This window comes from Anopheles nili, chromosome 3, assembly GCF_943737925.1.
Source record: "Anopheles nili chromosome 3, idAnoNiliSN_F5_01, whole genome shotgun sequence".
Lineage (NCBI taxonomy): Eukaryota > Metazoa > Arthropoda > Insecta > Diptera > Culicidae > Anopheles > Anopheles nili.
Genome location: NC_071292.1, coordinates 53,932,234 through 54,052,725, shown reverse-complemented (window position 1 = coordinate 54,052,725; position 120,492 = coordinate 53,932,234). Strand labels below are relative to the sequence as shown.

Here is a 120,492-nt window from a genome sequence, read left to right as displayed (position 1 = left end):
GTGCGGACGTGTGCGCTCCTGTGTCTCGAAACCGCCTTTGCATCGCACGGAATAGGCGTTTTGTTTGAATCGCGTTCGGTGTTTAGAATTGTTTTTTCCTTTCGTTTGCCAGCCAACGAATAACGAAATAAAACAACGTGCGTAAAGGTGTGCTCGAGGTTCCACGAACCGTCCCGTTACAGAGCGCATCGTCAGTGCTTCCGCCGAATGTTTTGTTTTAAATCCTAGCAGTGCAATTGTTAGCATGAGAAAAAGCGAATAACGAATCCCGCAACCAGAATAAATAAGTGCTGCGTGGAACAGAGCGTGTTTTTTCTGCAAGTTTTCGTTTTGTTAAACTTCGCCGAAAGGATCGCGAAGCAGGCGCTTGTGCCTGAGTGTTTGATCGTGTGCGTTCGTGTGCGTCCCACCCTCAAGTGATCTCTGTGTGTCCGATCGTCTGGAGCCAAATCGAATTTACGACACAGAAAAAAAAGAAGGTGTGCACGCAATCCACCCGGGAAGGCAAGCGGTTTTTGTGGGCTTGTGGGGCTTGAATATCTACTGCCGGTGAAAGTTTCTAAAGATCGATTCCGGCACCCTTCCTCTTTCGCTCTATCTTTCTTTCATCCTCCCTCTCTCTCTCTCTCTCTCTCTCTCTCTCTCTCTCTCTCTCTCTCTTTGGGTCCAAATTTGTGGGCTCCTCTTGTTAGCGGAGCAACGTTTTTTTTTTCACCTTTCCACGCCCGTGTGCATGTGTGTGTCGAGGGTGTATTCGCCTTTCCGTGCCAGAAAAGTGTGCTTTGAAAAAATCGCCATCGCAGAAGGCGCCGTTTTATCTGATACCGTGTGTTCCTTCTGCATTGCAGCATCGAAAGCGTAAGTGCTACGGGCGAGTTAAAATTTTTGTGGAAAGGATTACTGCTGCAGACGCGTATACGAACGAGCACCACGGATCTGCAAGGGCTGGAGCATCCGAACTTCCGTCAACATGAATAAATCGTGCGCCCGGTGCCAAAAGGTGGTCTACCCGATCGAGGAGCTAAAATGTTTGGACAAGGTAAGCCTCGAAACTGTGCGGCCCTTCGGTGAAGCGGTCATTTTCCGCGAGAGCAAAATGGATGGTGTATTATTTTTTTTTGTGTGCCTGTCCCGGGTTCTCTTCTCCGTGTGCGTGACGCGATCGTCGGAGATCGTCCCAGCGGCCCAGCGCGATCGTACGCGCGGAGCGTTCCAGCACAAAACGGGGTTCACTGGTGTGAGTGTGACGTGATCTCGCGCACCTTCGTAGCTGTTTTTCGGTGATCAGCAGATGGGGGACTTTAAAAAAAAAGACATGAAACGGTACCTGTGGAATGCGAGCCCAGCCACAAATGTCACGGGATGGAATTGATCCGGAAATGGAGGGATTATTTCCGTACCCGTTTGTTGCTTTGCTCCCATCAAAGTAGCCCTCCAGGGCGAATGGTGTTCTACGATTGAAGAGCATTGGCGTAACGTCATGAAATGCGATATTCAGCATGACGGTTTGTTTATTGCTACTAAAAAAATACTCGCAGTTATGAGATTCGCATGAAACATTACACTGTACTGATAAGAAACCAATCGAAACTTGATGCGGAACGTGCGAGTCTGTTTTAAACATGGCACAGGTGTTAAAACCGCTTAATATATGAAACCCCTTCTGTGGTTGACTAGTTAGGTAGTAAGAAAAACCTCTTATCAACGGTTACTGACATCCATCAGTGGTCACGGGACCAAAATAAATTAAATGCGGAACTAAAGGCGCACACGATTTGTGTATATGATTCGCTACTCTCCTGTTGTTATTGGGACCGTGTGTTACCGGGCTTTGATAAGATAAGAAAGAAGCCCGACTTATCACTGGTGTCCGGGGACAATATGGCCACCGTCGAGGTGCCGTCGTTATTCAACTTGCTGCCGTTACGAGAGCTGTCACGATTCATGAATCATAAATTGAAACAAAAAAAAAATCACTACTTTGATGACCGATTTGGGCGCGATTGTTGTTGTTGATGTGGTTTCGCTTGGCGACCTTCGTACCGGCGCGTAAGTGCCGCAAAATTGTGCCTACCACTAGCGAAAAACTGGGCCCTCCCCAGCCCGTTGAAACAAAAACCCCTTGCGGCAGCAGGTTTTTTTGTTGCTTCTCTTGTTCCTTTTTTTCTTATGCTCGCATAACACACGGAATCAAAGCGGCGCGAGCTTTGGCGAGCGATTTCGGAATGCTGGAATGGCACATGGCGGCGACCCTGGAACCCTGAGAAGAGTTTGTTTGGATAGTGCGTTAACGCATACGGCAGGAAGGGTTCTGTTTGTTTCTTTTTTCTCTTTTGCTGACCAACATTTGCGAGGGTGCATGGAGGACATCCTCCATCGGCATCCCTGCCTTGGTTTGCTTAGCTTCTCACGGCCGGTTTATGTTGATGTGACTGTGGCATACTTGCCGTGGTGTGCTGGAATATCTGGCCGGTGTATGTGCGTGTGTGTTCCCGGGGTTACGTTGTTCGTGTGCCGTTTCGTTTGCGCAATAAAACAATTATAAAAACATGTGTTTTTCCTGCGTGACTTAACGGACCCTGAAGTGGGCGGTTGCGGAGTGAAGGCAACTGGCGAAGGTACGAACTACCAGGGAGTGAGGCAAGTGGGCTTTGCCTTGAATCCGGTGCGAAAAACGGCAGTAATCTATTACTGCGGGTTATTTATCATTCGCAAACGAAGGGGCGGTGAAAAATCAGCTCCTCTTTTTCATGCAGCGATTTCAGTTATCTCTTTGCTGTCTGGTTTGTGACTCTAATTGTTGTGTGAGGTTGAAGTGAATAAGTAGTTTTATTGGCGATAAGCTTTGCTAAAAAGGCCGTTGAATGTTGCAATAATTGCCAACATATGTGCTGGATTTGTGACAAATATCAAGTGCAATGTAACGAAGAAAAGCATTGCTAACCTTCACAGTAAATATCAGAACACCGAAGGTTTACTTCCAGACTTATCACAAGGTTTCGTTGCGTGTTTGGTCCACTCATTGCGGGATCACGAGTCGGAGAAGGAGCCACTTTTTTTCCATTCATCGGACGCATCCAAATGGAACGCAGGTGCGGGGAGGTCATGGTCATGCAGCGAGCTGAAACGCAGGGCAGGAAATAAATCAGTGCCCCCAGGAAAAGGCAAAACCATTCGCGGCCCGATGGAAAGGGAAATAATTTCCTTTGTTTTCTTCCTTTTCGGCTTCGTTTCGCACCTTTTTCCACCGCAGCTGGTGGCCGAAGGGTGCCTCCCAGCTGGTTGGGAATCGGGTGCGAATTGTTTCTACTTTTAGCCCCGATTCACGGTTTTCTTGCTGACCAAACCGACCACCAGACGGTGAGCAGATGATGTCCACGGACGGGTAAACGTTGGCCGAAATGTGGTTTAGGTATCGCTTATTGGATGATGATCGAGTTAAATTGTTGCTTAGGCACGTTTGCACGCAGGTGTTGCTTTGCACAAAATTCACCCATTTAACAATGGATTGATTTAACGTGCGAGATGTTCATTTTTGCAGCATATTATCGGGCTGAAACGAGAGTGAATTTTAATGATCTCAATTTGCTCAGAATGGGAAGTAAATCTTAAACGGAAAACCCTCCACTTCAAGCACAGCAGGAAACAAATTTCCTTTCTTCTGGTGGCATCTTGCCGGTTTCACCCCAGGAGCAAAGTGCCCCGACATTTGATCGCATGTCTATTTTCGTAAGAACAGCAAAGAAAGGCCTCACGCCGCTGTTTAACGGGATGTACCTAGCAAAGCGGAATAAAAAAAACTCCAGCCAGGGATTATTTATAGTCAGAAGAGACCTAATGCACTTATCCGTCGAACGCATGCAAGAGGGCAGCCATTTGCACTCAAGCGAAGAAGCTGCTCCCGGAAGTGCACACACCAGTGCATAAAGGCAGATGTGCTTTCAACGACGTCTATTCAGCAGGGAAATTGAGAAGACTCGTGATTAGAGATGGTTCACATAATGGCAGAATCATTGGAATATGCTCTGCGTTGAAAAGCTACTTAAATTACTCTCGATTTGTCGGACTAAAAAATCCCCAAAATCTTTTGCGCAGTTTTTTTTCCCTTTTTGTTGCGGCCTAAACTCGTCTTTTACGCTGCTTGCGATTTGGGTCGTAAAAAAATTGTGCAAATTTGCTTTTATTGCCACCGAATGGAGTACTTCCTTATATGCATTCGTACAACGCATGATGAATGCTGAAACGCGCTGCGAGCGTACGTGGAATTTCAGCATGACGTTCGAACCCAGCTGGAACTCATCGGTGAGCCGTTCCGAGTCCAATAAAATACAATCAGCATGAGCTCTAAAGGGAGAAGCACGGCAATTTTCATCAATTGTCCTACGACACACGTAGAGAGGAGGGTGGTGACGACGATAGTTGCCATGTGTGTGTCGTACCAAAGCACCGCAAGTATTGCTCATAAAATTAGCAACAAAAGCGTCCTCTGATGCCCGTTTTGGCCGGAAACGGATCGGTGAGGACGATAATAATCATGGTCCACACAAAAATAGGCATCCTCACCAATCGACTCGTGCCTTTAGTTTGACAATTGAGTTCGTTCCAGATGTTTAGCCATTCGGGCTCGGTGTTTGGAACCCGCAATGGTCCCGCGGGGAATTATCTGCATGCTCATAAGGTTACACTACGCTGCATGATTCAGATCTAGATCGATTTTAGCGCTAGCATTAATATGAGAACATGAAACAGATGTGCCAGAAATTGGCCCGTGAATCACATCCCAACGCGGTGTGGGTCTTCTCGTATTTACGTTGCATCTCAAAATGGCGAATGAACGATGATCTCAGGCAGTGAGAGGTGACTCGGCAACGGATCGTCTCGATCTCTCTACCACGACCTTCACAATGGTTTTTTGCAATTTTAAGCTCCTGCTCGGAACGCGTCGGAACACGCATCTGTTCGCGATATAAGCGCGATGAGTTTGACATTCCGGTCGTACCTACTGGACAAACGGCATGACGTCAACGGCCCCCGCGAACAGTCGTGTGTGTGTATGTTTTGCTGTTTGGTCCAGACGGCGGGATGTTGTCAGCAGCGAACTCCCACCGTGTGTAAGCTCACGTCATCGCGCACTAGCTAGCGCACACGAGAGCGATTAGATCACGCGACGTTGGTGTGCGCGGAAAATATGATCGCACACAAGTTGAACCCCTTCCGTGTTGTGCGGACCGAAGATAAATTGGAGTTAAATCGACGAATTGATGTGAGTGGCGCCAAAGTGTGCCGTGTGCTTATGTGCTTTTGCGTGGTTTACCTCGTGATAATAATTTTTTTCCACCACACACCACACGACGCCATCACGCAGTGTCACGTCAGCGGTGAGTTCTGTTCTGTTCACCTTGACACGGGCATAAATTAGTTGTCTGTCACATGGCAGCTCCGTGTGGTGGTCGAAGCTTTCAGCAGCTGGATTCTGTCCAAGCGCCCCGTTTGTTTGTTGCTCAATCCGGGATCGATCGAACGTGATTTCTTTCAACACACTGGCACCGATCCCCGGGCGGCCGGACGTTTGCATTCCAAACATGCCCCACCAACGAAACAGTTGCATGTTTGCGTGTGCTTTCTATCGCAAATTGACAATGCAGCTGCAGCAAGCGTCATCGCGCGTCTATGGAGATGGATTGTAAATTTGCACATTGTCGTCGTCGACGATGGCCGTTAGCGGCGGCATCTTTTCTATCATCGATCCCAGAGAAAGGACAGCTGCAGCTGCATTTTCGCTCGTCGCAAGGGCTGCAGCTCGAACGAGAAGGGCACGCTTTTGCACCTAATTGCACTTCGTGTCGTTTATGCTCTAAGGGGTTCGCCGATAATGCCACAGAGGGTTTGTGTTTTGGCAGAGATCGATGGCGGCATGTCGAATTCCAATTCGCCGCCCGTTGGGTGTTTTTGGCAGTTTGAGACTAAACGAGTCATTATTCACACGTTAGCTTTCAAGGGGTCGAGGTGAGGTGCGCTTAAATGCGCAATGGATGTGCACCATTACAAATAATGGCAACATTCTAAATCAACTGCGACATCTCGGGCTTTAAAATTAGCGCCAGTTATTTGCGGAATTGATCCACGGCCATCATGAGGCTAAAGTTCTTTTTCTTTATGACCTTGCGAGCATTAATCAAAGCACACCTTCTGGCATGAACGGCGGATACGCATCGAGCAGAACCTGTCCCGCTCATGGTCGGCGTTTTTTTTTTTTGAAGAAGCACGTTTTATCGGGTGTCCGTTGACAGCCTTCGACTTTGCATTCGTTGGAAACCGTACGCTCCTGAGAATGTGGTCTGTGTGTGCCTGCGACAACACGGGCGATCGAACGTGACAATTTCGTGCGGTCCCTTTGCCCCAAACAACACCGACATCCGATGTCGCGTTCCTCATATCAATGATGATGACGGTTGATGATGATGAGGGGGTTCGATGGAATTTTTATCGGTGCATATTTTACATTCCAGCATACACATTTCTGTCGGTCTGGCTGGCAGGGTGTGTAAAGCCATTTGCGGTAACGGTCCTGGCCCCGGTGTCGATTTTTAAATCGACGTGCTCGTTCGAATTCATTAGCGTGTGTTGACGCACACCGGTTTTAGGCATCGCGGGAACTATGCGCTGTGGTTTGCTTTCGCTTTCGAAGAAGGTGGCTGAAGGTAGGCTTGGAAAAGGGGTGAGTTGAGTTAGCTTGGGCGTGATTTAGCCACCATCACGAAAGCACTCCTGCCGATTCGATCGATCCGATCGCGATCGCTATCGTGCACACGGGTGGATGGAAGCGCGAGTTTGATTTCTCGCGCATGTCCAGATTATGAAATAGGCTATCTTTTGAGGCGTTCCTCGAGTGGCTTGAAAAAAAAAAGAAATGAAATATTAATACAAAGGTAGACGAGAAATAAGGTCACACCCCCCCATCGTGTTGTGGACGAGAAAGAGAGAGAGAGAGAGTGTGTCGGTTTCGCTGCGAGACGGGTTGGGACAGAAATGGAAAAGTTGAAAGCAACCGGATCGTCATGAAACTGAAAGCTGCTCAACAAGTTGTCCTGTTGCACCGCGCGTCGTGGCAACGCTGTGTGCGTCCGAACTGATCCCGGCTGCAGGCGAATTGATCCCGTATGAGGTTAGGGATTGCATACAAGGCGAATGGTGAAGGTGCTAGCGTGGGCAAATATGGAGCATCCTTCTTGGCGTTTGCAACACCCCGTGCAGCTTAGCTGGGCTGTTTATGATACGCGTTAATTAATTGGGCATATGGTGGTGCTTATTTACGCTGTCAAACGAGCGTAAGCGGTAGGGAAACATCAACAACGCGGCATCCCAGACACACCAACACACCGCGTAAGGCGTAATCCAAACAAGCACCACCACCGTGCATAATAACATCAGGCCCCTTATTGCAACCGTGCTTTAGAGTGCAATAATTACGCAATCGAACGGAGGAACTGCAGCTCGTGGCGTGTGTGGGGCCAGGTTCGTGTTTACTTCCAAACAGGCTGTTGTAAATCGGGGGAGTGCAGCACATGTGTGTTTGTATTCTAGCTGAGAATAATGGCCCCTCGGGACGCGCGAGTATTGCGTGCAATTTTTCTCGAACTCTAGCATGTTGTTAAGAGTAACACTAGCGATTGTTCTCTATGCAACTGTGGGGCTGGTTTTGTTTTTTTTTTATGCAATTCACACTCCGCCGTGTCATTAATCTGTTGTCTGATTATCGTACCAAAAAGGTGGCTCGAGGGAAGGTTTCACGAAGCCGGCAAGGTCACACCGGAATATACGTCTTTCGCCTTGTTTTCTAGCCCCAGCTCGTGGTGTAGTGGGAAATGGCTAATAAAACCAACACACATCAGTGCCAGAGATCGAGGTCTGTGCGATCAAGCCCCACCCCACGGGCGAGAGAGAGGATCGGCTTAGGACCGGTTTTTCAATGGACACGATCCCCACATAGAGGAAAAGGGTCCCCAATTGCCTCCTGGGCCTGGCAACGTTTCGTTCGTGGTACCATCAATACAGCTTCACACGGGGCGGTTGAGTGTGCGTTCGCTTGCGCCGAAACGCAATCAAGCGAAACTGCGTCCTCCTTCGTGAAAAGCCACCGAGGGTCAGCGAAATGAACAGCTGCACCGTGGGAGCGGGGTTTGCCCGTGCCGGATGTTCCCCTTGATTGCTCGTCCGGAACCACCACCTGGCTGGATCTGGCAGGGAATTGTCAACCATCGGAAAACAGAACACTTACCCACAACAATCGAACCGACCGATTGGAGTAGTTCTGCTCATGATCCTGGCCTTTTGTCGATATTCCTCATGCTGTCGTTAGATACGTTCTTTATTGTGTGCGATCGTGGTGGCATTGTGTTTGAGTTATAGATTTTTATTTCCTTTTCGCAAAATAACACGCTTTTGGGGTCTTTATATCGGTCGGTTGGTTGGTGTTTTTTTGTTTTCCCACCAGAATTTCAAACAGCTATCGCTTCTGGTTTCCCAATGGTGGATCGGATTCTGATCATAGATTGGAAAGGCCCACTCGCCCAGCGCGCTAATGGCCATCCGCAACAATGCTGCTTCGTTTCTCACAATTAAAAATGAATTTTGGTTTAATTTTTGCACCACTGCGAGAGAGATTGTCGCTTCCTGTGATTAATAATTCAAGCATGCGAATGAAAAAGACGATGTTTGCTCAATTTAAAAAAAAAGATCAACAGCTCAGACACACTAAATTATTGATGTCTGCTAAAGTAAAAACGATTTTGTAGAACTCAAAATTGTGTACGGAAGCGCATACAAACGTGGTTTATGTAAGCAGTCCTTTAGGTTGAATCCTGTACAATATATGACGACCAGTAAATTACTTATAATTCAAGCATGTTTTGCATCTCCCGAGCAAGTGAAGAAGAGTTACATCACGATCTTGTGGTTTGTGTCGTTTTAATCAACCGAGGCATACTTTCACCGTTGACCCCTGTGAGGAGGGGTAGAGAGAGAGAGAGATCGAAACAGCGTCTCACAAACCTCTGATGCCAGGAAAAGCCGTGTAATAATCTACCCGGATGCAACATGACCCTTGCACGAGTTGCGCTTTTCTCTCTTTCTCTCTCTCTCTCTCTCTCTCGCGCCCCTGTAACGGAGGAATGCTTTAATCGGCAACGGCTTTTTTGAGTCAATGAAAATAATAAAAAAAAACCCCGAAAGAGTGCGACGGCGAGAGAGCGCATGGAGAGAAGTGCCATTACGCCAGGGGTTGAAGTTTTTGTTTCCTTCCTGTGGGTTGTGGGTGGCAAGAGGCCACGCTTCGTTTTCTTCCGCTCGATCACTTTCCCTACGCGCTCAAGAGGCAAAACCCAGCTTTAGGAGTCTTCGAACGAATGAATCGTGCCACTCGCGCCCCGACGATGTCTGCAATTTGTCGTGGTCTTTTGTCCTCTTGCGCCACCATCGGAATGCCCTCGCGAAGAAGAGCACCCTTTCGAAACGGCAAGCCCCACAGGCACCGAAACGCGGGAGATCGCACATTAGAGAGCCCACCGATGGGTGGCTTGGGGTAGGATTTTCTTTTCCATCTAAACCCCCCGTTTCCATCCGGCTATTCGTCAAGACGGCTTTCCCGCTTTTCCAAATTACAACGCCAAAGTCACTCCACACCGCCAACAAGCGTTGTTGGCTGAATGGACGTGCGGTTCCTCGAGAGTGCGAAAGAAACGGATAAAGGCGCGTCCAATTGGCGTTGGAGTGAAAGTTGCATTGCTGCAATCAGCTGCAATAACACGCGGAGAGCCACACACTCATCGGATGTCATCATGTCGTAGTGGATTTTCCGTTTTTGGGGAAAATGAGTGGCAACATCCTCCTCCGGTGCCAGGTAGTCAGTGACATTGTCCAGGTCCGTCTTTCCAGGTAGTGACATTGTCCAGGTCCGTCTTTCTCTGGCCTGCCAACACCATCTGAGGGATGGCTGGAAAGTGTTGTAAAGAAAGTCGACGATGGCTCTACTGTGGCCTCATGTTATGTCTGTAACGTTACGAGTTGGATCGTAAAACGTAGTCGCGTTATCTTGTTTTCCTGCCACAGTACGTCGCCTGCCAGCTTATGTAAGCGGATGTGCGGCTCATCAACACCTCCCGCACATTTTTTGAACTGCTGCCGAATCGGAAGCACACAACGCAACCGTTTAGCCATCGCGTGTATTTCACTTTCGATTTCCATTAATTGGCAGGTGAGCAGGCATCGAGGAGGCTTGTGCATGGGTGTGGTACGGCATTGGGCATGATCGAGGACAGGTAATAGTGGGTTGTCCAAATAATGAGCTGCCGCATTTCTTATCCGGTTGTGCGCGAGGTGGCACGCAGGAATCGATCGTTTATTTCCGGACAGCTGATCGCCGCGAGCGCTGTTCGAGGTAGCGAAATCACGTTATAGGTCCGCAACGACATGTACATGTGTCTGAGCCAACGACCTCATCGTTAATTAGTCAATCAGACTAGACATTTGTTAAATGGCGCGCATGGAAACAAGGGCACGAAATGGGTGGTTTTCTGTTAAAAGGACACCAGGTAATGATCGATCAACACGCCCTTCAGTGCATACACAGATTCTAGGGAAATCGTACACTAGTTAGCATGAGTAAACTACAAGACTTGTTTACAAATAGTGCTCGATTTGATGGGTGATAATGGTTGTTAGTGTTATCAACATTCGGGAATTGGTACGGAATTGACATTAATCTCACAATTCCCAACTAATATATTCCCTCTCGTCAATGTTAGCGATTGCACAGTTCCCGCTGTGCAGGTTTAATATTTGGCGATGGTTTCCCTAAGCTTCAGTTTGCAAATGATTGATAACCCTTCGTGAGGGCACCCGGCTAAAGTCAGCGTCAAAAGCATGCCGCTAGGCTTCGCTCGTCAGTGCACTGCAGAGTGGCCTAATTTTGCGTAGACTCTAGATTGCTTCATCACGGCGTCGTAAATCGTGCCACGGATCAAAGGAGCATGCACTATCAATACCTCAGAAGTCGAGGAAATAATGTGCGCCAACCCAATGCTCGATGTGAAGAGCCTGCTATTTCTACTCCAAAAGCAGACGACGTGTGCTGTGGCCAGTTTCCGTGCGCCGGGATTTTGAACGCAGAGTTTGTTTGGTGCAGGCCGCGTTTGATATGACAGCTGAATGTCAAAGCATGTTTCGCTGTTTGCACGAATGCGCTTCCCGTGGATTGAGGTTGTTTAGAGGCACGCTTGGAAGTTTGGAAAACTCTGACGGGCTCTGTTGGATGGGAGGTCCTGCGTCTTCGTGCTGCAAAGATGCATCATACTCCCGTGGGCTTTGGGGATTGTTTTGGCACTGACGTGCCGAAGTTGAAGTCGAGAGCGAAACTATGCAGTTGGGGCGTCTTTCACGCCATACCAAACACCTCCCATGTCCGTTACATGCCGTTGTGGTAAACTTCCTGCAAAATAGTTGTCACTACCGGCACGAACTGCCAAGCGGACGCAGCAATGTTTTGCAGTGTCTTATCACACCGGGATGGACATGTTTTTTAGTACATAAACATATATCACCGTGAAGGGGCAATTTCGGTATAAAGTGAAATGGCTCCTCAAGCCAGGAGGTTAGAGTTCCTTGGAGTTTGCTGCACGATGGACACCAACGCTAGAGCTTTGTTTTCGGCCGTGCTGCTGTTGGCGATGGCTGCTTATCTGCCAGGAACATCGGCAAACTATAACCTGTTCTGTCACAGTAAGCTCCTTTATTGTACCTCTTCTAAAGAATAAGGATCTTAACGTGCTCGTGTGTGTTTGTTCCCCCTCTAGAAACGTGTCCTCCGAACGAAGTGTTACTCTGGTGTCCTCCTGTGTGTGAACCAACCTGCGACAATGACTGTGTCCCAACACCGACGGGCATTCCATCGGAGACGTGCGTCTGCAAGCCAGGTTACGTGCGTCATCGTGGCGAATGCATCCCAAGATGTGAATGTCCGGCTCCCTGCACACAACCACCTCCAACGACTCCCAAACCAAATTGCCCATTCTCCTTCGTTGCTGTGAGTCGCAACAACGATGTGCCCGCACCGAGACCTCACTTCCAGTTTCCTCGGCCCTCGTTTTCGCCTCCCGGATCCTACTCGATGATGTCGCAGTCTCAAAATTTGTCCTCCTCCTCCAACTATCTGTTCCGGCCAGTTCGGCCATGTCCTCGGAAGTGTGAGTCTCCCACAACGATGTCCCCGTTCGAGGTGTGTCCTCCCAACGAGATACAGCAGAGATCACCGGTGTGTTGTGAGGAAACTTGCACCCGTTCCTGTGCTGCCGTCTCATGTCCAGCTCAACCATCTTTAGGACCTCTTGTGTGCACTTGCGCTTCCGGTTTCGTGCGGCACGAGGGTCGTTGCATCCGTCGGGAGGAATGTCCAACCGAGGAACCTAACTTCTGTGGTCCTAATGCACACTACAGCCCCTGTACGCCGTGTTGCCAGCAGACCTGTGATAACGATTGCAGCAAGATCTTCTGCATAGCGGCCTGTACAGGTGCGCCTACTTGCGTGTGCAACGAAGGATACGTGTTGCACGAAGGCCGTTGTATCCTGCCCTCTGAGTGTCCTCGCAAGTGCCCACCGACCACTCCTGCTCCTCCGACACCATGTCCACTTGTGTGCCCGCCAGGATCAAGCCTGCGACAATACCGACCTTGCTGTGTTGACACCTGCACCACCGATTGCAGAGTTGTTCGATGCGCTGAAAACCGCTCAGGACCACCGACGTGTGTGTGCAATTATGGGCTCGTGATGCATAACAACCGGTGCATCCCGCGTCATCATTGCCCGAAGACGTACAAGGCCTCGTTTGGGAGTGTTGACTACCCCACCACCCAGAATCCTTACGCCTTCCTGATGGAGGAGTAGGAGTCCGTATTTATAATGTCTTATTTATTAAATAAAGCCTGTTTTTATGAACTTGTCGTGTGTGTGGGTTTTTTTTTAAATCGGTTTAAGAAATGGATTTTCAATGTTAATGTGTCGGCGGAGTACAATTACCCACTTGCCATTCCTCTTTAACAATACCGTTCTTTCTTTCTTTTCCCTCCATTGCAGACATGGCACAAGACGTGCTTCAAATGTCACGAATGTGGCATGACGCTCAACATGAAGACGTACAAAGGATTCAACAAACTGCCGTACTGTGAAGCGTAAGTACCCATTTATGCCCGCTTCCCTTTGCCGTTGCTTCTGGTGGCGTTCTCGACCGCGACAACGATGCCCTTGACTTGCCCCGATAATACCTGACGTGCAAAAGCTACCTTCCACCAGTGGGGGACGAAGGCTTTCGTGGCTACCAAAAGCCTACGCGAGCCTTCGTGGTTCGACCGCGCGCGGTTATTTATAAACATTTCGGACACCCATACCTCTACGTCCAGGCCCTTTACACCCAACCACCCCACGACGACGAGCCACCCATTCTAGGGGGTGGTTCACATTGGCTCGTCGGCACGGAGTCATCCGCCACGAAAGCATCAGGGCGCAAGATGCACACGAGCGTATAGAGGCCTTCCAGTGTAATGCCTAGTTCAAGGCCCTTTTAGGGTCCGCCAAACGGGCTTCGGCTAGGGTCAATTGGATTAATGAGGCATGGGTCGTTTGGTTTGCTAGCTGGGCTCCGGTTTATTTTGACGGTTCCGTTCGTCCGGTTTATTTACTCCACACTGCTTTACCCGCTGGAACTAAGTGTTGATCAATGTGCTGTTGCTTTCGGAAAGCGAGACCTTCAACGAGAAGTTCGCTCGAGGTTGCGTTGGTCGGCTAAACGCGTAGAGTGCTGAAGGGGGTTTTGTTTGTGGTTCTGAGTGTCTGATGTCTTGAGGTGGCGGTGTGTTTTATTTATTTGGTTCTGATTTAATTTCACTTCAATCGGGAACACCGAGGAATATGAAACCCGATCCGCGAGCCTGAGAAACGTGAATAGGATGAGGGGGACTAAATTAAGCTCACTGGTCCCAGGAGTTTTGAGTGCGCTATCGATATCTCAGCCCTCTCTGTAAGGGTTCGAGCGGCGCGAGCTGGCGTATTTTTATCGACGATCCGTGACGGCGGCGTGTTCCTTGAAACGAATATATACCCTGCCCTCCTTTGGAAGCCATTGATACCGACCGGTTTCTTGCCGATGTAAACCAAGCACGCTCGTAACGCGGGACCACGGTGGATTATCGTCCCGCTTGAAGGGCTTAAGAGCTTCCCGTGCGCCCGTGCGGGAGTGTGGAAAATCGAATGGCGCAGTTTTGGCGTCACGTTTTGCCTTGGCTCGAAAAGCGAACCAAAAGGGGAGGCTTCTACAGCGTCCACAGTCGCGCGAAACTCGATTGAGCAGAGAACATCATGCGATCGGGAAGGATCGTGGCTCTCAGGGCCATTCGAGCCCGTTCTTATTGTCGTTCGAAGGGCTGCATGAAATTTGATCCACCTCAACTTGTGTGTGGGTGTGTGTGCGCGAGCGCCTTTTGGATGTGCAGATTTATGCGCAATGGGATCCGCGCGGGTTTCCAGTGCGCGCTGAGGATGGAGAAAATCGAGAAGGATGGGAAAGTTGTGTCCTTCATCTCAAGCTGAGGGCAGAACACAAGAGTAGCGAAAAACGTGCGACATTAATTGATGTGAGTTGAGGGAGTTTTATCACCACAAAATCTATCCTAAAATGAAACCGTTTTTTTTTCTAACGTCCAGCAACAGTTGAAGGTTACTATCTCCGAAAAGTTGCCTACTTTGCCGGGTTGGCGTGTTTTTCCTGCGCCGAATAAAACAATGTTTTCGTGTTGGGCCTTTCTTTGTGAGCCCAAAACACCAACCACATGGCCACAAGGGCTAATGTTATTCGGGTGTTGTTTTGCTACATGGCTATTGGGCTGACTTGGCATAAAATTAGTCGACAATGTAGGTCAGGGGCTTAGCGGCTCTTTTTTTTGTTTTGCCTTCACTGCCACCCGAAACAGCTGCTCCAGTCAGCAGCGAGTGTGCTGTTGGACGTGATTCCGTCGTTTTTTTATTTCCTCAATTGCATTTTATTCACACCGTAAATTATACCCATCAAGCATTCAAATTTCCCCTGCATCGGCCCGAAAAAAAAAGCGTATTCGTGATTGTCATATGTGCGGCGTTTAAATTTCATTGCTGGTCGCAATTGTGAAGGCTTAAAGGCAGCAAAAAGATACTTCTCCTCGACGTAACCGTCGCTTTGTTTGATACGGTGTTCATCGGCATGAAGGTTACCATCGTTCATACAAAAAAAAGATATTTGAGCTTCTGGTGGCATTTTTTTCCTTTCTTTAGTGCGTTGTGCGCAACGAAAGGAATTCCGGCACGCGCTATCAAAAACCGGCTCATGGAAAGCTGCATTATAGAGCGCGCGTTTGAAGCGTCAAACCGCACTAAATAGTCCGCAAATTGGCCGGTGGCACGAAACGGCAAAATGTCCGCATCGGGGGTTAGCTGCGTAGCTGAATTTCCGCTCACGACGGTGGCGCCCCAATTTCCGACAACAACCGTGTCCCGTAGAGGACTCCGCACAGGGCTAATTGTGTGAAATTGCTTCATTCCATCCATTTCACACAACCGTAAGGTCTCCATTGCGGCGGGCTACCTTCCTTTCAGAGGTTTTTCTCCACGCGGAAGCGCCACCCAAGCGCGCCGTGCTGGAAAAATGTCGGAAAAGCAGCCGCATTTTCGCGATCGATTTGATAAACGACCGTTAATGGTAGATAAGGGGCGATGAAGAAATTTGCTCTCAACCAAAGGTCAAGCTCTCGACGGTACACCAAGCCGAGAAGCGAATGCAGTAAATCCTAAAACCCGTTACCTCCGATACACCGGGGCTGCGGAGAAAATCCTCTCAATAACCCGCTGGTGCTCTGTGTGGAAGGGCGAGTGTTTTCATATTTCGTTATCCTACTTCGTGAGTGCGTACCCAACACCACCCAGCGAAAACGCCGACCAGTGGGGGGGGCTCTTATCGGGGGCAACAAAACTTGAGTTGTGAAATACGAGCAGCTGTCTTGGGTTCGTAGGCGCAGAAGGTGTTACAGGTCACGATCACACGAAGGGGATTGAACGGAAAAGCGAAGAAAAAGAAGAAAAAAAGCCCAGATGCAGTCCCCGAAAGGCACTGATTAAAGGGCACACCGTGGATCTGTTCGTGGCGGGTTTTTTTGTCATGATGGCGCCTTGTGCCAAAGGCCGAAAGCCACCGTGAAATATTTCACGTCACAAACGGAATGATTTAGCTCTCTTGATCTGCTGTTGGTGCTGCTGGTCTACTAGAAAAATATGTTCACCATCGCTAGCTCATGATTATTTAGGTGGCTAATAATCACGTGGAGGGGCTTTTTTTTAGCTGCGGCGTCAGAGGGATCGTGACAGGGAAAAACCATCCATTTCCAGAAGCGGAGCGACAATTTACTGTAAGCAGCTCAAAATTGATCGCCCGAACGGGTGGATTCGTTGGTTATAATCCAATTATTAGACCCGTTGGCCCGCTATTCTGCTGTCTGACCGGCCTTTGAAAAGGTTACCATTCGCGTTCGAGTTTCAAAGGGGTCACTTTATTCTTCAGATAATCATTCAGCTGGCTTGCGGATAGAAATGCCTGATTTAAAATGTCACCCAATGATACAGGCGTAAATAGGTGACGACGCATGTCGGTATCTCAGACCTTTTAAAGGGTTTTTTGTTGCCAGCTCTAGCATATCTCCCTTGGGCTTAATCACGATTTGCGCTATCTGTAATTTTATGGGAATCCTATAGAGGGGATTTAAAGCGATGGATAAGATAGCGCAGATGTGGTACGATGTGTAAGGCTATTTTTATTATTGGAATTCGAATATAAAACTCCCTACCATTACGCCGCCGTGGCCGTTTCAATTAAGCGATCACTGATCATATTACTCCAAAACGAGCCAAAGAAATGGGAACAAACATAAAGGTTAGCAACAAATTGCCAGCGAACAAGCAAACGAAGGGAGTGTCATCGACGTGCGCCGCCGCAGCACACCACAAAGTTAAATGCCAACTCAATACCCCGGGAAACGGCCGCATTTGTGTGCGCCCCAAAAGCGAACCCGTGTCCGGGGTATCAATTTTCACCTTTTTCCCTCCGGGACAGGGTGGGTGTCGATTGATCGGGAAAGCGATTTCTTTTCCGGATCCCGGGCGCTCGCGTGCGAGAGAGAGCTAACATTACACCTGGGCACGTGCCTGTGTTGCCATTGTGGTGTCGTGTAAATGTGCGACCAAACCCTCAAGGGCTGGCTGCTGCGAGACGTTCCCTTTTTTCTCGGCTGCAGTGGAAGGAACCACAATCCCGGGCATATGATTTGTTGTGTTTTGCTTTTGCTCTCTCTCCGCTGCAGTGAAAACATCTCCAAGACGCTGGGTTTTCCCTCGTCCGGAGGAGGTGCTTTATGGGGCGCCAGTTGACTTTTCGACCTTTTTTTTGACGCTGGGGTTCGTTCCGCAGGGAATCCGACGGAATGCGCTTCCAAATGAAGTCCTCTCTGGGGGCCGCCAGTACTGCTGCTGGCACGGAAAAGGATGGAGATTATACAAAAAATGGAGCAAAAAGCATTCCTTCACCCCACGATCGTTTGCCGCTTTCTACCACGAGCCCGCCGCTAGGACGCCCGCGGGGAGAGTCACCACGAGGGCGCCCTTTTTTTTTATGTACCAAAGTACCCCTCGGCATCAGTCGAAAGCTGTCCGGTGATGGATTCACCTAACGATTGCGATTGGCGCCGTTTGATGCCCTGACGAATGTGCACCTCTTTGGAGCCTCGATGGAGCCTGACTTTGACGGCCACATCGGTTGCTCGACGAGACGAGAGGGTCATTAAAGTGAAAGTACTCTGAAGCACCCCTTCGGTTCAATTATGGAGCACTTTCTCAGCCGAAGATCGTGCCGCCATTGCTCAGGTTGATCTTTTCCGCTCGCGGGGTGTAAATCAATTGGCTTGGCGGGGTCTCTCTCTCCGTTGGAATTGGCATCCGTGTGGTCCGAGTGGCAAATGGCCGCAATGGGGTGGATGGACGTTTCTTTCGTTATCTTGTGGTTGTGGTCGAAAAAAAAATCACCGATATAAATCCCCGTTAGCAATTGGCATTCGATTGGTGATTTAATGTAACTCCTAATGCTGCAATTCCCGCCAGGCTGTTCGAAGGCGTTTAATAATGCTCCATTCGTCACCCACGTCCACGAGAAGATGGCGTTCCAAAGCTTCAAGCCTCGTTTTGTCGATTAGCACGTTTCAGCAATTGCCTTCCAGACTGCCGTTAAAATTTATCAGCTGATGAACTCTCCACTGACCTGTGGCTGATTGATTCCGCTTGCACACCGCACGCGTTGTAGATTCATGTGCGCGGTTCGTTATGACATGCGAGTGTAAATGGTGGCCCCGTGCGAGGACAAAATGCGCCTCCATCGAGCCGACAGCTGGCACCACAAACAAACAAACATCCTCCGGCGCGCTGTGGCGCTGTGTTTTAGGCGACAAAACGTGATTAAATAACGGCTGCAAAACTGCCACCGAGGCAGGCGGTCTCGAAACAAAGGAAGAACCAATCAAAGGGTGATAATATTTCGTCCTCGCGGATGAGGTGTAGAGATTGCGAGTAGACATATTATCATTTGATGAGTTTCGCTCACTAAGGTGTAGCAGTTTGATGGCACGTTTCGGTTCTGACTCGTGGATGTGTCATAAATGCCACGTGTAATTGGATCGCCGTTGCCGGTTATCAATTGCTGTTGCATTTCTTTCCATTTTCGAAACTATTTCTGTTAGATTTTTCTGCTCCCTCATTCACCGATCGATTGAGGAAGCGGATGTATTTTGTTACGAACAGCGTTTAATTCCGATGCCTTGCACTCCCTTTTAGCGAGCAAAAGTATCAAATTCGCCATTCCCGGAAAGTGTCTTCTAACCAAAGGGGGTTGGATTTTTCTTCCAGCTCACACCCTTGATGTTCCCATTTCCACACGAACTCGAGTTTGCTCTTCATCATCGCCTGTCGGCTTTCGTAGAGGAAAACGAAGAAAAGCACCGTAAACCGACCGGCCACAAAACATAAACAAATCGCGCCTTTTCCACATAAACAAACTCAAGTATCGTTTTCTCTTTTTCACCCCCTCGTGGCCGCGATAGTCGGCATTTCTGTCATGGGGGCAAAAAAGCGACGTGAAAAACAAACCACCCCACCGATGTAGAAGCGGCGTGGAAATATGAAGTTCTTTTTATGTTGCTCTCTCGGATCGGGCGTGTGTTGAGTAGCATAATCCAGGTTGGGGCACGATTTTTGGCGCACATCACACACACACTCACACTCACTCGTGGTTTTCCCGCGAGGTTTCGAAATGATGCGCTCCCCGCCCCCTGACACCGGGTGTAGAGGCCGCGTCCGCCACTCCCCCTCTTTTTCCAGAGCTGCACTTCCGTCGAGTGGCACAGGGTTCGATGCACTTTTCCGTCTCGATTCCTGGCGTCGGTTGCATTTTGCCGCGGCGCGCTGGTTTTTCAATGTTTGCCGGCGTTTTGGTCGACTGTGTATCGCACCATCGCGCGTGGGTCCTTCCTTTTTTCCGTCCGTCCGTGAGCGAATGAACGCGCGAGTCAGAAAAGTCGCTGCCACGGATGTAAACGAGACCGAATCCATGAGCCAGCTGAATGGGACGGTATGCGGCAGACTCCGGACGGTGGCATGAAGTGCATGATTTAATAATCATGTCTGCATCGCGCCGTGTCGGGGATTTTGGCTACCATGCTTGTGTGACTGCTGTTGCTACTGCTGGTTTTGGCCACACATTTCGCGAAATTGCGAGCGAAAGCCTCAACCACGGACACGTGGGTCAGATGGAGCGAGAGGCCGTTGCGGTCCGTTGGGAATTTTTCGATTTCCGGCAAGTAATTGCACGGTTGAGGGGCAATGTCTGGGATGTCGCAAATTTGATGACATTTTTGTGTGTCAATTTTGCAAAACGAAACGAGCGAGCTTTGCAGAGCCATAATTGCACGGGAGATTGAAGCGAAAGGCATTTAGCGTATTTTGAAATTGCTCATTTGCCGCCGATCGGGAAAGGTAAATTAATTTATTTCACTCATCGAGTGAGTTTTTACGTTTACATATTGCTTTCCGGAGGCGGCTATCCCGTACGCATTACACTGGCTGTTTACATATCCATTACAGCATGTTATAGCATAATTTGGTTCGCGCATGGTTTGCTCTGCACTCCGATGCAGATGCGCTCCGTTTCGAGGCTTTCAATTTGGACGAAATCCAACTCTGCAAGAACTGCGGCCTTTGTGTGACCCGTGGTCAGAGAACCCATTTCGACATTGTTAACATACGACTCGGAGTGTTGTGCTCGACGCTCGTAAAGCCCAAATGGATTATTATTGTTCCATGGTGTGAGACCACCGGTTTCTGAGAGTTGTGTAAACTGGCTTCAATGAAGGTCCGTGGGTTCGAGTTTGTCCGCATTGCGGGGTGAGTCCGATTTGACCTGGAATTTAGTCGATCCCACCAGCACTTGAAGGTTCCGCTGACCTTTGGCGCCCGTCCCATTCGATGCATGCAGCTTCTTCACTGCAGCACGACCTCTCAGACCACGGCGATGGTTTCTGGTGGGCCGTTGAACCTTTAGGGGACCTTTTTTCGATCCAACACCACCCCTCTCAAGCCGATGGAACCTGTGTCATGATGGATGTCACTGAACCAACGGCCGTTAATTGTAAAAACCCGCTTCCATCTTGTACAATCCTCCCCACACTGCCGGACTTCTGGGCGACACATTCAGAATTATTGAAGCGTAAAGCTTGCATGGTTGGTGCGTTCGATTGAGTGACGCGTCGCGCGTGCCGTCTCAAATTGTGGTGTTCCTTCCAGCGATGGGCGAGCATAATTTTAATTGAATCTAATTATAACCAAAGTTAACACCCGGAGAGTATCGCCGGGGTTGAAGGAATATGCCCTTAAAAATCACCATTAAACGCAACCGAGAGCTCTAGCCGCGACACCGTCAAGCAATAGGCAGTACCAGCAGCAGCCGGAGCATAAATTCATGAAGATTTATTGGATGACAGAATGACCACGGGAACACGTCGGGTGTCTGACTCGAGCGAGGATCAGCTAGGGAACTCGTCGTTCGTCACGTTTTAGCAGGGTTAAGACGTGGACCACCATTTCCAAGCCCTGTGTGTGGGTGTACTCACAGCCGAACGCAAGGCGTACGCAATTAACGCGCTTCGGTCGGCTTATAATACCAGGAAGTGTCCCGCGAGTCCCGCGGGTAGCTTCATTAAACCCCAGCTACAAGAGACCAGCGAACGTGAGGCGCGAAGAATGGCGTTAATTCTTCCGGAGGATGGAGGCTGCGCGCACTACTCGGAAAGTCCATTTTTCTGCACACCCAACGGATGTGCGCGGGATAGGATCATTAACGGAATACGATGGCGGGTGGCGTTGATCGACACGATACTTGCTCGTTTAGTTGTAACAATCCTCGGCCTCCTGTCGTAGCCCCCAGCGATCGTCACACACAACAGGAACGACTCCAATTTGTTGCTGTTAGATGGGTACGCTTGGCCGTTAATTGTGGTGAGCATAAACAACCATAAAACGGTGGCGAGTGTCTTTCGAACGCACTGCCCCCTGTGCCCAGTTGTGGGGGCACAATTAACAACGCGCACCCGTTTGCTTGCTCTCCAATGCGATCTTCAAGAGATCCCGGAAAAAGGTGCGGAAAAACACTCGTCGCGCTTTCGGGAGTGGTGGATAAAAATAGGAACCCTTTCGATATCCCACACGGAGGAACATGCATATGCCGGCTGTTCGATAACTCTTCCACTCGCGAAACACCTCGTGTTTGTATGCGAGGAAAATCCCGGCCTCCCTAAGTGCCTCTCGATCGCGTGATCATTCACCTCTCCAGCATCCAACCATCGCTCCTGTGGAGGCCGTATTCTCGAGGCCATCGCTGGGAACTCGGCTCTTAATTTGTTTTGTGCCGTGTTTGAAAATGTAGGCGCACTTTCCCTCCCTTGGGAGGGTGTGGGATATGGGTGGTGGGTGGAAAATGAGGGAAGAAATCGAATAAACACACACACACACACACATACGCTCATCTTCCTCGCATCGCACTTTGGGAAGGAATCTCGACGCATTCCAACGGGGGTTTTCTCGTGTTTCGGCCACTTCCGCATGCTGCGGTTGTGTCGATTTAACTGCTAAAGTAATAGCGCACGCATTAGGCGCATTAGGTGAAGGAGGAATTTTAATTACTTTCCACAAATTACGATTTTTTCGTTGCGTTACGGTGGAGGAATCTATGCTTTGTGCTCAATTGCTGCCAACAAGCAAAAAACAAGGAACCATGTGAGATGGGATAGTTTCCGAGCTGTGGAACAAATTCAACGTTAAAGTTTTATTTCAACTCAGCATATGAACCTCCATAGCACTGAGAAGACGTCTCCTTAGCGGCGATGCCTTTGTTAGCGGCAACCGTCACATTTGCATCCGGTCGAGTTGACAGCGTTTAAAGGAAATGGCTTTCATCGCTTTCCCACGTGTGTCTTGGCACGATGCACGGAAAGTTTCAGCCTTGTGTGGGGGATTGTGACGCGCGCTTGTGTAGGTACGATTGTGTTCGCTGATAACAGCATGTAGGTCGGTCTCCAGGAGCTTTTTGCGTAACTTCCCATAACGAGGTTAGTTGCATCGATTCTTGCAACAACTTCCAGGGGTGTGCAATGTGTGCGAAAAAAAAACAGCGTAGCTTGTTCACGCCCGTACCCAAGGCATAAATATTTATTCTTTCCCGCCTCTCGCCGAAGCGGTGAGGTGTGGCGAATGTATTGATTTATGTGTACAAATTGGCCAATCGGTGGGTGAATTAGCTTCGCTTGATTCCGATAGATGCTGCCCGTTGATAGGGAACCCCGGCGCGTTAAATCATCCAACAACAAGAGTGGTTCGGTTGTGCGAAGTTTGCGACCAAAAATGGTCAACAGTTGGATGAACCGTCACCACCAATCGGAGGCCGTAAGGAGCAGGATAAGGTGAGGCTTAAAAAATTAGCCAGCGTTAAACCGGCGAAGCCTATCTGTGACACACTTTTTCCACCGTCCGGCGGTAAGACGTTGTGCAAATTGAAGTTTGGAACCGATGGCGTCTATGTTGCAAAAGCATTTGCTGCACTTATATGGTCCTCCGTCGCTGTAGCCCTTAGCTATCGATCGACGTTGGGGCACCGTTCTTTTCCCTTCTGTCTGTTCGCGTTGGCGTTTACTTTCGAATCCGTTCCACCGTCCAGGCGTTTTATTTTTCTTCTTCCCGTGCTATCCAAGGCGAGTGGCTTACTGCCTGCCCTATCGATTCTTCATTACTGTCTGCTGTCCCGCAAGTGCTGCTCCAGGGGGCCGCTTTTCCTACGATTCCATTATTCATCGCCACCGCATCGAACCCGCTGATGAATGGCTCGATCAGCACTTTCTTTCCTGTCGCTCGGAGTGCATTTGCACACACACAGACACGCATGTGCGGGGCGCCAACCTGTTTTCTGTTCCTCCTTTTTTTTTCGCTTACTGGCACTTATCCTGTTCGATCGAAAGTAAACCTCCACCCGCACCAGGATGACATGTGTTGCTCGAGCTGGCCGAATCGCCCGGCGGGCGTACGTGTGGGTACCGGTTTCGCGTTGCACACAGCCGGCGCTATATGCATGTCAATTGTTTGCGAGCGCAATAGATTAGTAGGTCACTGTATCTAGCTGGTGGGAAAAATCGAGCGGCGAAAGTCCGTGCCGATGGCAATGGTTTTGCGGGTGTACGCAAGAAATGTTCCCACCAAAGCCAAATTCTTGCCCAATGATTGTGCGCTTTTTTGGTTGATTATCAGTCAGTTTGGTTTTGTGGTAAAAAAATGCATTTTGTGCAATGTGCGTGGGTGGGTAGTAATGCGTACAAGCACGAGAACTTTACTGTCGGCATGTTATTAGCCCACGGAGTACGTCAGCATCAATGTTGGTTACTTCGATAGCGAGAAATAAAACCAGCATAAAATTTATCCAACACCACCCCCAACGCACTCCCCCCCCCCCCCCCTCGTGTAGTTGCAATTTGTGTGAGTGAACTTTGCTTGGCAGCTGGGGGCTGGCCGTTAAATTGATTTGTGCTAAATGCTGCCCCGGCAAAAGTGTTGGAACGATTCATCCGTTTTTCCAACCCACACACCCCAACCCAAACCCAAACCGACTTCCGGAGCTCGTCCCGACAACTGGCCGCCGTTTATTTATTATTTATTGCATACCATGCGCACTCAGCCGGCCTGCGTGTGTGCATGTGCGTGTTTCGGAAACCCTTCTTCAAACGCCCACATTGCATCGCGGGAATGCGTGTTGCGTTGGTTGAACCAATGCCCGCTCGTTACGTTATGTTTAAATGCTTCGATTCGTCTAAAATACATCCCCCTTTCGAAGCCCACTGTGACGTGTCTGCTCGGCAGCGAAAGCAAAACAAAACCCACTGCATCATTATTCAATTTATTTCAATTCGCTGAAAACGAAGAAGTAAAAAACAGTGCTACGCTTCCTCACATCAGACTTAGCTCATCACTTTATTTAGCCTGCTCCTAGAACTCTCGCTACAGTGCTGGCTTATGTGTGGGGTGTTGGGATATGGTTCCTTACTTATCGTGCATTTTTCTTCCGAAAGCCCTAGCTCTCTCTCTCTCTCTCTCTCTCTCTCTCTCTCTCTCTCTTGCACTCTGACGCGTGGATTGTGCATGCATATCTTCGGCTTCACAGTTCTCCGCATTGCTCCGTTCTTGCTGGGCTATCTGTCTGGCTGGTTCTCGGTCGTCGTGTCTGCCTGAATGTCTGGAAATCTGGATGGAGATGCATGGGGTGCAGGGGGATGCATCTCCATGCATCAGCAGATCGCAGCATAAGCTAGCCGGGTTCTGTCGCCGTGCGTTTGTGTGTGCGGTTTATGTTGAAGTATGCGAGCAAGTGCGTGCCTCCGAATGAATGGACACATTCTTCGTCGAGCCGCTGTGTGTGAGCCTGACAATTAAGCACGGAGCGCATCTGGTGCAGGGTTTCTTCCTCTGGTAAAAGGCTTTACTTTGAGTACGGGTCCGTTATGCAAAAGTAATATAAATGTTGAATGGATACCGCTTTTTCTCGCTCTACGACAGACACTCATCTATTATGCTAGCCATTGAAACGGGGATAGAGGCGCAAAGTTGCGAAAAAGAATGCGACCGTTTATCGCTGTGGGGAGTGTAAAAATGGTGCGCCTTCTTGCTTTCAAGGGCTTCCCTTTTCTATTCGTGCAGGTTGCACCGATTTTGTAGAGTTAAAACGTCAGTTTTGGTTGTCTGCATCAAGATGATTTTTTTATTTTTTTCCTTATCTATCCCAAAGCTTACTCTAGGTTATACTCTCGCCAAATCTTAACAGTTGAATAACTTCAAAGAGTATTATTTACTGCAATTTCGCAGTGCAAATCCGCATGGTTTTGCAAATATTTTTGGTTTAAATTAAAAATCTGTGTGTGAGTTTCTTAGGTGATGACTCTTGTCCAAGTTATTTGCTTTTTATGGCCCGCCGTGTCGACGGTGATGGTAAATTATACACCTAGCAGCTAAGAGTGTGACGCTTTTTTCGCCATAAAGCCATTTTCGGTTCCGTCTCTCGCCGGGAGGAAATCCGTCCCATCTTAATTGTTTTGCGAGCCGTCGCAAGCGCGGGAAGTTCATTCAGGCTGCGAGATATGCAACTTTGTCGCTTTTCAGTATATTTTTTCAGTAAAAAGCGACAGATTTCATTTTTTTTACTTCGCCCAACGGAAATGGAGAATGATGAGTAGGTTCCCCGTTTCCGTTGGTAGGTCCGCCCGCGTTCGGCGATGGTTTGATGAATGAAGCTTCATTCAGCAGCAGGCGAACAATCAACCATTCTCAATTTATGCTCATGCCTCGGGTGTGTTTGTGGATGTGGCCAATGAAACTATGTAAAAGAGACCAACGTAGGTACGGCATAACCGGTGGAAGGTGCCGCGCACAAGGAAGGGTTATTTTATGCCGCTAAAACTTGGGCGTTGGCGGAGGCCGTTTAAATATGCATTTTTAAAGCATTGCTGCAAGGCACGAAGAAAGAAGCGTTTTTATGCAGCAAAAATGATTAAGTAGAAATGTTTTATTCATTGGAGTACGTTTTTTTCTTCTTCAACAAACGCATGCTAATTTTAAACATTATTGATGGCAATGTAATCGTACAGTTCTGTTAATTTTGAGCATGAGCCATTTTAAACGAAACTAAATTAAGCAGGCAAATGTTTATCAAAATCTCTAAAACGAAGGAAGTTTACGACTGGATGAATAACTTTGTCCAGCGGCGTGGGTCGGTGTTTCGTTGGAATGCGTTTAGAAGAAGCCATATGCAAACGTATGCTCGTGCTATTCGTCGACGCAAGACACAGAACATTTGCAAAAGCCAGCTTTCCTGCAATCTGGACGCTCTGCCTTCTGCTACAGCCGCTCGGTTACGGTTGGAATGGCGCACGCGCGTCTACTTCGAGCTGCTACAACTGCCGTGTATCCCTACTTGGTTGTGGCTTGCCTGGCTGGAGGCTGAAATTCAAGACTAAATATGGACACACGCTCGTAAACATTGAATTAATTCTTTGGCCCATTCGACGCATTGGGTGGTGGGCCAGATATGTTCTTCAAAACACCCCCCTGGGGGAACGTGCACCGTACGTGGCGCGGATCCATCCAGTAACCGAGTGGTGGATGCATTCAGCTGTACCAAGAAGCGCACCCAACATATCTGAACGACAAGCGACGGTAATGTATCGCCCTGTGACCATGAAGTTCAGGATGATGAAGCAAGAATTGGTTTAAATGAAAATGGAAAGACACTGGCGCAGTCTTTGCGGGAAAGAGTGACTAATAGAAGACGATCCCCCTGCACATGCTTTGCACTCTACTCTGCATTATGCAAGAGCGTACCCGGTGCTGGATCACCAGCGTGGCGTGATTGGTTTATAATTGTAACTTAATCAACTGCACACGAAGGCGGCGACATCATTTGATGCTCGGGAAGCGCTTCCTACTTGGGCTGGAAAAAGATTACGGTGATGGCGATAGCAGTGCTGCAGTGCGATGGTCATCATTAGCAGTGCCTCTGATTGTAGATGTTTTGCAAAAAAAAAGTGCACCAGCACTTATAAGGAGCCGCCTGAACACTTTGCTGCCATATACGCAAGCAAAGGAGTGTTTTTTTCTGTTAATGCCATCGTACTCGCGGTGGGCAGACGTTTATGTATTGAGTGATGGTTGCGAAGACATGCAGTTTGTTAGCTCAACCCGCCAGCATCAGCTCTTATTTGCGCTGCCTTTGACAGCGGTTATAATTTGAAAAGAATGATCTGAAACGCCGGTACAAAATGTGTGTGCCATCGGGTTTCTTTTTAGTATCAATAGAACGGTTGATCGCTCGCTTCATCCTTTTTTTTCGAAGCTCCATTCCACTTTATGTCTTAATTAGTAACAGCCTTCCTGTCGTTCGTGTGTAATGAATGGTTCAGCTCAATTCATTAATGTTCGTTTTTCTCGTTGTGTGTTTTTTATTTCATTCCAGTCACATCCCTAAAGCCAAAGCTACGACGATCGCAGAGACGCCGGAGTTCAAGCGAATCGCTGAAAATACCAAAATCCAGTCGAACGTTAAATATCATGCGGACTTTGAAAAGCTGAAAGGAAAAGTGACACAGGTAAGCCTTAACTACCTCAATATCCCAATTTAGCCGAGCGTTATGGCGTGTGACCATTTGAAGCAATCTTTCAATTCGTGAGGTTCGTCGCTTGAGGTGCTACCAAGTCTTTTGTTGATTCAGCACAGAGCGGAGCAATTAATAATGCGTTTTGGGGTTTAATCGATTGAATTGAACAAAACGAACAAGACGCCAACCTTACGCTGCTCTCTTGGGTGCAATTTTCTTCGCACAATGTACGCTACTTTGCATGGAGGTTTAACACGATAGGCCGAATGTTTGCAGCTCACCCCGATCTGCTTTCTCGCGCGTGAGGCTCGAGAAATTGTAAAGCATCGAAAGGTTGCGGTCATGTTTTTTCACCTTAATTGCGCGACCACCACTTTCGGTTCCTCACTTTCGATTCCATCCCCGCGATTGGATCGTCAGCTTTCGATGATGGCTCGATGGCTTGGGGGAAAAAATAAGAAATCCTCATCATCAGAAACCCCAATGCCCTGGTGTCTCGGCGCTGGCCTCTCAACGTCCAAGCGGGCCGATATGTAGGACATGATTGTCTGGTTACCGGATTTCTTGCTTCAATTAATTCAACGCGGCCCCACCTCATCCTCCCCTTCCCTTCCCATCAACCTAACACAAAGAAAGTAAATAGATCGCAGCTTGGCTGCGAGGTAAGTACCCCAGTGTACTAGATCTCACGATCGCGCTGGTTGAACAACTTTTTATTTCTTTCACTCAATAATTTCGGGACCCCTCTCCTCCCCCCTGTGCAGCATCTTCGGTGAAAGAGAACAGTGGCTGTTTAGACACGTGAATGTGATACTGATGTGGTACGTGGTACTTTTCTCTTTTATTCTCTTTCTTGCTTTCGTGTTATTCCATCGGCAACATTTGGCCATTAAACGACGCTGTCGTCATCGGGAATGCATCGACGTGATCGCGTGCCCTTCTCGTGCCAAAAACAACGGCAACAACAACCACATCCCCCAAAAAAGGTTGCCGATGATCCGGAAACGCTACGAATCAAGCAGAACACGAAAAATATCTCCAACGTCGCGTACCATGGCGATTTGCAGAAAAAGGCCGCCATGGAGCGGCAACGGGAGTGCACGGAAATAATCGACAGTAAAGGTGAGTAAAAGCGGCAGGACCGGCCGGATGTGTCTGGATGGCGATACTTCGTCGCCATCGCGGTTGTCGAGTTTGTCTGCGTACGTTTGGGGGGTGATTTGGGTGCTTTCTTAGCGGAGGTCTTTTCTTCTCTCGTGGTGTTTGGCTCGTGCCTGACGCTGGAGATGCTTGCTTTAAATGATAAAAAGGAAAGCGCACCGGAAGCGGCACCGGGGAGGAATAGGATCTGGAGAAAGCGTTCGTTTTTATGCTCCCTTTTTAAATGCGTCTCTTGTTTGCGAACAATCGAGTGCCCATCAGGGAGATGAGGTGAATGTTTATTTGTTTGATCTCACATTTTAAGGAAAAGTTTTCAATTTATGTTCGTAAGCACGAACAATTTTTCGCCATTTATAGCACTAGCACGCTTTATATATAGACCTCGTTTGGTGAGGGTGCGAAGCGACGACTCAAATGGCTCGCATTCATCTCACAATCGTTTGATTGTTGGTTAAAATATAGATGACCCTGTAGTTGTCACGCATTGGCAGAAATTTCCCAATCAAAAATATCCATCAACGACAGTTTACCATGCGCCGAATTCGATAGTGTTTCCAAATACTGTCCATCGGAACTCTTCCCACACTTTTTTGGGTAGCATTATGCGTATCTAAACGACGTTTTACTTTCACATAGTAGAGTAAAACGCAGTAGAGGAGTCCCCTTCGTTTTGTGGTGAATTTACCGCGGATGTTTCTTCAACGCAAACGGAAACACAAACAAACTGCCTTGTTTGCAGTGTATACACACGGTTTCGAGACGGAAGTGATGCAAACATGCAAGCAGACCGTTCAGCAGGCTGACATTTGGCGTAGTTTGCTAAGACGCAGGGAATTTGTGACTCGAGATTTGTGACTTATGCATCTGTGTTGATTGCTTGTTTATTTAGTTTCATATACGAGAAGATGTTGCATTTCAGTTCAAATTGTGTAACTTTTTGTACATCCTTATCTTCATGTCAAAGCATCTGCTTACGGGCTAACAACTACTGCCGAGGGCATGAATGTCGTAGGAGAATAATAGTCAGGTTGCAATGTTAATGAAATAACAGCCATAATACTCCTTCTCTTCTGAATATGATTTTTCTTCTTTTGAACTTTTAATTTGTGTCATTTTATCATTCAACTGCACAATTTTAAAATGACCTCTTCAGTGCTTCGTTATGGGCAGGTTTTGAAGGTTAAAAACACCCGTGCAACCAAACATAATGCTAACGGCTTTCATATCTTCTTCACAACTTTTTTTCTCACAAAGAAGAATTTCCAAATGTGAGCCATCCTCAATGCAAGTAGTTCCCACTACAAAGAAAAATGCTCACTTCCAACCACCCTTCTTTTCGATTTACGCTTCGCTGACTTTTCGTTGCGTTCCCTACAAGGAAGAAACTCTTTAATTTGTTTCTTTTTCTTTTAATTCTTGCTCAAACGTCGGCTCCCGTCGAGTGTCAAGGGGCCAATTGTCGAATTTAGGAGTGAGAAGGTACTAAAGTGAGGAGTTTTGCTTCAAAAAAAAACAGGCCGGTAGCAAGTCCCTTCAGCAGGCAGCAAAATTGTGCAAAGACATTGGTTCCAATGCGTCGTTCTAGTTTGTCTTTCATTTTGATCTGGCTTTGGATGAGAGGGGGACGCCTGGCGTCCGTTTGGCGTGCTAGAAAAAGGTGTCTGCCCTCGACGAACAAGAAACCAAAACTGCAATGTGCAAACAATGGCAAGTGTCGCGCCCCAGAGGAGGAGTGCGTTTTTAAAGAAGGAGTACGATAAAAGGGAAAATAAAGTCGTTGAATGTTTTGCCGCGAGCAAAAGGGAAGCGCACGTTAGTTTCGATTCGCAGTCTCGAGTTCATTTCCCAGCAGGAAAATTTCCGCACACGTACAAACGATGTCTTTGCTTCTCTTTGGGTGTTTTTCGCCAAACTATGCACCCCGAACTTGATCGTTTCAACCCCTACGCCATGGGATTGAAGGCTTATAAACCGTTCGCTTGCGGGCGGTGAAGATGCACGGTGCTTTTGCGGTGTTTTATGGCCACTGCAAAGTTGCAGTGGCGGTTCCGTCGCCGGCAATAAAATGCCGCCAAAAAACCCCCGACAAGTGGCTCTTCGGTGCGATCGGGTGGCATAAACGTTCAAATCAACCGGCGAAGAACAACGCCGCACCGGATCATTGCCGAACGAAGGTTAGATTTGTTGGCGTGCGGAATTTGATGGCTTGTTGAGGGGTTTTGCACTTCTTCTGCTTTACCATAGCCTGCTCGATTTGAGTGGCTGGCCAATTCTTGCGAATTTTACCACGACCGCGTGACTGGCAGGATTGCTTGGTATTTGATGGCCGAGGCTGCCGGTACTGAAGTAGGTTCGACCAGAGAACGCGGAACGAAGCGACAGCGACAGGAAAGCAGTAAACGCATTTTTATGAGCTGTCATAAATTCGGTCTTTCAGGCTGCAACTTTTTCCTGCCTGCCTTCGCGCTAGACAAACTTATTATATGGCCCCGGGAGTTTGTTAGTGGTGATTGTTTTTCCCTCTCAAGGTTGTTTGCCGATTGCCCGAGTGGGAAAGCCCCGGTTGTGTCCACAGCCACAGCTACACAGGGTTATGCTCAACAAGGCATTAGGTGGCTGTGGCGATGGAAGGAAGAGTATGATCATTTGAGCAAGCTCAGGAAGGCCCGATCGCCCAATGAAGCTGTTTGTACGGACCCGGTCGGAACGTGTCATTAGGACAGTCGTAGATGTAAATATGCGTTGTCCTACCTCTCCTGCGCAGAGTGGTGCCGGTGACTCGGTTATATTTACCCAATCGTTTCCCGACCTCTCTGGTACTGAGTACTGCGTGCTAGAAGGAGCTACCTACTATGCGGGCTGGTTCAACACCAATCGCTGGTGGCTTGATGAGACCGTACGTGTGCGACTGACGGTTTCGGTAATTGCTTTTAATTTATGCCATAAATTATTGGCGGAACCGGGAAACAAAGGCTGACCCGAACACGAAGACCTGCTCACCAGAACCGGGCAGAGGAATAAAAGAATGCCATCCGCCCGCACGGTGCGAGCAATTTTCCCACGGAATCGGGAAGAAGTCAAATGTTCACACCAAAAAAAAAAGCCAAAGTACGCAGTTTTTCCACCTAAGCCACCGAATTTAGTGTTGAAAATTCCAACAGCAGATGATGTGAACGGCTCCGGGGGAAGTTTCCACCGAATCGGTGAAAGAATGCGGCCTCAAACGAAGATTCCAGCTGTTATAAACTGTCTGAAAACGCGCCCGCCTATGATGGCGGAGACATTTTTGGGTACCGTTTTTTTCGTTAATTAAAAATGTTGCGAAGCAGTTCAAGAGCACATCCAAAAACCCTTGATCATGAGACCCCAGCTATATTGGAGCTAGATGTTCATTTTTTTTATTCAACCATAATATATTTCTGCTATTTCTTAAACGTAAGGCTACTTCATATCGCACTCGAACTCTACGCGTCAACGAATCGTATGATCTAACTCTAACTTTTTCTTATATATTTTTGTTTATTTATGGTGCTTTTATTTGCTTGCATCACCTGCTGCCACCTGTTCCTCCTCATCAACGCTGTATCATCTACTACTAAATGTGCTTGTGTTGTGTTTGCTGTTCAATATGCCACCCTATCGCTCAATACCGTTACCGTGTGTGTGTAAATGTATCCCTCTATGTACCACATTAAAATCATGCAAAACGATTTCACCTCCACGCCGGCTCACGCGACACTCGACTTTGGATGTGGCATCCTTTTTTTTGCACACGCTCTTCAACGCCTTGATCCTCACGCCTAAACACACCCACACAACCCGGGAACTACACGAACGATACGGGAAAACCCGCTTAACGCATCCGTCCGCGCGCAGACAACAACGATCTAGAGTCGGAGTACTTTTCCGAGCAGCTGGCTGCTGAATCGCTACCCCACTATCAACCGCCGCCTCCCCCACCGGTGGTAGCACCCTCCGTGACGGCGGCCCCTCCGACGTCCCAGCAGGTCAACAACAACGGCGGTATGGCCGTGGGACCGACCAACGCCACATCCCAGCAGGCGCAGATTATCTCTACCGCCAACATTACCAAACACAATCAGGCCAACAACTACCAAGCATCACTCCAGCAACAGCAGCAGCAGCAGCTGCTTCAGCAACAACAGCAACAGTATCAGCAGCAGCTGAACAACAATAACAAGGCCGGTGGTTATCAGCAGCAGCAGAGCTACCCGGGTGGTGCCGGTTATCACCAGCAACACGGTGCTAGCAACAACGGTGCTGGCGGTGGTAGTGCGCTCGGTAATGCTGAGCTGGTTCGCCATTCGGTGTTGCAAAATTCAGCCACACCATCTGGAGGGGGCGGAGGTGGTGCCGCAACACAGAAGTACTATGACCCGTACGATAATTATGCCCGCCCGAATCCTAATGCCAATCAGGTGAACAACAACGGCACTGCTGGCCCGCACATGGGCAACAACAATCATCACTACCATCACAACCAGCAGCAGCAGCAGCAACAGCAACAATCACAACAACATCTGCATCAGCACCATCAACAGCAGCAACTGCACGGTGCCGGTGGTGGTGGTGGAGGTGGTGGTGGAATGATGGATCGTGCCAATGGTTCGACGGCAGCGTATCATCATCAACAGCAGCAGTTGCAGCAACAGCAACAGCAGCATCTTCACCATGCCCAAGCTAACAACCACCATCATCACCATCAGCAACATCAGCAGCAGTCGGCTGGAATGGTTGATCCTTACGGATCCTCGGGACATGCTGGACATGCTCAACAGCAACAGCAACAACAACAACAACGCTACAGTGCCAACAGCAACGGTGGTCAGTATGGTGGATCGGCCACAGCGGCAGCAGCAATGCACGCTCAGCAGCATCAACAAATGTACCAGTACAATGGTAACATGAACAACGGTGCTGCTGGAACTGCTGGTGCCACTGGTGGCAACATTGGCAAGATCGCTGACTACGATCCGCTGACCGATGGACCGCGGAATGTTCCGCAACCGAATCGCCAGAGTGCGACGCTGATCTATAGTTCCGGCAACAGTAAGTACACCCTTTCATCGAAGGTTCGGCTGGCGGCTATAGGTTTAGATTCACGCATTTGCTAGGCAAAATTGGTATGCATATATGTGTGTGTTTTTTGTGTGGATTATTTTAATTTGTTCGGTGGATTAAGAGCAGGGCTCTTGAATAAGTGTACATGTCGCCCTGCCCTGGAAAGGTAACAATCATATACTTCACTTTCTATGTTCACTAGCTGTTTTTGTGGTGCATTAGAAATCATATCCGTGTCTCCGAAGAAGCTATTGTGCACAGGATGATCAGTGTGTTGCTTGAAGCCTTCTGAACGAATCTTTAGTTTCTGGTATTTCTCATCATATTTATTTAACGGCTAAATTTCATCCGGTTGCACTGCGTTTGGTGCAAGAAGTATTCCCCTCACGCACGCACGATTTTTGTTTTGCAGGATCGTACGGGAATTAATTCTTCCGTTGTTTGCGTAGCCCGTGTATTTTATATCCCCCCACCCCATCAGAAGGCAACCACCTTCCCAACGTTTCACACTTGTGCAAAATGGCCTGTCCCCGTTTTACTAGTGCATGTGCGGGGTCGTCTTTTCTCTCATGCTCGCAGAGAATTGGTGCTACAATTTCGTTTCCCTTGCGATTTTCATCTTTAATTATGCGCTGCACGAATGCAAGGAATGTTGTGCTTTTGTTCGCCAGGGTTCGCCTTACTTTCTGCCGCTTTCGGTTTGTTTTATGTCCAGGGCGGCTCCCTCCATTTCTTTCGAGCCACATTCAATTCGTGGTCGACTGTCTTTAGGTGGATACCCGGACGCGAATGCGTTTGATGTGTAGTATGTATTTGCCTCGCAATATCTTGAGCGATCTTCAAAGTGGCGACCGTTGTCGTGGACAACCGATCTTATCTTATCGCTTCAGTCGGTTGGTTTTATATTCTTTTTTCTGTTTTTTTTTGTATCGCGATCATGAGCGTGTCGTGAGAAATAATCAAACATCCGTCCCCGCGCGAGTAGTGTGATGGATGGCACCTTTTTAGGGGCTCCTATATGGGGGATGATTTCGTAAGCGCGCAACACATTCATATGGATTTGACGGTCGTGTGGTACCACGGTTTTGTCGGGCTTTTACTGCTTCTTCAGACCTCCATATGATGGATGGAGGTGATTACGACATTGCAGAATGTCGGAGTGTCCCAAAATGATTGTAAATTTGTGGCAAAATGAATTTCTTTTTTTTTTTTATATCCACTTTTTTACGCAAGTTTGAGTAATTTGATGGAATGTAATTCAAACTGTCGTTGAAGAATTTCGTTCGATGCTCGTTATTTAGCAGTTGATTGATGACGCAACTGTAGGAAGGAAATGGCAAATTAAAAAAATTTTTAGAACCAATTGGTCGCGTGAAGAGCATGTACGTTTGCACAGATCATGCGCCTCGTGCATGTCTACATGAAGCTTTATCTTTTCGGCTATTAGATATACAATTATCATATCCCGCCCCTTTTGCTAATAATTTGTATACGTTCGCTTGCGCTGCCTTTTTTAGTGTCAACGAACAACAATCGACGAATCGGTTCCGTCAACGATATTGATCCAGTCAATGGTTACTACGGTTCGGTAGCAGACAGCTCCCAGGCGGCTTTATATCAGCAGCAACAGCAACAACTGTATCAGCAACAACAGCATCGGCAATCGCAACAACAACAGCAACCGCAATACATTCAACCACCCCAGCAGTATGCAGCACCAGCTTCGAATGCAACGGGCAAATCGATTAACAAAGTGGTAAGCGACGCTCCATTTCTTTCCGCCGTATGATTCTCTGTTTTGAAATATGTTTCAAGATTTATTATTAAAGAAAAGGAAGATAGCAATTTGCAGAGTGTAAATAAGTTAGCTATAAGACATAAGGCTACCGAACCGAATATTTTCACATCAATACTCAGCATCCTAGCACGGATAGCGGTGGTGGGAAAGATAGGGACACACAGGGTGCCGGTGTGGTTGCTCCAGGACAACCTGTACCGGGCAATGCGATGTACGACACATCAACCGGTGCTGGAGCGTTCGTTGTCGCGGGCGCTTTAACGTATGCTTGATCCTGCGGGTATGGTGCTACAAACGGCATATTTTGATAGGGAACGGAATTGTAGGCCACAGGTTGCATGGGATTGTACACTCCCAGTAGCGGAGGACACGGTGTTGTCATTGGAGAAGAAGTAACACAAGGAGTCGATGTTGCTACGTTGTACGAAATTGGGGGATTATTACACGCACATGGCGCACGCACAGGTGCTCCGACAATCCGGCTGCTATTACACGCGTACGGAGGCGAACCAGCTGGCAGGTTGCTGTTCAGACTGCAGGAGCACTGTTGCAAGGCCGGAATGGCATAGTATGGTTGGTCCTGATACGATGAAGCTACCTGTGGGTAGTACGGTTTTGCGGGAGCATATGTAACAGGCTCGTAGGACGGTGAGACGTAGGACGGGTTGACGTAGACTGGCGATGGGTTATAGACAGGAGGCATGTAAGGACCTGGTGGTGGAGGAGCGTATGCCGATGGCGACACGTATGCTTGAGATCCTGCCACCGGAGGAGCGCAGGTTGTAGCATACACAGGCACATATGGAGCAGGAGCATAATTTGCGGGAGCACTGGTCGGTGGAGGAACATATGCTGGTGGCGAGTATGCCGGAGGAACGTAGCTCGGTGGGGCGGCTGGTGGTGAATACACCATAGGCGATTGATAAGCCGGAGCAGACGGATAAACCGAAGGACATGGAGTAACGGCAGGATAGACCGGCGATGGATAGAAATCCGGTGCCACCACATCAAGGGTCTTGTAACGGTTACATGATCCTGGGTTCATCAATGGATCACCGTAGTTCACTGGCACTGAGGCTCGGCATTTAGCTTTGCGCCTTCCGTTACACCGACAGTATTGCTTTGGTGCTGGGTATCCGGTGTTTGGGCACAATTCTCGTTTGATGCAGGTGGAGTTGTGCTTCACGTAACCATCCTGGCACACGCAAACTGGATCCTCACCCTGGTACGCGTTGATGCAGAGCACGTTACTGCAATCGTTTTCACACGTCGGCTCGCAACACGGTGCGCGGGACTTTAACGTCGCGTAAGGGCCACACGTCGGACATTGGTCTGCACGCACGCACTTGCCATTATGGCGCCGATATCCTTTTTTACAAACGCACGTCGGTTGGTCGACATACCGTGAGTGTGTGGACCGTCCGGAACAATCGTCTGTGCACGTTGGTTCGCAGCTCGGTGGTGACGGAAGGAGCTCTTCATTTTCGGCACACGTAGCTACGGAAATGAAAGATAGGATAGAGGAAAATATTAGCTTACATTTAGCTCCCCAGCATGTTCCGAGGATTGTTAGGTACGTACGTTGTCCTGACGGCTTCGAGGGACATTGACTTCGCGGGATGCACTTGCCCTTGTGGCGGACGTATCCTCGCTTGCAGACACATGTAGGCTCCTGGACAAACACGTCGCCACATTTAGCGGATGAACAATCGTTATCGCAAGTCGGCTCGCAGCACGGTACCGTATCCTGTAGCTCCTCGTGCTCTGGGCACACTAGTTCTAGCGGAGATAGATGAAATAAACCAACGAGGAGTTATAAGGACTTCCGATCAAGAACAAATAATGTTTTTGATTGGGTACCGTATGCGATCGGGGGATCTCCCATCACTTTAAAGTACTGGCTGGCGGTAGCAAGCGAGAGATGCAGCAGTAGAAGCAGAAGCCCGGGATACGCCATGCTGGCGATCCGTCTTCCAGAAAGGATATCCTTAGAGATGCTCATCACTCGATGCGATGCGTAACGAACGCCGTTTCACTATGATCACTAGCACAAACGCACGTTATGCTTTATAGGACGCCGAATGTGCGGTCTTCTTTATGGGTCCATTTAGAGGGAATACGTTCGCGATTATGGAACCCCGTGTAATGGAATCCGGGGTTTAAAAGGTGTTTGCTTTCTAAGAATGCATCCACCGCACTGGCGATCGTGCACAGAATTAACCAGCAAGCTAAGCTAGATGTGGTTTTGTTTTTTGCATTGCCCGATTTTGGACAGTACTCCGGTGAATTTCGAGCTTTTGCGCGCCGAATCGGCACGTAATCAGCCCGTGCTGTTTCGGTGCCGGGACCGTCGCTGGACTTTTGTTTTCGAAAGCAAGATACAACTATCCGTGGCTTATCTTTGCTACACGCCGATAGGAAAAGCTGTGCGTGCCTGTACGATGACATTATGTGGTGTCGTCGCTTGCAGGTGAAATGCGATCTCGTTCTTTGTGGCTGGTTAGTTTGTGGGACAATAAATGTTATATATGTTATCTAATGGTATGCTAGGGAGGATGAACGAGCGGCTTTAGTTGCACAGTCACGTCGTGGACATCGATATGAGTGATGACAGTCGGTAGAAGTCTTAACAGTAGCAGTAGCAATTAAATGTTTAGTTCTTACCTATCCTTACCTATCGAAAGCTAACAGTGTCAACAGTGTGCAGTGCCGTGCCTATTGAAATAGCTCAAACTGAGAGTTTTTACTTGATATGTAGATTGCTTCTGGAAAATATTATTTGTTTTTATATGTAGTACATCTAATTGACCAAGTTATGAATACGATATGCTTGGAAGCTTTAAAGCGAGACACTTAATAATTTTTTCTTGTTTGTTTCTCTTATTTATTTTAGCGCGTCTACCGGGCCATATACGATTATGAAGCCCAAGACAGCGACGAGGTCGGTTTCAGTGAGGGCGACCTGATCATCGAAGTGAATTCAATCGATGCTGGGTGGATGACGGGGCGCGTAGAACGCACGGGTTTGACTGGCATGTTGCCGGCTAACTATGTCGAGCTGATGAAGATATAAGCCCACTGCAGTTACAACGTCACGAAGAGAAATGCATCTGTAATCCGCAAATCGAATGAGTGATCCATCGAAAAAGAAAGCAAGCAAACTAGAATCAATCACAACCCCTTTGGTTAACCTACCATCATCATGTTAACATTATGTTAACTTAGTTTTTTTCTCCCGCAGCGCTTTTGTAACCATCATGTTATAAATTACAAATTATTCAATGTGAAATAGAACGTAATAGCTGCGATGTTGAACGATATCATGATGGTTTCTAAAGATATGAATTGAAATGTATGCTAACAATCATCTGCTTGGAAAGACGAACGCTGAAATGGTTCCACTTCCGCTGGTGTTGAATTTTAATTTAATTTCTTTTTTGTTAACTTTTTTTAGTTATCTTTATTATTAATATTATTGTAATGATTATTATTTTTATCGCTATTATCACACTTTACTCTTGGCGTAATAATGCGTAGTCGCAATGATCCTACGTAGCTGAGTAAAGAATTTCTCTAAAGGAAAAGCTAGAGAACGTGGTGAAAAAAAGTAATACATCAGATAGTGTATGGCGTAAAGAAATAGAGTAACCTACAAGGGAACAAGATTAAAAGGATGCTATCGTCTGATGGTCCACGGCCACAAAAAAAGATCTTACGAGTTAAGACCTTGTTGAGGGTGCTTCCACGCCGGATCGCCACCAAGTACGAACACAATGTGCTAATTTTGAACAATAAACGTAGATAGTACGTAAAACATGATTCGATCGACAGATCGATCGTCCGATATCAGAGCACGCCTGGCCGGACACAGGAAGAGTAAATGTAACGCCTTGAAACAACAAATACTTGATCGAATGATAACCCCCTGCAGTTGAAGGACAAGAGTGCCCTCGGTGACAGTTTGAAGCAGAAATATCGTGTAACTTTTTTGTATTTAGAGTACCACATTTTTATACCTAATCTATCATAATTGTAGCAGAAGGAAAAGGTAACACATGCTGATTGGTGTGCTTTTTTGAGCGAGAAAATGCTCACCCGTGCTCAGTACCCGAAGAAGTCGCAGTGACTCTATTCGATACGAACCGTGCCTAATAGTAAATCGTTGTATTTAAGGCGTTTTCTTTATCCTCTTTGCTGTGTACAATGGAATGCCAAGAAATGATAGCGAACAATATAGTTGCCTAACGAAGAAATAGGCAAACATTCGATAGAACAAAAACCTGTATACAAGTAGCGGTGTAATAAGTAATAGAACTATGTTAAACGAATAAACAGCAGACATTAAACTATAAACCACATAACTAATTCCACTACTCCAATGTGAACATGATTAGGCAAAAGGTAAACAGTTTCATTATCTAATCAATTGTTCAGACGAAGAGCTTCCAATGTGTTTTTGTTGTTTTTTTTTACCAAGAATTGGATTGAGAAGACGATAAAATATCAACACCACTCTGCGCCTTAGCATAGAAGAAAGCGTCATAACCGCCCTGAAACCACATGTGCTTTACCTTTTGTATGTTAATACTAACCAACAGCCATAGCAATCGCTCGACAGGCCCTGCGGGCTAGTAAAACAAAAATTTTCCACATTCATACCAAACCTTATATAAACTATTAACGGTTATAGCATGGTACTGTTTTTTTAGAAGAAAGGAGAAAATATTGAAAAGTATGCGAAGGAATCCAAGTGTCGTGTGGCACTTGTTTTGGGATCAAAAGAAAATACATACGATACGATCAGCAGTATGAAGCATCGATTCGGAAACATTGCAGCTGTAGCAAATGGTAGAATAAATCATAAAACTGAGAAAAACATGAAGCAAATAAGATTTTGTTGCTTGTTGAATGGTCGCACAGTCGCAGGTAAGTACGCACAAAATGTACTATTGCTATGTAATTCTTCTCCAGCTCTATTGTTTTCACGTTCTTGTAACCACCGGACGGTGCGTAGATAAGATGCGTCAAAACGTGTGAAGAAGGCGTGGGCCTTTTTTTTGATAATACTGGCGCACATATTTGACTGTCGAAATAGCCGTCTTTGCTGATTAGAGTAAAGCCCGGCTAGGAGATAGTGTGCCAAATTTTTTTATCCAGAACCACCCAAAGGAAGGGGGTCGTGCTAATTTGGGTAAATACACGATAGTTTCCAATCTAATCGTTCCCGAATGTCACCGAGCAGGATACTAAGGGTATAAAATGTACATGTGTTACGCCACAGGGTGTCATTTTAAACGTTGACGAATCAAACAACGCCGCAAGGGTGTCGCAGAGCGGAGAATTAATGGAAGCGCAGTAGGAAGTTCGATCACTTCCGCAAAACGCGAACAATGTTGCCTTTTATAATTTTCGTTTTTATCGGCACTGTTTGCTCCATTAGTTGTCCGACGGCTGTCCCGTTGAGTAGGTTTAATTCCGGTTTCCCGAAACCCATCTCCCAACACCCGGTTTAATCGATTTTTTTTCTTTTCCTTAGAGACCTGCGCGCAGTACGAGGTCCTGCATACTACACCGCCATGCTGTGAGGCGACCTGTGAAGTCGATTGCTGCCGCGTGGTTTGTCCTAAAATGCTCATCTACGAGCCAACCTGCGTGTGTCTGGAGGGATACGTGAGGCACCAAGGACAATGCATCCTGAAATCGAGCTGTCCGGCTCTGCCGTTGCCATCGTCCCCCAAACCAGTCTACCCATCTTCACCTCCACCATACGTGACGACTGTCCAGCCTTACGTCAGCAAGGCTGTGCCTTATCCGCCTTCAAGCCCGTGTCCTGTGAAGACACCACCGCCTTGTTCAACTAGCAAGCCTCCTTGTACGACCCCTAAGCCAGTCTATGTACCGACGACGCCCAAACCTTGTACCTGTGCTGCCCAAAGCCTTGTCCTTGTCCCTCAAGTACCTAAGTGCTCTTCCTCCACGAATGTTCCTCCTCCTCCACCACCACCATATCAAACGATTCCACCGTACAGGTATCCTCCATCAACTCCGCCTCGGCCTACAGTTAGTTCGTACCACCCAAAACCCTGCGTAACTACCAAGAAACTTCTCTACACCACCACACGACCTCCTTGCACGACGGTTCGACCTCCTTGTCCATCCACACCACCTACTACTAAGCCTCCTTGTCCGTCAACACCCCCACCTTGTCCGACTACTCGACCTACGTGTCGGTCTACTCAGCTTCCCTATACGACTACTCCAGCGCCTTACACTACTACTCGTCCTCCCTGTACAAGTAAGCCACCCTGTCCTACGACACGTAAACCATGTCCGAGCTTCATGACCACACCATATCCGGTAACGGTGACACCTCTCTACCAACCGACCTCCACACCGTATCCTTTGGCTACCACAACGCCCTGTTCAGTACCTCTTAGTAAGCGTCTACACGAATCTGCCACTCCGGACCCCGATAGGAAGATCTCTACTAACGACGGTTTGCCTTCCTTTCGCTGTCCATTTCTTACAGAACCATGCGCAGCCTGCGAAGAGCTGGTGTTTGTTAAACCCTGCTGCGAACCGACGTGCGATTTGTTGGATTGCTCGGGCGCCTCCTGTCCGCTGTTGCTGGTGGAACAACCGACCTGCGCCTGCCGGGCCGGGCTGGTCCGGTTCCAGGGCCACTGCATAGAGCCCTCCGCCTGTCCGAGGAGTGTCGCCCGGTACCGTCTCTACGTTCCAGTTGCGGCCCAATGTCTGCAGTGCAACAGCAAGTGACCTTGGGTCTTATGAGCTTTATGTTATGTTAGCCGATAGATTTTTTTAGCGCCAACCCGAGCCACCGGTCCGAGCGAGCAATGGTGATTAGAATGGACTGAACCAAATATAAACTATGTGATTTTGTAACTCTTGCGTGATTCTTTGTACGGTGGGTGCTCATGGGGGTCTTAAAGGACACTTTCCACAGTGCTGAAAGGTGACGCTATACCGTGACCTCGAATGTCCTTTCTATCACATTAATATCGCATGCATTTAACACGATCTAGGAGACGCTCTATGATTTACTTCTGCTGTTTGCAGATATATACCCTTGCGCACCAAATGCATGTCACGACAAAAACATTTGTTGATACAGCACCAGCATAACAAACGTGTTTGTAGCTTTTAGATTTCATAACCCACGGCCTTCTGCGATTAGCATTACGTCACCATCATTCACTAAGCAACCATTTTTGTTCTTTTTATTATTCAAAAGCGAGCGAGCTCACATGCCTCCAAACTGGTGGAAAGCGGCACGTGTTTCACGTGGTGGTTCTGGAAGAACTGCAACGGACGGCGGTCGGTTCATTGAGAACAGGTTCCCAATCACGGTGAGCCGTGCTAACCAGGCAGACCAACCAGCCCAGCCCGGAGATTATGCTCGACCATGCTTGCAGCTGTTCTATCGTGCGTGGTATCGAAGCTTCCTGGTGCGTGGTTCTAGGCGCCACGGAATGCGGGAGTCTATCCAGGAAGTGCCAGCCACCAAGGTGGATGATAGCAGGTACTCCCAGTTCAAAGTAGCCGATATCGAGCAACGCACACGCAGCTGATTGCAACACGGGGACGGCACGAGGACCTAAACGAACCGGTACGAGAGTCATCCGTAACTGGCCAACTGAACTCGACCGACGGTTCTGGGGGCACGCTCGTGGAACGCGATCGAACTCAACATTGAACGCGGATCAGAGTAAGGGATTTTTTGTGCCCAGAAGGATCGTGCTGGCATCCAACGGCCAGCTTATCTTTGCACCGGCGCCCATCCAGACAGGGTGGTATAAATTCTTGCCAAGCGCCGAAGGTCAGTATCAGTTGGCTTGCGAACAGTCGACCAAAGCAGGTGGTGTACCAGGTGCTCTAGTGAACTTCTCCAGCATGAAATCCGCAGTTGTGGTGCTGGCCCTTGTGGCCTTGATTGGATCGGTAACGGCCAGTTGTGACACTTACGGTAAGTGACCTACGATGCAGGCGTGCATCATGTGGCCTTTCGAGTGTTCCCATCCACTGAACGCGCCCACTAATGTTCGTCCTTCTTCACATCCACCCACAGTTAAGTGCTCCGCCAACGAGGTCATGCAGGCTACGCCACCATGTTGCGAACCGACGTGTGACTGTGATTGTCTGCAAGCGATGCCCTGCCAGCAATCGCTCGTCTACCAGCCGACCTGTGTGTGCGTGAAGGGATACGTCCGCTACAATGGCCAGTGTGTCGAGAAATCGTGCTGCCCTGCACCGAGTCCTTATTCGGTTCCGTATGAAGCCACACCCTATGCCCAGCCTTATGTGACTACGATGGCCCCTTACGTGTACCCGCAAGCACCCGTGTACGAGCAACCCTCATGCGGATGTGGCCAGACTCCATGCCAGTGTGCTCAGTCGCAGTATGTTGCTCCGACGTACGAACAACCCTCTTGCGGATGTGGACAGACTCCTTGCCAGTGCGCTCAGTCGCAGTATGTTGCTCCGACGTACGAACAACCCTCTTGCGGATGTGGTCAAACTCCTTGCCAGTGCGCTCAGCTGTCGTACGTGGCCCCGGAATACCAGACACCTTCTCCGTGCGAGTATACGGCCGCTCCGGTCTATCCTATGCCTCCGGTGTACCCACCGGTCTACAACGCCCCAGCTGTCTACCCACCTGCTCCGGTATACACCCCGGCACCAGTCTATAATGCTCCGGTGTACACCCCGGCACCAGTCTATAATGCTCCGGTGTACACCCCAGCACCTGTCTATGCCCCAGCTCCGGTTTACACGGCGGCTCCTGTCTACCCACCAGCACCATCCTGCGGATGTGGCTACACCCCGTGTGGATGTGCTCAGCCTGCCTATCCTACCCCGATGCCGTACGAAACGACCATGCAGCCTTACACGTCCGCTCCACGTAAGTCAAACGCTGTGCCAACTCCCAAACAATCCCTCTAAATCAATCGTGCCAATGTTTTCTTCCCTACAGCGACCTGTTCCGCTTGCGAACAGCTCGTCTTCACGCAACCCTGCTGCGAGCCAACGTGCGATAACGACTGCTCCAACGTGAACTGCAGCCCACTTTTGTTGGTCCAGGAACCAACCTGTGCCTGCCGACCGGGACTTGTCCGCTACCAGGGCCACTGTGTTGAGCGATCGGCATGTCCCTCAAGCGCTTCCCGATTCCGTCTGTACGTCCCGAAAGCCGTTTCCTGCGCCTGCAACTCCCCATGTGCCAGCAAGGTGGTCGTGTACTGAGCAACCGCTGTACACGCTCCCGTAGAAAGCTCTCTCGAGCAAGTCTCTGCGCTAAATTGCGCTGACCCGGAAACAAACGTGTGCGGTGCATTGCGTGACAAAAAAAGCAACAAATAAACGCACCCTGAATGAGGTGCCGAAAACCCACCCCAAAAACTGCTGAGACGATTATTATTCGGGCCGTGAGAACGTCATACGAAAAGGCGTCATTTCAATAAGGCGGCATACGGGTGGATCAAAGTAGCCATGTTAATTACTTGAACCATTGCACGATCGTCAAAACATTTGTTCTAATGAGCTCTCGTTCTTCATGATATTGCATTATGGAATACGTAAAATAATAATGTGCTTCCTTTGAAAATGCTTTCTTCTACAGATGCTCCTCTACGACCTGTGCCGTTTAGCGTCGTGATTGAAATAAAGAAAAGCGCACCACCGCCTTCGGTTGCTTTATCTATTTCACGTTTTGCGAATGCACCAAATCATGTTTTCCATGTTACTTAAAAAAAAAGAGCACCAAGGCAAAATGCGTGAGTTTTGAACAGCATAGTGAAGGTAACGTGCGGGAGCGCTGGTTGATTTGAACTTATCAGCTCGCAGCCTTGACCAGCTATCGTGCTAACGTGTACGGACGATGCTGATGGTTGTGGAAAGTGGGTCTAAATCGGTGCCCGAAACGTGCCGGATTCCCATCAACGCGCCGGTACTATCGCATCCGTACCGCTATGCGGTCACTTATAAGGCTTGGCGGACCACTGCTGCCCTGCGACCCTTTTGTCTCCTGTAGGACACCCGACGCAGAGACGCTGTCGAGTAACCACTTCCCAACCGACCGGACGTGCGATGCCCTCGAAGGGATTTACCCTCACGGTTGCGTGTTGCAGCGCCATCTTGCTCCAGCTGGTTGCTGAGGCCCACGGTGGGACCTTTTCCTCCGTCAACTATGGCCAGCTGAGAAAGAGTAGGTCTCTCTAACTGTAAGTACACCCACGTGGGGCCCAACTCAACTGATTTCTTTTCGCGTTTTCTCTGTATCGCACCGGAAAGACATGTGCTCCCCGTTTGAGGTGCTCAAACCATCGGAACCATGCTGTGAACCGACGTGTGATGACGACTGTCTGCACGCCATCTGCCGCCGAGCACCGGATGCCATGGCGGTGCCCACCTGCGTTTGTCGGCAAGGATACGTGCGCCACCATGGGTCCTGCATACGCAAGGAGTTCTGCCCAACACCGAAGACCCCGCTGGCGTCGTACGATGTGTATCGTCAAAGGCCTACCCCACGTCCAAACGCTCTTAAAATGTGTGGACCAAATGAGCAGGTGACCCACTGCAAGCCAGCGTGTGTGGCGACGTGCGAAAAAGATTGCTCCGCTGTGAGGCAACCGGAAGTGTGCGTTTCCGAGACGAGTTGCGTCTGCAAGGACAGCTTCGTGCGGCATAACGGACGTTGCATCAAGAGCAACGAATGCCCCAGGCGTCATCCGCTTCTGACACGTCCGATCTCTGGCGAGTACGTGGATTTCGAAATGGTGTCCTTGGAGGGGCTGAAATCGGATGAAGATTTCAAATACAAGGCCACGGCGGACCAACGGATGTTGAAGCAGAACTATTTGACACAAGATCAGGCCAGGCGTCCGGTTTTGCCGTTGTACATTCAAGCTGCGACCGCCACGTCGAAACCGGTGGCAGCGTCCTACGAAAGCTACACCACGGAACGCCCAGCCCTGTATCCGCCACTATGTGCATGCAACCGGGGCAGACAGATGCAGGCTTCGTTGCAGGCACCATTGATGGAGGAAAATTCTTCCTACGAGAGCACGGAGGAAGAATCGGACATAGTGCCGTATGCACCGCCGCCCTGTGTGGCAGCGTACAGTCAGACACCCTCGATGCCGGTTTTCCCGTTGACCACGCCAGCACCTGCAGTGGCGTATGTGATGCCCCGGAGAACGCTCGCTGCTCCGCCAGTGCATCGTTGTGACTTTAACGAGCCCTTGGATCATTTTTGTGGGTCTGGGCAGGCAGCCTCGAGCCAGCAGAACTCTGCCGCTCAGGATGAACCCCGTAAACCTCCAACCATCTGGCCACCGGTCAGCAGCTACTGCACTCGGTGTGGTTTCAAACGAAAGGAACCGTGTAAAAATCACGCCCCTCGGTAAGATCAATTTTAGTGAAATGTGTATGTAAAATGTTGTGTTTTTGGTATGGTTACATAGTTACATCCGCGTTACAGCACAATAAATTATTTGGTAAAAACTCAATATATACCCCCCCTCCCCACAACACACATTTTTTTATAGGACCCTGAAAATTAGACCAATGGATTGGTGAGATGTATGGACAAATGTTTTAGCTTAAAGGTGTCTTGATTACTTTTATCCAACTAGTAAATAGAAATCAGTAGTTTAATTGATTAGAGTAATGAAGTTTGTACGTTTTTATTTTAATCAGATGTAATTTCAAGGATGCCTATCAGTATTCAACGTGTTTAGAATGAACAAATCTCGGCATGAATAGTGCATGATGAAAAGAACAGTTTTTTGTAGTATAAACCGTACCCAGAATTTATGGTTCAGCAAGGTGCTTTTTTACAAATCTAGTCTTGTGTCTTTGTGAAACGTTCTATGGCTTTCATTTAAGCCCTCGTCACACAGCATTGTTTGGTTTGCAATCTGATTGGTTGTGCGGGGGAAAAATGCAAAATATCAACCCCCCCCCCACCCCTACTCAACAACCCTTTACCCTTAAAAAACAACTCGATTTGCAACCCGAATGGATGAAGGGGGGGGGGGAAGGGGTATGCAAAATATCAACTCCCTCCACCCCTACAACCCCCTCAATAATAAAAAAAAACCCACATACAAAATAACCCCCCCCCCCTCCACATCCCCCTTAAATACATTTTTACCAAAACATCTGCTGCCGGAAAATAATATTAACGATTAAATTTGTTCGAAAGTAGCTTTATTTGTTTCGAACTTTACCATGTAAACAAGACACCTTTGAGCTAACCCTTTTGTTGATACATGTCACCAATCCATGGGTAAAAATTTAATTGTATTGTCAAAAATGGGGAGGGGGTATATACTGAGTTTTACCGAGTTTTTACCCATAATTATTTAATACATTATATAATTTTAATAATAAGCCATCACCGGTTGGTGTTTTTTTACGAAACCGGTAATTGTCATTTCTGACAATACAATCATTCTGTCATTTCTGACGAAACCGATTGTCGAAATCGAATGCCGATTCGTGCTGACAGAGCGCCTCATTGACATTTGTAACAGACGCCGGTAACTGTCATTACGCTCAAGACGCTCGCGCGCTTTACTCTTAGTTTTGTTGAATTAACGTTGTGGCGCGAAATGTTGTGTGTTATTGGGTATTTTGCATAAAAAGTTGTGAAAAGCAATCTAGTGTCATAGAAAAGTTGTGAAAATCTGTTGCATAGAAAAGTTGTGGAAACAATCTAGTGGAAAAGAGTGTGATCTAGTGAAAACAGTGTGATCTAGTGAAAACAGTGTGATCTAGTGGAAAACAGTGTGATCTAGTGGAAAACAGTGTGATCTAGTGGTAAAAAGTGTGATCTAGTGGAAAACAGTGTAATCTAGTGAAAACAGTGTGATCTAGTGAAAACAGTGTGATCTAGTGGAAAACAGTGTGATCTAGTGGAAAACAGTGTGATCTAGTGGAAAACAGTGTGTTCTAGTGAAAACAGTGTGAAAATGGTGTCCGTTGAAACAATTCGCGAGCAGTTCGATGAGCTGGGTATCGAACCAACCGATGAAGTGGTAAACAAATGTAAGCGCTCATTGTAAATCTAATTGTGAATCTGTTACAACACTCATAAATCCTAATCATTCTTCGTTTTCTTTGCAGGCATAGAAATATGCACCAACAACGACGTGGATGACCCGCTTGAATTCGTAGAGCAATGGATGGCTTACAGTGTTTCGAAATCGAGTGGTGCTGAACCAACCGTCGCTTACCTCAACGTCATGGAAGCATACGCATTCACGAACAAATCGCGGTAAGTAAGTTGTGGCAAGAGATGTTGTATGTTATTGAGTGTTTTCCATAGAAAAGTTGTGAAAAGCAATCTAGAACAGTGTGAAAATAGTGTGCGTTGAAACTATTCGCGTGCAGTTCGATGAGCTGGGTATCGCATCATCCGATGAAGTGGTTTACAAATGTAAGCGCTCATCGTAATTTCAAGAATCATGTATGAATCTGTTACAACGCTCATAAATCCTAATCATTCTTCGTTTTCTTTGCAGGCATAGAAATATGCACCAACAACGACGTGGATGACCCGCTTGAATTCGTAGAGCAATGGATGGCTTACAGTGTTTCGAAATCGAGTGGTGCTGAACCAACCGTCGCTTACCTCAACGTCATGGAAGCATACGCATTCACGAACAAATCGCGGTAAGTAAGTTGTGGCAAGAGATGTTGTATGTTATTGAGTGTTTTCCATAGAAATGTTATGAAAAGCAGTCTAGGACAGTGTGAAAATAGTGTGCGTTGAAACTATTCGCGTGCAGTTAGATGAGCTGGGTATCGCATCATCCGATGAAGTGGTTTACAAATGTAAGCGCTCATCGTAATTTCAAGAATCATGTATGAATCTGTTACAACGCTCATAAATCCTAATCATTCTTCGTTTTCTTTGCAGGCATAGAAATATGCATCAACAACGGCGTAAATACGTAGAGCAATGGATGGCTTACAGTGTTTCGAAATCGAGTGGAGCTGAACCAACCGTCGCTTACCTCAACGTCATGGAAGCATACGCATTCACGAACAAATCGCGGCAAGTACCTACCATTTATACCATTGATGGAAGTGGAAAATTAGTAGCATCTCCCCGCTTTGATTTCAAATTGCCCAAGATTACTAGATTAGATTGTTCGACAACTATAATGAAATTTGTTTTGTATATTTTCCAATGCATTTTTAAAGTATACTCTTAAATTTCTCTTTAATTTTTTTCATAATTATTTTATACATTGTATAATTTTAATAAGAAACAATCACTGGTTGATGTTTTTTTACAAAACCGGTAATTGGCATTCCATCGTGCTGCGCTCATCGTAATTTCAAGAATCATGCATGAACCTGTTATAACACTCATAATCATTTTCCGTTTTCCTTGCAGCCATAGAAATACTATTGATGAAAGAGGAAAATAAGGAGCATCTCCACGCTTGGATTCCAAAATGCCCTACTTTAATGCACTTACCGCAATGTGGATTTTATTGAACAAAATGCAATGGAAATGTACGGCTGCTTAACACCAAAGCACAGTGGCCACTCCCATGCAAGCACCGGGATTAAAGTCTAGCGCCATTATTTACCACAAAATTTGATTGAAATGTACAATTTGTTTTTACTGCAAACAATATATGATATTAGTTTAACACTAATTTCACACACACACACACACATACATAAGAATATATAAATATCTTAAATTAGACTTTTGAGAGAAGGCGAATGGAGCTTAAGTGACATGTGATGACATAAAGTTCACTTGTACTATTTTACTTCATAGTATACAGTTTTATGTTGATCCTCGATTCATACTTCAATAATTTAGGCGTGAGCGGCAATATATGCAGTTAAATTAGCATCTCATTTATTGATGAAGTTGTGGATTTGTAAAACCGATGTTGGGAGTATCCCTTTTTTAAATGATCATAATTTATATATCATTATATTATATATCATTCATTATATATATCATTATGTTTCATTATTATTCATAACTAATCTAATTTAAACTAATATCATATATATACCTTACAAATTTATATGTTTTACATTATATATATTAATATATTCATAACTAATTTACATGTGATGACATAAAGTTCACTTGTACTATTTTACTTCATAGTATACAGTTTTATGTTGATTCTCGATTCATACTTCAATAATTTAGGCATGAGCGGCAACATATGCAGTTAAATTAGCATCTCATTTATTGATGAAGTTGTGGATTTGTAAAACCGATGTTGGGAGTATCCCTTTTTTAAATGATCATAATTGATATATCATTATATTATATATCATTCATTATATATATCATTATGATTCATTATTATTCATAACTAATCTAATTTAAACTAATATCATATATATATACCTTACAAATTTATGTACATTGTATTATATGTATATATATTAATATATTCATAACTAATTTACATGTGATGACATAAAGTTCGCTTGTACTATTTTACTTCATAGTATACAGTTTTATGTTGATCCTCGATTCATACTTCAATAATTTAGGCATGAGCGGCAACATATGCAGTTAAATTAGCATCTCATTTATTGATGAGGTTGTGGATTTGTAAAACCGATGTTGGGAGTATCCCTTTTTTAAATGATCATAATTGATATATCATTATATTATATATCATTCATTATATATATCATTATGATTCATTATTATTCATAACTAATCTAATTTAAACTAATATCATATATATATATATATATATATATATATATATATATATATATATATATATATATATATATACCTTACAAATTTATGTACATTGTATTATATGTATATATATTAATATATTCATAACTAATTTACATGTGATGACATAAAGTTCGCTTGTACTATTTTACTTCATAGTATACAGTTTTATGTTGATCCTCGATTCATACTTCAATAATTTAGGCGTGAGCGGCAATATATGCAGTTAAATTAGCATCTCATTTATTGATGAAGTTGTGGATTTGTAAAACCGATGTTGGGAGTATCCCTTTTTTAAATGATCATAATTTATATATCATTATATTATATATCATTCATTATATATATCATTATGTTTCATTATTATTCATAACTAATCTAATTTAAACTAATATCATATATATACCTTACAAATTTATATGTTTTACATTATATATATTAATATATTCATAACTAATTTACATGTGATGACATAAAGTTCACTTGTACTATTTTACTTCATAGTATACAGTTTTATGTTGATCCTCGATTCATACTTCAATAATTTAGGCATGAGCGGCAACATATGCAGTTAAATTAGCATCTCATTTATTGATGAAGTTGTGGATTTGTAAAACCGATGTTGGGAGTATCCCTTTTTTAAATGATCATAATTGATATATCATTATATTATATATCATTCATTATATATATCATTATGATTCATTATTATTCATAACTAATCTAATTTAAACTAATATCATATATATATACCTTACAAATTTATGTACATTGTATTATATGTATATATATTAATATATTCATAACTAATTTACATGTGATGACATAAAGTTCGCTTGTACTATTTTACTTCATAGTATACAGTTTTATGTTGATCCTCGATTCATACTTCAATAATTTAGGCATGAGCGGCAACATATGCAGTTAAATTAGCATCTCATTTATTGATGAGGTTGTGGATTTGTAAAACCGATGTTGGGAGTATCCCTTTTTTAAATGATCATAATTTATATATCATTATATTATATATCATTCATTATATATATCATTATGATTCATTATTATTCATAACTAATCTAATTTAAACTAATATCATATATATATATATACCTTACAAATTTATGTACATTGTATTATATGTATATATATTAATATATTCATAACTAATTTACATGTGATGACATAAAGTTCGCTTGTACTATTTTACTTCATAGTATACAGTTTTATGTTGATCCTCGATTCATACTTCAATAATTTAGGCATGAGCGGCAACATATGCAGTTAAATTAGCATCTCATTTATTGATGAAGTTGTGGATTTGTAAAACCGATGTTCGGAGTTTCCCTTTTTTAAATGATCATTATTTATATATCATTATATTATGTATCATTCATTATATATATATATATATATATATATATATATATATATATATATATATATATATATATATATATATATATATATATATATATATATATATATATATATATATATATATATCATTATTATTCATAACTAATCTAATTTAAACATGTATAATATTAATATCATATATATATACCTAACAAATATCTTTACAACAACAACATCGCATAAGGGTTTGAAGAAGCAAAAGGGCGAACAGTAGCGTTTCATAGTTTGTTTTTTTCACGAGCGCTTTTGCTCATTGATGCTTGCGCTTCCAGGCGTTACATCGCATGAGGGTTTGAATGAGTAAAAGGGCTAACAATAGCGTTACATTTTTTTTCACGAGCGCTTTTGCTCATTAATGCTTGCGCTTCCAGGCGTTACATCGCATGAGGGTTTGAAGGAGCAAAAGGGCGAACAATAGCGTTTCATAGTTTGTTTTTTTCACGAGCGCTTTTGCTCATTGATGCTTGCGCTTCCAGGCGTTACATCGCATGAGGGTTTGAATGAGTAAAAGGGCTAACAATAGCGTTACATTTTTTTTCACGAGCGCTTTTGCTCATTGATGCTTGCGCTTCTAGGTGTTACATTGCATGAGGGTTTGAAGAAGCAAAAGGGCGAACAGTAGCGTTTCATAGTTTGTTTTTTTCACGAGCGCTTTTGCTCATTGATGCTTGCGCTTCCAGGCGTTACATCGCATGAGGGTTTGAATGAGTAAAAGGGCTAACAATAGCGTTACATTTTTTTTCACGAGCGCTTTTGCTCATTGATGCTTGCGCTTCCAGGCGTTACATCGCATGAGGATTTGAATGAGTAAAAGGGCTAACAATAGCGTTACATTTTTTTTCACGAGCGCTTTTGCTCATTAATGCTTGCGCTTCCAGGCGTTACATCGCATGAGGGTTTGAATGAGTAAAAGGGCTAACAATAGCGTTACATTTTTTTTCACGAGCGCTTTTGCTCATTGATGCTTGCGCTTCCAGGCGTTACTTCGCATGAGGGTTTGAATGAGTAAAAGGGCTAACAATAGCGTTACATTTTTTTTCACGAGCGCTTTTGCTCATTGATGCTTGCGCTTCCAGGCGTTACATCGCATGAGGGTTTGAATGAGTAAAAGGGCTAACAATAGCGTTACATTTTTTTCACGAGCGCTTTTGCTCATTGATGCTTGCGCTTCCAGGCGTTACATCGCATGAGGGTTTGAATGAGTAAAAGGGCTAACAATAGCGTTACATTTTTTTTCACGAGCGCTTTTGCTCATTGATGCTTGCGCTTCCAGGCGTTACATCGCATGAGGGTTTGAATGAGTAAAAGGGCTAACAATAGCGTTACATTTTTTTTCACGAGCGCTTTTGCTCATTGATGCTTGCGCTTCCAGGCGTTACATCGCATGAGGGTTTGAATGAGTAAAAGGGCTAACAATATCGTTACATTTTTTTTCACGAGCGCTTTTGCTCATTGATGCTTGCGCTTCCAGGCGTTACATCGCATGAGGGTTTGAATGAGTAATAGGGCGAACAATAGCGTTACTTAGTTTGTTTTTTTCACGAGCGCTTTTGCTCATTGATGCTTGCGCTTCCAGGCGTTACATCGCATGAGGGTTTGAATGAGTAAAAGGGCTAACAATAGCGTTACATTTTTTTTCACGAGCGCTTTTGCTCATTGATGCTTGCGCTTCCAGGCGTTACATCGCATGAGGGTTTGAATGAGTAAAAGGGCTAACAATAGCGTTACATTTTTTTTCACGAGCGCTTTTGCTCATTGATGCTTGCGCTTCCAGGCGTTACATCGCATGAGGGTTTGAATGAGTAAAAGGGCGAACAATAGCGTTACTTAGTTTGTTTTTTTCACGAGCGCTTTTGCTCATTGATGCTTGCGCTTCCAGGCGTTACATCGCATGAGGGTTTGAATGAGTAAAATAGGGAACAATAGCGTTCCATAGTTTGTTTTTTTCGCGAGCGCTTTTGCTCATTGATGCTTGCGCTTCCAGGCGTTACATCGCATGAGGGTTTGAATGAGTAAAAGAGCGAACAATAGCGTTCCATAGTTTGTTTTTTTTTCACGAGCGCTTTTGCTCATGGATGCTTGCGCTTCCACAGATGCCTAGATGCACAGACGCACGTACGCACACACATACAGAGAGAGACATAGAGAGACAGGCACAGGAGCTATAAAGCACAGAGGCACAGTAGCGTAGACGCACGTGAGGCACAGAGATACAGGAGCACAGTTGCATAGAGGCACAGTTTCACAGAGGTATCGGGTGCACTGGATTGTACACTGGTATAGTAAAACTGATGCACTGATGCACTGAGGCACAGATACACAGAGGCACAGAGGGATAGACGCACGTACGCACACACATACAGAGAGAGACATAGAGAGACAGAGGCACAGGAGCACTAAAGCACAGAGGCACAGTAGCGTAGACGCACGAGAGGCACAGAGATACAGGAGCACAGTTGCATAGAGGCACAGAGAACAGGAGCACCGATGCATAGAGACACAGTTTCACAGAGGTATCAGGTGCACTGGATTGTACGCTGGTATAGTAAAACTGATGTATAGATGTACAGCGGCACTGATCGACTGATGTCCACAGATAGCAGAGAGGCACTGATCGACTGATGCACGGATGCCGAGCCACCGATGCACTGAGGCACAGATACACACATGCACAGAGGCACAGTAGCGTAGACGCACGAGAGGCACAGAGATACAGGAGCACAGTTGCATAGAGGCACAGAGAACAGGAGCACCGATGCATAGAGACACAGTTTCACAGAGGTATCAGGTGCACTGGATTGTACGCTGGTATAGTAGAACTGATGTATAGATGTACAGCGGCACTGATCGACTGATGTCCACAGATAGCAGAGAGGCACTGATCGACTGATGCACGGATGCCGAGCCACCGATGCACTGAGGCACAGATACACACATGCACAGAGGCACAGTAGCGTAGACGCACGAGAGGCACAGAGATACAGGAGCACAGTTGCATAGAGGCACAGAGAACAGGAGCACCGATGCATAGAGACACAGTTTCACAGAGGTATCAGGTGCACTGGATTGTACGCTGGTATAGTAAAACTGATGTATAGATGTACAGCGGCACTGATCGACTGATGTCCACAGATAGCAGAGAGGCACTGATCGACTGATGCACGGATGCCGAGCCACCGATGCACTGAGGCACAGATACACAGAGGGATAGACGCACGCACGCACACACATACAAACAGAAGGACAAAGCGAGATACAGATAGAGAGACACAGACACAGACGCATACACGCACGCAGGCATAATATTTTTTTGTTCTTTAAAGGGTTGGATCCGACGCCTCCTGAAGGCTACTATAGGCTCTCCTTCCCAACTCCTACTCAATACGTCCGCGACGTACAGAACGGTAACTTGTCGTCTAAATATCCAAGCTTGGGTATACGGGGAAACCCACCCCCTTGGGCGGATGGACGATAAGGCTGAATTGAGAGGGGGATTAGACTGGTACTAGCAAGTAGTTCATCCCTGAGCGTCTATTCTCCAGGTTAGGAGCGGCGCGAACCAGTGTCTGTTACCCATGTCAGGGGCGGCTGTACACTTTGTCTTGGCATTCTAAGAGACGTAAAACAGCTAGGATGCGTTGTTCCACCGATGACGAGTTAACTGAGCTGCATGGTTAGCCAGATATCCTGACGGTGGCGAAGGCCGGCAGGATTCGGTGGTTGGGGCATGTCAGCGAGCAATATTGTTACATAGTTTGTTTTTTTTCGCAAGCGCTCTTGCTCATTGATGCTGGCGCTTCCAGGCGTTACATCGCATAAGGGTTTGAAGGAGCAAAAGAGTGAACTATAGCGTTACATAGTTTGTTTTTTCGCGAGTGCTCTTGCTCATTGATGCTTGCGCTTCCAGGCGTTACATCGCATAAGGGTTTGAAGGAGCAAAAGAGCGAACAATAGCGTTACATAGTTTGTTTTTTTCGCAAGCGCTCTTGCTTATGGATGCACAGATTGTACAGATGCACAGAGGCACAGTAGCACAGAGACATAGAGGCATAGAGGCACAGGAGCACAGACAGAATCGGAGAGAGACAGAGGCACAGATGCACATAGGCACGGGAGCACAGAGGCACTCAGGTACACTAGTTTGTACACTGCCCATAACGTATAGCTTCTCCAACAGCAACACATGTCACCAATCCATGGGTCAAATTTTCAGTGTCCTATCAAAAAATGGTGGGTGGGGGGAGGGATATATGTTGAGTTTATACCATTTATTCTCGTTAAATCATTTAACGTATTTATACCAAAAAATAATTTTTTGAAAATCGCACCACCCTGTAGGTTCACATTTGACAGTTTCGATTTGTTATGACATTTCGCTTTCCACGTAAACATTTTAGTAGTATCGAAAGAAGGGCAAGTCCTCGTATTTCTGAGGTTTTTTCACAAACTGTTCGTGTTGTATTTGGAATTTGAGTGTAGATTCATACCTAGCTGCATTTTTATATCACAAACTGGAAAATGGATACGCTGATGGTAAGCTAGGATCATTGAAAAACTTGGACGACGATAGCAAAAATATCTTCTCAAATATGCATGTGTCATTCTTGTGCGCCGGCAGGAACCAACGCTGTACACCATCAAGGGAATGTGCATATTGGACAATGATGGCAATCGGATATTGGCCAAGTATTACGACAAAAACGTGTTCCCCACCGTGAAAGAGCAACGAGCGTACGAGAAGAACCTGTTTAACAAAACGCACCGCGCGGACGCAGAGATCATTATGCTGGATGGATTGACCTGCGTGTACAAGAGCAACGTAGATTTGTTCTTCTACGTGATGGGCAGCACACAGGAAAATGAGTTGATATTACTGTCGGTACTGAACTGTCTGTATGACACCATCACAATGATCCTGAAGAAAAACGTCGAGAAGCGAGCTGTGCTAGAAAATCTCGATATAGTGATGTTGGCATTCGATGAAATTTGTGACGGAGGGTAAGCACTGTTCACATTGCCGAACTGTTTTCTCGTACATTATTTTGTCACCCGCTCGTTACTTTCGTTTTGCAGTATTATACTGGATGCCGATCCGTCGTCCGTCATGAAACGAGTAGATCTTCGTAACGACGACATTCCTATCGGAGAACAAACCGTTGCTCAGGTAACTAACGCCATTCATGGACTATTCTGGTAAAAAGCTCAAAGGTTATTGCCAGGTTAAGTGTATCGTCTGGCTAAAGCCAATGGCTAATGAAATTCCCACATCATAACTTGTATTATTGATCGTACCTGTAAATCTGACCATAAGGAACAAACAAAATCATTAAAAGAAGTGCAATTTTGAATGATAAATATCACTTAGCCGCCGTAGGTTTGGGTATTGACTGATTCTCTTTTTACAGGTGCTTCAATCGGCAAAAGAACAACTGAAGTGGTCATTGCTAAAGTGAGCGGAACATCCGAAGTGGGTAGAATAAGAGAGCAAAAGAGAGGGTTGAATTTGTATCTGCCTATAAATATGCAACCAAACTGATCCAATACCACCACGATGCACTGTGCGACGCACGTATTTTGTTAACAGTTATGATCGAATCGAATCTTATTCCAGCGTGAACTGCACTGTGCCTTGTGAGTGGTAACAGGATTAGAAGGAAACAAGACGTATTTAGTCTCATTTTGCCGCACTAGCTTAAGCTCCCAAGTTGCAGATTAAAAATAAGATTACGTAAAGTGAGACCAGATCGATTGTAAACGCTGTATTGGATGTCTGGACTGAATCCGAAATGTACCATTTCTATCTCAATAGCTTTTTTGTGTAATGTAGTAAAAGTGCGATTTCAGGGCGCATGCGTATAGGATGACTGTAAATCCATATACCTATAAATTGAGATGCCACTACAGATAGTTCAATTAACTGAAGTACCAAACAACAATATGTGGATCCCATATACATACACACTACTTAATGATACCTTGCGGACCGAGTTGCTTGGATCACAGAACAGATCGATGGTCACCGGTCTAGAGATTGCTTAATTGTGGCCCTTTCGACGATAACATTGTGTATCTGTGCCAACATGTTGTCCTTTCAGTATTGTTTAGAATATGGGAACGAAAAACTGTAAAGCACCCACGCATTCAAGACGTGATGGCGCCAAAGTCCTCTCATAGTGCTTATTACGACAGCAAACAAACATTTTAAGATGTACTTGAAATGAGTTCCTCATTTTAAAATTTCAGAGAACAAACAGACCGGTCTTTTTTCTTTCTCTTTTATATCAACCTGTGTAGGTGGTTTAATTTTTTGTATTACACATTTTTTGGTTTTGTAGCTGTTTCATTTAACACTAACTTGTAAATTCTAGCTTGTATTGAAGAGCTCCTTGTAATTGTTTGGCTCGTGACCAACGCTTGGTTCATAAATTTCCAAATGAACGTAAACAAAACGCTACTCAACCGGCTCTCCACGCGTGGATCAACACCCAAAGCGAATCAAGCCCACTCGTTCCCGATGAATCTGTTTTAAAAAAGACAGTGGAGGTAGTCATTGATAGCAGAGTGTTGGTGCACGTATCATATCATGCTGGTGAGGAAAGGGTGTGATGATACTATCACCGATGGAGAAGGAAGGTACTGATAATACCCGGTACGTGTACTTTCCCTTAAAACGAAACACCCCGGACAGTCTTGCTATTGCAGATCAGCGGTACTGTTGTTCCCGGGCCAGTGAGCATTTGAAAGTGGGTCGCGCAACAATTACGCTATATAAGTTGTTCGATTACCAAAAGGGCCCATGTTCATATAGCGATTAATGCACGGCGAGAGTTTGAATGCCTTGCTAATAAATAGGACTATTCGTGTATCTTTTGGAGGTAATATATAATATTTAAGTGAGTTAGTGCATCTCGATAAAAACTATAGTAGCACATGGCTGCTATTACTTGTTTGTAATGATCGCATTGCGTACGTGATCCTGCATTGAAAGCTGTCATACAGAGTTACTTGAATCCCGTAAAACATTCTGCATTAAAAAACACCAACCGTGAGCGATTAGCAATATTAAGCCAGTTGACCAAAACCCCCGTAAGAGGTAAGTTCGAAATCTTTTACTCATTTACTCCACTATCTTTGGTTATTATGATTACTCATTTACTCAACAATCTTTTGTTATTATGGTTAACGATAACTGTTGGAGAAATCCCCGGCTCCGGCTTTTCTATCAATGCTTAGCTGTGATCCTACATTACTTAATGTTGGGAAATTTGTGGCCACTTGTCCCTGACTAACAGTTGCCAATGTAATCCATTGATCCCGTTTTGTCTTACCAAGCCTTCTTGAACAAATATGCAAGTGACTCGTTGGCAACATTTCACTTCCTTATCGTGAGCTCACCAACTTGAACTTTGCTGGAGTCCAACTATCAGCGGAAGGATCACCATTTTCCAGAAATCAATGCAATCTATATCCAATAACTAATGACGATCGTGACGATCCCCCGTCTGTTATCTCCTGAAGTGAGCACGAAAAGGAGGTTGAAATGCAAATTCTTCACCCCATTTACGTCAACGTAGATCACTTCGTATCGTTCCGACAAGTGTTGGGAGGCCACAATTCCATGAATGGAAGGAACTGCGCTGACCTGACGTCATCTTGTGATTGACAAGGTGCAAACATTTCTCCAACGTGAAAACAAACGAGCTTAGTGTAGTCACAAGTATGCTTAATGTAGAGCAACCCCTTTTCAGTCCTTCCCCACCCGCTGTACGGTGACTGTGTTCCGATAAGTTTTCTGTTTGTAAGTTGCAGGCAAATTGATGCTCCACTTGATGGATGGTACCTCATAGTTAACGGCTCGATAAAAACGTGTGTTATGCATACGCCCGAAGAAAAAAATCAACCAACTCCACGGTAGATGTCGTTTTTCCCGAACAGCATTTTTCCAGCTCCCCTTTTTTCACGTGGGCTTGCGATACAGCGCAGAATTAACATCTGTTCAACATCGATTGGTGAATTACTGTCTGCTGTTACTGTTTCATGGGCCATGTTAACATCGATAAGCGATTGGATAGATACCTGATAGCAGATAGATACACGCAATTTCTTCCGGTTACAGCCGTATTATCTCAACTAATTTTAATTTATGGTCGTTTTAAATATCTTGACGTCAGCTGATGGTTTCCTCTCTGCTTCGATGTTTTAAATTATTTCTCATGCATCATCGATATGCGAAGGAATTTGAGATATGGTATCTGCGCGGATTAAATCTGATCAGTTGCATTGATGCGAGATTGCTCGCCGGAAATAGTTACCACTTGGCGTCATTTCTTCTGACGCGTCAGCTACAAAATGTCGGCAGATGCCGATATTACCCTCTCCTTCGCAGTCTACCGACCTCGATAACGAATCGCATTGATCGACCACGAAAAGAAACATGTCCCGGCTTGCTTCTGGCCAACCCTCATTCTGCTAGTCAATTACACAAATTACTAAGCTAGTTCTGTCTCTTTTTCACTTTCGCGTAGGAGACTTGTAGGCGTACTTTGTATTCGGCGTTTGTTGAGTACCCCCGGCCATTCGGTTGGTGCCAATCGAATCGCACAGGACTTCTTGCGCTCCGTTCGTTCCGCTTCAAACTGGGAACATGCTGCTTATCGACTGCTTTCGTCGGCCCTCGCACGAGCTACAGGTGAGGAAAAAGCAGTCTTCAAAGGAGCTGGTGCAGATGCGGAAATCGTACCGGGATCCAGTGAAAATTTTACTCCTCGGAGCAGGCGAATCCGGAAAGACGACGATTATTAAACAGATGCGTATTCTGCACATCCAGAACAGCTACAGTTTCGAGTGAGTTATCTTCGCTTTCCCTTAAACGTGGTCCACCTGTTGTGATATCCTTGTTATTCGGTGTGATCCTTGTGTAGCGAGCGGTTGGAGAAACTGGCAGACATCTACGAGAACATACACGAATCCATCTACGAGCTGGTGCGGCAAGTGGTCCTGCTAGATTTGGAGTTTGATTCGGTCAGCAATCAGCGATGTGCGGAGTACATCCTTCGGATGGGCCACGAGGCTCCTTGGAATCTCTCGACAGAGTACGTCCGATGCGTGCGATTATTGTGGTCGGACTCTGGTGTAAAGCGATGCTACAGGCGCTCGAACGAGTTCCAGCTTATCGACAGTGCAAAATAGTAAGTTTCGACGTGGCAGGTTTGTGTCCAGACGTATGGCTACATGGCTTGTTTTTCTCTGCTGACGTAGCTTTCTCGACCGTGTGGAGAAGATCTCAATGCCTGGGTACATCCCGAATAACAGTGACATCCTGAATTGTCGTAAGATCACTACCGGAATTCAGGAGATTCGGTTCAATGTTCGTATGCCCGGATCGATGGGTGGAGGTGTGCAAGAATTCCGTATGTTCGATGTTGGCGGTCAAAGACACCATCGCAGCAAGTGGATGCAGGCCTTCGAAGGTGTACACGCAGTGCTGTTTTTGATTTCCTGCGGAGGCTTCGATCAAACGTTGCGAGAAGACCCGAAGCAGAATCGGTTGGCAGAGGGGTTCGACTTGTTCCGGGGAGTGTGGCATAATCGTTTCCTTGCTGAAACTGGAGTGATCGTTTTCATGAATAAGCAAGATGTGCTGGAGCAAAAATTGGCCTCGGGAAAATCGATACGAGAACACTTTCCCGATTATGACGATTATATTGCGTTCGCTGATAAAGATCAGCTGTACGATGAACTGGCAAGAACGCGATCTTTCATACGATCGAAATTGGTGGTAAGTAGTGCTTAAAGTTTTCCTTTCGTAGATTCAGTTCTCGTATACTCGTTTACTCATTTTGGAAATTATATTTTCTTTATTCTATGCTGAGTAGGACATAACAAATGAGCCACCCAGACGAACTTCCCATCTGGCAGGAAGAAAGCGGACGTGCTTTTTCCATTTTACCGTTGCAACAGACACACAAAACGTACGGACGGTGTTTAGTGATGTACATAATATTATTCTCACTAGAAATTTGTCCAAACTCGATCTGCTTTAATATCAAGAATCTGCTTGGAATGACCGAAAGCCAGGAATGAGTGCATATTTATTAGACGAGGAAAAAAGGCTTTCGATATATTATAAGCTGGCTAAGGCCATAGATGGTTTATCATTTAAACATAAGATAGTTTTATAGTAACCCTATAATTGCCAGATGTCGAAAAGTATAATTTATCTACAACAAATGCTTCTCTAAACCACTGAGTAATAAACGAAATAAATTTAGATGCGAAATATAACCGTTTGGAAACACCGTTTGGTTAGCTTAGTTGAAAAAAAATGTGCACAATGTATTTATCTTTCTTTATATCGAAATGTTTTAACAAATATGCATATAAATAAATTTAGCTAATTTAACATTTCAACGGATAGGTTTAATTGACAGCGATGTTTTTGAAAATAAATAGTTTTGTCAAAGTTGGAGTTGACGTTTGGGGTGTCAAAAACCATACGTACGTGCGTGCGCGATTGTTTCGGTCGGTATTTTGCTAATTGAATAGTTTTTGCAAATTGCAATACGAATTTCAACTCATTTCGTTACGGTGATAATTGCTATCGAGATCGAACGGAAAAAAGCAAGTTCCTTAATTGATTCCGCTAAACAGGTCTTTAGGGCGATATGCTGCTGGGACTAGAAATCAGCGATACTAGCGTTATTCCCTTTGCAAATGTTCAAATGCGGTAACTGAAAATTGTCAAACCCTCTAGTGAAAAGCAGGTAGTGATTTTGGCAGCGTTGGGCTTTATTGCCGGATGAATTACAGTGGCATTGTTTAATGGAGATTAACCCAACCGGTGCGTAACTTATCCGTTAGGAAGAAAGAGAAAGCAAGAAGTGCCGTCGTGGTTGCATTCCGTCCAGCGTTTAGTTTGGCCGGTAGATTCTGCCGCCCTCCGTGCGCGGAGTGTTTCCGATTCGTATGGTGATTACGCTTGCTTGCGCGTGGCCCTTCAAGCAGGCAGTGCATTAGTTTTCGGTGATCGTTTCCTGGGCTGGCTACCAGGTGTGTGTGTGTGTGTGGTGCGGTAGCAGAGCGGAGGAAGCAAACGTTCCAAACGGCTTAGAAAGTGAGTGCATGCGTACGTACGGGGTGTGCTTTCTCCAAAAAGAGAAAACGTCCGAGGTATGGTTTTCCTCATTCTAATGTGCTTTCGCACACGTTTCTTCGCGAAATGATTTATTCCGCAAAGTGTGAGTGGGGGCTGTGTGAGAACGAGAATTCGCGAGCAAATTGGCCGCCGGTGTGAAGCGGGTTTCGTTTGTTTTAAGAGAAGAAAAGTTAAGAATAAGCGTGAACAGGCCGAGCAACGATGAGCCGAACACGTGGGAGCGAGAAAGCAACATGCTAGCGTCGTCGGCATGATATCATATGCCGGGCCGGGAAGTCAGCAAAAAAACGTAACCACCGTTTTGGAACACCTTGAGGTGTGCAATTCGTAAAGATAAAAGTAGAATAGGAAATTGGCGATCGTGACTGCAGCGGATTTCGAAAATATCATAAGAAAATGTTCAAGTAAATGATTGTTTGAACTTTTTTCGATTAACTGCTTACAATAAAGTGGTTTTAATATCATTCGAAAAGCATGCAGTTGCTATATATTATAGGTGCAGCAGTACTCTTTCTTGGATATTTTCTTTGGAGTTGGATAGTATTTTTTAGCTTGAATAATAAGCTTTAAACGTAAAAGGCCTTATGGAGTTTCATAAAGGGAAAAGGAATCGAACAAACAGCTTTCGTTCAAAATATGTGTTTCCTAATATCGAGCACTTTATCTGCTTATTTTGTTATATTAATTAACAACATTTTGAAAGTTGTTTAATAACACAAGTTTGGCCAATTTCTTGCACGAGCACTGAACAGTCTGTGCCAAAACATCAACGTCTTAAAAATATGGAAATATTTGACAGCCTGAAGCGTTTCTTGACGAACGTCCTATCAAAGCTTGTTTCTAATCACCCCTTCGAATAATGCCACCCCTTCCAGGAGCGGAGATATCTCTCATGAGAGAGCAAAATAAGGTGGGAAGTTTTTGAACGCCATGCTATACGGATGCATCTTTCACGACACACCTGGATCTTTCTGTGCTGTCAAATAATCCAATCTATAGATCGTTCTTGCATGTTAAATTAATACTAAAACTCTTTATCGGTAATATGTTTCGCATTTTCGTTTAAAACTTCTCACATTTAAAGTTCCAATTAAGCAAGCATCGCGCGAGTCTGTCACACTAGTCCTGCCCACGTGTCTGATAAAAGTCGATATCAGCGTGACACGTGTGTGCCACACTAGTGTGCACATCGCTAGGGGTAGTTTGCAGAGAGAACACGTTTGTCTCTCACGCTCTGTATTCTCTCATTTTACCACCCGCTCTCGCTCTCTCTCCCGAGGTCGGCACCCCAACGTGTGGGGGGATTGTTTCATAAAACCAAGAGCACACGCAGCGCAGGTTTACCATTTTACTTCGGACCGCGAGTCGCGCCAGCCTTTCCGTTCGAAGCGTGTCTTGCCGAGCAGCTCCACAGAACGCCTCAACGCCGAGCGCTGGGACAACTCGTTCCTTTCGCCTCCTAGAGCTCTTGGTCTTGGCCGCAGTGGTGTAACGCGTGCCGAAACCGACCGCATTTGCCGGGTAGGTAAGGCAGCAAAGAAGAGCCGTGAAAAAAATCCCGGAGTGTGTCTCTGTTCCGGTGGCTTCCAGAGATTTATTTACACGCGGTGTTACTAGTGCACCAGGGGCAGGGAGCTTGTGTGTCGCGAAAAACCGCATAAACACGATCTTACCTTCCCAAGCGCGAGAGTCCTTTCCAGCCAGTGGGTGTGAATGGAATCGACCGGAAGTGAATTTTTGCCAACCGCATCTCGGTAGCTCCGGGGACATGTGCACTTGCAGCGGTTTCCGGACGACGAGTGTGTGTGTGTGTGTGTGTGTGTGTTAGTGTGCCTACCGATGTGTGCGTGTGTGTGAGCACGTGTAGGGTCTACCCGAGTGACATAACAGGATAATTGTGTGTGCGGAGCATGCTCACCCACGGCACACAAACCGTGTGCTGTCGTTGTCCTTTCGACTGGAGAGAGAGAGAGAGAGAGAGAGAGAGAGAGAGAGAAAATGTTCAATTTCCTCCCCTCCCCAACCTGGTAGCGTCAACCCTGCACGGGCGTGTGCAGAAAAAGCCGGCTGTTTCTCTTCTCTTCTCACCAACGCCGTACATCCATCCCGTTGCGTTCCAGCTCTCTTTCTCGCTCTAGCTTTCTTCCATTCAAAAAATGCATTCTTGCCATTTTTCGCGAGAGTGCCCCGCTAGGATTTCCACTCTCACTCTCAATCTCTCTCTCTCTCTCTCTCACCGCTCTTTCCGGCAATATGGTACATTTGCGGCTGTGTGCGTGTACGTGTGCATCCTGTGGAACCAGCTTCCGCTCAGGCGGAAGAATCTGCCGGCGGAATCCTTTCAGGACGAATATTGACCGCGAGATAATGTTCGATCGATAGAGCAACGGTGGGAAATTTTCTGTTTCCATTTCGGATGCGCCAGCACAAACTAGGACTGCGAACGCAAACCGTGGAACGATCGAAGTTGCCGTTTTTTATTGGGCAGCTTTTGACAGCAACCTCAGCAGGCTTTGGGAAACCCCTGGGCAAAGACGTTTCATCTCCGTGCTTTGGGAACGGGTTACCGGACTCCGGAGAAGAGAAGAGAAAATGCGGCTGGGAACGAGGGGACGGAAGGAGGGGAGGTGCCACTGACGAACGCTTTTATTTTTTTTCTTATATGAGTCCCTCTGATCTCTTACTAACTCCCTTCCCTGTCTGTCTTTTCCCACCCAACCCGTCGTGCGAATTAACAGGAAGCAGCCGTCTGTCTGACGAGGTGCGTGCGTGTGTGTGTGTCACGTCACTCTCCGTGGCGGTCGAAGCAAGGCGAGAAGAAGTGTGCGAACTCAAACGTAGGGTAGAGTGTGGCGCTTTCCTTTGCTTCAGAGCTGCCGAAAGTGTTGAAAGAAATCCGCCGGCACAACCCGCTAGCAGCAGAAGCAGGAGGTTAGCAAAAGGACCTCTTTCAGCGGCGAGTAACATTCCACGTGCTACTTTCCTTCTCTGAACGGGCAAACGAACCGGCCTGCGAGATGAACGTCGAGATAACGCCGAACTATTCGTACATTTTCGACTTCGAGAATGAGTTCATCCACCAGGACACGCGCGTCTGGATGGTGAAGAACTGGACGTACGTGTTCTACTATTGTGGCATCTACATGGCGGTGATCTTCGGCGGCCAGTACTACATGCAAAACAGGCCAAGGTAAGTAAGGAGAACCGTGTGTTTCTGGAACCGCGTTGGTTCCCTTTTTGCAGCGTGCATTGCAATACCTTTCGATACGGCCATTGTGCGGATTTATCAGAGCGTTTACGAGGGATAAGGACTTCCGTAACTACATCCGAGCGGTTGGATGAAGATTCACGTAACTTGCTTTTGTTATCACCGCACCCCGATGTGTGCGCTAACCGTAACGAATCATAATCAACTCGACGTCTTAAGCGTAAGCCGTCCCAGACCGTTTGGTTCGCCATTTGGCTGCTTTCGACAGCTACATTTTGACGGAAAGTCCTTTCACTTCTCAAGGAAGGATGCAAATTATCATCATGCAATCGTTTAGCTAGCTAGCTCGCTATAAAGTCTGATTCACCTGCCAACCGGTGCTAAATTGTATGGTCGGAAATTTTGAGCCGGTTTACCCCCGGCAAGCGGAAAATCACCGTTAAAACGATTGCGGTATTCCCTTCCAACCGGCGGCCGGTGGCAGTAACTTTTGCACTCGAAGCACGTCGTTCCTGCGGGGTTACGACGGCTCCACAAAAGAGTCGTCCTTGACGCGGATCGGCCTAGACAAACGCGCACCAGCGTTTGCCTGATAGCACGCCATCCGTCACGGAGATCGATGTGGTTGCGTTATTTACGACTGGCAAAGGGAGGCTTTGCTGCCACCGCAAGGATTTATCATCCCGGAAAAACTGCCCCCACGACAGCACAGTGCGTAGACGGTTCTTTTTTTTTCCTTTGTTATCAGCCCACGCCATGCATCCTTTTCTGGAAGTTGGACAGGTTCTAAGGTAGATTCTTTCTTAACGGAAACTAGACCCAAAGCACACTCAATAAAATGAAGAATCGTGGGGAAAACAAACGTTCATTTCTAACCGATGTTTTTCTTATTTTTTCCTACCTGATTGCAAACCGCGGTCTCCCTCGTCCTTGGCGGTCTCGATCGTCTGATAGATAATCTGTTTTTCCTTGACGAAGCGGACCAAACCACCACCACCCCGATCCGTTCACCGTTCATCTCGAAGCATCGTTCGAATGCGTGTTAGCCCCTCCTTAGTGGATCCTTGAACGATCGAACGATCTTGAACTTGTCTTCACATCGGACGGTTTCGGTGTGCATTTTTTTGATTGTTTTGGATTTAACGGCTTCGAATTAGCTCTCCACGCGATGGCTCATCGCGCACACCATGAAAAAGATGAAGCTCGTGGTTTTGGCGTTAAAAAAATCGTTAATTGCCGCCCATTGTGTCCAGCGTTCGCCTGCCCAAAAGGTTTGCTCACCGGTTTGTTTGCGTTATTGTTACAGTCTCAGATTACTGCACGCCCGGATCGACTTCAATATCCGAGGATAACTTCCTTCTGATGTGCCTTTCACGCCGTACGAAAAGTGTCTCGGTGCATGCTCCCGCCAAGAGCGAGTCCACCTTGACCAAAGAGGTTTGAATGCGTGTTTATTTCCGCCTTTGGGGTGGTGTTTTAGGTCTCGTTTTTTTTGTTTCGTTTGTTTTCTTCGGTCCGATTTGTTTCTCGCGTAACGCCTGCTTTACTCCTGGCAAACAACAATTGCCAGCAAGTGGCGGCGCGAGTCATGCCGCGCCAAGTGGACGGACCATCAATTGCGCTGGCCGAGAAGGAGGACGAGAGCGTGCTGTGGCTGAATGTTGCCAGTGTTATTTTCCACACTAGGCAGCCCTCCGTGGTTTGCCGTGAACTTGCGTACTCGGGCTCGACTTTGGGGTTTCCTGCTATTTCTTTTTTTGTGTGTCGCCCTGTCGTTACAAAACGCACGGCCAAAACCCCGACCAGAACGGTGCATTTGTTCTTGTGGGGAGGCTTTTTTCTTTTGCTGTTTTATTTCGTGCTCGTGGATTTGACGAATTTACCCATCACGCGCATGTGTCCACGTTCTTAACGACGGTCGTCTACCTTCCAAGCAGGCTGAGAGGAGTGTAGCTCGGGAAGGCCCCACACAGGGTGGGCGTTTTTTCTTTCGTTTACCCAAAACCACCCCAAATTGACGTCAGCACACGATCACCGTGGCATCGATGAGGCGGATTTGCTTCGCTGTGTCCATTCTCGACAGGGGGGGTTCGTGGAAAAAAGTTGCTAAAAAATGGTCAACGTACGCACTCTGAGCGATCGCGCACTTCGACCGTGAACTTGAACGCGTGTGTGCTTTTGCCTTGCCGATGGCGTCTTCTATATTTTCCTAGCTTATACCTCGAGGAAGCTTGGCAAATAATAACACACAGAAGCGCAAACGGTTCGAGAAAATCCGCCAACCAATAGCCTCGAATAAAGCCCGCAAATTTCAAGTTCACTTGGCTTGATTTGCCGGGTTTCGCGATGTTCTTCCGAAAATCGGTAAAGTAAATGTTTACCCAGCTGGGTGGGCTTGGTGAGGTTGAGATGGGCCTGAATCTTCTTTCCCATAGGGGTGTTTTGGCCATTCTCACGGCAGCGGGAGGTTTTTCGTGTGTTCCCCCGTTTTTGCTTTTCGGCTCGACAGAGAGAGCGCGGTTTATTGATACAGGTGCATTTGAAGATGAGCCCTCCTTATTAACCCACCCCATCGATCTCCTGGAAGGAGATAACGTCAGCTCTGTCATCCATGCGAGTCGTTACCGTGATCCCATGTGCTACCGATTATGTGGTTCTGTCGAAGTCACGGTTTTGATTGGAGCTATTTGTCACGTACGCTTGCGGGAGTACGCGGAAACCTGCTGTAAATTGCGGCCAGCACAAACACGGGGCTGCTTGACTCATCTCGTCGCTAGTCGGATGTAAAAATCTCCCGGTGAGTGGAAACAACAAAAAACGCTCCCCCCCTGTTAGTGAGCCGCCTCTCCGTTGGGGGCGCATTGGGAAGCTAACGAGAACCGTGTTTTAGCTCTATGAACAGCCCCTTTTTCGCTCACGAATCGGTCTACCGCACATCTCGTGCACTTAAACAACGCCCTCGCCATCGGTCCACGTCACGGCCGCTGGCTGACGTTGAGAAGCGTGGAGTTCTGCCCGGTTTACTGACGATACCAGACAACGAAGGAAGTTGCTAATCACGATTTATATATTGCATGATGACAGCATTTTGCTGCTGCCACTCGTGTAAGCGCACAGTTTTCGGCCGTACTGGCTACGTAATTTGTGCACATGTGCGCACTGGCTTATCTACTGCTTGCTGCTGCTGCTGCTGCTTCCGGGGAGAAGGGGCCAGGTTTGGTGGGATTTTATTCAGCCCTCCCTTTAATGCAGATAATGTGCTGTGACGAAACGCATGATTGAACCGCGATAATGCTGGCCGGTGGTACGCCTGTCAAGGAGGAGCGCGTTCTTGTTGTTGACGTTCTAATCATCCGTTCGCTGTTAAATGAACACATTGCCAATTTGATCGAATCTATGCACCCACATCTATGTGCCCCGTGGTTGGGTGTATCAATTTGAAGTCAATTAGAGTGGTGAGATTTTGTACAATCACCCAAGCAGACACGTGGTCCCGTCCTGGAATGGTAATCTCATTCATCACGTCAGGCAGGTGTGTGTCCTTGTCCCGGAACAAGCCTCTCCTGGCGTCACTTCCATTGAGCATGTTAATGCTTGAAAACAGCGCATGGGACGCTCCAGGAGACTGGCAAAGTTCTTTTTGCATAATTGAATCATTCTGCTGGCTCTGCGTTGTGCTGTTGCCTTGTCCGGAATGCGGCACAGTCCTGGGGACACACAAGCACCTAATGGGGCTGTGTTAATAAAGCGATCTCGACAGTACCCCGAACGCGTGTGTGTGGGGGTTTGGTTGCTGTGTTGTTCCGTCGCTTGGGGGTAGGTTTTTGTTGCTGGGGTTGAAAGGAAAGACACCACACATTCGCTTAATCGTCCTCGTCACCGGCAACTTGGCGAAGAGTGCGGCCAATTGCTGAATGAGATGATTACGTGGGGAGAAACGTACCGGTACGATGCCCCGGTAGTGTGGTTGTCACTCGTCCACCCTCCGGCCGGCTGGATGTGGTTATTAACATATCTCTCTTGCCGTGGAAAACTCATCTACCTTCCGTGCCAGGGGTTTTAGTTTTTGTGGTGATGACGATGGTAGCGAATTGTTCCGTTTGATGTTTTGAAGATGATAATTTTGTTGGGGATGATTTCATTTGGCACAGCGAAAGGGAAAGGAAGAAGAGCCCGTTGTGGGGGAGATGGAGGGACGTTTCCATCTCATTAGAGTGCCGTGATGGTGACAGGTTGCACATTGTCCGGCATATAAATTGGCATGCCTCGGTTGAGTGAGAGAGCCACTTCCGGATGGTTGCCTGATGTTGGACGTGCATTTTTTTTTATCACGCACCCTTTTTATGTGATGAAAGCGGCGCTCAAGCTATGCTAGCGTGAGTATTAGAAGTATTTGCAAACAGTGCTGTAATGCCTATAGAAAAAAACTTCACTTCTGAAAGTGAACATAAAGCTCAAATCACTGAGTTTTGTATTCATATGCATAAGCAAAAAGAGCCCTCCTGTTATCCTGTTTCGTGCATGGCTTTCTCCCCCATCGTCGTCGGGGTCACACTCACCGCACCGCATTAATTGATAGAAGCGAACGCCAGGGAGGGTTTCCTTTCCGCTTCCGGACAATTTATGCATATCAGCACCAGCCCCTATGCTGCATACGAGAAGGAAACACCCCCTCCAAAAGCTACAGGTGTAAAGGGGGTGCGCTACCGTACCAAGCACACACCGGATCCGGATCCCGCCATATCATTAAGCCGGTGACTAAGCACACGACATGGGAACAGCTCCACGGCTCCACTATATGGGCTGTTGGCACGGAAAAACGGGGCTACCTTGGGCGCATAACTTGTACCGATAATTGTTGCGATCCGTCACCGTTGGTTCGTTGGTTGGTGGGCTTTTGCGAGGGCGTGGGATACTGAAGTGTGGTCGGCGATTTGCTAAGCTTTATCAATTAAATTTCTACTCTCACGCACCGAACCACGTGGCTGCGACAAATTAGCGCAAAATGACGGACAAAACAACAGAACCACATCATCGGGTGCGCGTTGTGGCGCTCTACACGTGGCGTTTTGGAAAGGGTTTGATTAGTTTGATTCACTGCTGCGTCGCAAAACCCTCTTTCTGCTTTCCGGTGCATTCACCTGCCATCCAATGATTCAATCTATGCAAGGAGAGCGACCGTGAAAGGGTTGTGTTTGTTTGCCGCCGGTGCTGGTATTGATTCTTTCAACGCGCAGCAAGAGAGTTCCACTAGATTTGGCTGCCTGTGGAGAGTCGCGTAATTTAACATCCATCCCCTTTCGTTTGGAACTGGAACACGCGGCCGCTTGGCGACAGCTTGCCGCCACCGCAGGATAAAACGCTGTTGATTGTCCCCATTTTTTTTTTGCCGTGTGTTTTTCCTGCCTTCGCCAGGCAATCCAGGATCGACGGGATCCGGGTGCAGAAGGACATCGCGTGACTGAGTGCCGTTTTCAGTGGCACCTGCGCTCGACTCCTCCACCCACAGCACCTTCTGCTTATTGGTGTTGGCCTTTGGTGGATGGAAAAGTTCGCTGGCCTTCGTCCTGGCTTGGTGTGGTTGTGTTGTGGGTGGAGGTGAATCGCGACGAGCACGAGCTTGAGTTGCGTAAACATGTTATTTCCCGAAGGAAGCAATTTCTCCCTAGAACGCCCGGAGGGGGGCGATCGTCCCCGTCTTCGTTTCTGCTTTCAACAGCTCCCAGCGCTAGTGGTGGCGTTATTTGCCCTTCTCTTAGCTGGCCCTTTTGTTTCCCATCACGCTTTTGGTGCCGCTCGCCCAGAGCAACCCGTATCCTGGCGTTCGGGTAAGTGCTTTACGTCAAACACTTCGCGCAAAGGACGTTTGTTCCCGTGCACACATAATTCTGGTGCTGTTGCGAGCCCACAATCGATGACAGATATTGGCATAATATCGTGCAGAGATGCCCCCCCCCCTGTCTTGAGGCGCGCACGTGTTCCCTGCCGGCGCGTAGTCGTTTGAGCTGCTTTGTGCTTTGCGAGTGGCACGCGAGAAAAGCTGGCATCAAAAAAAAAAAGGCCCGCCATTACTTGTCGCCGTGGGTCGCGGTCGGTTTCTAAGTGTGGCGGTTCTTTCCCACACTGGCGTGGCCGCGAATCGATTGAAAACACGAAAAAAAACCCCGTCGAGTCGCCGATTATGCTGATGACAAATGATTGCACTTAATAGAAAGATAAGGAGCGCTTCATCGGGGCATACGGTGGATGGTGGCGCCGAAGGTCAACCGAGTGGGGAGGGGTCAGTCGCCACGGTTTGGATTGCGAATTTTGTACTGCAGTTCCACGAGGAAAACGAACAACAAAATAATGTCCACCCCATCGCGTTTGCAGCGGAAAAAAATCGCAAAGCAACCCCATCGCCAGTGAATGCGCAAAGCACGCACCTTTCCTTTAAGGGTCGGTCTCGAGTGTCTTTGGTCGCATGTGGTGCTCGCAAAAACAAAATCTTGATTACACGCGAGCAAATATTGACGAGAACCCGGGCGAACGACGGTGACAAGGACGACACCAGCGCAGGCGAACGAAAGCCTTCTTATCGTGTGGTGTGTTGGGTAGGCTCAATCTTGGCCGGGACGGACGCCGTGGTTGATCGAATCTTGGCCAGGCATCTCGCTCGTTTGCGGTCGCTGGTCGCTTATCTTTCACACTCATAATGCATGCAATTTATGGGCAAATGCCTGGTGGAGTGACGTACACGTAAAGTAATTTCATTCTTCCTTTCGCAAGCCACCTTCCGAAGGATGGGAAAAAAAAGACCGAAAGAAATTATATACGATTGTTGCTTCCCCAGGTGTGGTAGCGGGCGGTTTAATGCCCGCTTGGTGAATTTCTGGAAATGGTTAGTGAACCTGTTTCGTCCCTTCATTAATGTAACGCTGGGAAGGTGGCCATCGGGGGACGGCTGATTAGATAGTCAAATCGATACGATGTTGGATTTTCTCCTCGCCATTTATTACATTTTATGGCCACCCTTCGCCGGTCGAACCAGACAGGGAGGTTCCAACCGCCTGTAAATGTAACGCGAGCTGTTCTAGCTGTGCTAATTCGAAAAACCTGTTCAAAAGGGGGGCTAAGAAGATGAGCTAAAGCGCGTTGAGAAAACATCACCAGACCCGACGATGGTGCGTGTGTTTTTTTGGGTAGCCATTCATCTTAGGTTATTTTTTTAAACATTTTTCTCCGCTCGTAAGCTGGTTTAATCAATCGAACTCGTGTTACCATGGATACGCTGAATACCGAGGAGATGACCGTTCTCAGTGGACGTGAAGCGGTGAAGTTGAAATACGATGGTGTCCTCAATTTCAAGCCCACACCAGCGCTCAAAATTTGAGCTGGAATCAAAAGAAATTCGAGTGTGAATTAATTTTTCTCCTGCGACGAGGCTCCTTCCTTCAGTACATTAAACAAAGCTCAATATGGATGAGGCTGGCTTTCGTTTCGAAGGAGGGGAAGCAATAAAAAAGCATTAAGCGCACTAATAAACGCTCTTTTTGTGTGCGAAAGAAAGGCGCTCTGGTTGGTGGACGCAGTTAGCTGCAAACTGCTCGCATGGCAAAATGGCTCAAAATCACAAATCCCATACCCGGTTGAGTTTTACTGCAAGTCTTTTTATTTTTCGCTCTCGCACACAGCAATATGCCGGTCGTGTGCTGGTTTGATCCTTTCCTTTCCCGCTATCGTGCACAGTTCAATGAATTAATTTCGTGCACAACAAACCAATGAACATAAACCGTAATGCTCGAATTCACAAAGCCCCATCAGAAATGTGTTTGTTCTCCTCGCTGTTTCGCACAACGCTAGTGGTTGTTTTCGTGCTGTGTCTTTTGTTGGTGTGTTGTAACCCCCGGGGGTTTTGGTGTGTCATCGCGATCGGGAGTCGTAAAAAATGCTAATTATTACAAATGAGCAGGGTTGAAGCTTTTAGGGTGGTGTAAAAGAACACCTCCCTGGAGCGGAAGGTCCCTGATAAATCCACGTGCTCTGGCCTTTGGAATGCGGCGAGCATTGCAAAAGCCAAGCCTAGTGCGATTGGTTCTTTTCTCGTTCGAGAGCTTTCCTTGCGTCGTGCAATCGTCTGCCTTGGTAGAGCAAACAAGCAAATCAAACGCGACTGATCGAATCACCGATACTGCCGATCGTTTCTTTCTATCCGCCATTTCGGCCGGCCGATAATCGGTGCGTGCTCGTGCACCTTATTGACCTACTTATGGTTGGGCCGTTCTGCGTTTTAGCTTTGTGTTTTAGCCTTTTTGTTTCATTTCTCCAGCACCGCGATGTTGCGAGGAATCCTTTGCAGAAATTGCAAAAAGGAAAAAAAGGGCACCGCTTGCAGTAAGGCACCCACTTTTCATTTCGTCGGATCAATCACATAAGCGGGGTGGTGTTGATCGGTGCGAGTGGGGAAGGACAATTCGCTTGGAATGGGTAAAAAAAAGCTCTCGAAACATAAAGGGGGTGCCCTTTGATGTTGCAGGAGAAGGGTCGATGTGCAAATCGGTGGAGAGCAAAAACGCGAAACCCCCAAATGCCCCCGCATCCCCGTGCTCCCTTCTCACTCTCTCTTTGTCTCGTTCTCCCTTCGGTTCAGTCCCATCAGTCGCATGTTTGTTTGATGTTGGGCTCGCGTAACGATATTTACTTGCGAGAGCGCGCACCACCACCCAAAAGGGGGTGGGAAAGGATCATTAGGGTTGGTGCCGAGGGTGTGTGATCGATTGTTTGCCAATAGAGGGGCCCCCGGTGGGGGGAGGGAGTCTTCTGTTTCGTTTTAATGGCCTGCAAAATGTGACGACAAACGGGAGGCCGGCGTCGGTGTCAAGTGGATGGGCGTTTTTTTGTCGTCGCGCTTCGAGAAGATGTTTATTTTGCTGAAGTTCTACGATGGACGCTTGAGAGAAGACCGCGAAGGACCCATTTCTGGGTGTTGGGAAGGAAGTTCACCTTAACGACGTATGGTTACCGAGAACGCGAAAAAAGCGAGTGGGCTATGTTGTTGTCCCAAAATTTGCCATCCATTCATTGAAAGGTCTCAAATTAAACATGCTTTGTTCCGCGAGTAACGATGGAAAGGGAACACCATGAACACAGCCAGGGACGGAAGGTGTCCAAGGTGTTTATTTTTGGCGTTCGCATCCCCAGCTGGCAGACGGGGATGGATGGTAAAGCTGCAAGACGACGACGGACACACCTCCACCCCGAAGTCAAGGACGCGTGTTGGAAGACCATCTGAAAGCACCCTCTGGGAGGGTGTTCCTTTCTCTACTCGAACGCGCAATTCACGTGCCGAAGCCACCACCCGTAGGAGGGTGGTGGGGGGCCGCATGGTGGGGGCGACGTAAATGGGCGATGGTTTTGACACAGTTACGTTGGTTGGTTTATCAAACAGAAAGTTTGTGGCGCGCAGGAATTCGCGCCATCGCCACCCTCTCCGAGGAGATACGTAAGCGTAACGCATGTAACGCACGTAACGCACGTGCGCAATTCACCGATCCTCGATTTCGAAGGCTTAAAATCGGCTGATCGCTACTGATTGCATCGTGGAAGGAGGGAACATTGGTCGCGGGTGGGTTTGAACCGGCGGCCAAAGAAGTTCGAAATGCGCTCGAATGGTTTGTGGATGAAAACAATAGCGACGTAAAAATTAATAAACGTTGCTCTTCTTTGAGGGAGATTTTTTTCGCTCTATTTTATTGGAGCCAGTTGGGGGTAAATTCCTCCCCTGGTGGAAAAACCTCATCACTTTTTGGGGGTGGCATCACGGGCACACTGGCACGCTTATCCATCGATCGATGGAACGTTTCATTTGAACCTCACGCGCTGAAAGACAACTTTCACTCGATCCTGGCGCCCATTCGGAGCCTCTTTTCGGTGGTCAAATCCACGTGAATGTAGATCACGCATACGTGGGGGAGCTCTACAGCCATTAGGTAACATGCCTAAAACCCCGAGATTCCTTCGGGTCTGCGAGCCGTTTCCACCCTCCGTCGATCGCATGGTCGGTTGTTCGCTGGAATGGAGTTTTTGGAAAATCGCGGATGTGCATTAGAAAAGCGACCGGTACGGGTCGGGTCGGTGGGATATTATCTAACACCGGCAGCAGCAGCAACAGCGCAACCCCCGAAACTGGTTCGAACGAAGCATCGAATTAAGGTGCCCGAGACAGGCTTTGTTGCGTGGATTTTTAAATCGCCAAATGTGTCGAATATTTGAGCAATACGGTTGGATTCGACAAGGAAATGCTTTCGCGCGCCCTCACAGCACAAGCAGAGGAGAGAAACAAATGACCTCGACCGCAAAGCAACCAACCACACACCGGTACGGGTTTTCCCTGCGGTCAAGGAATATGTAACCAACCACCACCCTAAAGAGAGAGTGAGAGAGAGAGCTCGCACGAACGAACGAACGAACGAACGAACGAGTGACATAACCCGAAGTGTCAATCGGTCGAACGTCGAATCGCCCGCGAGACAGCCTTTTGTTTACCTTTTCCCTGACGTGTGGCCGGTTAATGTTTTGGGACGCGCGTTTTTATTTACATCCTTTTAGGGATGGATCGCGCTTTTAGGATGGGGGGGGGAGTGATTCGATCGCGCCGATGGAGCTTCGATTCGCTACGTCGAATCAATCCCAATTCCAGGCCAGATTTCTCTCGTCTGCTCGGTGATCCGTTGTCGGAGGCTGCTGGCGTAGAAAACGCAAGTGACTGACGCAATCTCCGGTGGTGCGAGCCAAAGCACACATACACACGCGGCCAAGCAAGCAGACAGAGAAAAGGCCCCCTTGAGAAGCGCGTCGTTACCCTCTCGTGCCACAGTCTTCGGCGATCGATCGGTGTCAAAGATATATTTCGTAAGTCTTCTCCGCTACCACACCGTCATCATCGCTTTTCCTACCTCCACACCAGGGGAGCCTTTCACCTTATGGAACCCTCTCTGCCATGGGCGAAACACGCGGCCCCGCGGCCAATCATCGTCTCGTGTCTGTGTGTGCGTGCGTATCTCTCACTATCTCTCTCCGCGAATCCCATCTCACGTTCGTTCATTTCGGCGGAAAAATGGTTGCAAATTTGCCCGCGCAATTCGCACACGCGGTGGGTCGGTTTTCGAGCTGGGACAGAGCCGTGGAAATGCCACACGATGTAGCAGCAGGGTGAAAAAAAAACACCTCCAGTGGCATTACGCGCGCGCGCGCGCCCGAGCCTGCTGAACCTTTAAGTCGATGGGTCTTGGCGCGAATGTGGCGCAGCAGCAGCTGATGATAAGGCTGAGAAAGAGCATAAAGAAAGGTGCAGCCAAGACATGGCGCAAGAATTACTTCATCGGCAAACCAGCCAGGGGTAGTTTGCAGCCGGAAAGGATCGTGCTGCTTATGGTGTGGTTCATGAGAATATAATTGTTCTCCCCGACACACCGGGTGACCTGGCACAGTGTTTAAGGCACAATGTAACGCTCTCTAATGATGATAATGGTTTTCCATGCGATGGCACAACTCTCGGAGTGACACTCTTGGCTACATGACGAGTTTTCTCACGGCTTCTCCGTTGCTAATGCACGACCCAATGGGTGGCATAACGCGTTGGGGAGATTTGATTTTTGGCAAGGAAAGATAACGCCACCAACCGCTAATAAATGTGTGCTATCGCTGCGGAATCAACCCCAGCTGGAGGTGTTTTTCTAGAAGTATTAAAGACCTGTGTCGGAGGCGAAATGAGGCGATAACACGGTTATACTCTTCACCCTCGCTCTGTTCGCAGATAGCAATTATCGGTGTCGTTACTGCGATGTTCTCGAAGCAGGACATCCGGCGGACGATGAGCAATTTACCTTAGACCATGATTGGCTTTGAAGAGTCCGCGTTTTTTTTTTCGCAGCAAGACACAATGCACCTTCTCAAGAGTTCCATGATTACGTTGTCGCTCTCGTCTCACTTCGTCTCGCCACCATCCGAGCGCCTTTTTGATAAGCAACCAAATGCTCAGCTGATGCTTCCTGATAAGAGTCACCTTGCGAATGGCGCTTGGATTATTGTTACTATTTTATTTCGCGTTCATTACCGCACCTAATCTCATTACACAAGCACCTGTTGCTGGCGATTGCGATCCAGATGCTAATGATTGGACCCATTTTCCCATGATAAGCGAAAGGCGGGGGGCGGCAGGGTTCGAGGGCTTGTCACCATTTTCTTACATTGTTCGACGATGGGGCCACCGATAGTGATCGTAGAGTGGCGTCCTTGAACGAACACCGGTCATCGTTGGATTACTTTTGCAAATGCGCCTCCCTCGTTTCGGTTCGCCATAATCTGATTACGGGAGCGAAGAAGGCGCCCGGAAAAAAAGGTCACTTTCGGTCCCAAAAGGGTCAGACACTTGACATCCCGGCCCAAGGCGAGGCTATCAAAGCACACGCTTCCAGACCCCGGCGGTGGGGGGTTAAAGCATTTAATTGCGGCCCGTCCATTGGCCCGCCTCCCCACATTAATTTGATCGTTGATCAGCGCTAATTAATCGGTTCCTTTAGGTCCTGCGCGCGGCACCGTGACACCGTCACCACACGGCCCTGCATTGGCAATCCGACCGACATTTGACCTTTTCCCTTCGTGTGCGCGGTATCGAAGAAACGGGCAAAAAATATGCGTGTGTGTGACGTTGAGCGAAGAAATGGCTCCATCATCATCGGTTGACAGGCGCGACAGAAGGGGGCGAGTGTGCGGTGTATGCAAATGTTTGAAATGTTAATTTCAAGACAGCGTAACAACGGACGGGTTCTCGTATGGTGGCTTTCTCTTCTCTTCGCGTGGGTTCAAAGTATTTGGGTTTTGTGCCAAAAACAAAACAACAAAAAAACACACAAATAGCGCACCGTCATTAGTGCGTGCTTGGGAGGCTTTTCCCTGGCCGGGGTTGACATTAATGATAGTACTTTTGTGGTGGTTATGAATTTTAAAAATTAACTCCACCAAAACCACGCACTCACGAAGAAGGAAGCCGCGGTTGCTGCGGAAAAGCGATAAGCCAAAGGCAATCTCTTTCTTGGTGAAACTCTCACAAACAACGCGAAACTTTTGTCATGAAACTAACGACAATACTTAGAGCGAGGCAGCATGTGCTATCGAGGGTGGATGAAATGTGAATAAAAGTTTCTGTTTGAATTGCTCGTTGTCTAATTAACGCTGGGAGCAACATTTCCCCGGCCTTCGAGGGCAGTTGAAGTTGTGCACGCAAAATTCAATCGCAGCGGCTTTAAAGGTGACTCTCGCAAGCGTGGGTTCACATATTTAGACGGCTCAATTTACCTCACGCTTAGGTTCTTCTTTTCGTCAAACCGGAAACATTATCTACCGGAAGCGGCCGAAAGTTTTCCCCGGTGGTGGAACGTTAGGAAAACGGCTCGAAAGACGTCCGGTCTGCTGTCACCGTGTGTTCTCGAGAAATTCGCTTCCTTCCGAAGGTGCGCGCCCGTGTGGTCGGTGAAGTTGAGAAGTAACCGGCCCTCCCCCTTGATAAGGATCTTCGAGGAGAGTAACCGTTTTTTTCCGCTGGTGGTGGTCATTCGTTCGGTCGGTACCGATCTTCTCGGTCGCGGTTGGAGTGTACCGGAAGGGACGAAACCATTTTCCGGTCTGAGGGAACATAGCTACTCAAGCAGGAGAACCGCGTGAAGGAGCGCTGTCAGCATGGAATGGACAGTGTAAGGAATAGGAACCCGGTTTTTCCGACGTCGTTGTCGTCGTGGTCGTGGACGGAAGAGGTCATGTACCACTCGCGCGATAGCATGCCGGGTTGCGCGCGCATTTTTCCACCTCTATCGATTCATTTCATGCTCGCCGGAACGTGCTCTCTTTTCGCATGGTTTTCCACGAAACACGTTCTCTTTCCTGCTCTCTCTCGCTCTCGGGCTGTCTCGACAGATATGCGGCGGCATCTCGTTTGCTCCTGTTCGTTAGGGGTGGCTGGGATCGAACACGAACACCCTCTCAGTGCCCACGGGGGTGGTAATATGAATGAGAGAGGGCTTTTTTTGTGTGTTTCTGTTTGGAGGGATGCAGATGGAGCACCAGACCCTTACCCTATCTGTGGCAGCTCAGTGGCCGTGATGCTTGAAAGCTCGCTACTCTCTCCTCCACCATGACGAGCATACACGTGTTCAGGACAGGCTGCAGGCGAAGAACGAAACAACCACGGCGGAGTTTGGTTGCGGGATCGACGATTCCCACCGCTCGCACCAATATATCCGGTTTTTGTGGGTGCCGCCTTCTCAATCTGTGTGTGTGTGTGCTTTCCCGGTCGTCTCACCCTTCTGCTTCCACACCGCCCGGTGGCCGTTTGCCGGAATGTCGTTTTTATGTAACGCCCGAAAGGTGTCTTCCACGCAGCGTTCCACGCGGTAAAGCTGGCCCAAGAGAAGACTGGCTTTTCTTGTATGTGTTTCTTTTTCTTCCATGCTAGCGGGTGGTCGAAAGCCTTCACAGCGCGATCAGACGTCGATGGAGCGCGACTAGGAGCCCTGTTTATTTCGGTGGGTCAGGCCCCGGAATCGATGGACCGCACCGATTGCGAGCTGGTGTGTGTCTAAATCCGATTTCTGCCGTCACCTGTGGTTGGGAAAAAGCAATAGTACCTGGGCAGCGTTTGCAACAGGATACACACGCTCGCTACTGCCCTGATAAGGAAAAGGTTGCTCCTTCGGTGGGTGAGAATAAACTCATGGCTTTTTGGCACGACGTCTGGGAATGTGTTGCTTTTTTTTTGCCTTTCAAGAATCCTTCCGCCTATGTTGAAGGTCACGCACACGTAGTTCATGTTGGTCCGATTTCTGAGAACGTCCACCCAAAGGCGCCGGGTTTCCCTCACAGAGGTTCACTGAGTTGGTGGGGAAATTTTTAATTAAAATAGATAAGACCTTAATGCTCGATGATGTCGGTCGGTGATAATGAAGTAAATTCCACCGCTTTGAAGCTTTGCGTTTTTGGATCGTTGTGATACTCGTCGTATGACCGTTGACCAGAGAAAGACTTCCTTCCGCACATCAGCAACGTGTCTTAGGGCCTCTTCAAACATGGCTTTTCACAATTCGCCTTGACTCGAGGCTCGAGTTGACACAGTGCGGATGCTATCGTGAATAGGCCACCCCGTGGCGTGGATGAAGTGATTCAAAATGTATAAGCCGGGCATGCCGGCATCATCTTTGTCGCGCTGACAATGCGCTCTCTAGCCCCCGAGAAGAAGCATTAATCTTTAAGCATCCCCAGCAGCGCAACGCAAAGAACGTTTGCTCAGCACCCTTCGCTTGCATCGATGAGCCAACGAGGAGAGGCCCATGTTGAAAGAAAGCTCACACGCTTTGAATAGCGAGCGCCTTTCCAAGGTCAAGATTAGTTTTCTTTCTGCCTCTCATCCGAACCATCACTTTCCCCGGTCGAGCCACATAGCATGGCTGGGTTTCAAGGTCTCGTGTTTGCCTGTGTTTCTGTATGTATGTAGAAGGAGTGGAAAGCAATCTTGTGCAGCCCTAGAACCGGGGTGTTTTATCGCGCGCATCGTGAAGGAGCTTTTTTATGGCTCTTCGGAACCGAGCGTCCCGCGTGTGTGTTTCAGGAAGGAGTTTCTCTTGACATGCTCTGGAGGAGTAGTCCTCCCGTTTTGAAGTGGTGTAACAAGGCCACCAGCTGGATATGCAGTTTATGAATGGAATGGAACTGACTGGCTCGACTTATCCCCCCCACATCTGCCGATTATCCCGTCGGCGTCGGCGTCCTGCGTTATTCCCCATAACCGATGGGAGGGACGGGCGTCAACATCGACGGGGCCCGTTATATGAATGAAAGCCGGCCGGTGCCTTAACTCTCCATTTCCTGTCGCGGGCGTGTTCTGCCGCGCTAACCAATTCCTATGACCTTGACGGCGGTGTGTGTCGGGCGATGTCGCGCTCTGATACGGCAGGATTCGCGCGCCTCCATTGGGTGGTATTTCATCCTCCCCCCCCCCCCCTCCCCCAAACCATGCGGTGGGTTCGAACACAATGACGGGGGGTGTCGTTGGAGTCCACGTCATGCGCGCGTGTGTGCTGATTGGCGATATCGCAGATATGGTTTTACGCGGAACGGAAGATTTCACCGAGCTTCCGATTGATTCACGCCCAAGGTGGTGTGATGATGTAGGGTGAGAACGCGATGTTCACCCTTCTTATCGCGCACCCGTGGGAATAAAGTGGGGAAAGTGGACAGAGCGGGAGATAACGTCACAACAAAACCGGTTGTTTAGGGGGTTTCGTGCGAGATTACGGATGCGATTCACCGGTCCATCGAGGCATTTCGAAATCGATCAATCCCGATAAGCCTGGGTGGCGAATTAATGGCAGACCGTTCTCTTCGTGCCTTCTGATAATGCTATGGTTTGGTAGAAGAAAAAAAAATCCGAACCGGATGCCTCCCATTCGCGCTGTTGCTGACGGCGTAATCCATATTAATGTTACGATTTTGTTTTCGGTGTACATTTCGAATTTTAAAACCCTTCAAAACGAGCTAGAACTCGCATCAACTATTCATAGCCGCTGATTTCCTGAAAGTGTACCGTTTTATGGTTGACTAAACACGACCAACTTCACTTTTCTTCGTTACAGATTCGAGCTGCGAGGACTGCTAGCGATATGGAACACACTTCTGGCAATGTTCAGCATAATGGGAGCTTGCCGGACAGCGCCCGAGCTGGTGCACGTCCTGCGGCACTACGGCCTTTTCCACTCCGTCTGCGTTCCTAGGTAAGTGCCTTTTGCTTTAGCGACAAACCGCACAACAACAACACCTTAAATGTACGTCTAGAACCTTTTCGAATGGTGGGAACCCTGCCGCCAAGGACATGCGCTTCTTATCGGGGTGGCGTTCACGTGGTGAAAGAGTAACGAGAAATGACCTTGCAATCAGGATCGTTTTTTCATCAAAACAAGCCCATTTCGATGGTCGGAGAACACCCTGGAAGGCGGATGTGCTGATGGTTGTTTTCGGGACCCCCGCATTGACCTAATCAGTGGACCGCCAGATAGGAACACCAGCGTGAGAGAGAGAGAAAGAGTGGTGATAGTCGAGGCTGATTTGTCCAGAAAACTGGATTTTTCGCGACACGAACGCCTGTTGCCTAGCTTTATCAGCTGACCCGCGGGAACTGATTGATAAATCGAGGCCATCGGGCAGGAACAGGTCAGCGGCAATGGGCTGTTTGTGTGCGATCATCATCAGTGGGGTGATGTTGAGCCGCTGAATGGCGTGATGATGCCCTATACAGGGAGTAATGTTCTTTTTTTGTCGTGAGAAATTTATGTGTGGAAACGCGTACTTTATCGCTTGGAGACCGTACGCTTAAATTCGTTTACGAGGGTCGAGCCCTTACCCACTACATGGCCCGGTTGATTCTTCTGTTCGGGAGCGAGTTCTAGCCGGAAAACATCACACCGCACTATTTCATTATGCAGCTTAACGACGACAGCTCCGTTCCCGGCTCTCGGAGCCGGTGTAAAATGGTCTCCCGATGGCGATTAATTAATCGCGAGCTAATGATAAATAATATACTGCTTTAGTGACGCATAAAGCCTTTAATATGCTTTGGTAATTGCCGCGTTCCTATCAGCGTGGGGTGCGCCCAGAAACGCGACGTTTTCCACTCGTTCGATAACTCGACGCTGTATGACACGGTTGTAATGGCCAACCCTCCCCGTGGGCCCATTGTGTAACGTGGTTTAATATCTGTTGAAAATGATTGGAGCATTTTTATGATCTTGTTTTCGTGCCAGTGCGTCACGGATCTAGTTTCCTCCGGCAACCTTTCGCCTATGGTGAGATCGCGATTATTCGCTCGAGTATTGTACAAAATGCATTCGCAAAAGTCATGGATGCAGAAATGTTTGCCAGAGCTTTGCAACACATTCGCGCCGGGAGCGAGAGATTAAAAAGTGTTTGTGAAATGAAGACTGCATTAGTTTGGCTTTTTGGTTCCAGCAACAAAAACACACGAACCGGGGGGTTATATTTTAGGGAGGCAGCGTAGCGTGTCGACCGGAGCAGACTAATAACCGCGATTTTCTGAACAGTTTTTTTGTGCGGTGGTGATGGTGGTCTTCCCTGTGCTACGGTCACGGATTGTTCGTGGTTTGAAACAATTCGAGAGCCCGAAAGATCACGTTTCGCCACGCTTTGTATGTAACTCATGCCGTGGTGCGATGATGCTGCTGGCCGATGTTGCCAAACTGGGCCATTCCGTCTCAAAATAAAAAAATCACGAAACCAAACACCGAACACGAAATCAATAGTGCGTTTCTTGTTTGTTGTTTTTTTTTTTCTCTTCCTTTTTTCACTCTGTCTCTCCACTCGCAGCTGACGATCGGTTGATTGGGTTGTTTGGCAAACAATATCGGTGGGTTTTCCAGGCTCCATAAAACTGCAGCCGAGAATGGAAATAAATCAGGGTCGCGAACGGAAAAGATAAACGTTGGCTGGCTAGCGAGCGGTTGAAAAGCCTGAATGTTTTCGAAATATAACGCGCTCTGCCCTTAAAACCCTAATTACGGTTTTATGAAGTTTTCAAAAGCTCACCAAACGGAAAAGAGGAGATCAGGTCAGGTGGTTTGATAACTGCATCGCTGTTCGGTAATCAGCTGTTACTAAGGCACACCTCGAACCTCGTGAGCGCGGTGATGATCTTCATTTCGCCGAAAACGCGCCTCGATTCATTAGCGTTATGTCACGCGGTTGGCGTGCTCTTTGGCTCTGGCCGGTGGGATTGGGTAGCACCGAAATCCATAACCGGAACACGGAGTCGGTGACTGTGACGATTTCCTCACGGTCCGCGAAGGAGAGCGTTTCAGTGCGAGGCTGGTGGGGAATATGTCGCTTCGCGAGTTTTAGTCAAGCATAGCTTCATCCCGTTTAAAATTCGCCTCGATGGGGGATGGATTGTCTCCACTATCGCTGGGTTTTATTTGCGAACTAAAGGAGTGTCGAAAACCTGCGTAGTGTGACCTCAAATTGGAAAGACCGCCGGGAAGCGAAAACAAATAGTAAAAAATCCCTCGAATCATCGAAGCCGCCGACGTCGAGTGGGATCTTACCGATCGAGCCTTTTTGTTCGTTTATATGCTGGATCTGAAGGGAACATAACGCATAATGGAACTTCTGGTGGTCTGGTTGACATAACGCTACAATCCCTTTACGCGCGCAGGACTCACGTGCAGTGTGTGATCCGAAAGGAAAGCGAAAGTGTTTTGAACTTGAATCACGATCGGAAAGGGCTAGTGTGAGCCTTATGCGCACCGTCGAATGAGGTTAAATATCTTCGCTGCTGTCTCGCTTGCACGTTGGAAGGCATTTCCCGAGCACCTGATTATTGTCACTGCCCCCAGGCGATCCTCGGTGTGGCATCATTCCCCCCCAACCTCGATGGTTGCATAATCCTTCCAGCTGGTATCTGGCTTTCATCTCCGCCATCCTGTTTGAAGCTGTTTTTTCGGTGGTCTGGGAAGGTCAGACTTTTACAAACAAAAGCCCCGTAAAGCGTGTCATCTGTGGGCCGCGCTGGCGCTGGACGTATTATGAGTGGGCTAAATAAATGTCGCCTATCCAGATGCGCAGTTTCTTTTGCGTAATGAAATTTCATTTGCCGCCGCCGGCGGGGTACTGTTTGCGACTCAAATGACCAATCCCCGTCGCGTGGTTGGGTGTGAAAAATTTGTGTTACGAAACGTGTATTGGAACTATTGTGTGAAAATTCGCTGTCTCTTCCCCTTTCTTGCGGCTGGCACCCCGTGGTCGAGCTGCACGCGTGTGTGAAGGTAACGCGTTTAATGCAAAAATTAACCTGCACGGTGCAAATGCGTGGCATTAATATCCTGCACCGATATCTCGTCGATAACACGCGGGTGCTTCCTGTTTCAGACAGCCCCTGTTTGGGGGCGATGATAATCGGTATCAAAACTGCGGCGATGCGTGTGTAAAGTGTGCGTTCGGTGCTGTGTATTGTTGTGCTAATGCTGCTGCCAAACAGCCGCCATGTGCTGCTCCACCATCAACCTGCCACATGCGTGTGGGCAGGTCGATTGAACGGGGTTTCACGTGTTCGCTTTACTAGGTCAGAGGCCGGTCAGTGCACCCGTGTGCAGCGTGCACTAATTGAATTTCCGCGTCTCGCTTCGGTGGTGAACACCGTTCGCAGGACCCTCTCAGCTAGCGGGCCGACCAGAGAGGACAGAGCAGACCCGTTAGCTGAGCGAAACCCTTCCAAAAGGACCTGCTTGTGGACTGACACGGCATAAGCTGTGTGTGGTCGTGCGCCTGATTTCGTTTATGGCTGGGGAATCATAACCTCAAACACGGACTAAAATGGGCTCAAAATGCTCTTGTGCCTCCGGCGATCGTGCACCATCATCCAGCTAACACGAGGCAAGGCACGGATTTTGAGCGCCATAAGTATTAAAAAATGCGTTCGATTGCACACAAAAAAAGCGGTGCAAAACCGGTCCCGGGAGTGCAGGAGGAGAGGGTGGTCGTTTGAGCGATAAAAGCAACCCCCACAAACTACCCTGTCCAGCGTGACGGAGCGCTAGCTTCTGCTGCACTCGGTTGTTGGTTTATAAATTAATCATGATATGGAGACTAGGCGGCCTGCAACCGCCGATGACGAATGCGTCTGCTCTCTCGCTCTCTCGCTCTTTCTCTTTGTTTCTGGTTCACTCTATCTGCGATCATCCGATCGCGATCTCTTGTTGATGTTGTGCGCAACCTGTTTCAGGCGCTTTCCGGCGGCGTCTCACGAAGGTGAAGGTCTTAAAGCTGCTGGTGGTGGAAAACCACCCTGTCCAGATTTAGCACTGCCGGAAGAAATGGAACGATCTGGCGAATCTTCCAGAACCACGCGAGTTGCTAGCGAATCCGTTGTTTCGCTCGCTTCATCCGTGCGCGTCTGGTAATTGTGATTCGAACGAAGCGAACGAGCGAGTGAGCGGCCTAACGGACCATAGGGCCATAATTAAATCGATTTGCAAACCATTTTGCGAAACGCGCACACCACCGGGCTTACGCGAGCGGCAACTTTCGTTAAAAGGAAGCTGTTGCAACGCCAGTGTCTCCGAGTGTGTCTCTCGAGCATGTTCTGGGTCACCATCGGCACGGACACTCGGTGTGTTTGCACGTGGTTTTTTTAGCACACGCCAGCAGATCAGCTGTGCCAGCCAAATGCCGGAAAGCAACTCACCCTTAACGGGCTCACCATCAACTGCATGTGCCTTTGCTCGATCACCTGAAAGGGCTCGGTGTACGGGTTGTACGGGCACTATGTTGCACCTCGTGTACGATCAGCTGAGTAAGGGCCGCAGCATCAGACAAACCGAAGGTCAACTAGACAACCCGGTCGACGACCAGTCGCGGAACGCGCGAATCGACAAGCCCTCTCACTTGCTGAAGCATACAATCGGCCCTTAATGGATTGAGGCGTGAGGCGGAAAATGAAGCAACCAAAAAGACGGTGCCTTCGTCCTTCGCAAGGACACGTGTGTGTGTGTGTGTGTCTGTCACACGGATTACCATCGTGCTCGATCGAGCGGGATGAGATTTATGAGCGCTTGAAAAGAGAAAGGAAACAGGATCCATTTTACGCCGCTTACGGCAGCAGCAGCATCATTATTGGATCGGCCTTGTTTGGTGGGAGGTAGTTGGGTCCGTGCTTTATTTCGCGAAATAATTCAATAACATTAATTTCCACCGCTCTCTGAACCCCAAGGTCCCGGGATTGTTGTGTGCAGCACGGGTTCGATCAATCTTGCTAAGCTCTTCCGCGCATGGAAAGCAATTTCGCTCTCGCAGTCCAATATTTGTCATTTGCAACATTAATATCGCTTAGGCTGCTCTGCTGTACTTTGGGGTGGTCTAAATTTAGACTTGTGATATTGATTTTCCCTACTTGCTCCGCTTCTTTCGCTCCGTCGTCCAGCATCGATCCCCCCTTTGGAGTGGGTGGAAAATGTGATTGGACCTCGGGGGGGATGGTTCAGGATTTTTAATCCTCGAAATCCCACCACATTCATGGAGAGGCGTGGAATGCGTGTACTTGTGTGGACATGTCACAGCTATGAATCTTTAACGTGATGTGACGCGGTCCGTTTTGGTCCGTTTCCAGAATACCCGTAGGCATAAGGGTTTTTTTTGGGGTATTTTCACTGTCCCAACCTTCGGGATGCTTGATTGCGAGCTACTCAACGCGCGGACCCTACGGCGATTATCCGAAACAAAAACAAGCAAACACCAACCCGTGGGTGTTTGTGGGCAGATATTATTTGCTTTTTATCCGTCCCTTGATTTCCGCGTTTTTCCGGCCGGTTGCTTTCCGATGCGTCATCCCCCATCCGGCTCGTTGACGTCAATGCGTGAGAAGCGATTCGACGTTCGATCGTCATTTTTCCACGAGCCGATCGAATGACACCGGGGTGTACACATTGGCTGTCGGATGAGTTCGCGCGCGTCCTGATGGATGAGGGTGTATTAATTTGACATCGAAATATCTCGCTACCTACCGGCATTCGACAGGGCCGACTAGACAGACTACGCGAACGGTGTCGAATTGCTGGTGCGTCCAGCGGTGGTCCTATAATTAGCTTCGCAATTCAATAATTACCCTGCACGCGACAAACGGACGGTGCGTTGTCGCCAACGCTTTACATCCTTGCTATCTAATATCTCCGGTCGTCATTAGCCATCAAGTGTCTATTGAACCTAATGAACCGTTGAATAAATTAGACCATCGTTTGCGGCCACCATCGCCCTCGTCCGACACCATCTTCCCGGGCAGGCGGGACGGAGACGTTCAATAAATGGGAACACCGTGATAAGCGGCTTGACGAGCAAATCTGTGCCACAGGTGTGCCACAGGGCGAATGCTATTAGGGGTTGTTTCCTTGGCCGTGTGTGCAGCTTTCACTGATTAGATTTTGGCACTTGCTGCCATTGCTGCTGCTTCCGGTGGTGCACGATGGAGCGCCTTTTGCACTCCCCCATGGGTGTCGTGTTCGTTAAGTGGAGCAAAATTAGGCATTTCGAGCGATGGAACAATGAATGGAAATGGCGAAATTGTACGGCTGAGGCCCGGTGCTGTAAGCGTGTTTGAAGCCCTGTGTGCACAAATGAATCATCGATTAAATGGGAATACCGATCGGCACGAAACTGGCAGAAGAAACTGGTAGAAAAAAAAAAAACATGCACAAACCATGAGCAACCGCGTTACGTTTGTTTGAGCATTCGTACGTCATTTCGCGTGCAAACGCCGCTTCCTATTGCGATTAATCATGCACCTTTTGAGTGAGGAGCAAGCTTCTCGTTATTCATCCACCCTCTTTCTGGCGGTGCGTTTGGGCGATTGTCGTGAAGGGCCCACCCTAACCGACTAGAACTAGATTAACATTACGGCTCGTCACCCGACAACCAGCGGCGGCGACCCATTTGTATGTAGATTGGCCCAAGGCGGGCGCACAAAAAGGGACCGAAGCTCATTATTGCATTTTATGTTGCTTCCTGCCGTGCCCGCCGGGTGGTGTGTCGCCGTCGGGCAGCAGGACCTGTTAATTAATCATACAACAAAAAGCTCAAAGGGAAGCTTGTTGCGCACAAATTTGTCCCGAGGCCGCCGCCATCTTACGGCGCGTCAGCAAGGCGTTGGTTTTAATGCAGTGTTCACCCACCACCACGAGAGAGCGCGATCGCACGATAGTAACGAACGACTGGAGCATCTGCGAATGATGTGTGTTTTGTGTGTCTGTTCTTCCGTTTCCGGACACGCGTGTCCTTTTCCATTTCAGCTTCATCGAGCACGACCGTGTCAGTGGTTTCTGGACATGGTTGTTCGTCCTGTCGAAGCTGCCGGAGCTGGGCGACACGGTGTTCATCGTGCTGCGAAAGCAGCCACTCATCTTCCTGCACTGGTACCACCACATCACGGTGCTGATGTACTCGTGGTTCTCGTACACCGAGTACACCGCCTCGGCCCGATGGTTCATCGTGATGAACTACTGCGTTCACTCGGTGATGTACTCGTACTACGCGCTGCGCGCACTCAACTTCAAGCCACCGCGCTCGATCGCGATGCTGATCACGACACTCCAGCTGACGCAGATGGTGGTCGGTTGCGCGATCAACATCTGGGCCCACGGTTTCCTCCAGACGGCCGGCAAAAACTCGTGCAACATCTCCGAGATGAACATCAAGCTATCGATCGCGATGTACTTTAGCTATTTTGTGCTGTTTGCGCGCTTCTTCTACAAGACCTACCTCTCGACTAACGCGCGTAAGGGCAAGCGACCGATTCAGGTGACTGCATCCTCGACTGCAACCAGTGGTCAGTATAGTGACGCGGCTCGCATCATCAGTGGCAAGTCGGATGTGCAGTCGCTGCTTGCTGGGCAGGCCAGCAGCAAGATGAAGGCACAGTAAGTGCTCTCAACACCGGGAGGGGCAACTCTGGTGTCCTGTCGCGTCGCTTTCGCTTCCGTCTCTCCATCCCATCGCGCTCTGCCGCCAGCCGTGTAGAGTAAGCTATTCCGGGGTTTTAGGGGCAGGATCCAGGAGCACAATTCGTCCTCTGGTGGGGGAGAAAACAAAAAAACCTCGACGCATTCCATCCCAACTGGGAGCTATTCCTCGCTGGAGCATCGGACATGGACACACCACACACCCCCTATATGCATACGTTGATGAAGCTGTCTCTCACCCTGCTGCTGATGGTGGTGGTGGTGGTGGTAGAGGCGGGAACCGAGCCTTTCCTGTCCATCATTCCCCTTGCCATCGTTGGCATTTTCTCGTTTCAACGATAGAAGAAGTCGTCACCCACGAGAGGACATCACAGGACATCGCAAGAAAGCGATGAAGCTATTTCCAAAAAAAAGGAACATTTACAAACAAAAAACAAACCTACAAACAAACAGTCAACATACTCCTCTCTCCCCCAAAACCATCAGCTAACCAATAGTACCGCTTCAATAGGAAGAAGAAGAACAAAGAAAGGACGAGTTAGGAGGGCAGAATAGCACACATTACTAGCATTCCTGTTATTCGGGACGGGAGGGGCTTAGTAAGGCGAAAAGGTGCGCAAACCATAGGACTTAGTTGTTGGGGCACCCTTTGCCAATTTGCATACATACAGAGACACATACACAGACACGCAAATGGGTAAGAAGTAGAAAGGAAGCTACTTCCGGGACAGTACACCCATTCACCTTGGACGACACACAAAGGACGACAACGACGATGGACATGGACATGGATCTGGACATGTGGTGAACTAGTACGAACGACTACTTCTACTTACAAGGCAGAACCCGTACACACGTGTGGAGTAAAGTTACTTGCAAAAAAGGGCTGACTGGGGACTCGGGTAAAAAACCTATCGGGGAGGGACTATTTAGTTTAGCGCGTAACTATCTAATGGTAGCTTCTACTCTATTGTTTCTATTATTTGTTTATAGATATGTTTTTGATCTTTTCTGTTGCAATCATTTCGGGTGGGAATTGACGTGTATAGGTAGAGAGAAAGAGTAAAGTAAGCGCGTTAGAGGATAGAAGGATAGTGGACCGTAGGCGCTTCTGCGTGCGAAAGCTGACTCGCAGTGTGGGTAGGGAACAATTATTTTTTGTTTATTTCATAGTGTTGCTCCCACTCGTTCTGACTTTCTCTCTGGCTCACTCGAAATCGTGTTCGATCCGCACACCGTGCGATGGCGAACTAGGAGAAGATGAAGTGGAATTATTGTCGAAATAAAATAAACCGTGCGGGGAAAAAAGCTCCCAAAAGAAAGAAAAGTGAAGAAAATTCAGAGGCATGTTCGAGAAGAACTTTAACAACGACCATAGGGATTAGAATCTACCCCATTGTGGCTAGTTGTAGTCTGTACAGAGGCAGAGGGAACGAAGGAGAGAGAAAGGAAAGCAGAATAGCAGAGCTGGTTTCGTTCGCTTGATGAAGCGGGCAGTAGCAGGAACGGTGCTATGTAAAGTGAGGAGAAAAGGCAAAGAAACAAACGAACAACAAAACATCTGCGCAAAGACTGTTTTCGACTTATTTATACTAAATAAACGCAACGAGAGCGAAATAAAAAGAGGGGAATGCTTTCGAGGAGTGAAAATGGCAATGAAAATAAAATCACACGCGTGTGTCTATCAATGGATTTTGTTATCGTCCTTGCGCGTTGGTTTCGCGTGGCCCCAGGAAGAGCACACGCGCGCCAATGATGACTGAGATTATGGGGGTGGTTCGAGTGGAAGGTCCTACAGTCGTATGCTCCTGCTCCTGGCAAGGCCAATCTTGATTTGCAATTAAGGATAATGTTTGTTCCGTGGGAGAGATAAAAGTAATGCAACACGTCTGCCCCCAGCAAGAATAATGCCCCCGGCTAAAAGTAGGCGGAACAAAAACCCAACTAAACTCTGCTCAAACAAGCCTTAATTTGACGGGTGGTGATGCGTGTCGTTCTTCGTTCGCTTGCATGTGGCAGCAATAAGAGAAGGCTTTAAAACAGTTCGTTTGCGTCCGTGGCACACTATGTTAATGGGTCTCTGTTAATGGGGAAATCTCTGTTGGGGCTGCATCCGAACCCGTGTTCTGACCGTAGATAGAGTGTGCATGAGTCATATGCGGATGTTAATTCGAGAGGAGGTGTACATAACAAAAATTGAAGTGGTGCAACCAGGGTAAAGAAGCGTGACGTCGTAGATCTGTTCTTAGTAGGCTATCAACTTGGACGGTGCCATGCCAAGCGGGGCTAATTAGATTCCTAGGTGGACGAAAGTATAACATCAGCTGGCAAGAACAAGAAGTCCTTTAATAATCAGATGGAGCCGAAAAAGGAACCCAAAACCTTTTTGCGTTGTGGTTTTATCGTTAAAGCATTAGCATGTTGTAAATATTGCATAATTTGTCTTCGTAGGATGGGAAATGGTGTTAGACTTAGTAGCTCCATTTATCCAACGACCGCTTGTCGCATGTATTTAACAGTTCGATGCACACCGCTTATCCAACTTGGATGTTCCTTTCCCCGTGATGGGTTGGGTTGTACGCGCTGAGATACTTAGTTTTGTTCGCTTCTAAATGCTTTCATTCAAAAGGGTGATAAATGGGGATATGATATGCTAATGTTACTGAAATGGCAGTTCTGAAGCACAAGAGATCGAAGTGGTGAGTGAAAAATGCGCTCTCTCATAGGCCACTTGTGTAAGAAAAAACAATCTCTGTTCAAAAATACTCATCCATTGCCATCATCCGTCATCTTGCACTCATTGTTCCATTTTGGCAATTCATCTGCTCTTGTACAATTCATATACAGGATCGACAAGCTAGTTAGGCGATAAAGAGCAATGGCATCGGTAAGATGGCTCTCGTTCGAGAGAAAATACCAGCTACCGGAAAGAGTAAAGCGGTGAAGCATGAAAACCATAATTCTTGCGAACAGCTACTAAAATGCTTCATGTTCGATTTCAAGGTTCATAATGAACAAGCGGACAGAACATTAATTGATAAGTAAATAATGCGAAATAGAACACAACAGAATTCATACAGATATAGAACGAAGATAAAACAGATCGAACGAGGACGTTTGTGTAACAGTAACATGAAAACTTGAATGTTAACAGTGACAAGGTTCATACGGTAATTATCTGAATAGGAAACTAATTACAAAGAAAACAAAACAAGGTATAAACATAACAAAACAGTAACACCCGTGTGGAGAGCCAATAGTGTAATAGATATTTGAAAAATAAAAATAGTGAGGATGGTTCTCATAAACATTCCAATATGATCAAGCGGTCATAAACAATGAACAGTGAAGGGACAGTGAAACGCCGTATTGGACGTGAACCCGTTTTATATTGTTCTCTCAACTAACAAAAGCAATGAAGATAGTAATTCAAAAGCGCAACCGCAACACGTAACGTACGAATATTCGTTTGTTTCATGGTTTTGTTTGATTGTCGATAGTTTGTTTCTGTACTTCTTTCAGAAAAAAGAATTCATAAGCAAATAAAAGAAACAAATACATTAAGAGTGTAAAACCCAACAAACCAATCGCTCGAAAACGTGGTTTATAGTGGATTAAGCATGCCGTAAGCAATGGAGACTGCAAGATTGAAAGAAAGGCTGTTTCTTTCCTAACAACAACAGCTTGTTAAATAAGATCATTGGCCCCTTCATTTGAATAGCTAAAGACAGTGGTAAAAAGCATTAAAAATGGATTATCCATTGCTTTGCCACAGTATTTAGTAATAGTAAATACAATGATAAAAAGCATTAAAAATGGATTTTCCGTTGCTTTGTCATAGTATGTCGTAAGCTGGAAAAAGCGTGCAAATTTCAAAATTACGCGCCATAAACCCGGATGGGTATCGAGTCTGTTTTTGCCGCCGTTGGTTCGGTCAGTATTGGTTCAATTATCCTCACGCTGGAGGAGCGATCATGCGGCAACGATCGCTGTGCAATTACTTTTAACCTTCATGGTGTGAAGTGTGTACTGGTGGCGTACGAGACTCGAGAGGGGGGAGTTCGAGTACGCCTTAAAATATCGATTCGAATAGGCCCATCATCTTCGCAGCTTGAAACTGGCTGTCTAGCGCCAAAGTGGCAAAACATCACTAACATTGACGTCACGTTAAGGGATTTTTTTTCGTTCACTTTCATTCACGTGAATTCGTCCGATCATCGGCACATCCTTAAGAACAGACAAATGGCGACGATTGTCGATGTTTGTGGTTTGTTTTTGACCGTGTTTCTTATTTCTTGGGTGCGTTGCCACATTTCGGGGAATCGTTTGACGTCAAATTGACCTCACTGGACTGGGAGGTCCCCAGTGCAGCTTCAGCTGTGTATACGACGGATTCGTAGCGATGAGCTTTCGATCGCACATGGTTTTCGATAACATCCGGTTAAGATGGCGCAAAGCAAACAGACACGTGTTTGAGCTGACCCGGCTAACTTGTTGCTGTTCAGAATAGTCAATATTTGTGCGTTTGGCACTGAAAAATGATTACCTTTACTACAAACGATATGCAGGTAAAAACTCGTTCATTAACACGTGTATAAAATTTCAATCTGGGTGAACATTGCTTTGTCGGAGTGCTTTTTGTAGTTTTCGCATTATTGATTTGCAAGAGGCAATGATTGACTAATTACTGTAGTTAAACAACCCTTTGGAATTCGTTTGTAATGATGTGTAGGAATTCATTACTCATTAAATAGGGGTCTCAAACGGGGACGTTTCTCTGTAGCACTTTGTTTCTATCGAAGAATGGGATTGCACATCCCTCTGCTGAAATATTTCGATTTGAAAGATTTCAATGCAAGCACAATGATTTTGTTTTCGTGAAATATTTCATCAACTTTTGCCTTAGCATACCCTTTTTATTATTTTAACGATTATGAGAATTAATCGAAGCATGGTTTTTCATAGTTATAACAGGCTTTCGATTGGGTAGAAGTAGAAACGGTTCCTTCCGCGAGCCCGCATGAACAACAATCCATGAAACCGGCCATGAAAACTATCTATTCAGCCTGTCGAAGACGCGCTAGGCGTGCCGTTAGTTCGTCCTGTTCGGTAGAAGCCTGCGTCGATGCTCCGATTGCGATGGATGATGGTCCCGTCGGAAGTTCCATGTTCAGTTCCAGGCTGAGGAAAAAAGTCAAGCATCACATACGACTGCCTTGTTTTTTTTTTGCAACGAAAGAGTCAGCGTAGCCAACTTACCCGGCCTCATCTGCGACTCTTTGCATGAGCGATTCAACGTCGTTCTGCGGTACGGCCGTGGTCGTCGTCTGCGACATTGTGTTCTCCATGTATGAGCTCTGCACATCCAGATCCTCGAATTGAGACTCAAATTTATCCATCAACCCAGAGATCTTTTCCAGGTTCATGCCCTTCATTGCGGCATCCATCGCCTTCACGACGCCGGCCATTGAGTTGGTGACGTTCCGCGTAGTCAACGCAGTCTGCACACGGCTGGCAACGGCATCGACTCGTGCACTCATTCGAAGATAATTTAGAGACTGGCTTTTCTGCCGGATGGCATTTTCTGCATGAATTCGAGCCACCTCCGTGTTGCCTTTCTGTATCGCCTTCTTTGTTTTGAGAATTTCGGCCTTTTCTTCCTTCTCACATTTTTTCGCATTCCGTTCGAGTTCTTTTACTGCAAATTTTAGATTAAACAAGTGTTCTGCGAAAACAAGCTAGGGTTAAGGAAAATAATTGGATAAACGAGGTTGAAAATGAAAATTTCATTTTTTAAAAGGATGCTTTCCATCGCCGCCGCAGACATTTCGTTTCCCGTTTTGAGGCAACAGTGATCTGAACTGAATACAATAACCGATAGTGGCTTGAGCTAAAGAAAATAACAACACTAAACAAATTGCACTATAAATTGCAACGGGTTCAAACAAAGCTCCTACACACGGGCTAATTAATGAATTGATGGAATTTGGACAAGCGCAAGGTCGTGGTGAGTCACTTCGAGATTTCTTCGTATGTTTTCAATCGAAACTGCATGTAAACATTACCATGTTGACAGCGTCTTGACAGTCCAGTTTGTGTACTGTCAAATGGGAGCCTCTGAAAATTCCGTTGGCAGTTCTTGAAATTGGACTATCCAAACGCCTTGAGACCGATAAATTTTAGTCGTACATCGTACTGTTTACTTATAAATGACGTCTCTAGAAGGAAACAACCTTTTAGTTTCATCATACAATTGGATGATAGATATCCTTACGTAAACGTACTGCAGCATGCGTCTATGCTCCACGTGTTGGAATTGAGTGTGACGAAATTCAGCAATTGCACCTGGATTCTCAGCACAATGGATGTTTGTAATGAAGGTAATTGAAGCTGATAGCGGAATACTATGTCAGTTTTAAGGAAAACTTATCATTTGATTTTGTACGTTTTGTAAAATAGACGAAGTTATTGAATCTTCACAGACTCCCATGCTTCGTTCGAAAGTTCGCGAAAAGAAAATCAACTATTACGAAACAGATATGAGAAGTTCAAAAGAAAGCAAGTCGAAGGCGCGTAAACGAGCACGCAATAGTAGCACAGTTTCTCAGTGCCTCAGGGAAGAATGGAAAACCCATCACGGAAAAACTCGTGCAGCTCCGAAACCAGCTTCCCAGGAAGAAGAATACTTCAAATGCAGCACACAGCGTGATAGTGACAAAGGTGTTCCTGTGGATCAATCGGTGGATTTGTTCAAACATAAAGAAAATCTGGTGGCCAACTATTTGCATTGCCAAAATGCCGAAAAGGAACAGGAAATACAGTTGCAGAAAATGATGGATGAGTGCAGAGCGAATCATGACCAGGCTCGCGCAAGAATGACGAGCACTCCGATTTCCACCGAGCACATTGTAGCTGCTCCGTCGTTTATTGTTCTATCGGCAAGCATAGAACCTCTCCAACTTGAAGGGAATGAGAATAGAACAGTAAATCCTCCACCACCGGACATCGTTCAGTCCTTCATCATGCCTAATTTTAGCGAAGAAATTGCCCGTTTAGAACGTGAAACTGGAATACGGACGTCCCAGCCAGATGAATTGAAACGAAAAGTACCCTCATTTGTCGTGTCCGACATGATTGCAAAGGATGTTTCGGTACCGCTGTTTGAGGCCTGCTTGGATTTGTCTGTACGAACGCAAGTGGCAGCCAATGATGAAGGGCTGAAGCATCCTCAGCAGATATTAACGTACTTGCCAAATACGATACCACCAGAACCGCATGAGGATGATCCAGCTAATGTCCTCGATCTACGCAAGGTACATTCCATTGCTGACCGTTGCCCTGCACGAGCATCCTTAAGCGTTCCGCAAAAATCGCCCCAAGGTTCGAGGGATGCCGGCACACAGACGAAATCCTATAGGCGCTTTCGTAACGCAGGTGTGCAGCACCGGCCGGTTGCTTCGTTCGATTTTACCGAGCGGAACATAATCACCCTGGCCCAGGCGGTTGAAATGGATCCGGCACTTTTGCACATCAGGTTGAAGCAAATCGCCAAAAGTTCCTCGGAGTCCATCTGGCAAGTCCGAGATTTGAGTAAGGCGTTTTCTCATGCGGATCCATACTTTGCAAATTTGCACCATTTCCTGTAGAAGTTTGTTAAAAGTAGAAAAATTTTATACGCATAACCCTTCCGTGAGGAGTAAATTGATTTAGTACTTTTGTTATGCTTCCGATTTTATTTGGTCTGAATTCAGAGAACGATACAGAGGAATGGATTAAATTCCGTTCTACTTACACGTGCCAAACCAATTTCTTTTTTTAATATTGCCACGCCCGGGTATGCTTGACATGCTACTGCAGCCGAATGCCAAATCCACGGCATTCAGAACCTGCATCTTTCGTTTAACTACTTCCGTCAACGTTCCTTCATACATCTGTGAATACCGATAATTTAGTCCTAGTAACACTTTCCTTATCACGTGTCTGCAACAACGTGCGTTCCCGTTCCCGTTAATGCCCTCGTAAACCCAAACTGACTCAACACTGAGCCTGTTAGCTTGCATGCTTTCGTTTGTCTCGCCGTGCCGAAGAGGCGAAGGACGAGTAATTAAATAAATTCAATTCGCTACACAACAGAAGAAGAACACGACTCTACGCAACGCGCTAATGATGGGATCTAATCGATGTACTGGAAGGAGCGATATCTAAACTGGAAAACGAAACGTTCAAACGTCCAACCAATCTGTACACGCACCACGCACCTCGCCGTTTTAACATATCGTTGTTGATCACAGTGTTCGCGTCGGTGGCTGTAAAAGGAAACGTAAAATAGGTCATATTGAGGGTCGTGTACGCTGTCAGAGTTTTCGACGATGTCCTTACATGAACAAACGCCATTTTTGGCATCCACCGTTGCACGAGCGACGCTAGTTCCGCTTTCCGTTGGCCCTCCAAACCGTCCGCTATCACATCGTTCCCGATCGTCGTCGTCGTCGTTGTTGCCGTGGCAGGCGCTTCCGCCGCTGAAGGTTTACCGCCCGCGGCCGGAGCAGCTGCCGGTGTTTGGAAATTTTGATATTCTAGTTGAAGCTCCGGCAGCGGTTGCCAGCCGGCCTTTAACGGGCACAAGTTAAACAGCAGATCGTACGAGGAGTAGGAAAATATCGTTACGTTCAGCTGGAAAAGGGAAAAAGTGGAACGGAATGTCAGCGAGAGCGGCAACGTGAACGACCACACACACACACACACCTGTCGATGTCCGGCGAACATGAAGCTGTCGGAGCTGTTCAGTATTGCTTGCAGGTGCAGAATCCTTCGCGTCGGATTCCGTAGCGTAATACGCAGCGTCATCGGCGCCCGTACGTACATCCGCTGGTCGAGGTAGCAGTACAGATTTAGCGGTGGATCGATTACCTCTGCCGGATGTGAACGAAAAAACGCAGCGAACGTGTGGAGTGAGGATCGTGAAATCGTTCCGTCAAAACGCGCACACTTACCAATGCCATTGATGACGAATTTCGACTCATTCACGACGTCGGGCGTCCGCGAACGACACCATCGCACACAGTACATGCCGAAGATGGGAAGGGTTTGCCCGGTTCCGGTCGTGTTGCCGTCGGCCTGTTCCGTTCGGTTGTACTGCGCGTTGATGAACCCGTTCCGCTCGCCGTTCGTCAGCTGCACGCAATCAAGCGCACAGTTGAAGATCGTTTTCGTGACCACCCTGCTGGCCTGGTCATCCCCAGCGAATGGTCCACCCGCCTTCGATGAAGCGACCAGCGACGCATCGTTGAGGGGCAATGGTTTCACCTTGAATTCCTCCACGCTGCCCGTGGACGTGGTCATGAGGGTGGTGTTTACTTTTGCACCGGCTACAACCGCAGTACCGTCGTCCCCGGTGGTGGAAACCATCGTCGTATCGGCCAAGGCAGCATGATTTAAGGGATGAGGCGTTAGAGATTGATTCAGCTGGTTGGTTAGCTGCGCACTAGTGCTACCGATTATCGTGGCGTTTGTGGGCAGTTTCGAGAGAAGGTTCCTGTTGTACTGCTCGTCCGTGAGTCGGTTCGGTGGCGTCGGTGCTTGGCCGCTGGCATCCGGCGAGCGAGACCGATTGAACACAAGCTGCGTGTCGTTCGCGAGGTAATCGCCTTTCGACACCCAGTCCTTGGTGCAGTTGACCGCACTGAGTAGCTTCAGCTCCTCGAACCGGCTTGCCGGACGTAACCCACTGCCACAGACAGGCGCGCCATTCTGGTACGGTTTCTCCAGTATGTTGTGATCCTGCGGAAAAAGACGGTGCTGTTTAGCTGATTTTCCAAAATATCGTCCTATCTACACCTACACTTATGAATCGCGTTTCGAGTATGTCGATTGGATCGGGCGACTTCACGACCATGTTGACGCGCAGCAGGAAATCCTCGTGCCGGTACGCCTGCCCAAGTGCTTCGCGGCTGAGCGTATAAAACCGACCGACCAGTTTGATTTCCTCTACACACGGTACCACCACGGTGTCCTCTTTGATCTTGCGCACCTGCCCGTCCGTATCGACCGGTTCAATCTTCACGTTGTGGCTGTTCACGTACTTCTGCAGGTTTTTCTCGTTGGCCAGCAGTTTCGCTAAGTCTTCCTTCTCGCTGGTCGGAGTAGACGGCGAGTCGACGGTGGCCGATCCAGTACCCCCATTCGGTATGGCCAACTTGCTTTGGTGTGGATCCGCCATCTGGTAGTACATCTTCTGACGCAGTTCAATGTTTCCCGCGACCAGACTAGCGAGATAGTACGACACGGTCGTGGAGGACTGCATCTGCAGTTCACCGATGTCGATCTGTACATGGGAGTGGATCTTTTGCATCGGATGGTTAAGGTCGGTCGTAAGGAACACTGAAACGGAAAGAGCAGCGCAATGAATCCAGGAAGTACAGATCTTTACCGGCGACTAAACGACTTACCATTGTTTCGCATCGACTGCGGCACGCTAATGCTTACACCGACGTTCTGCAGGCAGAGGTTGGATTGGTTGAAAATTTTGGTCGTCACCTGGTAGAACTCGTTCGTCAACATCGGCTGATTCGTTGGTTTCGTTTGCGATCCCAAGTGGAACCTGGAAGGAAATGAATTCGAAAGGCTGTACTCAACCACACACCACGTTTTCGTTACACTCCACTCGACTCACGTCGGAATGATGTAGCAAGAGCCGATGACGGCGATACTCTCCATGCAATCCACGTGCGGATTGTACGATTTGAACGACTTGCTCGTGTTTAGCTTCTCCCGGACGGACAGCACGGCGTGCGTGCTGTCCGAGCCCATCTGCAACTCGAGCCGGAAAATGTGCACGTCCACACTCTCCGCGAACAGGTACCGATCGCCGACAAACAGCACCCGGTAGCATTTGTCCGGTTCCAGGATGAACTCTTCGATTGCTTTCAACCCAGCGGTTGAATCCTCGTCGACGGGCCCCACGTACTCAGCGTACTGGGAAGCACCAATGCGGACACTGCTCGACTTCAGATCCGTCAGCAAGATGTAGAAAGCTTTCAGCTTCAACGGAACCTCCGTCAGCGAGCGGATGTACAACTGCAGCTGCAGTTTCTCGTCATTCCGGATCTGGCGCTTCTCGAACGTTAGCCGGCACTCGACGAGATCGTTCAGCTGGTCCAGATCCAGCTTGATGGGGCTAGCGAACGACGCCAGCGCCGTCTGCCAATGGTTCGACAGTTCCGGTGCGATCTGACTGCTCGACACCGGCGAGACACGCTGCAAATGGGGGAAATGGAAAACATCAGTGAACGATCCTGCGCGAAACGTCACACACGCGCTTACGTGAAACACCTTCCAGAGGTTCTCGAGGATAAGTATGCGCTCCTGTTTCTCCATCGCGATATGCGGTGACAACGCCTCGATGCTGCAGGCCACAAAATCGGGCACCGAAGCGGACAGATACGCCGAATGGAGCGTCTTCAGTAGCACCTGCGTGAAGATGGTATACCACTTGTCCACGCGGTAATCCGTCAACATCAGCGAGTAAAGCGTGAGGGCTTTCGAGTGATCACCGCTTTTCAGATACTCTTCGGCCATGTCGATCGCAAGCTTCTTGCGGAACCGCAAACACCGGTACACCTTGAACTGGGCCATCGCCTTCCCGAGCAGGGTGATGATTTCGCCCGAGTGATTGTACGCCTTCTCGTTTTCCTGCACCAAGCAGATAATCTGCTGCTCGGATACGGGTTCGCCCGTCTTCGCGCTACCCCGGATGCCAAAGAAATCGCTGTACAGCGCCGAATTACTGGCCGGTCCGTGTTCACCAGCACCCGGCGTCCCAAGTGCAGTGCACTGCAAAAACGCGTCCTTACGCTGCCCGATGAACTCGGCCGCCTTGTGGAAGTAGATGCCCGGATGTTGCGTTTGCAGTGGGGCCAGCCCGTTCTTGACCGCGTCGCAGAACAGCTCCGCGAAGGCACTGTACTGCACGCTCAACCAAGCGTAATGCTCGAACAGCAGCTCCTTAAAACCCGCCCGCTGGCGGTACTTGTTGATGTGGTTCTTAAACTGCGAAATCGAGTCCTTGGGCGCGTTCAACCGAAAAAACAGCTTGCACATCTTGTAGTTAACGAATCCGGCGATCGTCTTCAGCTCGAGACAGTTTGTATCGACAATCCGCACGTCATCCAGGAACGTGTACGTCTGCCGGTAGTGCCGCAGCGCGTTCGATTGATCCAGCTTAAGCTCGGAAATAAACCCGAGCTTAAACTGATGCCGGATCTTCAGCACCGTGTGCGCATCCGTCAGCTGATCACGGTGCAACCGAATCTGCTTCATCACTTGCGCGTAGTACGATTGGGCCAGCTCGAGGAACGCCGATTGCAGCCGGAAGATGTGCCCCATCAGGTGGTCGTTGTGTGGCAACACAAACAGCAGTTTCGCGTTAATGTCGCAATTGCTCGTCAGCTGTGCGGCTCGTTCCGAGGCCAGCATGTCTTCACCCTGCTGCAGGTAGTTGCCACGCTGAAGAAGCGCTATCGCAATGCGCGTGTTCCGGCCCTGGAGTGAGTTTTTCAGCACCTGTATCGTGGCGGCGCACTGTAGCTGCTTTTCCGTCCATTTGGGGTCGTTCCATTCGAGATCCTGAAACAACACGACGACCGCCGGTAGCACGTGGAGGTGCTTCAACATCCAGTTGCGCTTGAGGATGCCCTTGGGCGTGTACCATTCGTACGATTGGTGTTTCGGCTTGGACACAGGGAACTCGTAGCTCGCCGGAAGCAGCTTATACTGGATGGACTCACTGTCGGGCTTCTTAGCGTTGTTGAACGCATCCCACACCGTCTTGTGGATGGGATTTCGCTGCACATCCAGTCCGGATAGACCCACCAACGGGGCCGCCGAGGTGAGCAGCTCCGATGGGAGCGCGCTGGCATCGTGCGACATGCTGGGAACAAGTGAACGAGTCACGGAGTTTGGTGGCCGCTGGGAGCCCGTATCCTGGCCACTTGTGGTGTACACCTTCCGCTACTGTGCTACCGTCGTATCGCAATCACCAGCTGTGCCACGGGTTTCCGAGATTGCACTGCATAACTTATTGGTCACACAGGTTGGTGAATTGCCACTTCCCAGGCTTCTTTTTCGTTTGTCCTGATGTCCGTTTGTTCCGATAACAACGAGAGACTCTCTAGTTTTTTTTCTTTTATCTTTCCACAGAAAGCAAGGGGTGGCTGAGCGATGACGAACCAGCCCCAGACGACGACGTGCACCGGCAGTAGGGACTTCTTCTTTTTGGAAGGCAGCCTTTTCCTGTGTGTTGCGGACACGCGAGCCTTGCTGCTGGAGGTAGTCGGAGGCCTACCGTGCTTTTCTGGAGTTCAACCGCACTACGGGGAACGAGAAAAAGGAGAATGGAATTGGGTAGATTTGTTGCGAAAATACTACAAATCCCCTCCAAGAAAAGTACCATCCAAAACAATCGCGTACACACACTCACACTCCGTCGGTAGAAACGTCACTTATGACACGTTCTGTGCTAGTGATGGGTAAATAGTTATAGTGATGGACACCTTGTTGTCGGGAGAAGTGGGTTTTGAAGAACATATGACGGTAGCACCTTAGCTTTAACACGGCATTGTTCATTGCCAATGAATTCTTGTTTTAGTTATAACACAATATTAATTTCATCGTAGTTTTCGTTTGTCTGGTGCAAGGAATTCTATTCAGAGTCTTATAATTATAATCAGAGTCTTATTATTATAGTAACATTTAGTTTAGTTTATTATAGTAATATTTAGTAATATCAAGTCAACGCTCGTCGCTAAGCGGTATCGATTCGACGTCGGATTTTGAACGCCAAAATCGCCAAATTAGAATTCGCTAGGAGGATACAATACGTCGAAGAGGATACATGTACCAGCTGGAATATCGCTAATGGATTTCCCCTCCAAATGTTATCAGTACATATCGTCGATCTTTCTGGCGCACGATAATCAGCATCCCATCTCGTTTGCTCTCGTTTGCTATCGATCGGATTATTCTACGCACACTGTAGGATCTTTTTGAGTGTCGTATCTTGCCGGTCATAATTCGGTCGCAGTATTTTGCCGGTAATAATAAATTGGATGGATGCGTACATTAAATGCTTTTTTGATACAAAACATAGTAACAAACGGTGTGTGATAAATTACTGTTATTTAAACCATCGCTCCCCATATCATTGAGCATGTTTTTATCACAAAACTATATGAAACTAGCGGGATTATCACGCACGGTGTCCAGCTAACACGCCTCACTCCATAGTGCAAGGAATCACCTACGTTCGCCTGGTACAAAATATAGTAGCTTGTCCTTGTTGCACTCACGTGCTGCTTCCGTTATCCGAAATATTAATCTTTAAGCCCATGGCACACGCTTTTTATCAGCAGAGCCAAATCTGGCGTCGATGCGCGTGGTTTTCGCGCACGTGGATATCACAAAAATTAATATCGGAACGATTTGAACGCCCGCTGCTCATCGGAAGGATTTCGGCGTCGGATTTTGAACGCCAAAACCGACAAATTTCAATTCGCTAGTACCGAGAGATCATGCGTCGAGGAGGTTGCATGTATCAGCTGGAATATCGCTAATGGATTTCCCCTCCAAATGTTATCGGAACATATCGCCGATCTTTCTGGCACATGATAATCAGCATCCCATCTCGTTTGCTCTCGTTTGCTATCGATCGGATTATTCTACGCACACTGTAGGATCTTTTTGAGTGTCGTATCTTGCCGGTCATAATTCGGTCGCAGTATTTTGCTGGTAATAATAAATTGGGTGGCTGCGTACATTAAATGCTTTTATGATGCAAAAAATAGTAGCAAACGATGTACGATAAATTACTGTTATTTAAACCATCGCTCCCCATATCATTGAGCATGTTTTTATCATAAAACTATATGAAACTAGCGGGATTATCACGCACGGTGTCCAGCTAACACGCCTCACTCCATAGTGCAAGGAATCACCTACGCTCGCCTGGTACAAAATATAGTAGCTTGTCCTTGTTGCACTCACGTGCTGCTTCCGTTATCCGAAATAGTAATCTTTAAGCCCATGGCACACGCTTTTTATCAGCAGAGCCAAATCTGGCGTCGTTGCGCGTGGTTTTCGCGCACGTGGATATCACAAAAATTAATTCGATTAGCCACCAATATCGAACGATTTGAACGGCCGCTGCTCATCGGAAGGATTTCGGCGTCGGATTTTGAATGCCAAAACCGACAAATTTCAATTCGCTAGTACCCAGAGATCATGCGTCGAGGAGGTTGCATGTATCAGCTGGAATATCGCTAATGGATTTCCCCTCCAAATGTTATCGGTACATATCGCCGATCTTTCTGGCGCACGATAATCAGCATCCCATCTCGTTTGCTCTCGTTTGCTATCGATCGGATTATTCTACGCACACTGTAGGATCTTTTTGAGTGTCGTATCTTGCCGGTCATAATTCGGTCGCAGTATTTTGCCGGTAATAATAAATTGGGTGGCTGCGTACATTAAATGCTTTTATGATACAAAACATAGTAGCAAACGGTGTGGGATAAATTACTGTTATTTAAACCATCGCTCCCCATATCATTCAGCATCTTTTTATCACAAAACTATATGAAACTAGCGAGATTATCAAGCACGGTGTCCAGCTAACACGCCTCATTCCATAGTGCAAGGAATCACCTATGTTCGCCTGGTACAAAATATAGTAGCTTGTCCTTGTTGCACTCACGTGCTGCTTCCGTTATCCGAAATAGTAATCTTTAAGCCCATGACACACGCTTTTTATCAGCAGAGCCAAATCTGGCGTCGTTGCGCGTGGTTTTCGCGCATGTGCATATCACAAAAATTAATTCGATTAGCCACCAAGAACGATTTGAACGCCCGCTGCTCATCGGAAGGATTTCGGCGTCGGATTTTGAACGCCAAAACCGACAAATTTCAATTCGCTAGTAACGAGAGATCATGCGTCGAAGAGGATACATGTATCAGCTGGAATATCGCTAATGGATTTCCCCTCCAAATGTTATCGGTACATATCGTCGATCTTTCTGGCGCATGATAATCAGCATCCCATCTCGTTTGCTCTCGTTTGCTATCGATCGGATTATTCTACGCACACTGTAGGATCTTTTAGAGTGTCGTATCTTGCCGGTCATAATTCGGTCGCAGTATTTTGCCGGTAATAATAAATTGGGTGGCTGCGTACATTAAATGCTTTTATGATACAAAACATAGTAGCAAACGGTGTGGGATAAATTACTGTTATTTAAACCATCGCTCCCCATATCATTCAGCATCTTTTTATCACAAAACTATATGAAACTAGCGAGATTATCAAGCACGGTGTCCAGCTAACACGCCTCATTCCATAGTGCAAGGAATCACCTATGTTCGCCTGGTACAAAATATAGTAGCTTGTCCTTGTTGCACTCACGTGCTGCTTCCGTTATCCGAAATAGTAATCTTTAAGCCCATGACACACGCTTTTTATCAGCAGAGCCAAATCTGGCGTCGTTGCGCGTGGTTTTCGCGCATGTGGATATCACAAAAATTAATTCGATTAGCCACCAAGAACGATTTGAACGCCCGCTGCTCATCGGAAGGATTTCGGCGTCGGATTTTGAACGCCAAAACCGACAAATTTCAATTCGCTAGTAACGAGAGATCATGCGTCGAAGAGGATACATGTATCAGCTGGAATATCGCTAATGGATTTCCCCTCCAAATGTTATCGGTACATATCGTCGATCTTTCTGGCGCATGATAATCAGCATCCCATCTCGTTTGCTCTCGTTTGCTATCGATCGGATTATTCTACGCACACTGTAGGATCTTTTAGAGTGTCGTATCTTGCCGGTCATAATTCGGTCGCAGTATTTTGCCGTAAATAATAAATTGGATGGATGCTTAAACTAAATGCTTATTTAATACAAAACATAGTAGCAAACGGCGTGTGATAAATTACTGTTATTTAAACCATCGCTCACCATATCATTGAGCATGTTTTTATCACAAAACTATATGAAACTACCGGGATTATCACGCACGGTGTCCAGCTAACACGCCTCACTCCATAGTGCAAGGAATCACCTACGCTCGCCTGGTACAAAATATAGTAGCTTGTCCTTGTTGCACTCACGTGCTGCTTCCGTTATCCGAAATAGTAATCTTTAAGCCCATGGCACACGCTTTTTATCAGCAGAGCCAAATCTGGCGTCGTTGCGCGTGATTTTCGCGCATGTGGATATCACAAAAATTAATATCGGAACGATTTGAACGCCCGCTGCTCATCGGGAGGATTTCGGCGTCGGATTTTGAACGCCAAAACCGACAAATTTCAATTCGCTAGTACCGAGAGATCATGCGTCGAGGAGGATACATGTATCAGCACGAATATCGCTAATGGATTTCCCCTCCAAATGTTATCGGTACATGTCGTCGATCTTTCTGGCACATGATAATCAGCATCCCATCTCGTTTGCTCTCGTTTGCTATCGATCGGATTATTCTACGCACACTGTAGGATCTTTTTGAGTGTCGTATCTTACCGGTCATAATTCGGTCGCAGTATTTTGCCGTAAATAATAAATTGGATGGATGCTTAAATTAAATGCTTTTTTGATACAAAACATAGTAACAAACAGTGTGTGAAAAATTACTGTTATTTAAACCATCGCTCCCCATATCATTGAGCATGTTTTTATCACAAAACTATATGAAACTAGCGGGATTATCACGCACGGTGTCCAGCTAACACGCCTCACTCCATAGTGCAAGGAATCACCTACGCTCGCCTGGTACAAAATATAGTAGTTTGTCCTTGTTGCGCTCACGTGCTGCTTCCGTTATCCGAAATAGTAATCTTTAAGCCCATGGCACACGCTTTTTATCAGCAGAGCCAAATCTGGCGTCGTTGCGCGTGGTTTTCGCGCATGTGGATATCACAAAAAATAATTCGATTAACCGCCAAGAACGATTTGAACGGCCGCTGCTCATCGGAAGGATTTCGGCGTCGGATTTTGAACGCCAAAACCGACAAATTTCAATTCGCTAGTACCGAGAGATCATGCGTCGAGGAGGATACATGTATCAGCACGAATATCGCTAATGGATTTCCCCTCCAAATGTTATCGGTACATGTCGTCGATCTTTCTGGCGCACGATAATCAGCATCCCATCTCGTTTGCTCTCGTTTGCTATCGATCGGATTATTCTACGCACACTGTAGGATCGTTTTGAGTGTCGTATCTTGCCGGTCATAATTCGGTCGCAGTATTTTGCCGGTAATAATAAATTGGGTGGCTGCGTACATTAAATGCTTTTGTGATACATATTAAAACAGCAAACGGCGTGCGATAAATTTACTTAAATTCATCAAGCACAATTTGCTGCTTTATTTTGTATTAAAAAGCATTTGCAAGCGAATTATGACCGGCAAGATACGACACTCAAAAAGATCCTACAGTGTGCGTAGAATAATCCGATCGATAGCAAACGAGAGCAAACGAGATGGGATGCTGATTATCATGTGCCAGAAAGATCGACGATATGTATCGATAACATTTGAAGGGGAAATCCATTAGCGATATTCCAGCTGATACATGTATCCTCCTCGACGCATGATCTCTCGGTACTAGCGAATTGAAATTTGTCGGTTTTGGCGTTCAAAATCCGACGCCGAAATCCTTCCGATGAGCAGCGGGCGTTCAAATCGTTCTTGGTGGTTAATCGAATTATTTTTTGTGATATCCACATGCGCGAAAATCACGCGCAACGACGCCAGATTTGGCTCTGCTGATAAAAAGCGTGTGCCATGGGCTTAAAGATTACTATTTCGGATAACGGAAGCAGCACGTGAGCGCAACAAGGACAAACTACTATATTTTGTACCAGGCGAGCGTAGGTGATTCCTTGCACTATGGAGTGAGGCGTGTTAGCTGGACACCGTGCGTGATAATCCCGCTAGTTTCATATAGTTTTGTGATAAAAACATGCTCAATGATATGGGGAGCGATGGTTTAAATAACAGTAATTTTTCACACACTGTTTGTTACTATGTTTTGTATCAAAAAAGCATTTAATTTAAGCATCCATCCAATTTATTATTTACGGCAAAATACTGCGACCGAATTATGACCGGTAAGATACGACACTCAAAAAGATCCTACAGTGTGCGTAGAATAATCCGATCGATAGCAAACGAGAGCAAACGAGATGGGATGCTGATTATCATGTGCCAGAAAGATCGACGATATGTATCGATAACATTTGAAGGGGAAATCCATTAGCGATATTCCAGCTGATACATGTATCCTCCTCGACGCATGATCTCTCGGTACTAGCGAATTGAAATTTGTCGGTTTTGGCGTTCAAAATCCGACGCCGAAATCCTTCCGATGAGCAGCGGGCGTTCAAATCGTTCCGATATTAATTTTTGTGATATCCACATGCGCGAAAATCACGCGCAACGACGCCAGATTTGGCTCTGCTGATAAAAAGCGTGTGCCATGGGCTTAAAGATTACTATTTCGGATAACGGAAGCAGCACATGAGTGCAACAAGGACAAGCTACTATATTTTGTACCAGGCGAGCGTAGGTGATTCCTTGCACTATGGAGTGAGGCGTGTTAGCTGGACACCGTGCGTGATAATCCCGGTAGTTTCATATAGTTTTGTGATAAAAACATGCTCAATGATATGGTGAGCGATGGTTCAAATAACAGTAATTTATCACACACCGTTTGCTACTATGTTTTGTATCATAAAAGCATTTAATGTACGCATCCATCCAATTTATTATTTACGGCAAAATACTGCGACCGAATTATGACCGGCAAGATACGACACTCAAAAAGATCCTACAGTGTGCGTAGAATAATCCGATCGATAGCAAACGAGAGCAAACGAGATGGGATGCTGATTATCGTGCGCCAGAAAGATCGGCGATATGTACCGATAACATTTGGAGGGGAAATCCATTAGCGATATTCCAGCTGATACATGCAACCTCCTCGACGCATGATCTCTCGGTACTAGCGAATTGAAATTTGTAGGTTTTGGCGTTCAAAATCCGACGCCGAAATCCTTCCGATGAGCAGCGGGCGTTCAAATCGTTCTTGGTGGCTAATCGAATTAATTTTTGTGATATCCACATGCGCGAAAACCACGCGCAACGACGCCAGATTTGGCTCTGCTGATAAAAAGCGTGTGTCATGGGCTTAAAGATTACTATTTCGGATAACGGAAGCAGCACGTGAGTGCAACAAGGACAAGCTACTATATTTTGTACCAGGCGAGCGTAGGTGATTCCTTGCACTATGGAGTGAGGCGTGTTAGCTGGACACCGTGTTTGATAATCCCGCTAGTTTAATATAGTTTTGTGATAAAAACATGCTCAATAATATGGGGAGCGATGGTTTAAATAACAGTAATTTATCCCACACCGTTTGCTACTATGTTTTGTATTAAATAAGCATTTAATTTAAGCATCCATCCAATTTATTATTTACGGCAAAATACTGCGACCGAATTATGACCGGTAAGATACGACACTCAAAAAGATCCTACAGTGTGCGTAGAATAATCCGATCGATAGCAAACGAGAGCAAACGAGATGGGATGCTGATTATCATGCGCCAGAAAGATCGACGATATGTACCGATAACATTTGGAGGGGAAATCCATTAGCGATATTCCAGCTGATACATGTATCCTCTTCGACGCATGATCTCTCGGTACTAGCGAATTGAAATTTGTAGGTTTTGGCGTTCAAAATCCGACGCCGAAATCCTTCCGATGAGCAGCGGGCGTTCAAATCGTTCTTGGTGGCTAATCGAATTAATTTTTGTGATATCCACATGCGCGAAAACCACGCGCAACGACGCCAGATTTGGCTCTGCTGATAAAAAGCGTGTGTCATGGGCTTAAAGATTACTATTTCGGATAACGGAAGCAGCACGTGAGTGCAACAAGGACAAGCTACTATATTTTGTACCAGGCGAGCGTAGGTGATTCCTTGCACTATGGAGTGAGGCGTGTTAGCTGGACACCGTGCGTGATAATCCCGGTAGTTTCATATAGTTTTGTGATAAAAACATGCTCAATGATATGGTGAGCGATGGTTTAAATAACAGTAATTTATCACACGCCGTTTGCTACTATGTTTTGTATTAAATAAGCATTTAATTTAAGCATCCATCCAATTTATTATTTACGGCAAAATACTGCGACCGAATTATGACCGGTAAGATACGACACTCAAAAAGATCCTACAGTGTGCGTAGAATAATCCGATCGATAGCAAACGAGAGCAAACGAGATGGGATGCTGATTATCATGCACCAGAAAGATCGACGATATGTACCGATAACATTTGGAGGGGAAATCCATTAGCGATATTCCAGCTGATACATGTATCCTCTTCGACGCATGATCTCTCGGTACTAGCGAATTGAAATTTGTCGATTTTGGCGTTCAAAATCCGACGCCGAAATCCTTCCGATGAGCAGCGGGCGTTCAAATCGTTCTTGGTGGCTAATCGAATTAATTTTTGTGATATCCACATGCGCGAAAACCACGCGCAACGACGCCAGATTTGGCTCTGCTGATAAAAAGCGTGTGCCATGGGCTTAAAGATTACTATTTCGGATAACGGAAGCAGCACGTGAGTGCAACAAGGACAAGCTACTATATTTTGTACCAGGCGAGCGTAGGTGATTCCTTGCACTATGGAGTGAGGCGTGTTAGCTGGACACCGTGCGTGATAATCCCGCTAGTTTCATATAGTTTTATGATAAAAACATGCTCAATGATATGGGGAGCGATGGTTTAAATAACAGTAATTTATCGTACATCGTTTGCTACTATTTTTTGCATCATAAAAGCATTTAATGTACGCAGCCACCCAATTTATTATTACCAGCAAAATACTGCGACCGAATTATGACCGGCAAGATACGACACTCAAAAAGATCCTACAGTGTGCGTAGAATAATCCGATCGATAGCAAACGAGAGCAAACGAGATGGGATGCTGATTATCGTGCGCCAGAAAGATCGACGATATGTACCGATAACATTTGGAGGGGAAATCCATTAGCGATATTCCTGCTGATACATGCAACCTCCTCGACGCATGATCTCTCGGTACTAGCGAATTGAAATTTGTCGGTTTTGGCGTTCAAAATCCGACGCCGAAATCCTTCCGATGAGCAGCGGCCGTTCAAATCGTTCTTGGCGGTTAATCGAATTAATTTTTGTGATATCCACATGCGCGAAAACCACGCGCATCGACGCCAGATTTGGCTCTGCTGATAAAAAGCGTGTGTCATGGGCTTAAAGATTACTATTTCGGATAACGGAAGCAGCACGTGAGTGCAACAAGGACAAGCTACTATATTTTGTACCAGGCGAGCGTAGGTGATTCCTTGCACTATGGAGTGAGGCGTGTTAGCTGGACACCGTGCTTGATAATCCCGCTAGTTTCATATAGTTTTGTGATAAAAACATGCTTAATGATATGGGGAGCGATGGTTTAAATAACAGTAATTTATCACACACCGTTTGCTACTATGTTTTGTATCAAAAAAGCATTTAATGTACGCATCCACCCAATTTATTATTACCGGCAAAATACTGCGACCGAATTATGACCGGTAAGATACGACACTCAAAAAGATCCTACAGTGTGCGTAGAATAATCCGATCGATAGCAAACGAGAGCAAACGAGATGGGATGCTGATTATTGTGCGCCAGAAAGATCGACGATATGTACCGATAACATTTGGAGGGGAAATCCATTAGCGATATTCCTGCTGATACATGCAACCTCCTCGACGCATGATCTCTCGGTACTAGCGAATTGAAATTTGTCGGTTTTGGCGTTCAAAATCCGACGCCGAAATCCTCCCGATGAGCAGCGTGCGTTCAAATCGTTCTTGGTGGTTAATCGAATTAATTTTTGTGATATCCACGTGCGCGATAACCACGCGCATCGACGCCAGATTTGGCTCTGCTGATAAAAAGCGTGTGCCATGGGCTTAAAGATTACTATTTCGGATAACGGAAGCAGCACGTGAGTGCAACAAGGACAAGCTACTATAATTTGTACCAGGCGAACGTAGGTGATTCCTTGCACTATGGAGTGAGGCGTGTTAGCTGGACACCGTGCGTGATAATCCCGCTAGTTTCATATAGTTTTGTGATAAAAAGATGCTTAATGATATGGGGAGCGATGGTTTAAATAACAGTAATTTATCACACGCCGTTTGCTTCTATGTTTTGTATCATAAAAGGATTTAATGTACTCAGCCACCCAATTTATTATTACCGGCAAAATACTGCGGCCGAATTATGACCGGCAAGATACGACACTCAAAACGATCCTTCAGTGTGCGTAGAATAATCCGATCGATAGCAAACGAGAGCAAACGAGATGGGATGCTGATTATCATGCGCCAGAAAGATCGACGATATGTTCCGATAACATTTGGAGGGGAAATCCATTAGCGATATTCCAGCTGATACATGTATCCTCCTCGACGCATGATCTCTCGGTACTAGCGAATTGAAATTTGTCGATTTTGGCGTTCAAAATCCGACGCCGAAATCCTTCCGATGAGCAGCGTGCGTTCAAATCGTTCTTGGTGGTTAATCGAATTAATTTTTGTGATATCCACATGCGCGAAAACCACGCGCAACGACGCCAGATTTGGCTCTGCTGATAAAAAGCGTGTGCCATGGGCTTAAAGATTACTATTTCGGATAACGGAAGCAGCACGTGAGTGCAACAAGGACAAGCTACTATAATTTGTACCAGGCGAACGTAGGTGATTCCTTGCACTATGGAGTGAGGCGTGTTAGCTGGACACCGTGCGTGATAATCCCGCTAGTTTCATATAGTTTTGTGATAAAAAGATGCTTAATGATATGGGGAGCGATGGTTTAAATAACAGTAATTTATCACACGCCGTTTGCTTCTATGTTTTGTATCATAAAAGGATTTAATGTACTCAGCCACCCAATTTATTATTACCGGCAAAATACTGCGGCCGAATTATGACCGGCAAGATACGACACTCAAAACGATCCTTCAGTGTGCGTAGAATAATCCGATCGATAGCAAACGAGAGCAAACGAGATGGGATGCTGATTATCATGCGCCAGAAAGATCGACGATATGTTCCGATAACATTTGGAGGGGAAATCCATTAGCGATATTCCAGCTGATACATGTATCCTCTTCGACGCATGATCTCTCGGTACTAGCGAATTGAAATTTGTCGATTTTGGCGTTCAAAATCCGACGCCGAAATCCTTCCGATGAGCAGCGTGCGTTCAAATCGTTCTTGGTGGTTAATCGAATTAATTTTTGTGATATCCACGTGCGCGATAACCACGCGCATCGACGCCAGATTTGGCTCTGCTGATAAAAAGCGTGTGCCATGGGCTTAAAGATTACTATTTCGGATAACGGAAGCAGCACGTGAGTGCAACAAGGACAAGCTACTATATTTTGTACCAGGCGAGCGTAGGTGATTCCTTGCACTATGGAGTGAGGCGTGTTAGCTGGACACCGTGCGTGATAATCCCGCTAGTTTCATATAGTTTTGTGATAAAAACATGCTTAATGATATGGGGAGCGATGGTTTAAATAACAGTAATTTATCACACACCGTTTGCTGCTATGTTTTGTATCATAAAAGCATTTAATGTACGCATCCACCCAATTTATTATTACCGGCAAAATACTGCGATCGAATTATGACCGGTAAGATACGACACTCAAAAAGATCCTACAGTGTGCGTAGAATAATCCGATCGATAGCAAACGAGAGCAAACGAGATGGGATGCTGATTATCGTGCGCCAGAAAGATCGACGATATGTTCCGATAACATTTGGAGGGGAAATCCATTAGCGATATTCCTGCTGATACATGCAACCTCCTCGACGCATGATCTCTCGGTACTAGCGAATTGAAATTTGTCGGTTTTGGCGTTCAAAATCCGACGCCGAAATCCTCCCGATGAGCAGCGTGCGTTCAAATCGTTCCGATATTAATTTTTGTGATATCCACATGCGCGAAAACCACGCGCAACGACGCCAGATTTGGCTCTGCTGATAAAAAGCGTGTGCCATGGGCTTAAAGATTACTATTTCGGATAACGGAAGCAGCACGTGAGTGCAACAAGGACAAGCTACTATAATTTGTACCAGGCGAACGTAGGTGATTCCTTGCACTATGGAGTGAGGCGTGTTAGCTGGACACCGTGCGTGATAATCCCGCTAGTTTCATATAGTTTTGTGATAAAAAGATGCTTAATGATATGGGGAGCGATGGTTTAAATAACAGTAATTTATCACACGCCGTTTGCTTCTATGTTTTGTATCATAAAAGGATTTAATGTACTCAGCCACCCAATTTATTATTACCGGCAAAATACTGCGGCCGAATTATGACCGGCAAGATACGACACTCAAAACGATCCTTCAGTGTGCGTAGAATAATCCGATCGATAGCAAACGAGAGCAAACGAGATGGGATGCTGATTATCATGCGCCAGAAAGATCGACGATATGTTCCGATAACATTTGGAGGGGAAATCCATTAGCGATATTCCAGCTGATACATGTATCCTCCTCGACGCATGATCTCTCGGTACTAGCGAATTGAAATTTGTCGATTTTGGCGTTCAAAATCCGACGCCGAAATCCTTCCGATGAGCAGCGTGCGTTCAAATCGTTCTTGGTGGTTAATCGAATTAATTTTTGTGATATCCACGTGCGCGATAACCACGCGCATCGACGCCAGATTTGGCTCTGCTGATAAAAAGCGTGTGCCATGGGCTTAAAGATTACTATTTCGGATAACGGAAGCAGCACGTGAGTGCAACAAGGACAAGCTACTATATTTTGTACCAGGCGAGCGTAGGTGATTCCTTGCACTATGGAGTGAGGCGTGTTAGCTGGACACCGTGCGTGATAATCCCGCTAGTTTCATATAGTTTTGTGATAAAAACATGCTTAATGATATGGGGAGCGATGGTTTAAATAACAGTAATTTATCACACACCGTTTGCTGCTATGTTTTGTATCATAAAAGCATTTAATGTACGCATCCACCCAATTTATTATTACCGGCAAAATACTGCGATCGAATTATGACCGGTAAGATACGACACTCAAAAAGATCCTACAGTGTGCGTAGAATAATCCGATCGATAGCAAACGAGAGCAAACGAGATGGGATGCTGATTATCGTGCGCCAGAAAGATCGACGATATGTACCGATAACATTTGGAGGGGAAATCCATTAGCGATATTCCAGCTGATACATGTATCCTCTTCGACGCATGATCTCTCGGTACTAGCGAATTGAAATTTGTCGGTTTTGGCGTTCAAAATCCGACGCCGAAATCCTTCCGATGAGCAGCGGCCGTTCAAATCGTTCTTGGCGGTTAATCGAATTAATTTTTGTGATATCCACATGCGCGAAAACCACGCGCAACGACGCCAGATTTGGCTCTGCTGATAAAAAGCGTGTGCCATGGGCTTAAAGATTACTATTTCGGATAACGGAAGCAGCACGTGAGTGCAACAAGGACAAGCTACTATAATTTGTACCAGGCGAGCGTAGGTGATTCCTTGCACTATGGAGTGAGGCGTGTTAGCTGGACACCGTGCGTGATAATCCCGCTAGTTTCATATAGTTTTGTGATAAAAACATGCTTAATGATATGGGGAGCGATGGTTTAAATAACAGTAATTTATCACACACCGTTTGCTGCTATGTTTTGTATCATAAAAGCATTTAATGTACGCAGCCACCCAATTTATTATTTACGGCAAAATATTGCGACCGAATTATGACCGGTAAGATGCGACACTCAAAAAGATCCTACAGTGTGCGTAGAATAATCCGATCGATAGCAAACGAGAGCAAACGAGATGGGATGCTGATTATCGTGCGCCAGAAAGATCGACGATATGTACCGATAACATTTGGAGGGGAAATCCATTAGCGATATTCCTGCTGATACATGCAACCTCCTCGACGCATGATCTCTCGGTACTAGCGAATTGAAATTTGTCGGTTTTGGCGTTCAAAATCCGACGCCGAAATCCTTCCGATGAGCAGCGGCCGTTCAAATCGTTCTTGGCGGTTAATCGAATTAATTTTTGTGATATCCACATGCGCGATAACCACGCGCATCGACGCCAGATTTGGCTCTGCTGATAAAAAGCGTGTGCCATGGGCTTAAAGATTACTATTTCGGATAACGGAAGCAGCACGTGAGGGCAACAAGGACAAGCTACTATATTTTGTACCAGGCGAGCGTAGGTGATTCCTTGCACTATGGAGTGAGGCGTGTTAGCTGGACACCGTGCGTGATAATCCCGCTAGTTTAATATAGTTTTGTGATAAAAACATGCTCAATAATATGGGGAGCGATGGTTTAAATAACAGTAATTTATCACACGCCGTTTGCTTCTATGTTTTGTATCATAAAAGGATTTAATGTACTCAGCCACCCAATTTATTATTACCGGCAAAATACTGCGGCCGAATTATGACCGGCAAGATACGACACTCAAAACGATCCTTCAGTGTGCGTAGAATAATCCGATCGATAGCAAACGAGAGCAAACGAGATGGGATGCTGATTATCATGCGCCAGAAAGATCGACGATATGTTCCGATAACATTTGGAGGGGAAATCCATTAGCGATATTCCAGCTGATACATGTATCCTCCTCGACGCATGATCTCTCGGTACTAGCGAATTGAAATTTGTCGATTTTGGCGTTCAAAATCCGACGCCGAAATCCTTCCGATGAGCAGCGTGCGTTCAAATCGTTCTTGGTGGTTAATCGAATTAATTTTTGTGATATCCACGTGCGCGATAACCACGCGCATCGACGCCAGATTTGGCTCTGCTGATAAAAAGCGTGTGCCATGGGCTTAAAGATTACTATTTCGGATAACGGAAGCAGCACGTGAGTGCAACAAGGACAAGCTACTATATTTTGTACCAGGCGAGCGTAGGTGATTCCTTGCACTATGGAGTGAGGCGTGTTAGCTGGACACCGTGCGTGATAATCCCGCTAGTTTCATATAGTTTTGTGATAAAAACATGCTTAATGATATGGGGAGCGATGGTTTAAATAACAGTAATTTATCACACACCGTTTGCTGCTATGTTTTGTATCATAAAAGCATTTAATGTACGCATCCACCCAATTTATTATTACCGGCAAAATACTGCGATCGAATTATGACCGGTAAGATACGACACTCAAAAAGATCCTACAGTGTGCGTAGAATAATCCGATCGATAGCAAACGAGAGCAAACGAGATGGGATGCTGATTATCGTGCGCCAGAAAGATCGACGATATGTACCGATAACATTTGGAGGGGAAATCCATTAGCGATATTCCAGCTGATACATGTATCCTCTTCGACGCATGATCTCTCGGTACTAGCGAATTGAAATTTG

At 47.0% G+C, this 120,492-nt stretch overlaps 9 protein-coding genes across 9 annotated transcripts; 7 read left to right on the top strand and 2 right to left on the bottom strand.

The window, feature by feature from the left end:
- The first annotated feature begins 970 nt into the window (after positions 1 to 970).
- Positions 971 to 40,335, top strand: LOC128726022 (LIM and SH3 domain protein Lasp). Its single transcript, XM_053819802.1, has 6 exons — positions 971 to 1,039; positions 13,127 to 13,221; positions 27,708 to 27,840; positions 28,836 to 28,971; positions 35,610 to 35,845; positions 38,784 to 40,335. Exons 1-6 carry the CDS (start codon positions 971 to 973, stop codon positions 38,961 to 38,963), a joined length of 849 nt encoding a protein of 282 aa, XP_053675777.1. The 3' UTR covers positions 38,964 to 40,335.
- A 463-nt stretch (positions 40,336 to 40,798) lies between these two features.
- On the top strand, positions 40,799 to 42,667 carry LOC128724614 (keratin-associated protein 10-9-like). Its single transcript, XM_053818337.1, has 4 exons — positions 40,799 to 40,816; positions 41,429 to 41,659; positions 42,131 to 42,326; positions 42,420 to 42,667. The coding sequence occupies exons 1-4, from the start codon at positions 40,799 to 40,801 to the stop codon at positions 42,665 to 42,667; spliced, it is 693 nt and encodes a 230-aa protein (XP_053674312.1).
- Positions 42,668 to 43,804: 1,137 nt separating this feature from the next.
- On the top strand, positions 43,805 to 45,154 carry LOC128724613 (adhesive plaque matrix protein-like). The gene is made up of 4 exons (XM_053818336.1): positions 43,805 to 43,877; positions 43,980 to 44,450; positions 44,556 to 44,813; positions 44,886 to 45,154. Exons 1-4 carry the CDS (start codon positions 43,805 to 43,807, stop codon positions 45,152 to 45,154), a joined length of 1,071 nt encoding a protein of 356 aa, XP_053674311.1.
- A 1,049-nt stretch (positions 45,155 to 46,203) lies between these two features.
- LOC128724612 (uncharacterized) lies at positions 46,204 to 47,316 on the top strand. Its single transcript, XM_053818335.1, has one exon. It carries the CDS (start codon positions 46,204 to 46,206, stop codon positions 47,314 to 47,316), a length of 1,113 nt encoding a protein of 370 aa, XP_053674310.1.
- Positions 47,317 to 57,476: 10,160 nt separating this feature from the next.
- LOC128723109 (coatomer subunit zeta-1) lies at positions 57,477 to 58,777 on the top strand. The gene is made up of 4 exons (XM_053816818.1): positions 57,477 to 57,605; positions 57,691 to 58,070; positions 58,146 to 58,236; positions 58,478 to 58,777. The coding sequence occupies exons 1-4, from the start codon at positions 57,591 to 57,593 to the stop codon at positions 58,523 to 58,525; spliced, it is 534 nt and encodes a 177-aa protein (XP_053672793.1). The 5' UTR covers positions 57,477 to 57,590; the 3' UTR covers positions 58,526 to 58,777.
- Positions 58,778 to 61,716: 2,939 nt separating this feature from the next.
- LOC128726122 (guanine nucleotide-binding protein G(f) subunit alpha) lies at positions 61,717 to 63,201 on the top strand. The gene is made up of 4 exons (XM_053819909.1): positions 61,717 to 61,916; positions 61,994 to 62,260; positions 62,331 to 62,850; positions 62,948 to 63,201. Exons 1-4 carry the CDS (start codon positions 61,717 to 61,719, stop codon positions 63,113 to 63,115), a joined length of 1,155 nt encoding a protein of 384 aa, XP_053675884.1. The 3' UTR covers positions 63,116 to 63,201.
- Positions 63,202 to 67,244: 4,043 nt separating this feature from the next.
- Positions 67,245 to 93,719, top strand: LOC128727394 (elongation of very long chain fatty acids protein 6). The gene is made up of 3 exons (XM_053821304.1): positions 67,245 to 67,417; positions 84,097 to 84,234; positions 91,306 to 93,719. The coding sequence occupies exons 1-3, from the start codon at positions 67,245 to 67,247 to the stop codon at positions 91,934 to 91,936; spliced, it is 942 nt and encodes a 313-aa protein (XP_053677279.1). The 3' UTR covers positions 91,937 to 93,719.
- A 3,160-nt stretch (positions 93,720 to 96,879) lies between these two features.
- Positions 96,880 to 97,953, bottom strand: LOC128723342 (charged multivesicular body protein 1B2). Its single transcript, XM_053817071.1, has 3 exons — positions 97,780 to 97,953; positions 97,234 to 97,699; positions 96,880 to 97,155 (listed from the first exon to the last, which is right to left on the bottom strand). Exons 1-3 carry the CDS (start codon positions 97,799 to 97,801, stop codon positions 97,032 to 97,034), a joined length of 612 nt encoding a protein of 203 aa, XP_053673046.1. The 5' UTR covers positions 97,802 to 97,953; the 3' UTR covers positions 96,880 to 97,031.
- A 1,766-nt stretch (positions 97,954 to 99,719) lies between these two features.
- On the bottom strand, positions 99,720 to 104,901 carry LOC128723485 (trafficking protein particle complex subunit 11). The gene is made up of 8 exons (XM_053817229.1): positions 103,297 to 104,901; positions 102,647 to 103,230; positions 102,423 to 102,574; positions 101,816 to 102,354; positions 100,968 to 101,754; positions 100,720 to 100,886; positions 100,354 to 100,647; positions 99,720 to 100,280 (listed from the first exon to the last, which is right to left on the bottom strand). The coding sequence occupies exons 1-8, from the start codon at positions 104,899 to 104,901 to the stop codon at positions 100,260 to 100,262; spliced, it is 4,149 nt and encodes a 1,382-aa protein (XP_053673204.1). The 3' UTR covers positions 99,720 to 100,259.
- Between the last annotated feature and the right edge of the window lie 15,591 nt (positions 104,902 to 120,492).

What these genes read in the sequence shown, in the direction of transcription:
- LOC128726022 (XM_053819802.1), top strand. Translation starts at nt 971, where the DNA reads ATGAATAAATCGTGCGCCCGGTGCCAAAAGGTGGTCTACCCGATCGAG. An exon ending in AGCTAAAATGTTTGGACAAG is followed by an intron (nt 1,040 to 13,126) that starts GTAAGCCTCGAA and finishes CCTCCATTGCAG; the next exon opens with ACATGGCACAAGACGTGCTT. An exon ending in GGAAATAATCGACAGTAAAG is followed by an intron (nt 28,972 to 35,609) that starts GTGAGTAAAAGC and finishes TGCCTTTTTTAG; the next exon opens with TGTCAACGAACAACAATCGA.
- LOC128724614 (XM_053818337.1), top strand. An exon ending in CATCTTCACCTCCACCATAC is followed by an intron (nt 41,660 to 42,130) that starts GTGACGACTGTC and finishes CGGTCTACTCAG; the next exon opens with CTTCCCTATACGACTACTCC. An exon ending in GCCCTGTTCAGTACCTCTTA is followed by an intron (nt 42,327 to 42,419) that starts GTAAGCGTCTAC and finishes CATTTCTTACAG; the next exon opens with AACCATGCGCAGCCTGCGAA.
- LOC128724613 (XM_053818336.1), top strand. Translation starts at nt 43,805, where the DNA reads ATGAAATCCGCAGTTGTGGTGCTGGCCCTTGTGGCCTTGATTGGATCG. An exon ending in GGCCAGTTGTGACACTTACG is followed by an intron (nt 43,878 to 43,979) that starts GTAAGTGACCTA and finishes ATCCACCCACAG; the next exon opens with TTAAGTGCTCCGCCAACGAG. An exon ending in GCCTTACACGTCCGCTCCAC is followed by an intron (nt 44,814 to 44,885) that starts GTAAGTCAAACG and finishes TCTTCCCTACAG; the next exon opens with CGACCTGTTCCGCTTGCGAA.
- LOC128724612 (XM_053818335.1), top strand. Translation starts at nt 46,204, where the DNA reads ATGTGCTCCCCGTTTGAGGTGCTCAAACCATCGGAACCATGCTGTGAA.
- LOC128723109 (XM_053816818.1), top strand. An exon ending in GATGAAATTTGTGACGGAGG is followed by an intron (nt 58,071 to 58,145) that starts GTAAGCACTGTT and finishes TTCGTTTTGCAG; the next exon opens with TATTATACTGGATGCCGATC. An exon ending in GAGAACAAACCGTTGCTCAG is followed by an intron (nt 58,237 to 58,477) that starts GTAACTAACGCC and finishes CTCTTTTTACAG; the next exon opens with GTGCTTCAATCGGCAAAAGA.
- LOC128726122 (XM_053819909.1), top strand. Translation starts at nt 61,717, where the DNA reads ATGCTGCTTATCGACTGCTTTCGTCGGCCCTCGCACGAGCTACAGGTG. An exon ending in CAGAACAGCTACAGTTTCGA is followed by an intron (nt 61,917 to 61,993) that starts GTGAGTTATCTT and finishes ATCCTTGTGTAG; the next exon opens with CGAGCGGTTGGAGAAACTGG. An exon ending in CTTATCGACAGTGCAAAATA is followed by an intron (nt 62,261 to 62,330) that starts GTAAGTTTCGAC and finishes CTGCTGACGTAG; the next exon opens with CTTTCTCGACCGTGTGGAGA.
- LOC128727394 (XM_053821304.1), top strand. Translation starts at nt 67,245, where the DNA reads ATGAACGTCGAGATAACGCCGAACTATTCGTACATTTTCGACTTCGAG. An exon ending in TACATGCAAAACAGGCCAAG is followed by an intron (nt 67,418 to 84,096) that starts GTAAGTAAGGAG and finishes TCTTCGTTACAG; the next exon opens with ATTCGAGCTGCGAGGACTGC. An exon ending in CACTCCGTCTGCGTTCCTAG is followed by an intron (nt 84,235 to 91,305) that starts GTAAGTGCCTTT and finishes TTTCCATTTCAG; the next exon opens with CTTCATCGAGCACGACCGTG.
- LOC128723342 (XM_053817071.1), bottom strand. Translation starts at nt 97,801, where the DNA reads ATGTCTGCGGCGGCGATGGAAA. An exon ending in GTCTGCGGCGGCGATGGAAA is followed by an intron (nt 97,700 to 97,779) that starts GCATCCTTTTAA and finishes TTGTTTTCGCAG; the next exon opens with AACACTTGTTTAATCTAAAA. An exon ending in AGAGTCGCAGATGAGGCCGG is followed by an intron (nt 97,156 to 97,233) that starts GTAAGTTGGCTA and finishes TTTTTTCCTCAG; the next exon opens with CCTGGAACTGAACATGGAAC.
- LOC128723485 (XM_053817229.1), bottom strand. Translation starts at nt 104,901, where the DNA reads ATGTCGCACGATGCCAGCGCGCTCCCATCGGAGCTGCTCACCTCGGCG. An exon ending in TCGAAACGCGATTCATAAGT is followed by an intron (nt 101,755 to 101,815) that starts GTAGGTGTAGAT and finishes CTTTTTCCGCAG; the next exon opens with GATCACAACATACTGGAGAA. An exon ending in ATTCGTCATCAATGGCATTG is followed by an intron (nt 100,887 to 100,967) that starts GTAAGTGTGCGC and finishes CACATCCGGCAG; the next exon opens with AGGTAATCGATCCACCGCTA.